Source organism: Cynocephalus volans, chromosome X (genome assembly GCF_027409185.1).
Source record: "Cynocephalus volans isolate mCynVol1 chromosome X, mCynVol1.pri, whole genome shotgun sequence".
NCBI classification, from domain to species: Eukaryota; Metazoa; Chordata; class Mammalia; order Dermoptera; family Cynocephalidae; genus Cynocephalus; species Cynocephalus volans.
The window spans coordinates 133,041,338-133,185,516 of NC_084478.1; the positions used below are offsets into that span (position 1 = coordinate 133,041,338).

A 144,179-nucleotide genomic window follows, 5' to 3' on the forward strand; every position below is an offset into this window, starting at 1 on the left:
GATAAGTGCAAAAGAAATAAATAAAGTAGGAAAGGAAGAATGGTATAATTATTGATAAGAGGGTCAGGAATAACATCAATGAGCACATGGCATGTCAGCAAAGATCTGAAGGAAGGTAAAAAGATGAGTCATAGAATATCTCAGAGGAGAAGTTTCCAGGCAAAGGGAACAGCAAGTGCAAAGATCCCAAGGGCGGACATGGCTGGCAGTTGAAGAAAGCAAGGAGGCAGGTATAGATGAAGTGAAGAAGGTAAAATGGGAGAAGGGAGTGCATGATGGAGTCAGCCATAAATCTTGGGGAGTGGGAGGGAGCTCAGATTACATTGGGTCTTGCAGACCTGACAATGGCCTTGTCAAGACTTACTTTTGCTTTTTATCAAGTGATCAGTGGGCTTTCCAGGGCAAAATTTTTTCCATCTCTGTGTCCCATTCCAGTCTGATTCACAACCTTGGGTGTATCTGGCAGGATCTTTTGCCCAACCCCAATTGGAGACATGCTCCAGAGCAGGAAGGCCCAAGAATAATTTATACTTTGCACCATTCATCCTCACTATGCTCTAGATGCTCCTCCAAATAAGAGCAGTGAGTTGTGCCTGGAGCACAGATGGAGGGTGTGAAGCCAGAAGTCCCTGACATTTCCTCCTTTCTACCTGACCAGGGCATCCTAAGGTCTAGGAAACTTCCCTGAGGGTTGTAGGCTTTGATGGGCTAGTCAGAGGAACAGAGACAGCTGTAACTTCTCCCCAGGATGGGGGAGTTTTTCTCTACCAATTTCAACTGGTTTCTCTTCCAAGAAAATCCAGTGAGAAGGAATTTCAAATGATTCTTCTTTATCTACCCTGCCAGTTATGCAAAGCAACCCAGGGCCTTCTCCCAAAAACTTCCAGTATAAGCCATACAAAGTGATCAGAGCCAGATAAAGGTAGAAAATAAATCCCCAAATGATTCATGAGCATGTACATCTGACTGTGCAGTTAATAGGAGTACATCCCAAAGCTAAATCAAAATGACTTTTGGTCCATTCACATTCTCTTGGTTAATATGAACATTCTAAAGTTGGTCATAGAAAACTACCATTTTTTTTTAATCTTCCTCCTTAGGCCATGCTATGGTTTGAATGTTTGTCCCCTCCAAAGCTCATGTTGAAAGTTAATCCCCAGTGGAATCGTATTAAGAAGGTGGGAAATCTAACTATGGTATTTGAAAGGTGGGGCCCTTAAAAGGTGATTGGACCATGAGAGCTATGCCCTCATAGATGGATTAATCCATTCATGGATTAATGGATTAATGGGTTATCATGGGAGTATTCTGGCGGCTTTATAAGGAGAGGAAGAGAGCACTTTACCATGCTCTTGCTCTCCCCACTTGCCATGTGATACCCTATGCTGCCTTGGAATTCTTCAGAAAGTCCCCAAGAAGGCTCTCACCAGATGTGACCCCTCCACCTTGGACTTCCCAACCTCCAAAAATGTAGGAAATAAATTTCTTTTCTTTATAAATTGCCCAGTTTCAGGTATTCTGTTATGAGCAACATAAAATGCACTAATACAGGCCACTGGATCCCCATTTAATGCCCTGGCATGAGGAAAATGTTTAACTGCGAATATAAGATATTCCTAGGAAAACAGAGAGTTATGATAACACAAACACTAGAAAATATGATTGGGAAATCAGTCAATCAATCAATCAATAAAAATAAATTATCAATAAATAGAAAATACGATTTTTTTTTCACCTTCACGTTTTGATTTTTGAAGTAAGATTGGGCCAATGTTTACTTATGTTAGTTGCCTTTGATATCATCTTCTAGAGCTTCTGTACTTCAAACTTTTAATCAAACAACATCTATTTTGCTGTTCTTCGCCCTCATGTACCAAGCTGAAATGGTCACCTTATTGAAATGAACTTCTCAATTTTCCTATGGCCCACTTCCACTGTGCATTGACCATATGTGATCCACTTTATATTTCTGCTGGGGTGTTTAGCTAATTCTAACAGTCTTTCACATCGTCTCTAGAATATACTCTAGAATATGAATTTATTTGTTTTTTGTTTTCCTGATAATGAAGCTGGTTGAAACACAAACGTGTAAAAATCATAGTTGGCCATCTTAATTCTAAAGTTTAATTACCTGATTTTAATTTGGAGATTTCATGACTTATACCGATAATTTGGTTATATTTCAGTGATAATTCCTTTTCTTAGAATATCATCTTTGTAGAATTATACTATCCAATTATTAGTTCACTCATCTTCATAATCTGCAATAGTAGTCTTTACTTTGTAGGGAGAAAATGGTTGCTGACTATATCAGTGGAGGTTGATGAACATAAATAGGCAAATTGCTGGAATGAATCATTACCATGTATCAAAGCAAGATGATCTTGGTGCGATACCAAAACCAGGTAAAGATATAACCAAAAAAGAAAACTACAGGCCCATATCCTTGATGAATATAGATGCAAAAATCCTCAATAAAATACTAGCAAACAGAATACAGCAACACATACGTAAAATTATTCATCACGATCAAGTGGGATTCATCCCAGGGATGCAAGGTTGGTTCAACATACGCAAATCAATAAATGTGACACACCATATTAATAAACTCAAACACAAGGACCATATGATCATCTCTATAGATGCTGAAAACGCATTTGATAAAGTTCAGCACTCATTCATGACAAAGACCCTCTATAAGTTAGGTATAGAGGGAAAGTATCTCAACATAATTAAAGCCATATATGCCAAACCCACTGCAAATATCATCCTGAATGGGCAAAAGCTGAAAGCTTTTCCTTTAAGAACAGGAACTAGACAAGGATGCCCACTCTCACCACTCCTATGCAACATAGTGTTGGAAGTACTAGCCAGAGCAATCAGAGAAGAGAAGGAAATAAAGGGCATCCAGACTGGAAAAGATGAAGTCAAACTGTCCTTGTTTGCAGATGACATGATCCTATATATCGAACAGCCTAAAACCTCTACAAAAAAACTCTTGGAATTGATAAATGATTTCAGCACAGTAGCAGGATACAAAATCAACACACAAAAATCAGTAGCATTTCTTTTCTCCAATAGTGAACATGCAGAACGAGAAATCAAGAAAGCCTGCCCATTTACAATAGCCACCAAAAAAATAAAATACTTAGGAATTGAGTTAACCAAGGAGGTGAAAAATCTCTATAATGAGAACTACAAACCACTGCTGAGAGAAATTAGAGAGGATACAAGGGGATGGAAAGATATCCCATGCTCTTGGATTGGAAGAATCAACATAGTGAAAATGTCCATACTACCCAAAGTGATATACAAATTCAATGCAATCCCCATCAAAATTCCAAAGACATTTTTCTCAGAAATGGAAAGAACTATCCAGACATTTATATGGAACAATAAAAGACCACACATAGCCAAAGCAATGCTGAGCAAAAAAAATAAAGCTGGAGGCATAACACTACCTGACTTTAAGCTATACTACAAAGCTATAATAACCAAAACAGTATGGTACTGGCATAAAAACAGACACACTGACCAATGGAATAGAATAGAGAATCCAGAAATCAACCCACACACTTACTGCCATCTGATCTTTGACAAAGGCACCAAGCCTATTCACTGGGGAAGGGACTGCCTCTTCAGCAAATGGTGCTGGGATAACTGGATATCCATATGCAGGAGAATGAAACTAGACCCATACCTCTCACCATATACTAAAATCAACTCAAAATGGATTAAGGATTTAAATATACACCCTGAAACAATAAAACTCCTTAAAGAAAACATAGTAGAAACACTTCAGCAAATAGGAGTGGACACAGACTTCATGAATACGACCCCAAAAGCACAGGCAACCAAAGGAAAAATAAACAAATGGGATTATATCAAACTAAAAAGCTTCTGCACAGCAAAAGAAACAATTAACAGAGTTAAAAGACAACCAACAGAGTGGGAGAAAATATTTGCAAAATATACATCTGACAAAGGATTAATATCCAGAATATATAAGGAACTCAAACAACTTTACAAGAAGAAAACAAGCAACCCAATTAAAAAATGGGCAAAAGAGCTAAGTAGGCATTTCTCTAAGGAAGATATCCAAATGGCCAACAGACATATGAAAAAATGCTCAACATCACTCAGCATCCGGGAAATGCAAATCAAAACCACATTGAGATGCCATCTAACCCCAGTTAGGATGGCTAAAATCCAAAAGACTTTGAACGATAAATGCTGGCGAGGCTGCGGAGAAAAAGGAACTCTCATACATTGTTGGTGGGACTGCAAAATGGTGCAGCCTCTATGGAAAATGGTATGGAGGTTCCTCAAACAATTGCAGATAGATCTACCATACGACCCAGCTATCCCACTGTTGGGAATATACCCAGAGGAATGGAAATCATCAAGTCGAAGGTATACCTGTTCCCCAATGTTCATCGCAGCACTCTTTACAGTAGCCAGGAGTTGGAACCAGCCCAAATGTCCATCATCAGATGAGTGGATACGGAAAATGTGGTACATCTACACAATGGAATACTACTCAGCTATAAAAACGAATGAAATACTGCCATTTGCAACAACATGGATGGACCTTGAGAGAATTATATTAAGTGAAACAAGTCAGGCACAGAAAGAGAAATACCACATGTTCTCACTTATTGGTGGGAGCTAAAAATTAATATATAAATTCACACACACGCGCGTGCACACACACACACACACACACAAAAAAAAAAAAACAGGGGGGGGGAAGAAGATATAACAACCACAATTACTTGAAGTTGATATGACAAGCAAACAGAAAGGACATTGTTGTGGGTAGGGGGGGAGGGAGAAGGGAGGGAGGTTTTGGTGATGGGAAGCAATAATCAGCCACAATGTATATCGACAAAATAAAATTTAAAAAAAAAAAAAGAAAAGAAACTAAAAAAGTCGAGAAAGCTCTCTCTCCCTTTCTCCGCCATTGTGGTATATGCGGTGGCCTCCCTTCTTCACCATGTCTTCTCATAAGACTTTCAGGATCAGGCGATTCCTGGCCAAGAAACACAAGCAAAATCGGCTCATTGCCAGTGGATTCGGATGAAAACTAGTAATAAAATCATGTACAACTCCAAGAGGAGACATTGGAGAAGAACCAAGCTGGTCTATAAAGAATTGCATGTGAAATGGCACACATATTTACCAATTGATCAATGTCACTATTATCTTACCATATCAAGCTGAACGTCTGGACACTGGGACATGTTTTATTGGGGAAATTCTGTTTCTATGCTCTGCAAAAGTAGATTGATTCCATAATAAATATGTGAAAACTTTTTTTTGGGGGGGGGGGAAGGCGAGAAAATGGATTCTCCCCTCAGAGCCTCCAGAAGAAACCAGCCCTGCAGACACCTTGACTTTGGCTTATTGAGACTGATTTTGGACATCCGATCTCCAGAACTGTAAGATAAATAAGTATGTGTGTTTTTGACACACTAATGTGATAATTTGTTACAGCTGAATTAAAAAACTAATACAAAGAGAGACTGAGAATTAGTTCCAGATTAAAGGAGATTAAAGAGACAAAGCAAATAAATGCAAACTATTATTATGGATTTAATCCAGAGTAGAATTTTCTTCCTTTTGCTAAAAAGGACATTAGTGACACAATTGATGAGATTTTAAGTAAGGACTGAAAATTAGATAATAGTATTGTATCAATGTTAATTTCCTAATTTTGAGAATTGTATTTGGGTGGTTTAGAATGTCTTTGTGTTTAGAAAATTAACATGGAGGGCCGGCCCGTGGCTCACTCGGTAGAGTGCGGTGCTGATAACACCAAGGCCCCGGGTTCGGATCCCATATACGGATGGCCGGTTCGCTCACTGGCTGAGCGTGGTGCTGACACCAAGTCAAGGGTTAAGATCCCCTTACCGGTCATCTTTTAAAAAAAAAAAAAAAAAAAAAAAAAAAAAAAAAGAAAATTAACATGGAAATATTTAGGGATAAAAGGACATTATCTCTGCAATTTATTCTCAAGTACTCACTCCCCCACACACAAATATTAATAATATGTACATGTAAAGATAAAGACAATGATCATGCAAACAGAATAAAGTGCTGTCATTTAGAGAAAAAAATAAAATAAAATAAAATAAAATAAAAAAAGATGATCTTGGTGCTAGTCAACTTTCAGGATTGAGGTGAGTTCTGGCAATGCCTTGCTTAAGGTCATACAGCATGTAAGGGCATGGCAGAGCTTAGATGCAGACCACTGTTGCACTCTCTTTGTTCTCACACAGATTCGCCACCTCTCTCCCCTGGGTGACAGAGATGCAAAGGATTACTCAAAGCCCATTTCCTCTGAGCAGTGAGACACCCCAAAGGGGTTAACTTCCTGGAACCTTCAAGAGAGATGCATTCCTCCTTTGGGAAATTAACACTGAACTGGGGTTCTGTCTCAGTATTTATTCTCTAGGCCAGAAAGTTACAAAGCAATATAGGTGGGGTTATGGCTAAGTATAGTTTAATAACAGAAGCTGGTAACATCAGTGAAATAACAAAGTGACATTCCATAATGCAATTTGCAAAAGGTTAAGTCGATCCACCAACAAAAGCCTGCTCTTAGCCAACATCTTCTTTCCCTACAGTAATTTCCTTAGTATGTTTACATAACAATTAAGTATGGTTAACCTGCATCAAGGACATGTACCCTTTGAGCCAGCAATTTTGCTGTGTTACAATTCTATATCTATATCAGAGGCTTTAGCCTGGGGAAAATTTCCTGTCTTTTGCAAGGTTAACATTTCTATATGTAATTTTAAGAAGTTAGGCTAAACCTGAAACTGCAGGGCTCTGGAAACTAGGTCCTGTGAAATACATTTGTTTTATAAATGTTAGTGTACTCCACAGACCACAACCCATATCATTAGCCCTTATTCTGTACTACCTCTCCAGTGGGAAGTTACTTTTTTCATAACTTTATTTGTCAAAAAATAAGAATTTGGTAACCCTGTTGTCAGTTCCCAAACTGTATTTGAGATTTTGCTGGCCCCTGTAATCTAGGAGACTGAGAAAAATTGATCTACAGTGTGGTTGGTCACTATTAATTTTTTAAATTGCAAATGGGTTTTTGATGACTACTTTTTCTGAGTAGAGGTGTACATTTTTAAACATTATAAACCTCACAAACCCCAAAGTTTGATTTTTAAAATATAATCTAATTTAGAGTGCTGTGTATTGGTGAAAAGTGAAGAGGAACCATGAAAAATACTCAATAGTGAAGAGTGTATTAGTCTGTTTTCTGTTGTTATAACAGAATACCTGAGACTGGGTAATTTATAAAGAACAGAGGTTTATTTGGCTTATGATCTTGGAACAGCTGCATCTGGCACAGGCCTCAGGCTGCTTCTACTTATGGCAGAAAGTGACAGGCAGCTGGTGGGTACAAGCAGATCACATGGCAAGAGGAAGCAAGAGAGCAAGAGGGGAGTTGCCAGGGTCCTTTATACAAACAGCTCTTGCCAGAACTAATAGAGCGAGAACTCACTCATTACTTCCTCCACCTAGGGAGAGCACTAATCCATTCATGACTAAATCAGTTTCCAACACTGCCACATTGGGGATTAGACTTCCACATGAATTTTGGTGGGGACAACACATCCAAACTCTATCAGCCTCCAAGTCCTTGGGCAGCCCCACCCCTATGGCTTTCCTGGGCTCAGCCTATGCTTCAGGTCTCCAGGCTGGCATTTCATGCTGGTAGCTCTACGATGCTGCAGTTTCAGCGGTGGTCCTGCTCCCACAGCTCCACTAGGCATGGCCCTGGAGGAGGTTCCCTGCTGCTACTCTTTTTTTTTTTTTTTTTTTTTTTTAAATAGATGACCGGTAAGGGGATCTCAACCCTTGGCTTGGTGTTGTCAGCACCACGCTCAGCTAGTGAGCAAACCGGCCATCCCTATATAGGATCCGCACCCGTGGCCTTGGTGTTATCAGCACCGCACTCTACCGAGTGAGCCACGGGCCGGCCCCCCTGCTGCTACTCTGACCTTGCATTTCCATTTGGCATCGCTCTAGGGAAGGCTCTCTACAGTGACTCTGACCCTGTGACAAATCTCTTCCTGGGACCCCAGGCTTTTCGATATATACTTTGAAATCTAGGTGGAGGCTCTCATGCCTCCACAGTTCTGGCATTCTCTGAGCCTACATACTTAATACCACGTGGACGCTGCCAAGGTTTCCTGCTTATATCTTCCAAAGCAGCAGGTACAGCAGCACCTGGGCCAATTTGGCTACAGCTGGAGCAGCTAAGGAGCACTGTGTTGGAATGTAGGGAGGAAGCAGTTTCCCAAGGCATCCCTGGGCAGCAAGCCCATGAAGGGTGCCCCAGGTCTGTTCCCTTACACCATTCTATCTTCCTAGGCTTCTGGGTCTGTGATGGGAGGGGCAGCCTTGAAGATCTCTGAAATGCCTTCAGGGTCTTTTTTCCATTCTCTTGATGATCCCTTCCTTCTGTACTAATCTCCTTAGTGGATGATTGCTGGGCTAAACCTTTAGTTTCCCTTCCTGAACACACTTTTTTACTCTTTATGTGGCCATGCTGAGAGTTTTCCAATTTTTTAACCATTTGCTTCCCATTTATTTATATATTGCACCTTTAAATCATGTCTTTGCTGCCATAATTCAACATAGGCTATTAGAAGTAGCCATGCAGCTGTGTGAATGCTTTACTACTTAGAAATTTCTTCCACCATATACCCTGCTTCCACCAAATACTCTTAAGTTCCACATTCCATAAAGCCCTCAGGCATAAAAACAATGCAGCCAAGTTCTTTGCAACTTTGAAACAAGGGTGATTTTTGCTCCAGTTTCTAATAAGCTTCTTCCTCATTTCCATCTGAAACCTCCTCAGTATGGCCTTTACTATCCACACTTCTATCAGTATTCTGGTCACCACCATTTAACCAGTCTATAAGAAATTCCAAACTCTCTCTGGTTGTCTTGTTTTCTAAGCCCTCACCAGAATCAACCTTAATACTCCATTTATAGCAATCTAGACTCTTTCTAGCCTGCTGCCCCAAATTCTTCAAGCCTCTACCCATTACCCAGTTCCAAAGCCACTTTCATATTTTCAGGTGGGTTTTTTTTTTACTAGTACAACCCACTTCGCAGTATTAATTTTTCTGTATTAGTCAGTTTTCTGTTGTTCATAACAGAATACCTGAAACTGGGTAATTTATAAAGAAACAAAATTTATTTCTTACAGTTTTGGAGGCTGGGAAGTCCAAGGTCCAGGGGATATATCTGATAAGAGCCTTCCTCTTAATGGGGGCTCTGTACAGAGTCTGATGGCAATGAAGGGTATCACATGGTAAGAATGGCAAAAGCACTTTCATGTGCTCATCTTATAAAACCACCAGCCTACATCCATGATAACCCATTAAATCATTAACCCATTACTCCATGAATTAATTAATTAATCAGTTTGTGAGAGCCTAGTTCTCATGATCCAATCACCAAGCAAAGGCCCCATTTTTCAAATACCATAATCGAATTTTCCACCCTCTTAACACTGTTACAATGGGGATCAAGTTTCCAACACATGAATTTTCGGGAGACACATTCAACCCATAGCAGATAGTAATGTCAGGAAAATGCCAAACTAGGAAATTTCAAGCCCTCAGTCCCAAATGGAAACATCAAAAACAAAGAAAACTAGCTGAACAAATGTTATAGAAACTATAGAAAACAGTTAAAGGTCTATAGCAATCAAGCAAACAACCAATTCAGAAAAAAACACATACGACCCAGCTATCCCACTGTTGGGAATATATCCAGAGGAATGGAAATCATCAAGTCGAAGGTATACCTGCTCCCCAATGTTCATTGCAGCACTCTTTACAATAGCCAAGAGTTGGAACCAGCCCAAATGTCCATCATCGGATGAGTGGATACGGAAAATGTGGTATATCTACACAATAGAATACTACTCAGCTATAAAAAAGAATGAAATACTTCCATTTGCAAGGACATTGATGGACCTAGAGAGAATTACATTAAGTGAAACAAGTCAGGCACAGAAAGAGAAATATCACATGTTCTCACTTATTTGTGGGAGCTAAAAATAAATAAATAAATACAAAAAAAACCGGGGGGGGGGGAGAAGACATAACAATTGCAATTCCTTGAAATTGATACGACAAGTGAACAGAAAGGACATTGTTGGGAGGGAGGGGGGAGAGGGAGGAGGGAGGGAGATTTCGGTAATGGGCCACAATAATCAACCACTTTGTATATCGACAAAATAAAATAAAATAAAATATTAAAAATAAACAAACAAATAAATAATATTTTTAAAAGAAGCCCTACATTGATGTTGAATCATGAGGGCATGTCAATTGATTAAAATTTTCAGACTGTAAAGAATCTGACCCAGTTCCTGACTTGATTTGGATGCTTAGTTGCCTCCTGCCCCATGTCCCCTGTGCCGTTCTTATATCACATCTACTTTTGCTCTTTTGACATAGCTAAATACATGTTTTCATTATCTTTAAAATAGAAAATAATATTCGAATTCACTATATTAAAACATACTCTAGATTTTCTTTCATTTTTCTCCTGTACATCAAAACAGTGTCACCCAACAAATGCTTTCCTCAAGTGCTGTTAATATAGAAGTTTGGCATCAAATGGGTCTCCTTAGAGAACGATGTTCCTGGATACATTTATCAACACCTACTTAAGATGCAGCTGCAGCTTAGACCAGGATACTGGACTACTTTCCTGTACATAACCTATGTACAAGTTAGAGCAACTCCCTGAAACTGCTCCTCTCAGAGTCCTCACTCTCACTGCCAGAGACCTAAATGTCAGCTTTAATTAACTGAATTGTGCCAACTCTGCCTCCCCCCTAATTTGTATGGTGAAGCCTTAACCCCCAGCATGACTGTATTTGGAGATAGGGCCCCTAGGAGGTAATTAAGGTTAAGTGAGGTTATAAATGTGTGGTCCTAATTCAGTAGACCCCTTATAAGAAGAGGAAGTTCTCTCTCTCTCCACTCACACATACTGAGGAAAGGCCATGTGAGAACAGAGAGGGGAACACAGCCATTTGCAAGCCAAGAGGAGGACCCTCACCAAAACCTGACCATGCTGGAACCCTCATATTGGACTTCCAGCCTCCAGAACTGTGAGAAAGTAAATTTTTGTTGTTTGAGCCTCCCAGTCTATATTTTGTTATAGCAGCCTGAACAGACTAAGACATCATTCATGATGCCTTCCTCTTCCTCAGCCCCATGTGCATTACGTCAGCATATTCTGTTTTCTTCAAAATATGCTCCAAATCTGGTTACTTCTCATGACTTCCACTGAGCTGACAATGATAGCCAAGCTGTCACTGTCAGCTCTTCCCTGAACCCCTGCAATAGCTCTTTACTAGGCTCCTGCTCTCACTCTTGCTTCCCTCCCATCTATTACCTCCATATTAGCCAAAGTGGTCTTTCCAAAACCCACATGATATCATGCAGTGATTAAAAATGAATACAATGGCTTTCCATTGTATTCTAGAATTTGATTCAAAATTTTTAGCATGGCCTTCCAGGCTTTGCCTAATCTATCCCCTGCTTAATTCTCTAAGCTCCTTTGGAGTCTCTCTTCTTCTCACTTATAATCCAGCCACATGGCCTCTCCTGGAATGCATGAAATGTTCCCAATGTTGGGATCTTTGTCCATCATCTTTCACATGGCTCATTCTTATTTGTCATTCATATTTTGCTTTCGTGTCCCTTCTTTGGAGTGGTCTCCCATTACCTACAACCTAAATTAAAATCCATCATATTCTTCCTAGTTGTACCACTGACACACTTACCACAATTTTTGTATTTATTGGTGTATTGTCTGGCTCCCCAGTTGGGTGGCAAATTTCGTGAGAGTAAGAAAAGCATCTGTCTTGTTCACTGATGTTTTCCCAGCACTTAGCCTGGGGTTCAACTGGAGTAGGTGCTCAGGTGACATGTATTGTATGAGTGAATAAATGAATGGACTCAATGAGGTTGATGTTAATTCAGAGTAGTTTAGTGACTTACTTGCCGCCACCCAGCTAGCAAGTGTACATAAATGGATAAGAACCCAGAATTATAGTTTCTAGGTGAATACACCATCTAGGAGACTGTTTGATAAAGCAATAGGAGAGGGGAGAAAGTGTGTGTGAAGTAGGCAGGTGAGCAGATTTCAGAGCACTGATTCCTAGCGAGATGTTCCCCTGGGGAGAAGGGTAAGGGGTGACAATGGGCAAAACACATATTCAATATTTACATTTGTTTAAAAATACCTTCTGTTTTCATAACATGGACTGATGAAAGACAGCTCTAGTTGGGAAGGATAGCAGAAAATACGTCACTTCTCTGAGGGTAGATTTTTTGGTTTACGGGAAGGAGGAAGGATTAAAAGGCAATTGGGAAAGTGCATACGAGCTTTATTTCATTCTCCTGAGCACAGCAAAGGGCTGCAGGATGTGGGAGATGCCCTGGCGCAGGTTGTTCCAGGAAGGACTATGCTCCCATAAGGGAAAACAGGTCTTGCTGACACAAACCCACAGGCTGCACATTTCCCTCCCCAAGCTGCACATCACCCCAACTCCACCCCACAGACTCCCCTTGAGAACCCCCTAGTCTGCACACTACCTCTCAGGCTCCACACACCCCTCACAACAGCTCCCTCCCCAAGCTCCACTTCACCCCACATCACCAGTCAATCTTCACATCACCCCATGAATGACAAGAAACAGCCATTTGTAAAAAGCAAGTATGGAAGGCGTGGGTGGAGAGAGTCCAGTGCACAGCTAGGAGGTCCCTCTGGCAGAGGGGGCGTGGGGTCAACTCTAGAGCAGCGGGTGCCTGAGGGCCTCTTGTCATAGACTTTGGGGACACACACTCATGCAGGTGCAGCCTCCCTGCCTGGGTTAATTTCTTGACAGGTAGTGAGCCGATTGAGCAGGCCACCACCTTTCTAAAAAAACAAAACAAAACAAACTACTCTTTCTTCTAGGCCTCCTCTGCTCAGCATTGAGTTCACTATGCTTCTCTATGAGAATATTTTAAATGGCCGTATGAATATCTGTAAAATAAAGACTAGTTATCATCATTATTATTATCATTAATCAAATATATAGGTAACAGGTGATCTTAAGGACAAAGCCAATAATCTGGAATAAGGACGGGAGTGGGGATCGTGTTTGAATACGTTGCTTTTGTTTCTTTTTTTGTTTGGGTTGGGGAGTTTGTTGTTTCAACATGTAGCATTTTTATGTGTCTATTTGTTATAATGTATTGTTTAAAAATTGTCTTTCTGGGAAAAGGCACTGTCAAGCTAGGGCTAGGGCTTACAGATCCCTCAAGCCCGTTGTACAGACTGGGTCACAAACCCTTCACATGCAGATTCATGAGCTAGGTAATAGGAAAAGATCTTGGGGCCCTGGGTAAAAAATTAATAGGCTTTATTCAGAGCTAGGGGTAGCCATCCTAGTGGCCTCCTGAAGTGTCAGGTTGAGGCAATAGCTATGCTAATTGTATGGCTAGGCATTTCATAACTAAAGCCAAAATGTTTCATTATTTTAGTTATACTAAGTTCCCATTTGTATTGTCAGGGCTAGGGCTCAGACCCTTCAAACCCATAGTACAGACTGGATCACCAGACCTCTCACATGCCAGTTTGGGTCACCAGACCCCTCACACGCAGGTCCATGCTAGCTAGGTAATTGGGAAAGATCCTGGGAGCCATTGGCAGATGACACGAGCTCAGTCCTCAGCAGCAGCAGCAATAGCAGCAGAAGCAGCAGCTTACAGCAGCCTCCAGGAGCCTCCACAGCAGTGGCGGTGGCCTCCTGGAGGGTCCTGGGGGCCCTGGCAGCAACAGCTTACAGCAACAGCCTCAGGCAGCAGTAGCGGCCTCCCCGTGGCCCCCCTGGGGGCATCCCAGGGTTGGGGGTTTTTCCGGGGGTAGGGGGCTCCGTGGGTCAGAGCCACTCATCCTTTATACTTAAGTCCATAACCCAGGACACCTGAACACACATACACAATTACATTAATCAATAGCCAAGGAACACTTGGGTGCACGTGCATATTTATATCAAATGCTCAGCAAAATTCTGAACATCTGAGGGGCCCTGACCATTTTCCTATATTTTCCCAACAATCCACCACTTCAGGGTCCCTCACCGTACAGTCTACATGTTCAGAATCTTCTGTAATGTTCCTTTAGTGAGGAATACTGACCCTTGCATTCACATATTACACTTTCCATTGCAGTCCCAAAAAACTTTAGCTTGTTGCAACACCAACTCAAAAGTCCAAAGTCTCATCTGAGACTAAAGGCAAAACTCCTTTCAGCTGTGAACCTGTAAAGAGTCAAAAACAAATTTATCTACTTCCAAGATACAGTGGGAAAGACACTGGGTACACATTTCCATTCCAAAAGGGAGGAATAGACCAAGAAAGAGGAGAAACAGGGCGCAAACAAATCTGAAACCCAAACAGGACAAACATTAAGCACAGTGGGGCATCTGGGCCCCCAAAGCATTGGGCAGCCTTGCTCCTACAGTTCTGCCAGGTGAAGCTCACGGAGCTGCCCTGGTGCCTGCAGCTTTTCCAGGCTGGAGCTGCATGTTGCCAGCAGCCCCACAGTTCTGGGCTCCTGGTGGCAGCCCTCCTGTCCTGGCTCCACTAGACATTTCCCCAGTGGGCGTTCCCTATGGGGGCTCTGACCCCACTTTTCTGCTCCACATTGCTCTGTAGATGATCTCCATGGTGGCTCCACCCCTGCAGCAGGTCTCTCCCTGAGTCCCTGGCTTTTTCTATACATCTTCTGAAATTTGGGTGGAGGCTGCCACATCTCCACTGCTCTCAGGTTCTGCTAGTCTGCAAACAACACGACGTGGCTGCCACCATGGTTTCTGGCTTATGCTCTCCAGAGCTGCTGCATGAACCACACTTGGAGCCACCTGAGGCAAGGCTGCTCCCGCCAGAGTGGCTGGGATGCAGGGAGCAGTTTCCCAAGGGCAGCAGCACCCCAGGTCTGTCCTCCAAAGAAACTCAGTTCTCTTGTTATGGAATCGACTCGACAAAGAAGCAGTTGGAGAGGCACTGCAAGCTCTGAGCCCCGAGCTCAAGTGTTACAGAATTTATATAGGCAAACTCTTCTGGGTTTTTAAGTTTTGCTTTCTCAGCATTCATGTAGCTAGTACAGTAATATGTTTCATTTCTCAGCATTCACGTAGCTATTGTGATAAGCAAGCACAGTTTACAGAAGTGGGAGTGCAAAGCAGTTGATTATCAGTAAAGCTGATACAATAAGCAGATTCTATTCTAAAAGCAAAGCAAGCTACCAAAAGAATTAATTTTGAATCTCCCCAACATTTCCCCCCTTTGATGTTCTCTCTAAACATTGGAGTGAGCATCACCTTTAGAATTTTTGGTTTTTAGGGCATATAAGCGCATTCTTGTGATGACAAGGCCATCTGTAATTTGATTGACTCTAAAGGAGTCAAAACAAACCTGACAAGGCAATTTAAAACACATGAATCAAACAAGAGAGCTAAGAGTAACATAAACAGTGGACTGGCTAGAGGCAAAAGCCAGAATAGCCAGCTCCAAGTGTCTGTCCATGAGAACCAAGACTTTTTAAATTCCTCCCTTCTTTGTGCACTTTTCCCCTGGCCCAGAGCAAGGGGCAGTATGTGTGCCAGGGTCAGTAAGCTGAGTGCACATGCACATGGTCAAGGAAGAGGCTATCTTTAGAAGGCACATTCCCACCATGAGATGGCTAAAAACATCCTGTTGACAGGAAATAAAGGAGTACTAGCAAAAACTTTTCTATATTATTCCAATCCTCTGGGGTTACTGTTGTCAATCCTATATCAAAAAGCAAAACAAGCAATACAACAAAAACTAAAGGCAAGGGGTGACATATGCTTATCATTTTATAAAAACAAATCAGTGTACTTGTTATGTCCCTCAGCAGTAAGATCCTCAGGCTTCAGCCGTGCGTAGATCAGCCAGCCCACAGAGTGGCTGAAGCAGGGCTCATTGATTAGCGGGCTACCTCTGGAACTGGACCTTGAGCAGGTCAGAGGGATCAGCCTTCACAGACCATGAGGAGGTGTCATCTGGGAAGCTGCCTGTTTCACCCACATATTAGGGATCTAGGGAATTAAACCTGCAACTTTAACTGCAGTAGGGTTAGTTAGTACAACTATATGTGGCCCTGTCCAGGTTGGCTTTAAGGGAGCCTTTTTCCAGTCTTTTACCCATACCTTGTCACCAGGTTGGAACGGGTGAGCCCAATTTCCTAAAGGAATGGGAGCTCGTTATTTTATTTTTTTAATAAAAGATGACTGGTAAGGGGATCTTAACCCTTGGCTTGGTGTTGTTAGCACCACACTCTCCCGAGTGAGCCACAAGCCAGCCCTAGGAGCTCATTCTAAAACTGTCTTGGTTATCTGTCAGAAGGTACTGGCCAGTGATTGTAAGTACTGTGATATTTGCATCTCCCCCAAATGCTGGGGATCTCCCTGTAGTCTAGCTATAAGTGGGGGTGGTCTCCCATACATGATTTCAAAAGGGGAGTATCCTGTTGGCCCCGATATACTCCGGACCCATAACAAAGCTAAGGGAAGCATATCTATCCAGGGTAGCCCTGTCTCCTGGCAAAGCTCAGCTAAAGTGGTCATTAGGGTACTGTTCCTTTCCCGGAAAGTGGTTCCACTTTCCCTAGGCTCTGTGGCTGGTGTGCTGTGTAGAGTTTTCATTGTATTCTCAGCATTTTGGCCAGTCTTTGCATGACTTCTGCTATGAATGCTGGCCCATTGTCTGATCCTATAGTCAGAGGGAGCCTGCATCTTAGGACAACTTCCCTTAAAAGGGCCTTTGTGACCTCCCAGGCTTGTTCAGAATGTGAGGGAAGTGCCTCCGTCCATCCAGTGAAGGTACATATAATTACTAGCAAATATTTTTAGCCCCTGCAGGATTTCACTTTGGTGAAGTCCACACCAGGTCCTTGAAGGGTGATGTCCCAACTGGCTGGACTCTGGAGGACAGCTGGGGCCCTTGCTTGGCACTGTTTTGGATGCAGGTCAGGCATCGGGAGCTGACCTGGGCACAGAGGGAAGACAATCTTGGGATGAAATAGTAGAAACTCAGCATGGTGTCCAGGGCCATTTTTCCCCACTGGGTCAGTTCATGATATTCCAGAACTAGTCAGTGAGCCAGTCATTGAGGAATCATTAGTCTGTGGTCTGGGAGCTTCCACCATCCTTCAGGGAATTTAATTCCACCTTCTTTCTCTGCCCATTGAGTCTCCTCCTTTGTGTACTTTAGTTGCTGTGCTATTTCTGGCACCAGCATGATTTTGGCAGTCTCATTCAGGCCTTTAAGCAAGCTCTGTTTGGGCAGCTGCTCTTTTGGCCATCTGATCAGCCAGCTGGTTTCCTTCATTGATTCTGTCAGTGCCTTTTTGATGTTTTCTGTAGTGTATAATGGCAACTTGAGTGGGCTCCCACACTGCTTTGAGGAGCTAGAGAATTTCTTTATTTTTAATTGTCTTTCTTTCTGCCATCAGCAGGCCCCTTTCTTTGCATAGGGCCCCATGGATGTGTAAAGTTGCAAAGGCATATCTAGAGTTAGTGTAAATGTTGAGTCGTTTTCCTCTCAAGAGTCTGAGCACTTGGATTAATGCCCATAGCTCTGCTTGCTGTGCTGACCAGCAAGGATTTTGTCTCTATAACCTCTTTATGAGTTGTTGCCACATATCCAGCTCTTTGTTGTCCTTCTTGAATGTAACTGCTCCTGTCTGTGAACAGTTCCATGTCTGGGTCAGTCAAGGGCTAGTCCATCAAATCGGGCCTGCTACAGTATATTTCATCCATTAATTCTCCACAGTCATGGTACAGGGATCTGGGCTCAGCAGGTAGGAGCGTGGCTGGGTTCAGAGTCTGCACTGTTTCAAGGCATGCTCAGGGGTTTTCACAGAGGAGTCCTTGATAGTGAGTCATCTTGGAGTTGGTCAGCCATTTGTATCCCCAACTGTTCATTAGGGTGGTCACTGCATGTGGGAACTTTACATTGAGATTTTGTCCCAAAGTGAGTTCATCTGCCTCCTGGATTAGGGCAACAGTGGCTGCCAGGGCCCACAAGCATGGTGGCCAGGCAGCTGCCACAGTATCCAGTTATTTGGATAAGTATACCACTGGCTTCTGCTAGGGCCCTATGGTCTGGGTGAGGACCTCCCCAGCCACATGATCTCTCTCATGTACAAAGAGGTTAAAGTCCCAAGTTATATCTGGAATTCCTAGGGCACAAGCCTGGGTTAACTGAGTTTTGATTTCTGAGAAATCATGTCCTTGCTTTGGACCCCACACTAAGGGTCCCTTTTCAGCTCCTTTGATTGCTTCACACAGGGGTTTAGCCTTTTCCAAGCATCCCAGTATCCAGATTCGACAGAAGCTGGCAGCCCTGAGGAACTCTTGGACTTTCCTCTTGGTGTCTGGTTGGGGTATAACACAAATGGCTTGTTTTCTCTCTATCCCCAGTGAGCAGCGTCCTTCAGAGATGTCGTACCCCAGGTATCTGACCTTCTGTTGACATATTTGAGTTTTTTCTCAGAACACTTTATATCCTAAGTCAGAGAGCAGGTTCAGTGGGACTCTTGTTTCTTCCCAGCAGTTTTCCTGTGTGGGACTGGCCAGGAGGATGTCATCAACATATTGAAGCAGGGTGCAATTCAACCTGTCTCCTGGGAAGACAGCTAGGTCTGAGGCTAGCACTTCCCCAAAGAGTGTAGGTGAGTTTTTGAACCCATGCAGCAGTCTAGTCCAGGTAAACTGAGCTTTTCTTCCTGTGAGGGGATTTTCCCATTTAAAGGCAAACAGTGGCTGACTCTTGTGTGCCAGTTGGAGGCAGAAGAAGGCGTTTTTGAGGTCAAGACAGGAGAACCATCTATCCTGTACAGGGAATAAACTCAGGAGTGTGTAAGGATTTGGTGCCATGGGGTGGAGGGTGACAGCTGTTTTGTTCACAGCACACAGATCCTGGACTGGATCGTACCCCTTTCCATTGGGCTTCTTGACCAGCAGGAGTGACATGTTCCAAGGAGACTGGCATTCCACCAGCATTCCTGCTTCTTGTAACCAGTGGATGTGTTCTTGAATTCCCAGTTGAGCTTCCTGAGGGAATGGGTATTGTTTTACCCTGACTGGTGCGGCCCCTGGTTTCAGTTCTATAATTATAGGGGCATGGTTCTTTGCCATACCCAGGGGTCCCATTTCTCCCCAGATAGAGGGAAAGTCTCTAAAGAAGCAGTCTCTTAAGAGGTCTGATGGTCCTATGTTTGAGTCTTCTTTGGCCTTGGTGTATAGGCACCATTCTTCTTCCCTGGGCATCATTATAGCCATTACTAAAGTTTTCTGGTTGTTTAAGGTCAAATGAGTTGCCTCCCCAGATGCAAAGGTTATTTGTGCCCCTAGTTTTCTCAGCAAATCTCCTCCTAGTAGGGGTACTGGACAGTCAGGCAAATATAGGAATTTATGAATCACCTGTGACCCCTGAAGTGACAAGTCTGGGCCCTGCATAATGTCTGGTCTGCTTATGTCCCTGTAGCACCAATAACAATGGCTTTTTGGCCTGAGAATAGAGCCACTGCGCTGGTGACTACAGAGTGTTCTGCCCTGGTATCCACCATGAAGGTTGGCCCCCTACTGTCATTTTGATCATGGGCTCCTGGGGGCCCAGGAACAGGGAGCCTGGTCTTTCCTAATCTGGGTCTATCCCTACAAGGCCGATGAGGTTCTGGAACTCTTGGCTAGATGGTTCAGGCCCATATTTTTTCTTTCCAGAGTGTGTCTTGCCCTGGAACGTTGGTTGGGGGTTCTCTCCCCTTTTGGGGCATTCATTTTCCCAATGGCCAAGCTCCCTGCAGAAAGCAAAATGGTTGGAGTGTAGGGGTGCCTGTTCTTCTTGGTAGGGGTTCTTCTTCTTCAGTGCAGAGTTCCAGTCTGAATTGAGTGCTGCTGCCAAGAGTGCCACCTTCTGCCTTAGGCATTTATCCACTTCCTTTTGGGCCTCCCACTCCCGATTGACAAATATCTTTTTGGCCACCTCAATAACTGTGTGGCATTCATCCCAGCAAAACCTTCCAGCTTTTGAAGTTTGTGACAGATATCAGCACAGGACTGTTTCACAAAGGCTGCATTGACTATCCATTGATTCTCGGCTGCCTTGGGATCTAATGATGTGTAGATCTGGAAGGACTTGCATAGCCTTTCATAGAACTCTGCAGGTGGCTTGTCTGGTTTCTGGGTCACAATGGTTATTTTGGACATGTTAGTGGGTTTTCTGGCTCCTGCTTTCAGACTTTGGAGGAGGGCCTCTCTATATCGGCAGAATTGATTTCTCCCTTCTTCTTCATTGAAGTTCCAGTTTGGTGCAGCATCTGGTGCTGTGTCTCTTGCTCAGCTCTCGGGATCCAGGGTGGCTTCGGGTGCCTGCACTTGCAACCATTGCCTGGCTCCTGCCAGGATGCCCCTCCATTCCTTAGTGCTGAACAGGGTGAGGAGTAACTGATGGCAGTCTTCCCAGGTGGGCTGATGAGTGAGGAAAATCAATTCCAGGAGACTGATGAGAGCCTGGGGCTTTTCTGAATATGACAGAGTATGGTGTTTCCAATTCAGGAGATCCATAGTTGTAAAGGGTTGGTGGTAGAAGATGGGGTGCCCTGGCTGCACATTGTCATCTGGATTGATCTGCTGTGGGCCTTAGGTCTCCCTCAGGGTCATCTGGAGGGCTGGAACCTGTTGGGTGGAGCGTAGTCACCTTCTCACCAGTTCAGGACTCTCAGGACTCTCTGGACTCTCTGGAAATGATGCCAGTGGAGCCAGTGGAACTGAAGCTGGAGGGGCTGTCTGGCAAGGGGTGCCTGGGGCCAAGCATTCCTGAAGGATTGGAGTACAGTGGAGCTAAGAGTTCTTCATCTGGATCTCCTTGATATATAGGCCTTTTTGTTTCTTGCTGGTTGTGCTCTGACTTTCAGACTGCTCATGCAGTGAGAACCTTACACTTTCCCTCGTGAACACAGAATCAGACCCAGGGTGGCAGGGTCAAAGCTATTGTCAACCAGGAGTCTATGTATGGAAATTGAAACAGGTGCCCTGGCTCCCCTGTTATGACCTCATATACTGCTCAAACCTTTGAGAGGTCTAGGGTCACTTCTGAAGGCCACCCAACCTCAAAGGTGGGCCATTCTAATTCACACAGGGTCCAGGGTTTCCTGTGGGTCATTTTAATTCCCTACTCCCCAGAGTAGCCCTTCTGAAAATTCTTTAACTTGTGCTTACAGACAGTAGGTTTTGAGGCACTTGCCCCCATACTTAATTTTAGCCTCCCACTCCTGCCTCAGGTGCTTGTATCCCATATAGCGTTGGTGCTGTCACTCAGCAACAGTCTGGAGCTCCCAAATTGCTTTCTCATGTACTGGTGTAAGTTTTGGCAGCTAAGGACTGCAAGGGGGGGGCAGTCCCTATTTTACACACTGGACACAAAGGTTTTCTGGCATAAGGGAAATGGTAGCCTGAGTCTTTTATGACCTGGCAGGCTGTGTGGATTTGAAGGATGTACACAGAGACCAATAACCCATAGACTAGGGCCTCCTTGCCACATGCAAATGACCAAATTCCAGGGGAATAAGGGTGATAGGGGAAAGTCAGACAGTGACAGAAAAGTTGTACTAGGATATGGCTCCAATCTGGGTTCCCTTCTAGGTGGCTGAGTGGAGGCTTTACCCCTGAGGATGTATGGAACTCATGTGTGGGGAGGGGGACTCTATGACAGAATGGACAATGGATCTCCCAGAGCAAACAATGTGAAAGAACGTGTCATTCCTCGGGAGTCAAGTAAACGTTGCCTAGATCCAAAAAGAAGTGTTTGCCTTTCAGGGGCTCTAGGGGGCGCTCAGACATAAACAAAGGCTTTCCCTCGACTGCATGTGGGACCCCTCCCAAATCCCTCCCTGCATTGGAGGTGCATATGGACAAAGGGCAGGGAATTCCCTCTCCCTTTCAGAAGGGGAAACAATCTGGCATCCACCTGGCCATGTCCCCTGAGGGACTTTGGGTCCATCTTGGCCGAGGTGTGTCTGTATAAACCCCAGACCTGGTCAAGTCTACCAGGGACTGGAATCACCATTATGCCATACAACATGACCATGGAACTGCAGGTTAGCACCCACTCAGAAACCATGGCAGAGCCTTGGTCCCATACACAAACACTCACACACACTCACACAGAAGTTAAGATACTTTTCCTTTTCCCAATCCTGATCTAAACTGAACAGAGGGACCTCTTGACATGGCCACTTACTATAAGGTCCCTCACAGATGGACCTTAAAGGTCCAGACCAGATGGACCTCACTATGAAGTCCTCAACCCAGACAGGTCCTCAAGGAGACACTTTCAAGAGGTGCTCAAGCTCCCCTTCTGCCCGAAGGTGGGCCTGAACTGAACTGATGATTGGGAGGTCCAACCTGTCCTGCAGGTGGCGGGGGGTCTGACTGGTCCTTCCCTCCATTGAGTCTGGTTGGACAGGCGCTCCCTAGGATCAGTGAGGTCCTGTTCTCCAAGGTCCTGACAAAATGTCCAGGTGGCACCTCCTCAGTCCTCTGTGGCATCACCAATCCACTGGGTCACCCCACCCAAACCAGTGGCTCAAGGGGCCAGTCTGAGTCACTTCCCAGCCAATGCAACAGAAAATGTTATGGAATGGACTCAACAAAGAAGCAGTTGGCACTCAGAGGGTTGGAGAGTCACGTATTTTATTATGCAGGCAAGTCCAGATGAGCTAGTGCTCCAAGCTCTGAGCCCCGAGCTCAAGTGTTACAGGGTTTATATAGGCAAACTCTTCTGGGTTTTTAAGTTTTGCTTTGAAGCAGGAGTGCAGAGCTGTTTAGTATGAGTAAAGCTGATACAATAAGCAGGTTCTGTTTTAAAGGCAAAACAAGCTACTGAAAGAATTTTTTTTTTTTTTTTTGTGACCAGTAAGGGGATCATAACCCTTGGCTTGGTGTCGCTCACACCGAGCTCAGCCAGTGAGTGCACCGGCCATCCCTATATGGGATCTGAATCCACGGCAGGAGCACCACTGCGCTCCCAGTGCCGCACTCTCCCAAGTGAGCCATGGGATCAGCCCGAAATAATTAATCTTGAATCTTCCCAACACTCTTAGGCCTCCAGCCCTGTGATGGGAGGGGTGCTCTCCCAAACTTCTGAAATGCCCTCAGGGCCTTTTCCCATTGTCTTGGCTATTAGCATCTAGCTGCCCCATCCCTGACTCTTGAATCACTTGAATCAACTTGGCTTACACTGGCTATTCACTCACAGTCTCAGGCAGTTCTGCAGCATTTGACCACACAGTTCAAACAGCTGCATTTGCCCATTTCATCAAGGAGTAGCTGCTCTGCCCCTGTGCATATCTGTAGCTATTCTGTTACCACTGCCACAGAGACAGGTGTGTAGTAATGGAGGCTAAATTTTCCACCTTTTTACCATGTGAAAACATACTTGAAATTCTGCAGGGGCACCCGTCCTCAGGTCATCTGCTCATCTGCATGTGGCACTCTTTTCTCAGGTTTATATGGCACCTGGTGAGCCATTGGGTTTAAGCAGCACCCTCTGAGCCTTCTTGGTTTAAGTGGCACCCAGCAAGCCATTTGCCTTTGGACAAACATGACATGCGTTTAATACATCATCTCCAGAGCACGTTACACCATCCACCCCTAGGTCCCATAGCTGCAGTAGCCAAGGACTCTCTCTGCTTCTGCTGCTTTACTGTTTCCCCAAGCCAACCAATTTGACCTGGGTATATGGGGCATAGGTAGTGAACTGGGTCACCTGTGAGTTGCCTACTGGTCTGCTGGTCCCATAGGCTGCTCCTGCTTCTCTTTCTGATGAGCAGGTTGTTCCAGGAGATGCACAGTCTCCCCCAACTCACCATCATGTTCATCATCATCCCGGTGTCAGAAGCAGGAGTGACCTGTTGCTGTACTTCATCCTCTAGGGCATGTACTCGTGTTTCCAATCTGTCTGCTTTCTGCTGCAAGTCTCAAAACTGTGCCACTTCATGGGGTTTCTGGTCCATGTTGGCTCACAGCACAGCAAGCAACAGTCAGATCCCAGTCAACAGGAAAGCGGCCACCAGGCACCACATACCCAATGGTAGCCACATTTCCTACCCCTCCCAAGGGGTTAATGGCTCCTTTACCTGCTTGGCATCCTACCCAGAACACCAACTTCCAGGCTCTTTTACCATCCCAGAATCCTGCCACGACTATGCCGGTTGTCAGGTTGAGGCAATAGCGATGCTAATTGAATGGCTAGGCATTTCATAACTAAAGCCAAAATATTTCATTATTTTAGTTATACTAAGTTTCCATTTGTATTGTCAGGGCTAAGGATCAGACCCTTCAAACCCACTGTACAGACTGGGGTCACCAGACCCCTCACATGCAGGTTCACACTAGGTAATTGGGAAATTTCCTGGAAGCCACTGGCAAATGACATGAGTTCAGTCTTCAGTAACAGTAGCAGCTTACAGCAGCAGCACCAGCAGTAGCAGTAGCAGCAGCTTACAGCAGCCCACAGGAGCAGCAGTGGTGGCCTCCCAGAGGGTCCCGGGGGCTCTGGCAGCAACAGCTTGCAGCAACAGCCTCCAGCAGCAGTAGTGGCCTTCCTGTGGCCCCCCCAGGGGCGGGGGGTGCCATGGATCAGAGCCACTCATCCTTTATACTTAAATCCATAACCCAGGACACCTGAGCTCACATACACAATTACACTACTCAATAGCCAAGGAACACCTGGGTGCACGTGCATATTTACATCAAATGCTTGGCAAGATTCTGAACATCTGAGGGGCCCTGACCATTTTCTTATATTTTCCCAACATGGAGCATCCTGAGATGTGCCATGTATCAGTCGTTAGTCCTTTCTACGTAAGTTCTTAACTGAAGACACCTGGGTGCCCATACGCAATTACATTAGATAGTAACCAAGGAACACCATTTTCCTATATTTTCCCCACAATCCACCCCTTCAGGGTCCCTTGCCATACAATCTACACATTCAGAATCTTCTGTGATATTCCCTTAGCAAGGGTAAATGACCATTACACTCATATAACCTATTATCTGTTCAATACGCCTTAAGGCTTATCCCGTAGTTCTATCCTTTCAACTATCAGCTGCACATGTCCAGTTAGTAGTCATCATTGGGGAGATTTTCCATGGGAATTCTGTAGCCATACTGATGGGAAGTTCAGTGCATCTTCAGCAAGCTGCCATATTGGCCACACGAATGTATGTTGGTACTCACAGCCACAACACTGGGCAAAAAGACAGAGGGGTTATTGGTACCAATAGGGGGAGTTCTTGCCCCTCTGGTAGGATACATGCCAGTTTGCCACCCTGAGAAAGGATGGTTGCAGGAACAGGTATCTTACCTGGTTTATGATACCATACATTATCCACTAACACTGTTGGATCTGTAGTTTCTACATGTAACAGTATAGGGGAACTCATAATTGGCCATAATAATACAAATGTGCCCTTTGTAATAGAGCACTTATCTGTTCCCAGTCATGTTACCTTTACTTGGGGAGGCCAGGTACTTGTCACCCAAGTTGAAACTTGCAAGTTTTCTTCTAATCCTTTCCCACAAGGCCCTATTAGGCCTACCCAGCATATATGGGGGCTTCTATTCTCCAAGGCCATTCCCGTTGTACTGCCTGTCCCTGTTGCAAACAGGTTGGTGCCAGTAAGAGAATATTTCCATTCTTGCCTTATCCTGGTTTCAAAAGCTTCTTTAGTAGTGACTTGCAGTTGTATAGGTGCTGCGGCCCTATGCAACAGAGGTTCCACTGGAGAGGGTCCACCCTTTCAAGTTCTCTCATTTAGAATCCTGACTGTTGGCCATAACCACCATGTCCACCCCTTCAGGGATGGGGATTGGGCAGATAGTCTTAGTCCCTTTTCAAAAAGACCACTGTACCATTCAATCATTTCTGCTGCCTGGGGATGACATGGTATATGTAACTTCCACTGAATAGACAACTGGGAAGCCCAATTCCATATCTCATGTCTAATAAAGTGGGTTCCATTATCACTCTCTATGACTAGAAGCCAGCCATACATGGCTGTAAGACTATTCAATGCCTTCAGAGTGCTTACCTGTTCTGAGGCCTTACAAGCGAACACAAACAGAAGACCAGTAGCTGTATCAATAGCTATGAAGATGTATCTGGAATTCTCTGACCTTGCCAGTGGTCCTACGAAGTCCACTTGCCATTGAGTCAGGGGCACCCTTCCTCGAGACATTTGTTCATCTGTATGTGGCACCTACTGGGGGTGTGGACTCCCTTGAGCGCATACTGGACAAACGCGACAAATGTTCACTACATCTTCCCATTTTATGAGGAGAGCCCACCTTTGAGCCACTATCCACATGGTTTTACTGCCAGCACGCTGCATTCATCGATGTAACCACTGGACTACATCAGTAGCTGGGGCTCCTCTCCATCCATCTTAACTTAGCCAAGGCATTGGCTTCATCATTTCCTGGACTGGCAAAGGGAAAGTGTCCTGTGACATGGAAAAGAGTTACTTCTTTCTCATGTCCCAGTTCCCATAACCCTTGCCACATGGCTTGTCCCCAGAGGTGTCGGTGGCCTACCATCCACCACTGATATTTCCAAGTAGAGATCCAAAGGGTTAAACCTTTGTACACAGCCCAGCTGTCAGCACAGATGGTTAATGGCCCAGGCTCATTTTCTATCACCATCCATACTGCTCTCAATTCAACCCATTGACTACTTTTCCCTGTGCCATTTTCATACCACATGGTATCTGTTAAGGGCTGCACAGCAACAGCTGTCCACAATGCTGAGGGTCCTATGCTTGTGCCATCTGTTTACCAAGCTTGCTCTGTGATAGGTCCCTGTCCCTCACAGAAAGGTGTGGCCTCCACCTCCATGGGTAAGGGTGTGTCAAAGTTTCCTCCACAACCTCTACTGGGCCTAACACAGTCTGCAACTCTTTAGACAGAGGACTCATTGACACAGTGCTTCTTTGTTCCTATATATGCTCCCCATTTAGATAGAGTGGGAGTCTGAGCTATGCCCATTTTAGAGATGGTTGCCCATGTGCGCAGCCAACCTAATATGGGGTATGTCATCCTTACTAGGACTTTGGCATTTCCTGTGATAGCTTGAGTAGCCATCAGGGCAGAATACTCAGCTGCTAATTGTTTCTCTATTAGAGAATAATGTACTTCAGTGCCCTTCTAGAGCTGAGACCAGAATCCTACAGGTGTTTGGAATCAGTCTTGTCTCTGCCACAAACCCCACCCTAACCCTTCTTGGGTTATATGTACATCTAATTCAAAAGGCTTAGTGTGATCAGCCACTTAAAGAGCCTGCACTTGCTGTATTGCCCTCTTTGTAGCCCAGTAAACCCATTCTACTTCCACAGTCCAATCCCAGGGGGCTCCTTTCTTTGCTAATGCATACAGCAGGTGTGCCATTTGGGCCATATGGGGTACAAAAGTTCTCCAATACCCCAGAAGTCCCAAATATGTCTGTAGCTGAGCTGCTGTTGTGGGTCGAGGGTATGCCTGTATCTTGTCTATAATAGCTTCTGAGATGACTCTCATCTTACTCGACCAGACCATTCCCAAGAATTTGACTGACAGCCCAGGTCCTTGCACTTTGTCTGTGTTCACAGCCCAACCACATTTTCCCAAATGACTTAGCAGCTTTGGAGCTGCCTGGGTTAAATCTGCAATAGAATCAAAGGTTAATAACATGTCATCAATATGAAACATTGTAACTGTGGTGGGCCTAGTCCACTTGGCTAGGTCCCCAGCCACTAAACCATGAGAGACGGTTGGGCTAGGCAGATAGCCTTGGGGCAATACTTGAAAAGTTCACTGCCTCCCTTCCCAGATGAAGACAAACTGATCTTGGCTATCAGCTGAGATTGGAATAGGGAAAACAGCATTTGCAAGGTCCAATACATAATAAGTTCCTAGCTGAGTCATCCATCAAATCGTGAACTGAAGGCATGGCTGCATGCAAAGGAGGCACTACTTTGTTTAGTTCTCGATAATCTACAGTCATCCTCCAGATAAAATCAGGTTTTTTCATTGGCCATACCAGAGCTTTTAAATGGAATACCTGCTGGACGAATAATGCCGACTTTCTCTAACTCCAATATAGTGGCACCTATCTCTGCATGTCCTCCCAGTAGGTGATACTGCTTCTCACTAACTACACAGCTTGGCATGGGTAACACCTGTGGGGCATGTTTAGCATTTCCCTCTAACACAGGATTTACTGCCCGTATTTGCAGTTGAAACTTTCCAACTGTTGTTTGCAGGTGCAAGCCATAAAGTACATCCATACCCAAGACGTATTCAGCTACTGGGGATGTATATAGAGTATATACACGATGGGACAATCACCCTATGCCCAATGGCAATGACACAGCTTTGACTTCAATAGTATGTCCTCCATAGTCATCTGCACAAACTGTGGCCCCTGGAAACTTATCTGGATTGCCATATATCAGGCTACATTCTGCACCAGCATCCATCAATGCCAATACATGCTGCACATTTGTCCTTGACCAATGTATTGCCAGTCCAGTGTGAGGCCTCCGGTCCTTGCCTGCCCCCAAAAGACGAGCACCTTGGCCTGCTCCCTAAGCAAAATGGAACAGTTCGTCTGCCTCCATGGGAGCAACCAAAAAATCCTTTAAATCCACTGGGCATACCTCACCACCTCTTTCCAGACATTTAATGAAACGCTGTTCGGGGCACAATTATTGCCACAAGGCAAACAGGACTACATTTGGTTGCCGGTGAATTTTCTTGCTATAAACCCCTGCCACAAGCAAGTCAAGCCACATCTGCTTATGGCTGGTCTTGCTTGGTCCCCTCAGGATAAAATCCTGAGCATTTCTTGGGGGTTTGGTCTTAGCTCTCTTTTGGACCCCTTTTGCTTGTCTCCTTTCCTCCACTTCGCCCAGACTGGCTATCATGGTTGTTACTTCATGTATAGGATGACCAACGTATGGGGCCAGTATGGCCATCAGTGACCCAAAGGACATTGACAGGGCATTTTGCAGCACTATGTCTCTCATACTAACTGTAAAAAATTCATCGTCCAGGCCACAGGTGTTTACATTCAACATGGACTGCTGCATCCCCAGCTCCTGAATTATTTAAACCAACTCAGCATATGTTTGCCATTTACTCACAATTCTGGGCAGTTCTCCAGCATTCACCCACACAATTCAGGCAGCTGCATTCACCCAGTCCATTAAGGAGTGATTACCCAGCCCTTGTGCATATCTGCAGCTGTTCTGTAGGTGCTGCCTCAGGAACAGGTGCATGGAAATGGAGGCCAACTTTTCCATCTCCTCACCAGAGCACATCACACTATCTACCCCTAGGTCCCATAACTGCAGCAGTCAGGCAGCCAGGGGCTCTCCCTGTTTCTGCCGGAACTGTCTCCTCTAGTCAATTAATTCGACCTAGGTATATGGGACATAGGTAGTGAATTGGGTCACCTGTGGATTGCCCACTGGTTGTCCATCTGGTCCCATAGACTGCTCGTGCTTCATTTTCTGATGCACAACAGGTCATGCCTGGAGATGCAGTCTCTCCCTACTCACCACCGGGTTTGTCATCTTCCCTGGTGTGAGAAGCAAGGATGACCCATCGCTGCATGTCATCCTCCAGGACAAGTATCCATGCTTCTAACAAATCTGCTTTCTGTTGCAAATCTCGATTGGTTTGCAGTATACTAAGCAGTAGCCAGACTCTGGTCAGCAGGAAAGTGGCCACCAGGTACCACATACTCAAGGATAGTCACATTTCCTCCCCCTCCCAAGGGGCTTTCTGCTGCAAATCTCAAAGCTACACTGCTTCATGGAGTGCCTGATCTGTGCTGACTCGAAGTATAGTGAGCAGCAACCAGATCCCAGTCAACAGGAAAGTGGCCGCCGGGTACCACATACTAAAGAGTAGCCACATTTCCTCCTCCTCCCAAGGGACTATTGGCTCGTACCTGCTCAGAATCCTGTTGCCTACTACACCAATTGTCAAGCTAGGGCAAGGGCTCACAGACCCCTCAAGCCCGTTGTACAGACTGGGTCACAAACCCTTCACACGCAGGTCCACGAGCTAGGTAAAAGGAAAAGATTCTGGGAGCCGTGGGTAAAAAATTAATAGGCTTTATTCAGAACTAGGAGCAGCCGCCCTAGTGGCCTCCTGGACTGTCCTGAGAAATGCCATGTATCAGAGCCATTAGTCCTTTATACTCAGGTCCATAACGCAGGACAACTAGGTGCCCATACAAAATTACATTAGATAATAACCAAGGAACACCTGGGCGCACGCGGATATTTACAGGAAATGCTTGGCAAGATTCTGACCATTTTCCTATATTTCCCCTACGGGCACTTATTTTTTCAGAGTGATTTGACACATTTCTAGTGAAATGCATTAACTTTCTTTTCTCAAAAGATTGATGGGAAAGAATAATGGAAACAACTTCATAGGACAAATAAAACAAAGTATGAAGAGACCATGTATCAACATTTAAATCCCCACACACCATTTGTTCTTTTTTTAAGAGAACTTTGCTAAGAATGAGACTCATTAAGTCAAAGAATGTTAGAGCTGGAAGGAACCTTTGAAATCAAACCACCTTATTATTATATATGTGAAATGGGAAGCCCAGAGAGGATAAATGACTTGTCCAAGGTCACAGAGCACTTGAGTGCAGTCAGGGCTGATTTCCAGTCTACAGTTCAAGAGGGAAGCAGTGTTTCTTACTGAAAGGATAGTGGTGTGACTTTTAAGGATTTTATTCTATTCTTTATTACGTGATTATTGTAAGAGAAATTGGGAGAAGTTAATGGCATAAATTACCTACAGTCCTATACTTCTAGATGATCATTGCTAGTATTTTTGCTGTATAACTTTCCAAAACTGAAAAAAAAAATCCCCACACTTATTTATATATATGAATACTAGTTAGAAAATGTTATAATTCCTAAAATTGGATCGCAGTATCCACAGTTCTTTGAAATATAATTCCAAACAGATGCATAATTATTCCAGTGAATGGATATACCTTCATCAGTTTAATCAGTCCCTTATTGATAGACAAATGAGCTTTTTCAAATATTAAACTCTTATTAAAGACACTGCATTAGACATTCCTGTTCATACATCTTTTACTGAAGTGGTGTCTACCTACCTATCAGTGTGAATTTTTGTAGGAATGTACTGCAATGGTGTAGGCTGAGTTTCAATTTTGTCTCTGGAACTTACTGTGCATCTTTACACAGGTCACAGACTTTCTGGGCTCCAATTTTCTCATCTTTAAGTGGAAGTAATAATATTACTGATTGGCTAGGGGTGTTGAAAGAATTAAATAAGATAATACATGTAAAATAACTAGTTAGGGCCTAGCACATAGCAAATCCTAAATCAATATTAGTAATGATGATTATTACTAGTATTATTATTATTACCACAACCCCTGAAGAACATTAGCTCTTCAAAATAACACCCATAGTTTTCTATTACTCTTAGAGTAATAGAAGGTGCAAAACTTAAGTAGCCAAGTTAATATTTCCTTTTCCATAACTTAAATTTTCCAGAGAAAAAATAATAATTTTAATTTATGCAGCTATTGAGCTACTTACCATGTTCTGGTTATATAAGTTAATGCCAGTCAAAACAAAAACAAAAAGAGCATAGTTTTTTATTGAAGGTTCTTTAGTAAAAATCAACTGTTTTTTGATAAATAAAGCCACCTCTGGTTCTTTTCCCTTCGGAAAATGCTCAAATCACAGATTATCCCATAAAATCAGCAGAATATCTTTGCAATCTCCTGTCCAGCTTCCCAGTGGCTTCAAGCTATTCTCCTCCATTTTTCTCTTATATTCACAGGCCTCCCACTATTTCATATTCCTAATATTTCTAATATCCCATTGCCCAGTCGTCATCATTCAGTACTTGTATTGTACTGTCACGACAAACTCCTACTTGATTCCTAACTTTAGCTTCTACCTCACTCCTCCCTACTTCTTGCAGCCTGTGTTACCTTTCCAAAACATGAATGGGATTATGTAACTTATTTTCTCAAAATACCTCCTGGTTCCCCCTGACATATAGAATAAATATCTTTAGGTTTTGTACAGCATGACCACATCTCAATTTCTTCCCTTTCGACCGTATGTCCTACTATTACACACACAGTCTGTGGATCCCTGGACATTCCTCCATTTCTTGGACATACTTGCATGCTCCTGGCCCAGGGCCTTGGCTCAAGCCTTTTTTGCTTGAGGTATCTCCTGTACTGATTGTCTAACCATTCTCCTTATCCAGGCTCAGATCTCACTCCTAACTGAATGACATGGACAAGAGTCTGAGTTAGAGATAGTTTTCATCAATAACATGGGAGTAACAATGCGTATAATAGCAATGGCTCACATGAATCAAGCACTTGCTGTGCCAGGCACTGTTAATGACAAAGAAAAAATGATCAATGTCCTCCATGATAAAGGCACTGAAGAGGCAGTTTAATCAAATTTCTTTTTCTTTTCAAAGGCAGGTTTGCTGACAAAGGGGCTCAGCCTCTGTCTACCTGCCCTTACTTTTCTACTCCAACTTGCTAATGGAAGAGGAGCCACGACCTAAGTCCAGTGAGTGGAACCACTTCATTCATCATTCGAAAAAGTGGGAAATGACTTGCATATGAGCAAAGTGGAGTCGTTCCACCCTGACTTAATTTCTTTTAAAATGGGAATGATGACAATGGTGGTTGTGCAGGTAAGAATAAATCATGTAGTGTCAAGCATTGGACCCATAGTTAGAAGCTATTCTCCATATGCAGAGATTAACACATCCCAGGACACCTGCAAAACACTTCTTGAAGAAACAGAGCCCTTAACCTAGCCTGGCTCTTATTGACACTTCTCAGTGAGAAACAAGAATTCAAGAAGATAGTTTTGAGATAGAGAGACACAGACAGAGAGAAGAGGCAGCAGTGAGGAAAATGGGAAATTCACCTGGTTTACAACACAGGCCCTAATAAGGGCAAATGTGTGCTTTCCTAGGGTGCCTACAGCCAGAGGTGCAGAGCAGAGTCTATCGTGTCCAAAGTCGAATGAAGAGCCCACTGTACCGTAAACATTTTGAATGTACTGGACAAGCTTTTACATTTACACTCTGATGTAGGTTCATTACTGAAAATCTTGAGTACTTGGACTTTCTCAAGAGGCATGTGGAGTTTCTTGTAGCAGTGCATGGGAGCATTTGCACTGCTCGGCAAAATTTGGCCCAGGCACCTGCTACCAGGTGCCCTAGCGAGCCTAGAGAGCTCTGCTTTCAGTGTTGTTGCAAAAAAAACAGGGCAAGTAGCCGCCTAGCTAATTATTTCATCTGAATCACAAGCCCGGACTTTGGGAGAATGGAGCAGAACCAGAGAGTCCCATCCATTAGTCACCAACTTCTCATACAGAAGAGCTGTGATCAGAGACCGTATGACAGAGTGGACTACCTTCGCTTCAGTGTGCCCAGCTGGTGGGGCCAAGCAGCATTCTCCGGCCTTGTCTCTCGCTCCGGGGAACCAAAGGGCACCAAGCCACGTGCCAGCTGCTGTGCATTGAGGGCTGGGTGGAAAGAGGTTCCGCAAACATTTCTCCAAGGGCTCTGGGGTCTAATGTGAGGTCTCGCTACTCCGCCCCCTCCCTGCACCGAATTGGCTTGCACAGCCCCTTCCTCAGGGCAGTCACCCCGCCCGAATCGGGAGTGGTCTGCTAAGCTGCAAATTGGAGCTCCTATTCAGCACACACGCACGCACCCTGCCAGCACCCTTCTCGCACACACTTCCGGTATTTTATGGCTAAGCCCTGATCGCCTGCGTGCTCCAGCAGGTCCCACCCACCCCAACCGGAGGTAGCAAGAACACCAATGGCAGGAACCTAACCTGGAGCGTGTGTGCTACGGACGTGCAGTAAACACAGTGCAACCGTGACCAGGCTCCAGAAAGAAGATCCAATCCGGCCAGTGTCCCCAGTTCTAACCTCGACCAGGAAGGGTATCCGGGTGGATACCAGTGCAGAGTCTGCGGAGGTGCAGTTTCATCGACAGCACCCTGGACATGCAGCTGCAATGATACTGGCTATCACAGCCTCAGAGTCAATGAAGACTGGGAAGAACTGCCTGGTCACTGCCTGGACTGGGACAGGTGCTTTGATGAATCCTGGGAAACGAGCTTTCTCTGGCAAAGATGAGTTACAGGATGCCACGCGACAGCCACTGCTCTCAGGTCGTGGTCCTTCATCTCTCTGCCCCATGCACCCTAGGCTACAGCACCTTGATCTCTGCCTTTCCTGCTTTCCGGATGCGAGGTCTCCCGTGATCTCAGTGATAGAAGCAGGAGGAGAGGATGAGAAGGAAATACGTTAGGAAGTGGAGCAACTAGGAGGCATTGACATGGGAGCTGGTGGACAAAATCCCAGAGGACAGTGGTGTTTTTATTGCCTTTTTCATGATTGGGAAATAAATTTTGAACTGTGGAGGCTTTAAGGAGTTGAAATGGGATAAATAAATACCGAGGATGTTAACCCTCTCTAAGGAAGGAAAATTATTGTCTTCTGTGTACAATCATGTTGGGACTCAATCTGACCTGGAAGTATTTGCATTAATGCACTGAGGAGCTGGTTATAAAAGGGTTTAACTGTACTAAAGTATGTGAAATATTTGAAACCAAGCATAACCTATGAACTAAAATAAATGATTTTGTAAATATTTAGGCACTTATGGTATGAGGAAGTAATTCACTCCCAGAACACACTAATGTATGGGGGTACTTTAAAAAGTTCTGGAAAATAAAAGATAATATGAATCTTTCTGTGAGCTTATTAAGCACACTTATATGTTTAGTTATGATGAGACTGAAGGGGGGGGGGGAGAGCTTAAAAGGCCAAGTTCTCCTGTTGTTGTTCCTAAGCATTTGGTAGAGCAATGTAGGAAGTGGCATCCCTAGATTTGTCTAAAAAATAAAATGAAAAAGAACAATTATGAATAAAATTTCATTGCCCTAAGAATGAAAATATTAGAGAATTCTATATAGTCAAAATATGCCTTGCAGGTACCACACAAATTCAACATCATCAAACTACCAAATGCATAAGTGAATATCCTCTTAAGGCATTTCTAATATCTAAGGAATTTTTTTTTTTCCTTTTGGTGGTACAATTATGAAGAGGTGGGTTTTGTGGAATTTGGTGGTGGTAGGGTAGCTGTCCATTTAGGGTAGATTTGTACCTATGTTAATTTGAAATACTTTTTCATTTCATCAAGCAGTGATGAGTTATTTGCAAGGTCATGAAGTCAAAAGGTGACTACTTGATACCACAGAAAACCATAAGTTGTATCAACTATTGGCCAGGAAAAAAAATCAGGATGATATTAGCTTTGCTGCAGAATGACTGAGTCAGTGCTGTGATAGAAATGCTCTGCAGATCTGCTGGTGGGGTGTCCAGAAAAGCAGCCCAACAAAGCAGGCCACTGAGTGCTGGCATCCTAATGCCACAGGCAGGGCTTACAGTCAGGCCTAGCCTCATGTTGGAAGGATGAAACCTCCACTGTCTCAGGAAGCATGGCAAGCTCAGGGGAAAAGAAAGATTTAAAGTTTGGTGAAGGGCCGGCCCGTGGCTCACTTGGGAGAGTGCGGTGCTGATAACACCAAGGCCACAGGTTTGGATCCTGTATAGGGATGGTCAGTTGGCTCACTGGTTGAGCGTGGTGCTGACAACACCAAGCCAAGGGTTATGATCCCCTTATCGGTCATCTTTAAAAAAAAAAAAAGCTTGGTGAGTTGCTTTTCCTGAGTTTACACAGTACAGTGGTCTCTTAATGAAGTTCTGAAAGCAAAAGGAGCCACATGAAACAAATAAGAGAAAAATGTCCTCATCAATTTCCAAATTCTACAGCATGAATTTCCTCCAAGAAATTCTTAATAGATGCTTTCCCCTTTTCTCTTTTTTGTAGATAAAATAGACCTATTTTATGTAACCAATATTGGGAATAGGAACCTAATATTGGCCCATACAACAGTTAGCCCATTGTATTGTGGCTGTTTAGGGAGGTTTAGCTACTGGTACATATGAATTCCCCCCAAATGAGCTCTATTACACTGGCATTCTTTAAACTATCTCTTCATGTAGAGGAAGGATCCTAAATCTTAAAACAGGAGAGTGAAAACAAGGAGTCAGGTAGGGAGAGGAGGTCCATAGTGTCTCAATTTGCAGTTTGGGACTTCTGAAAGGATTAACTACAATGTAAACCCCATTAACTAGGATGCTGAGTGGATGATGAGTGAAGCCTAGTTGACAGGGTTGTTTTGTTGTTTTTTAATAGTTGCCAGGCATTTAGGGAAAAGCCTTTTTTGTGACCCCACCCCACATTGTTGTTGACCTTGTACTAAAATGCCTAGTTTCACTTCCCTGCCTTGGGAACTGGTGATGGGAATAGTATCTCCTAGTTGAGGAGTGGGACTGGCAGGGCATATAGTGTCCCACCAATCTGGACAACATCAGCCTCTGCCCAGAATCCTGAACCTGTAGCTAGAACATGGTCTTGAACCCAGGAAGGTTTGGAGGGTGGTGGCAGATTGGAACATGGAGAATTGAGAATGGTTATGTCTCTTCCCTTTCAAACTATTGGCTGGGCGGAAACTTTGAGTTTTAATGATTTTGAACCTAGTTAGACTAAACTTTCCTTAGTATTAAAAGCTAAAATAGCAAGGCAGTGTCCAGGGCTTCAGCAACTCTTGTGTCCCAGTAAGACAAGCCATAAACCTCCTTGGCCCCATGATCAGGCCTCCCTAGCCATACAATCTTTTTAAACTCTCAAAAGGCTTCAGAAAACAAATTACTAGTCTGGCTGGTTAGCTCATTTGGTTAGAGTGTGGTATTATAACACCAGGCTCAAGGGTTTGAATCCCCATACCAGCCAGCTGCCAAAACAAACAACGACAAAAAAAAAGAATTACCCCTTAATCATGCTTGAAGGAAACCTGTCTCAAAATCCAATGTGCTCCTATTGACTAGTTAATTTAGACTAAAGATGGGCTTTCCAAATAGGGGGCTTCTAAAGGAAAAAAAAAACTGTTTTCCCTCTACTCTCACACACAGTTGATTTAATACTCAACACAAAACACTTTTGATGCCAGATTCTCTAGCAGACACTGACCAATTGGGTGTCCTATAATTTAACTCAATTCTTACACTACTACCTGGAGATAGTGTCAGATCCCACCCATCCTGGGCTATGTAGGGCCCCAACTCTAAGTCACCTTATTAGCATAAACTCAGATGTGATCAAAAGGGGCTCATTATAAATAACAAAAGACATTCCTATTACTCAGGAAATTTTCAAGGGTTTTAGGAGCACTGTGACAGGAACCAGGGAAAAAGACCAAAAATATTTCTTATTATAACACAGAGCTGTTTCCCTCACTATGACTTTAAAAGGGGTCCATTTTTTATAATAATCAGCTTCTCTCATGACGATGGGACACTACCTCTAGTAAGGAGGGGGTGGAAGTTGGATCAGCTGGTTGGACAGCTGATCATCAGCTATCAGGACACTAACATTTCTTTATCCTGTTACCAGGCATAGCATTAGCAGCAAGAACACAGTGCCATTCATTAGCTACACTCACATCCAAGACCTGGAAAAAAATGAAAGAATATTAAAAATAGGAGGATAAAAACAAAACCATAAGCCTAGTCCAAGCTTGGAAATAGTTCATGCTCAACAATGGACTAGAACAGGGAGCTGAAGGGAGTCAATGCAGTGTTAACTCTCCTAGGATATTTTAGGTATAAGGAAATAGCTTCTCCCATTGTGATTTAAAATTTCAATACCATATAGGTTTGCATGTTGTTTTTCTATTAAGAAATTAGCCGGTCAATATACTAAACCAATCTTTTTCCCCTCTCTGAAGGTTTGGTTTAGCAATAGAAGGACCAATGCAGGAGATGTCAGAGACTTCAGTTTTCAGAAATATGCCACCCACTGCCATGGTCCACCCTGTTGTCAAAATCTTAAATGAGCCTTAGAATGCCATCCTTGTTCTGGATCCCCATTGGAGCTGGATTCTTCTGGTGCCACTGAAGCCCAGAATACCCAGGCTGCCCCTGCCTCCTCTGTCTGTGCCTTCCTTTGGCCTGGTTTTGCTTGGCCTGGCATGAGCCCATATCATTAGCATTCATTTTGTAGCCGCATTTTCTTTTTTCTTTTTTTTTTTCAACATCTGGCTGGTATCGAGATCTGAACCCTTGACCTTGGTGTTATCAGCACCACACTCTACTGATGTAGCCCCATTTTTTAAGGTCTATTTTTTAAGAGTTTTTTCAAAGTGTTTTGCACCGGATTCAAATTCTACATAGCACATCATCAAGAGGAGTTCATCGAATATCTGTTAAATGAATTGAATAAACAAACAAACAAACAAAAGTCAGTGCATTATTTTTTGTAAGGTACATTTTATATTTTCAACAAAGATGTGAATTCTCTGTATATTTGTTTTGTATGCCAAATGGGGTGTGGGTGAGAATTAGTAAGGAAAATCTACTCAAAAAGAATTGTAAGGAAGCCTCATTTCATAAGGTGATATGCCCGAATCACCATTAATAAGCCCTGCACATCTCAGATACACACATGTGTAGAATGGGGCGGGGCAAGTCCCTACTAAGAGAACAGTGTGTTTCAAGGCAAGGCCATCTCCATTTATGCTAAGGAGCGCAGGTATAACCCTGGAGTCTAAGGGAATTGTCCTAAGAAGCTACTCACAGGACTTTATGGAAGGTGGCAGCCAAACATCCATCTGGAATGTTCCAAATTCTGTTCACCACCCTCCCTTTTTGTGGAAGACATGGTGAAATAGGAATCCTTCTGGTCTAAAGGTCCTGCTGCTTCAAAGAAAACACAAGAAGAGACTTCATCAAGGCCAGAGTAAGGCTCTTCTCCCTTTTCTCTCCCATCCTCACCCCAGGAGACATATTATTACAACTTCCCCAGCTGAAAAGCTGACTGTCATGAATTCAAATGTGTTTTGTCTCATTCAACCTCCTTTAGAAGACCCTGGCTCCTGATGATTAAACACCAAAAGGGAACATTTTGGTTTAGTGCTGCTGGAAGCAAGAGGAAGGAGATAGTCCCTTGACTGATATTCAAGATTAATCTATCATTAAAAAGCAGGATTTGATTTCCTGTTTCCTGTGATACACTGGATTGAGATCTGAAGCAATGAAGATCTCTGGCGTGCTAGGAGGGCTCCTCATGCTGTTTGTGATGATTCATAGTCTTGATGATTTGTCTGCAACCTGTACTAAATTCTGGCTCTGAGTCCAAATTAGACAAGCACCTTATGTGGCTAAGCTGCTCCCCAGATATATGACTATATGTAGGAACTGGCTGTCCTATAAACAGAGCGCTGCCTAGTTTCTTTGAGTTCATTTATACTTACTTTGTATGGCCTCAGGAAATATGAGCACCCATGGAGCATTCTCACTGAAAGTTCAAATACATACGAACCAGGGTTTTTGAATGTTGGAGGTCATACCCCAGTGCCATGTGCTGTTCACAGAAACTTTCCATTCACCTTTGCACAAAAAAAAGATAGAAAATCATAGCAGTGCATTTGGGGGAACACCTCAAAGGCCAGTAGAAAAGAAAAACTCAACATCATCTCAAGTGGAAAATTTGGGGTCCCATCAAGAAGTGTCATTTGGGAACAGTGTAGTTTGTCCCTTGTTGGACTACAAAAATTTTATACCTTGGTCTTAAGTGAAGAAATTGAGCTATAAATGCTAGTGGTTAAGACAACCTTACTAACTTTGGTACTCTGACTACCTGAGGATTGCCCTACCTCTTAGAAGTCGGACTAATGCATATGGATAGTATCTTCTGCCTTTTTAATCTCATCTTTTTAAAATGCATTAGCTTTGCTGTACATGTTCATGAACTCTGTGGGTGGGGAGTCTTAAATTTGTAATAAAGGCAATTTTTAAAAATTAAAAAAAAAAGAAAAGAAGTCAGACCTTGGCTTGCTGTCTTCCTCATGTGAAACTGGCAGGCTAGAAAACAACAAAAATAAAAAATGGAATGTGATGAGAATTGAGAAATTACTGTTAATTTTTTAGGTGTAATAATAGTATTGTAGTTTTTTTTTTTTTTTTAAAGAATGTATATCTTTTAGAAACACATGCTGAATTGTTTATAAATGAAATGACACCTGGGATTGAATCCAAAATAACTGACGGGCAGTGGCAACTTCCCACAAGTTGATAATTGTTCAAGCTGGTGCTGTGTACATGGGGGATCATTACGTTATTCTCTGTGCTTTTATGTACATTTGACCTTTTCCATAATAAAAATTAAAGGAGAAAAACCTGGACATCTGGGTTTCTTCTTTTCCTTTTGCTTGGCTTTCTTTGCTCTGCTTTTAGTATCTTCATCTGTGAATTAAGACAGATTATTATTGAAAGAAAAATACCTCTAAAACCTCAATACCTTTGAGTAAATAGATATGCTTGTGCTGTCCCATTTGTTGTTACAGAGAAATTCATTCATTCAAACATTTATTGCTACTTGTCAGGAGCTGTGCTAGGTACTGGGGACATAGAAATTAAAGTCACACTAGGTAGTAGATGATATAGGGTATTATGAATGTATTTGGCAAGCTAATGATATTGTGGTTAAGTAGGAAAATGTCCTTTTTTAAAGAGATGCATAAGAAATATTTAGCATTGAAGCATGATGACATTTGTAATCTACTTTGAATACCTCAGAAAAAAACCCATATTATATTTGAAGCAAATATGTCAAAATGCTAACAAGTATTAAACCCAAGTGATAAGTATATGGTATTAATTATACTATTCCCTTTATTTTCCTGAACATTTGAAAATTTTCATAACGAAAAGAAAAAAAACCTATGTGTGCATGGCAGATGAGGGCAATGCCTTCTAGGAACTCAGTCTAATGGAAGAAACAGGTAGAGATAAATATGATCTGGAGTGACAGGGGGAAGCATAGGGTGCTCTGAGGATGGAGTGCTCAAAATCAGACTGATTTGGGGAGGGTGGCTGAGGAAAGATTGACCAGGAAAAGATGACTCTTAAGCTAGTTCTTTTTAAAATCAGTTGATTACAAAAGCAATGCATGCCCACTGTTGTGATGAGCAGCCAAGCTGGAAGGAGGGAGAGACTGGCTTTGTTTGTAGAAGGGCTCTCTGTACCAAGTAACAGAGTCAAGAAAAAGAACATGGAATACCGAGGAGAAAGAAAGTAGTTCTCAGGCTGCAGAAGACGGTGCAAGAGAGAGCGACAGAGTATATGTGGTTACAGAGGGATCAGTCAGGGTCCTAACTTTACCCTGAAGGCTATGGCGAGCTATTGAAGGATTTTAAGTAGGGGACTGACAGGCTCAGGTTTGTGCTTTGAGAAAATTCAGTCTCCTAGCAGTAAGGAAGAAAAGCGACATCAGGGACCAGGAAACCGGGTGATAACAGAGAAAGGGGAGCCTTTGTATATTGTGTCAACCTGAAAAGAGGGACCCTCCAGTTAATCATTGGCCAGGAGAGGGCATAAAAAGGTGGCTTTTTGTGATGCACTACCCCAGATGGGGTGCCTTGCATCAATTGGCAGCCAGCCTGAAGGGGATACTTTATCGCATACCTTTTAAAAACTGCACAGAGGTGCCAATTGGGCATGAGAATTGCCCAAAAGAGCCCTTTGTCTAGGCTGATGTGGCACTGCAAGGCTTACTTAGGTGCCATGCATCATATAGACCAACCTCCCAACTTGGCCTGGTGCCACGTGCCTTGTACAACTACACACAACCAATCTGGAGTCCCATTGCTTAGGACTGAATTCCAACTGTCACTTTGGGTTAGATACTTATAACCTGCTCTGTGCCTCCATTTCCTCATCTATAAGATGTACCCTACAGTTACTGTGTGGATTAAATGGCAATAATAAATATAATCAATATAAAGCACTTAGCAGGCTGCCTGACACAAAGTCAGTGAGCATTCAAAAAATCTTGGCTGCTATTATTTTTTTATTGCGGTAAATCATATATAACATAAGGATGGCCATTTTAAGCATTTAAAAATGCACAATTATGTGGAATTAACTACTTTCACAATTCTGTGTAACTGCTACCTCTATCCATTTCCAAAACTTTTTTGTTATCGTAAACATAAACTGTGTACCCATTAAGGAATAATTTCTCATTACTCTTCCCCACTTCACATATCACACATATGATATTTTTCTTTCTGTGCCTGGCTTATTTTACTCAACCTAATTTTCTCCAAGCTCATCCATGTTACCTGCAAATGGGAGAATTTCATTCTTCTTTATGGCTGAGTAGTATTGCATTGTGTATATATAACACATTTTCTTTATACAATCACCTGCAGATGAACATTTAGGTTGGCTCCAAAACTCTGGCTATTGTGAATAGAGCCACGATAAACATGGGAGTGCAGGTGTCCCTTCAACTTGTTGATTTCCATCCCTATAAAAGGAATAGCTCCTTTTCTAACATTTTTCAAAAATATACATTTTACAGTCCTTACACCTCCACAAAGGTGGGAATATAATAAACACACTGGTTTATTTTGTTCTTCTCCCTACTAAATGAATGTCCACAAACTACCTGCCATGAGCCCTCCTTTTTAGGATTTCTCTAGTGCTTTGTTCATAGTTTTCTCATTTTCCCCTTGACATTTGGGACAGTAACAATTGCCCTTTGGTTTAGGTTGGGTTGAGTCCCATGCATGAGAAGCAGAACCACTCGATGAGGCACTTAATTGTTATCACAGCCTATCATTTCTCCATTGGTAACCTGATTGCACAGACAATACGTTGGCTCTTTCAGGTCAATGGGAAAGTCTGTACGGAAGTTTCCCTCTCTGCTTTAGCCTAGGGGCATTTCTTTTTCTTCAAGGTTTTTGCTGTCTTCTCTATGGGCATTCCTGAGGTGATGTCATCGTGGTTATGACTATTAGATGCATTCTCTCAATTCTCATTGTTGCACTATCATCAGGATCTCCTGTTATTCACCTTTTCTACCTGTGTGATTGTCTCATTCTTTGACTTATCTTGGCCAAATACATCACTTTTGCCATTGGTGTTGCTGATCTCTTGATGTAACTCAAAGAATTCCACGTGACTGTCCACTTGTCTGGTCCAGTTCTCAACCAGCTCTACCATCTGACTCACAACCTAGATCTTCTCATCATTCAGCTCCTGGCTCTGTATCAGGGCTTTCTGAATGCAGTGTAACACTAGCCCTTTCTGGGTACCATCTGTCTTGCATTTAAACTTACAATATCCATCCAGTTTGTTCAGGACTTCTGACCAAGGCAGTCTTCGTTCTGAAGCAACAGAACAGGATCCTCATTGTTATGACAGGAGCAATTAAGCAGCTCCACAGGCACACTGCCATACTACCCAAAGCAATCTACAGATTAACGGAATCCCCATGAAACTACCAATGACATACTTCACAGAAATATAAAAAACAATTCAAAAATTTATATGGAACAACAACAAACCCCAAATAGCCAAGGAAATCCTAAGCAAAAAGAACAAAGCAGGGGTATCACATTCCCTGACTTCAAAATATACTACAAAGTGATAGTAATCAAAACAGCATGGTACTGGCACAAAAATAGACAGATGGACCAGTGAAACAGAATGGAGAATTCAGAAATAAATCCACATACCTACAGCCAACCGATTTTTGACATGGAGCCAAGAACATACATTGGGGAAAGGAAAATCTCTTCAACAACTGGTGCTAGGAAATTTGGAGATCCATAGGCAGAAGAATGAAACTAGACCCTATCTCTCACCATATAACAAAATCAACTCAAAATGGATTAAAGACTTAAATGTAAGACAAGGAACTACAAAACTTCTTGAAAAACATAAGGGAAACACTTCAGGACATAGGTCTGGGCAAAGACTTTATGAATAATACTTCAGAAGTACAGGGAACAAAAGCAAAAATTAACAAATGGGATTATATCAAACTAAAAAGCTTCTGCCCAGCAAAGGAAATAATCAACAGGGTGAAGAGACAACCTACAGAATGAGAGAAAATATCTGCAAACTATGCATCTGACAGGGGACTGATATCCAGAATATACAAAGAACTCAAACAATTTAATAGTAAAAAACCCAAATAATCCAAATAAAAAATGGGCAAAGGAACTGAATAGACATTTTTCAAAAAAAGACATACAAATGGCCAATGGGCAAATGAAAAAATGCTCAACATCGCTAAACATAAGAGAAATGCAAATCAAAACCACAATGAGATATCATCCCAGTTAGAATGGCTATTATCAAAAAGAAAATAACAAATGCTGGTGAGGATGTGGAGAAAGGTGAACTCTTATATACAGTTGGGGGAACTGTAAAGTAGTATAGACACTATGGAAAACAGTAAATAGTATGGAAATTTCCCAAACAACTGCAGATAGAGCTACTACATGACCCAGCAATTCCACTACTAGGTATATACCCAGAGAATGAAAATCAACAGGTTGAAGAGACACCTGCACTCCCATGTTTATTGCAGCTCTATTCACAATAGCCAAGAACTGAAATGACCTTCCATAGATGATTAGATAAAGAAAATGCAGTATATATACACAATGGAATATTACTCAGCCATAAAGAAGAATTAAATGATGCCATTTGCAGCAACATGGATGGGCTTGGAGGAAATTATGCTAAGTGAAATAAGCCAGGCAGAGAGAGAAATACACGTTCTCATTCATATGTAGAAGCTAAAAAAGTTGATTTCATAGAAATAGAGAGTAGAACAGTGGTTACTAGAGACTGGAGAAGGGGATGATGGAGAAAGGGTGATCAGTGAATACAAAATATTAGAGACAGAGGAAGAATGGGATCTAGGGTTCTGTACTAATATAAGACTACAGTTAACAGCAATGTGCTGTGTCTCTTTGAATAGCTAGTCAAGATGATGTTGAATGTTCCTAACACAAAGAAGTGACAAATGTTTGAGGTGATGGATATACTAAGTACCCTGATATGATCCACTGCACACAGTATGAATATACCCAAATATCATATTGTACTCCATAAATATATACAATTACCATGAATCAATTAAGAAAAATAAATTAAAAAGAGAGAAATAGAGAGTAGAATAGTGGTTACCAGAGGCAGGGAAAGGAAGGGGGTAAGGTGGGCAAGGGAAAGGTTGGTAGCTGGTACAAAGTTAGATAGGAAGAATAAGTTCTGGTGCCCTAGGATGACAGTAGCTAATAATATTGTATTGCATATTTCAAGATAGCCAGAAAAGAGGATCTTGAATGTTATAACCGCAAATAAATGATAAATATTTAGGTGATAGATACTCTAACTATTCTGATTAGATCACTACACAATACATGCATTTATTGAAACAAGAAACTGTACCCCATAAACATGTACAATGAAAAAAATAAATTAAAAATTTTAAAAAATAAATAAATAAAAAGATTAAGCTTTCAGATAGTATTGAATATACGAAAATTAAACAAAACCATACTGGTATATTCATTTTTTAAAATTCCTTTGTAATACTAGAGGGTACTTCAAAAGTTCTTGGAAAAATAGAATTAAAATACAAATTTTTCCGTGAATTATTTCGAAGTACCCTTGTATTATCCAGCATGCAATATGCTACTGGGTTAGTTAAGAAAAAAATAATTCAAAATAATATAAATGTGTTATTTGTTTTAACACTAAATCCTCTCTTAATAGGAAATTAGCACCCCATGAATTAAAATTTAAAGAAAACAATTAGCATGCTAAAATCAACTAGCAACATGTTTTAGTTCTTAGGTATGTTAGCTCCTTTTAGTTTCTTTATAGAAAAGGAGTACATTACCTATCTGCTCTTTGAAGGGCACTAAATTTTTTTAAATTATAATGTTCATCATTTCTTCTGTTTCAATTTGCGCTGTTACTCACAACCTGAAAAAAAAAAAAAAAAAACCCAAAACCCAAAACTAATAGCATTTCAATTCCCCAAAGTTTAGCTGCTTATGTCTCCATTTGTTTTTTTTAAAAAATCCTTACAAAATAAATATTTGGTCTTGTTTGAATAATTTTTTTTTTTTTTTGCTTCTTTATTTAGGAGGAAAGGTATTATAACTATGCAGAGTTGGAATCAGTGTGTCTCCCATTTCAAGAGCAGACAATCTAAAAGTAGGCATACAAATCACAGTTCTTAGAATATATGAGTATAGAGACCAAGGATGCCTACCAGACTTTAAAGACAGTCTTTGTGGTGTAAGACAACATTAAGGCCCAATATTGTGAGCTGCCTTGACATTTGGGGAAACCAGGAGGGCTCATGGTGGCCTAACTGCAAATGCCCCTTCCCACTCCACACCTGAAGATAAGGTCCCCTAGCCAAACAATCCTTGATATCAAAGGGACCAGGTGCGCAGTTCCAGATTATCCCTGGGTAACAGATAAGTACCCTGCCAGCCTGCCCAATTACTCAAACTAATCACATCCTCCCAGGGGGAACCAGGAGTTACCACAATGTCTTGATACTATAAAACCTGCCTCCTATAGCCCTCAGTTCACTCTCTTACCAACAGCAACCACTGTGTGACCCTTCGTGGCATGCTGTGTACTCCTCCCCCCCTCCCCTCCCCCAGCTGTGAGTATATAAGCTGTTGATCTCATCTGTGCTGTTTAGCCAACCCATAACATCAGGGTAGAAATCCCTCCTTCACCAACAGGGTGAATAAGAGACAAAACAGTTCCTGCTGCTACCTGGTTTTATCTAGATTCTTAAGATAAATTACTTATCTTCTACATGTACGAATGCAAATTTCGTCCAAGTTATTCTTATATATTTTGATTAGGATTCTAAAATAAGAAGTTGTTTGTTTTTTGATTGACACAGACTAGGAGGACCTTTCCACTACTAAGGAAGAAGGGCTCCTCAAAGTAAAGGTACAGCAGTTTCACTCATCTCTCCCACAGAGGTGTGAGAGGTATAATTTCAGCCTGACTCAAGACTCTTTTTACTGCTAATGCTCCTAGGCATGAAACCCTAATAGCCAACACTTGTGGAATGTTTATCATTCAAGTCACTAAATTATTACAATAACCCTTAAAACGTCAGTACTATTTTTATCGCCTTTTTACAGGTGAAGAAATGAATCTTGGAGAGATTAAGTAACTTGCCCAAGGTCACACAGGTATTAAGTGGCAAAACAGGGTTTCAAACTCAAGGCAGTCTGAATCTAGAGGCTGCCCTCCTCATCACTATACATTATGACCTCCCACTGCCAGAAGAAAAAGAATCATCAAGTCATCACCCAACTGGAGGAATTTCAACACACCCCTCAATGTCTGTAATGTTTTTAAATTTCTTATTTTCTAACACATAGTGCATGTGGTGGTACCTGAAACATTCAATAAACATTACATACGAATACTTACACAGAAACAATTTTAACTATTTTCCTTCTCAAACCATCTGTTTTTCCACTCCAATATTCACTCTCATTAGAGGGAAATTGATCTCACCTTCTTTTATTCTTCAGTCAAGATTGAGACCACTCACTCAACAAGACCTTTCTCAAGGTAGCCTCATCTGCAGTTTAGCCCATCACTTTTCCTACATTCATCCAATTATCTTGTCTCAGAAGAAAGTTTTTCTCCTTTCCAATTTAAACCCTCAATCTCAACCCTTCCCAACTCCCTACAAGGAATTTCCACTTACATATACTGTTATCAAACCAATTGTTCATTCATCTAACACGCAAAGGTTGAGCACCTACTAAGTGGTAGGCACTGCAAATTCTGTAATAAATAAAACAGGGCTTCTCCTTCCCATGAGCTCAGTCTAGTGGAAAAGAAAAACATATCCACGAATGATAACACAAAGCAAATAAATGCTATAAGTAGATCTGCGACCCTTGGCCATGTCAGAGATGGAAGAGAGTGGAGCGAGACCAGAGCACTCTACGAAGGGCCCAAGGACGAGTGAGACTGTAAGGGAGGAAAGGGACGAAGAAAGGGGCTTCCTTGGATAGACTGAAGAAAAGGATGAAAATGGGCGCAAGTAAGGTAGAAGAAGCGAAATGCGAATGGTCAGAAGCGGGATGAAAGATGAAGCATACTGCGAAGGCAAGTGGGCTCTCAGAGTGAAGATGCGGCCGTCTCACTCACCTCCGCCGCAGGCTGTCTTCCCTCTCCTTGTCCTGGAGGCTAGGCCGGGGCCTGGAGCTCTGGGAGAAGCACGAGTAGCTGCCGCAATAGGCAGACGAGGAGGCGGAAGCCAAGGAGGCGCCCCGCAGCGCAGAGGGCGGCTCTCGAGAATGGGACCACAAGCAGGAGAAAGGCTGGTTTGGAGAGCCTTGGTTGAGGCCATTCCGGTCCCGAGACCAAGAGCAAAAGCGTGAGCGAGAGCGGCGGCCCCGCGGGGAATGGGCGACTGTGCTCGACCTGGGGCTCTTGGATGAACTGCGACACTTCCCCCCAGAGCCTGAGGCCTTACCCTCAGTACTGCAGAGCTGGACACTAGAACTATTGCAGCCACGAAAATAAAGGACGCTCTCGGGAGCCTCGGAAGATCTCCGTTGCCTTGGCTCCCAGACCCCGCCCCGTGAAACCACCCAAAGCTAAGGAACCAGGCCTCCAGCTGAGGTGAAGGGGTGTGTGTAGTGGTATAAATAAGCCGCCACTGCAACTAGTTCCGCCCATGCTTCGGTTCCGCATGAGGCTCGCCAGTTATAAACGGGACCGGAGACCCCCCCTCATACTTGTAATAACTGAAGGGCAGGACGACAAGCCACAGGACACATTTCACAGAGTGACCTTATGAACAACACAGTCAATTCTGCTCATGTTTCGGGTGTTTTCTGTGCGTCTGTGTATTGCATATTCTATAACATTGGGTGCTTACTGGGTCGTGTGTGTGTGTATACGTATACATAATATATACACACTTATGTGTGTGTATATATGAGGGTACTTCAAAAAGTTCATGGAAAATTGAATTAAAAGATAACTGGAATCCTTCCATGAAGTTTTTGAAGACCCCTCTTACATATGTAATATATAGTAATGGCTCTAATCTACCTATTTTTTCTGAGTCTATTTGAATTAAAAGAAAAATATAAGAGAAACAGAAAGTAAAGGGGCAAAGTATTCAAAGTATTTCCTATGCAACTGCCAGTGTGTTTATTTCAGTATTGTCAGATTTAGCAAAAACAAAATATACAATAGGCCTGCTTACATTTGAATTTCACATAAAAACAAATAATGTTCTACTGTATGTTGCATACAATAATAATGCAGCATTAAATGACTACTTTCTTTTTTTTTTTATTTTGTGTTATTTTGTCAATATACAATGTGGTTGATTATTGTGGCCCATTACCGAAACCTCCCTTCTCTCTTCCTCTCTCTCCGCACTCCCAACAACCTCATATCTGTTTGCTTGACATAACAACTTTAAGGAATTGTGATTGTTATGTCTTCTTCCCTTCCCACCCCAGTTTATTTGTATATTTATTTATTTATTTATTTTTAGCTTCCTAAAATATGTGAGAACATATGACATTTCTCTTTCTGTGCCTGACTCATTTCACTTAATATAATTCTCTCTAGGTCCATACACGTTGTTGCAAATGGCAGTATTTCATTCTTTCTTATAGCAGAGTAGTATTCCATTGTGTAGATATACCACTTTTTCCGTACCACTCATCTGATGATGGACAATTATGCTGGTACCAACACTTAGCTATTGTAAAGAGTGCTGCAATGAACATTGGAGAACAGGTATACCTTCAACTTGATGATTTCCACTCCTCTGAGCATATTCCCAGCAGTTCTTTGAGAAACCTCCATACCGTTTTCCATAGAGGCTGCACCATTTTGCAGTCCCACCAACAAGGTATGAGAGTTACTTTTTCTCCGCAACCTCGCCAAAATTTATCATTCACAGTCTTTTGGACATTAGCCATCCTAACTGGGGTGAGATGGTATCTCAGTGTGGTTTTGATTTGCATTTCCCGAATGCTGAGTGATGTTGAGCATTTTTTCATGTATCTGTTGGCCATTCGTATATCTTCCTTTGAGAAATGCCTATTTAGCTCTTTTGCCAATTTTTTAATTGGGTTGCTTGTTTTTTTGTTGGAAAGTTGTTTGAGTTCCTTGTATATTCTGGATATTAATTCTTTGTCAGATATATATTTTGCAAATATTTTCTCCCACTCTGTTGGTGGTCATTTCACTCTGTTAATTGTTTCTTTTGCTGTGCAGAAGCTTTTTAGTTTGATATAATCCCACTTGTTTGTTTTTCTGTCAGTTGCCCATGCTTTTGGGGTTGTATTCATGAAGTCCGTGTCCAGTCCTACTTCCTGAAGTGTTCTTCCTATGTTTCCTTTAAAAAGTTTTATTGTGTCAGGATGTATATTTAATTCTTTAATCCATTTTGAGTTGATTTTAATATATGGTGAGAAGTATGGGTCTAGTTTCATTCTTCTGCATATGGATATCCAGTTATCCCAGCACCATTTGCTGAAGAGGCAGTCTCTTCCCCAGTGTATGGGCTTGGTGCCTTTGTGAAAGAACAGATGGCTGTATGAGTGAGGCTTGATTTCTGGAATCTCTATTCTATTCCATTGATCAGTGTGTCTGTTTTTATGCCAGTACCATGCTGTTTTGGTTACTATAGCTTTGTAGTATAGTTTAAAGTCAGGTAGTGTTATGCCTCCAGCTTTATTTTTTTTGCTCAGAATTGCTTTAGCTATGCGTGGTCTTTTGTTATTCCATATAAATGTCTGGATACTTTTTTCCATTTCTGAGAAAAATGTCATTGGGATTTTGATGGAGATTGCATTGAATTTGTATATCACTTTGGGCAGTATGGACATTTTCACAATGTTGATTCTTCCAATCCAAGAACATGGGATATCTTTCCATCTTCTTGTGTCCTCTTTAATTTCTCTCAGCAGTGGTTTGTAGTTCTCATTATAGAGATTTTTCACATCCTTGGCTAACTCTATTCCTAAGTATTTTATTTTCTTGGTGGCTATTGTAAATGGGCAAGATTTCTTGATTTCTCTTTCTGCATGTTCACTATTAGAGATTAGAAATGCTACTGATTTTTGAGTGTTGACTTTGTATCCTGCTACTTTGCTGAAATCATTTATCAACTCCAAGAGTTTTTTTGTAGAGGCTTTAGGCTGTTTGATATATAGGATCATGTCATCTGCAAACAGGGACAGTTTGACTTCATCTGTTCGAATCTGGATGCTCTTTATTTCCTTCTCTTCTCTGATTGCTCTGGCTAGTATTTCCAACACTATGTTGCATAGGAGTGGTGAGAGTGGGCATCCTTGTCTGGTTCCTGTTCTTAAAGGAAAAACTGTCAGATTTTCCCCATGCAAGATGATATTGGCAGGGGGCTTATCATATATGGCTTGAATTATGAGATACTTTCCATCTATACCTAACTTATAAAGAGTCTTTGCATGAATGAGTGTTGAATTTTATCAAATGCTTTTTCAGCATCTATAGAGATGACCATATGGTCCTTCTGTTTGATTTTATTTATATGGTGTGTCACATTTATTGATTTGCATATGTTCGATCAACCTTGCATCCCTGGGATGAATCCCACTTGATTGTGGTGAATAATTTTACGTATGTGTTGCTGTATTCTGTTTGCTAGTATTTTAGTGAGGATTTTTGCATCTATATTCATCAAGGATATCGGCCTGTAGTTTTCTTTTTTGGTTGTATCTTTACCTGGTTTTGGTATCGGGATGATGTTTGCTTCATAGAATGAGTTTGGGAGATTTGCGTCTGTTTCAATCTTTTGGAATAGTGTGTAAAGAATCAGTGTCAATTCCTCTTTGAATGTTTGGTAAAATTCTGCTGTGAGTCCCTCTGGTCCTGGGCTTTTCTTTGTTGGGAGCCTTCTGATAACAGCTTCAATCTCCTTTATTGTTATTGGTCTATTCAGATTTTCTACGTCTTCATGGCTCAGTTTTGGGAGCTTGTGTGTGTCCAGAAGTTTATCCATTTCCTCCAGAATTTCAAATTTCTTGGCTTATAGTTGTTTATAGTAGTCTCGAATAATCCTTGTATTTCTGATGTATCAGTTGTAATATCACCTTTTTCATTTCTAATTTTTGTTATTTGGATCTTCTCTCTTCTTTTTTTAGTTAGCCTTACTAATGGTTTGTCAATTTTATTTATCTTTTCAATAAACCAACTTTTTTATTCATTGATCTTTTGTATTGTTTTTTGGGTTTCAATTTCATTAAGTTCTGCTCTGATCTTAATGATTTCTTTCCATCTGCTATCTTTGGGTTTGAATTGTTCTTGTTTTTCTAGTTCTTTAAGGTGAAGTATTAGGTTGTTCACTTGTCATCTTTCAATTCTTCTGAAGTAAGCATTTAATGTGATAAATCTCCCCTTTAGTACTGTTTACAGTGTCCCACAGGTTTTGGTATGATGTATCATTATTTTCATTAGTTTCAATATATTTTTTGATTTCCTGTTTGATTTCTTCTTGGACCCGTATGTCATTCAGTAGAATGCTGTTTAATTTCCATGTGTTTGTATAGTTTCCAGAATTTTGTTTGTTATTGATTTCTAATTTTAATCCACTGTGGTCTGAAAAAATACATGAGATAATTCCAATTTTTTTGAATTTGTTGAGACTTGATTTGTGACCTAACAGGTGATCTATCCAGGAGAATGATCCATGTGCTGATGAGAAGAATGAATATTCTGAGGTTGTTGGATGGAATGTTCTGTAGATATCTGCCAAGTCCAATTGGTCTAGAGTCTTGTTTAGATCTTGTGTTTCTCTGCTGATTCTTTGCCTAGATGATCTGTCCAGTATTGACAGTGGGGTGTTTAGGTCCCCTGCTATTATGGTATTAGTGTCTATTTCCTTCTTTAGGTCTAACAGAGTTTGCTTTATAAATCTGGTTGCTCCGACATTGGGTGCGTATATTTATGATTGTTATCTCTTCTTGGTGGATAAATCCTTTTATCATTATGTAGTGGCCCTCATTATCTCTTTTTATGGTTTTTAGTTTAAAGTCTATTTTATCACATATAAGAATAGCTACTCCAGCTAGTTTATCATTTCTGTTTGCATGGTAAATCTTTTTCCATCCTTTCATTTTTCATCTATGTCAGTTTTCATAGGTGAGGTGGGTCTCTTGAAAACAGCATATAATTGGGTCCTCCTTTTTAATCCCATCAGCCAGTGTGTGTCTTTTGATTGGGGAATTTAAGCCTTTTACATTGAGAGTTGTTATTGAAAAGTGTTGATTTACTCCTAGCATTTTATTGATTTTTGTTTGGATGTCTTAAGTGTCTTTTGTTCCTTTCTTTCTGATTTACTGTTTGTTTTCTGTATTTCTTGGTTCTTTGGGTTGAAGATAAACTTTTTTTTCTCTTCATTGTTGCCATTTTTATTTTACTAGTGGCTTTTGATTTTTTTGAGTTTTTATGCCAGTGGTACTTATTTGTCTGTTACTAAACCCAGTACTCTTTGAGAATTTTTTATAAGGGTGGACGTGTGTTGGTGAACTCCCGCAGTTTTTGTTTGTCTGAGAAATATACTATTTGTCCTTCATTTCAGAAGGATAGCCTTGCAGGTTAGAGTATTCTTGGCTGGCAATCTCTGTCTTTTAGTATTTTGAATATATCATCCCATTCCTTTCTGGCTTTTAGGGTTTCTGATTAAAAGTCTAATGTTATTCTGATTTGGGCTCCCTTATAGGTGATTTGATGCTTCTCTCTTGGAGCTTTTAAGATTCTCTCTTTGTCTTTGAGTTTTGCCATTTTGACTATAATGTGTCTTGGAGAAGACCTTTTTGGGTTATCTTTGAGCTTCCTGAATCTGAAGATCTGTGTCTTTTCCTATAACTGTGAATTTTTCTGACACTACTTTGTTGAATATGTTTTCAATGCAATCTCTTTTTTCCTCCTCTTCTGGAATACCCATGATTCGAATATTTGAGTGCTTAATTTTGTCTGATATCTCTCTTAGATTTTCTTCAATGTTTTTAATTCCTTTTTTTTTTTTTGCCCACCTGTGTTATTTTAAAGAGACCATCTTCAAGGTCAGAAGTTCTCTCTTCTGTTTCTGCAAGTCTGCTGGTTAAACTCTTTGTTCTATTTTTTATTCCTTGAATGAATTCTTCAGCTCGGCCAGCTCTGCTACATTCTTTTTCAGGGCATTGATTTCCTTGTACATTTCTTCTTTCCAGTCCTGTATACTTTTCCTCATTTCATCATGTTGTCTAGCTGAGTTTTCTTGTATCTCTTTTAGTTTCCTTAGAATTATCACTTGAAATTCCTTGTCAGACATTTCAAGGGCTCCTTGTTCTATAGGATCTAGAGCTTGAGAGTTATTACCCTTTGGTGGTATACTTTCTTGATTATTCATATTTCTGGTATCTTTCCTTTGATGTTTAGTCATTGTGGCAAGGGATTTCACGGTCCACTGGTTTGACACTATTGTCTGGCTAAGATGCTGCTGGGGCTGCCAATTTGGTATGGCTGCCTCAGTGTCTACTTGGTTGCCCAGTAGTGCCTTGGGTGCATGGTTGCCTTGGGTCTTGGGCCTCTCCAGGGTGGTGCCTCTCTGGTCAGCATTCACTCAGCCAGCTGGGGATGGAGTCAGGCGGCAGTGGCAAGGCCTACCTCCTGGGTCACACGCTGGCACCGCAGGGCATGTGGTCTCCGTGGATCTTCTGCTTCTCCTAAATGACTACTTTCTATTACAGACTAGATGATGGCCACTGTTGTACTTCCTCCCCTTTCTCCCACCACTTCTAAAATTTGTTCCTTATATTCTAAGGCTTCTTACTTCCTGTTTGATAAAGGAGGGTTGGGGAAGCCCCTGATATCTGGAAGTTTGCCTAGCCCTCACAGTTAGGCATGTTCTCTTGTGGGACATAAACTCACAGAGCACCAACCTAAGGCAAGGTTACTGGGACACTGACCAAATGAGACAAAACGAGATCAGTTCATAATTTTGTCTAAGCACAGACAAAAACAAGGACACTGTGCCACCCAGAAAACACCAAATACCCCTTCTTTTGTCCAAGATAGGTGACTGCTACTTTGCCAATTGTTGTATAGCTTCATTGTCCCTCTAGTCTGCCCTCCCTGTAGATAAGATTTACAGAGATGTGAAATCGCACAATTCCTCTTGCTTTCAGACAGCATCTGAGTTAGAGCAAACTCCTGCTTCCTTTGACTGTCCCTCAAATCACCGAAATCCTATAACAGGTTGTTTCTAACATGCTCTTACTGATGCACCCCATAGTTCCCTATGGTATGCATTCTCCCTGCAAAGAGTAATAAGCCCAACTTGTCAACTATGGGTATACTTCTGGTGATCTGTGGTTGAAGGGCATTGATATGTTCCACTACCTAGAATGTTCTTCCTTAGATATATGCATGACCCTTCCCCTAAGTTCATTTTTCTTCTTTGCTCATACATCACCTTTTCAAAGATGCTGATCCTGACCACAATATCTACAATAGCACCATCATTCTCTATCCTTTTAGTCCATTTAGTTTTTTTCATAGCACTTATTACTATCTGATATTGTATTACATATTTAGATTATATACCTATACACATGTTTATTTTATGTCTCTCTCATTTAAAATGTAAGTTTCATAAAGATTGGGAGTTCAACTTGATAATGACCATATCCACAGTACCTAGACCATTGCCTGGCACAGTGTAGTACTAAATGATATGTATTTAATATGTATTGAACAAATGAATGAATGGATTTTTATTGTGTCGGGGTTTATGAGTTTCATTTTGTCACATAGTCCTAATCAATCCTGTTGTTTGGTCTTAGTCCTCCATTTAAATAGGTTGGCTTACTGCAATATCTCCATTCTTAATTGTAGAGTATGCATAAAGCAAATGTACTTCACAGAGCCTGGTTTTCCAAAGCCTTGGTGTTTCAAATATTGACCTTGCAAAGAACAGGAAATTTTCCCCAGGCTTTATAGTCTCTGTTGTAGTATAAAGAATTGTAACATAGCAAGGTTGCTGGCTCAAAGACAGGCAGGTTACTGACTGATATGTAAAGATACTGGGAAATTGCTGTAAGAAGAGAATGTTTGCTAAAATCAAGCTTTTGTTGCAAATTGAATTATAGAATGTCACCTTACTGAATGTTACCAGCTTCTATTGTTAAACTTGTTAAACTGTATTAGATAAAACCCCACCTATGTTCTCTTCCTGTAACTTCCTGGTCTGGAGAATAAATGTGGTAAGAGAACCTCAATTAATTTTTAATTTCCTAAATGGAAGGAATGCCTCTCTCTTGATGGTTCTGGTAGTTTAACCCCTTTTTGGGTCATCTCACTGCTCAGAAGAGATGGGCTTTGAGTAATCTTTGGTGGTTCCATCACCCAAGAGAAAATGGGTGACAAATCCATGGGAGGCAAAGCAACACTTAATTATTTTGATTCATTTCTTATTTGATTTGACTTCATATTGCCAAGTAATCTTTCACAAATGGCTCGTGGGTAGTATATTCCCTTGATTTTTTTTATGTTTGGAACTAGTTGTATGTTGCTTTTTTTAAATTTTTTTTTGTAGATTGTATGAGAGGCCTTCAAAAAGTTCATGGAAAGATTCATATTATCTTTTAATTCTATTTTTCCATGAGCTTTTTGAAGTGCCTTCATATTGTTGTTAGCAAGTATTTACTCCCCCTTTCCTGGTAGGATGGTTATAAATCCCTATCCAATTGACGCTGGAAAATTTTAAGAAAAGGGCAATCAGCAGTATTAAGCGGGTCACTTAAAGAGAGATTTGTTGGGATTAATCAGAAAAGGAGATAGTGATGAGAAAGCAAACATATATTTAGCATTTATTGGGTTCTAGACATTCATTCATTAATTAACCACATCTTTCTACATTTATTGGGCCAAGAGAGGCTTCACAAATTAGTTAATGCTTGAGTTAGCTCTTTATGGAAGACCAGGCACTCGTCCAGACAACAGGTAAGGAGAAGTGTGGATATGAAGGGAATGACGATTCCAGGCTCAGGGTTTCAGGCGTGGACTTAGAAGCAGTGAACAGCACGGCATATTCTCGAAACTGTATGCAGTTTGACATTATACATAGTTAATTCGTTTAATCTTCATAACGACTGTATGGGAGTATGATATTATCCCTATTTTACAGATGAAGAATCAGGCTCAAGATCACAGAGCTTCTAACTGGCGGTGCCAGAATTCAGCTCATTCACATCTCCTCAAGACATTTTTTCCACTTTACTTTACTGGAGTTTCTTTTTATTTTGTGTAATGACCTCAGCAAATCTGTGAGCCTAAGCATAACTCAGAGGAAGGTCTCTGGGACTGAGTAAATGTCACTCTTTTCCTTTTATCATCATCAATTAATATATATTAAGCATCCACATGATTACTGGCATTTTAACACAGAAGAGGACAATTTCTGCCCCCATGGAATTCATAATCAAATTCAAACAAGGTAAGCAAACACTGACAATGTGGTTATAAAACCTAACTGATTCCATTATCAGCCAATCAAAAACATTTCTTGAAGGTGAAACAATTGATACCTACAAATTCGTTAGATATAGTTTCTTCTCTTAAATCTCCTGGGTTGTTTGAAGAAGAACTGAGCCTTCAGATTAAAAAAAAAAAAAGGAAAAGGTGGAATAACTTATCAAAAAACAGAAAATTAATGAAACTTCCCAATGGTCCTGTCCCAAAGACAATTATTGAGGCCCCTCAAGTTGCTTGGTTCACTCTGCTCTCCTACAAATAAAATTCCTTTCCTGATCATTAGATCCCCTTTCATTATAAGGAGCTTTTAAACTTTAGTTTTTGCTTGGTTGGGAAGTGAGTGACACGGCCATAACAGAAGAGGTTTTCTGTGGTTTGAATTGACAGGATTTTATCATACCTCTGTTGCTTCTCCTTTTCAAGCACTTTCAGAAAAGGGACAAGGGCAAGGCAATTCTGTTGGCAGCCTTCATGTTGTTAATTCTGGTGCAAAAGAAATTGTATTGTGTCTTCCAATATAGTGAAAGGTAAACAACAAACATCGTATCAAGAGTGGCATCTACTACCACTGTGATCTATATTTCAAAGATATATCTCATTTTACTTTCAGTAAGCTAAGCTACTGAAAGATAAATAGATCCTAAACTTTCAAGATATACTTTGTCCTATTTACTAAATTTTTTTTTTCTACTAAATTTTTGGGGAAGATAACTCAGAAAAATGGTAATTAGTCTACTACCTAGTTTTAAGTGCTGAGTTGCCAGGAAATACTAATATGCCTTAGTTTCTTTTTATAAACATGCACTCCTATTTCTGGTGAAATGTCTTTATGTTAAACAATGAAACTTTCATAATTTTAATTTCTAATAAAAAATCAGTAGTGCAATAATTCCCACATAGTTTGTTTTCCCACAAAATCTTGGAGACGAGCTTAAGGAATTCCATGTGAAAGTACAGCTGTATTACATCACTTTGATGTTTTACTATGTGGCTTTACTTTACTAAGGAGAATGTAGAACAGATTAGGGATAGATAGATGATGACACCTATGTCTGATTCCTGTTGAAGAAAATTAGATATAGTTAGATCTGTTTCTGTCTGGAGTACCCTAATGGACATTTTCAGCAAGATTTTTGTAGGAAAGAAGCACAAGAATTCCAACTAAAAGGTAAATAGGTGAAAATTCAAGTTTTTGGAAACTGATGCAATATTATCCTATACATATCTTTTAAAAAGCAAGTGAAGGTAGTGAATGGCCTTAACTGTTATAGGAAAAAAGTTGCTATTTGGTTCTTTAGTTGAGCATGATCAAAACCAGCCTAAAGGGAAATCTTTTGCTCTCCTAACACCCATTCTGTTGCTTCATTCCTCATGGTAGTCAGTCGGAAATGTATTACCAGAGGATTTTTTAAAATTATGTAACTCACAATTGATTAATTCACTAAACAATTACTGGACACCTACTATGTGTCAGACACTAAAACACTTTGAGGATGAAATGCTACGGAAATAAGAAGAAAATAACAATGCAAGTGTTAATATGAGTCATCTTTCAAGATACAGCTCAAATGACAACATTCAGTTTGCTATTCCCTTGTCTGTGCTTCTCTATACCTTGTACGAAAACTTTTGACCATTTTTGTGTACTTATCTACTGAGTTCTCTAAAAAGGAAGAGACTCTTGGCTTATTCATCTTTGCATTCCACAGAGCCTAACAAAGGGTTTGTTATAAATGCAAACATGCAAACATGGGGTCAGTAAACGTTAATTGAAATAAAGGAATTAACATAGTAAGTACTGCGTCATTTAGCATTTAATTAAGAGAGTATTTGTCCAAACTCTAGATTTCTTTCTTAAAAGTAGTTAGTATAATGTAGTTGTCTTGTTATCCTAGAACTTGAATTATCATAATGAGTTGATAAACTGTATTCGATTATATTTAATCAGCTTATATTTCAAAGTGGTTTATCATTTAACAAACAGGCTACTAGAGCAGATTCAAACTTGCAAGAGAAACGAAACACGTATAAGTCTCCAAAAGTTTTTATGCTCTAGAAGCTTGCACTGAATTTAGATGAAAGAGACTAGCTTCTCTTTCTCGCCAACTGTTTATGACTGTGTTACCAGATCTTTCCCTTTCCTTTTCCCACCCTTTCGCTCTCCGGAAAGAGCCGAACCCTTCAAGAGCCCCCAGTCTTTCTCCGCCCCCTTGCGGAAAGAGCCGAAGGCAGAGTAGGGCGCCGAAGCGGAGCCGCCTAAAGCTCGGGCCCTTCCGGACGGCCCCGGACTGCGCTCGGAAGAGGAGGGCGCCTTTGACTCCAGCGCTTCACCCCCGCGCTGTGCTCTCTGTCGGCGGCGTGGGGCAGCTGTAGCGGCGGTGGCGGCAGCCGCGTCGACGTCGACCAAGACTGGAGCGACGTTTAAAGAAGGAGCCTAATCGCCGGGGAATCCCGCTTCTTGTTGTCGGAGGGCTCCCACCCTTCCGCGCGGCCCGAGGAGGAGAAGCGGCGGCGCCGGGAAGCAGGTGAGGACCGGGCCCCAGTCCGGGAAGGGGCGAAGGAGCGTGTCGGCCTCCTCAGCCCCTGGGCCGCGCCTGCGTTTGCATTCGCCTCACTTGAACCAGGAAGCGGCGGAGTCGGAGGCTCCGCTCCTCCGGCGATTTCTTTGTGTGGGCCGCGGAGTGAAGGAGGGGACGAACCAGGAGGGCCGCGGCGCGTTCCCCTTCGCCGTCAGGGGCCGCAGGGCTCTCGGTGCCCTGGGTAGGCCCGGGGCGTGGGGAACTCACCACAGAGACCCACTTGGCTTCTCTCGCCCCTCTGCCTTTCTTTTTGTGCCTCTTTTTTTCCTTTTGGACCTTACTTTGATTTAGAGCTTTTCTGCTGGGGCCATCGTCCCCTTCCCGGGGCATAACAATGCCGCCTGCTTTACTCTCCCGCCCCCCCCCCCAACACCGCACCCTACTGTTCGCCACCTTTTACTTTCCCTGGCACCCCTTATTCCCTCCGCCCTCACTCTGCTGTTTGTACCTCCATCTCTATTGCAAGAACCTCAGGGCTTTTCACGTAAATTGGGGTTAAAAACCTCGATTGCAGCTGGCAGGGTGCAAATGGAGAAGAGGGAGGTGGAGGAAGGGAGATGAGGTTCAGCTGCCGCAGGGAGCCATGTGTCGATTTGTTTCACTCTCTCGCTGATGGCTTTTATCTTTTCCCACCTCACCAGCCCCTTCAAACCTGCTCTCGGTCAAGTATTTATCTCATAATGATGAGGAATGGCTTTTCCACAGTCAAGTCGCAAATCTTGGGGGTGGGTTCAGACCAGCTTGTGCTATCCCTGGGCCCACCCTGACGGGGAGGAGGGGGACACTTAAACAAAACGAAACCAAGTCCCAGTGTCACCTAAACATGTACATTTGTTGCATTCCCACATTGGAAAAACCCATTTGCAAACAACAAAAATTGTAGGACCGTATTCAGAAAACCTGTTTCTTCACTTAAAGGTGATTTCTGTCCAAATCCCCGTGTTTAGGAAACTTTGGTTATTGGTATGCTGTCCAAAGGTCACCCCTTCTGATGACCGCCTTTATTGTAACCTGGAATTCCTTGGTATTGTTAACATGCAACACCTTCTAACAGATGATGCTTTAAATCCTTGATTTTTAGACTTTTTGCCCACCTTTTGTTCTTAAGCTATAGTTTTGAAAAATTTAAAAAGTATTTGAGGCATTCTTCCTTCCACACTTATGTAACTTAAGCACTGTGACAGTGACATTCTCTTGGTAACTTTAAAGGAAAAGAATATTAACAATAAAGTTTCTTTACTAAAAGTACTTATCAATTAATTGTTAATATATCCATATATACATATGGATATTTATATATTATTTTTTTTAAATCAACTCTGGCATTATTGTTACTGGGAATATCTTCTGTGAAATACCAAAAAAAAAAAAAAAGGTGTTTTGGGGGTGGTACACAGCAATGTGATTTACTGACATCTCCCCCACCCCTTCAAGAGTAATGTCTGCTCTTTGCCAGTAAATGTTTCCATTTTTACTAACTCATTTGGTGTGAAAAAATGTTCTTATACCAATGCACATAATTCTTACCAAAAAATGAAATTTTTCGTGTTTTTTGTGCAAATAAGCATTAAGAAATGGTAAACTTTCCTCTTTGTCTTATTTTTTCAAGGTAGCATCAGTTGACTTCACTTGGCACTCTTTGATGTTTTACCTCTGGAGATTGTAGAGGTAGGGAGGTGAGGGGAAGGGACAAGGGGATGAAGAAAGAGGAAAGGGTAAGAAAGATGTTTAGTAGTTTATCAAGATGAGGCACCCCAATTTAAATAAGAACAGAAAAATAATGGAAAGTTGAGAGGTAATAATTGTCAGTGTTTATAAGTGTCATTGGCTGCAGGGAGTAGCTTTTGAATATGTTCTTAAAGATAAGATTAGTTAAAATTTAAGAGGTGTATATATTTAACTCAGTATTACACACACCAAGCTTTTCTGACATTTAAATCATTACAGATGAAATAATTTCTGTGCATTCATGATGATGGTGACTTTCCTTAAAACACTTTTAAGACAGCTAAAAATTAGCTCTTACTTCTTCTTGGGGAGAAAACTCAAAATTGGAACTAAGAAAATTAATTCTATTCATATCTGTATAGCAATTTAAAACTTGCTTGATTCTTCTCTGAGGGATGTCATGAGATTTGATACATGGTCCAAAAGCCAGCCTGTATGAACAATTTATATAAAAGCTAAAAAGTTATGCCAAAATTTGGTTATAACTTGAATAAACTAATGATACTGTGGCTTAAATTCTGAATGATAAAGTACTTTTTTTTCCCCTTCCTAATGCTCTCCCATCTCCTCCTCTTCCCTTTCTCTTATAGGTATGGAGAGCAGAAAACTGATTTCTGCTACAGACATTCAGTACTCTGGCAGTCTGCTGAACTCTTTGAATGAGCAACGTGGCCATGGACTCTTCTGTGATGTTACCGTTATTGTAGAAGACCGAAAATTCCGGGCTCACAAGAATATTCTTTCAGCTTCTAGTACATACTTCCATCAGCTCTTCTCACTTGCCGGGCAAGTTGTTGAACTGAGCTTTATAAGAGCAGAGATCTTTGCAGAAATTCTCAATTATATCTATAGTTCTAAAATTGTTCGTGTCAGATCAGATTTACTTGATGAGTTAATTAAATCAGGGCAGTTATTAGGAGTGAAATTTATAGCAGAGCTTGGTGTCCCACTGTCACAGGTTAAAAGCATCTCAGGTACTACTCAGGATGGTAATGATGAAACTTTACCTTCTGGTTCTAGTGACAAGAATCTTGTAATACAAAAATCAAAAGATGAAGCCCAAGATAATGGGGCTACTATAATGCCTATTATAACAGAATCTTTTTCATTATCTGCTGAAGATTATGAAACAAAAAAGATCATTGTTACCGATTCAGATGATGATGATGATGATGATGTCATTTTCTGCTCTGAGATTCTGCCTGCAAAGGAGACTTTGCCAAGTAACAATGTAGTGGCACAGGTGCAGCCTAACCCAGGCCCCGTTGCTATTTCAGATGATGCACCTTGTGTTACCAGTAGCTCTCCCCCTTTAACAAATATCACACCTACTCAGAAAATTCCTACTCCTGTGAATCAGGCAACTCTGAGCCAAACACAGGGAAGTGAAAAATTGCTGGTATCTTCAGCTCCAACACATCTGACTCCCAACATTATTTTGTTAAATCAGACACCACTTACTACACCACCAAATGTCAGTTCTTCACTTCCAAATCATACGTCCTCTTCAATCAATTTACTTGTACAGAATCAGCAGACATCAAACAGTGCTCTTTTAACAGGAAACAAGGCCAATGAAGAGGAAGAGGAGGAAATTATAGATGATGATGATGACACTATTAGCTCCAGTCCAGACTCGGCAGTCAGTAATACATCTTTGGTCCCACAGGCTGATGCCTCCCAAAATACCACTTTTGATGGATCATTGATACAGAAGATGCAGATTCCTACACTTCTGCAAGAACCATCTTCCAATTCTTTAAAAATTTCGGATGTAATTACTAGGAACACTAATGGTCCAGGTTTAGGACCAAAACATCTAATGGAGGGTCAGAAGATCATTACTTTAGATACAGCTACTGAAATTGAAGGCTTGTCAACTGGTTGCAAGGTTTATGCAAATATCGGTGAAGATACTTATGACATAGTGATCCCTGTCAAAGATGACCCTGACGAAGGGGAAGCCAGACTTGAGAATGAGATACCAAAAACATCTGGCAGTGAGACGGCAAACAAACGTATGAAAGTAAAACATGATGATCACTATGAATTAATAGTAGACGGAAGGGTCTATTATATCTGTATTGTATGTAAAAGATCCTATGTCTGTCTGACAAGCTTGCGGAGACATTTTAACATTCATTCTTGGGAGAAGAAGTATCCATGCCGTTACTGTGAGAAGGTATTTCCTCTTGCAGAATATCGCACAAAACATGAAATTCATCACACGGGGGAGCGAAGGTATCAGTGTTTGGCCTGTGGCAAATCTTTTATCAACTACCAGTTTATGTCTTCACACATAAAGTCAGTTCACAGCCAGGATCCTTCTGGGGATTCAAAGCTTTATCGTTTACATCCATGCAGGTCTTTACAGATCAGACAATATGCGTACCTTTCTGATAGGTCAAGCACTATGCCTGCAATAAAGGATGATGGTATTGGATATAAGGTTGATGCTGGAAAAGAACCTCCAGTAGGGACCACATCTACTCCTCAGAACAAGCCAATGACCTGGGAAGATATTTTTATTCAGCAGGAAAATGATTCAATTTTTAAACAGAATGTAACAGATGGCAGTACTGAGTTTGAATTTATAATACCAGAGTCTTACTGAACTTTGAAATATCAGAAAGTTTTGGTTTGGATTAAGGGGCAGGGGCTTCAGAAGACCTGTAAAACAGATTAAGGTGAAAACAAATTAATTTGATCTGCCACATCATCTGAAGGTAGTCCAGTTGGATTATTTGTTGATAATTTTTAGAAGCAAATTTTTCTGAAAGTTTGAGTAGAGATTGAGAAGTCCCTTTCCCCCAAGTATCTGTTTATATAGTTAGCTTGCAGTTCATTTAAAAGATGCAAAAAAAAAAAAAAAAACCAAAAAAAAAACTTGGAGAGACAGTGTTCTGAATAGAATTTGAAGCAGTCTGAATGTTCTTTGAAAATAACTGGAGTTATTAGCATACCTTAGTACATCTTACAACTTTCCTCTTCCATGTTAGCACTTTACTGCTGAATTCTCAATTTTCTTAATGTTGAGACTATAAATGTGGGTTGCGTTTCATATATGGCATAAAAAATAAACAAGAACTTCCAGAATTGTTCTGGGAACTTCTAAAATGTTCTGGAAAATGTCAGAATAAGTCTCCACTTGGTTGTGTATTTTGCTAGTCCAAATAGATAGCAACCTCCAGCCGCCCTCCCCCCATGAAAATAGTCATGCAGACAAGTCTCTTATCTGAAGAATAAATTAGTTTTAGCTAATTAGAATTCTTGCTTTTATTGCCATAGTCTATAAAAGACTTTGGGGTCTAGACCACTATATACTTTTGCAGTGTGGTCTGTGTGGGCAAAAAACTAATGGAAAAACAAATCTCTGTAATGCAGACAGGAGATGAAAAGTACTGTCACACTCATTTTTAATTATGAGCTCTTATGTGATAGAGACAGAATGGGATTGAATGGAGATTTCCTTTTTGCTCATTATGGTTACAAATATTCCCATGAAATTTTTAAAATTTTGAATATGAAAGCCACCAAATTAATCTGTAATTATGTATAAACCTTTGTAAATGATAGATTCCGTAGATGAGACTTACATATTTGGGGCGGAAGGCTACTGCCATATATTTTTAAATGTCCATGTTACTTAGAATCTCCAATAGGAAGTTTTCATTTGAAATAGTTGAATTGGTGATCTAGTATTTTCCTTTCAGCAAGATCTTTTAGGTTTTTACCTTCTCTAAAATAAGTTCCATTCTATCTGCAAATTGCTGCAATATTATAGCAATCAAAAATGACATGGAATGTTATGTTGGCTTGTCAATTCCCATTTATCTTGGCAACAATAAATACCACCTTCCTTTTAAAATGATACATATTTAAATACTTAGAAAATAAAGTTAAAACTTATTGAAGTGCTAGTACTAAAAGGAAGCAGGTTGGATCAAATATATAGCCTAGCATTTATAACAGAATGAATTTGTTGAATTTCTGTAAATGATTTTTTGCAAAGGAAAAAATTAATAGATACTGAAAGATTGTTGTGCATAGTTATTAGTCATTTGTAACCTTGCTAAAGTATTTCTTAGTTCAACATAGATTTTTTTTCCTTACCATGTATTTTTAAAAATAGTCTATTTCTTGACTTTGAACTTAAAGCTTTAATCATAATTTTTCATGTATACATCATTCTTCTGGGGGTAAGCTATATTTGAAGATAATGGTTTCAGTGTTTCTTAAGTTGGTAGCTAAGGGCATCAGGCATCAGTATTTGCAGTAATACAAGGAAAAAGAAAAATAATATAATCCTTTGCCTACCAAAGGGGTAGAGTGATGCGCATTTATCTGTTTTCTGTGAGTCTAGACCTTCAAACCATTTTGTAAACTAATTCTTGGAAAATTTGAAATTACCTTATAACTTAAGACTCTGTGATCTCTCAATATCTGTTTCCTTTCTGTGTAGATTACTTTGACTATAGGGTGCACTCTCAAATGTTCTCAGTGGAAGTTTGACTTTGATTAATGATATTTCACTGGTTAGACATAAATTACTTCTTCCAGTGTGAATGATACTGATGTCAGCAGAGCTTCCAGACCTTTCAGACTCAACTGCTAGGTAAATTAGTTTGTCATAATAAAATTTGGTAGTTTCTACAAGCCTATTATGACAAACCAGGAATTCTGTGATGGAAAACTATCCATTCTGAATAATATGTATATCATTATTTGCTGCTGCTGTGCTCTGTGTAAATTCTGAATATGAAATTTAAACCCTGTGCCTACTAAAGGTATCTTCTGGAGTTTTGTGGGAGGAGGAATACTGGAAAATTAAAATGTATTTTTGCCAGAAGACTTGCATGTGTCTCAGGGTCTTCAGTTTTTCTAGAAGTTTCAATATCCAGAGTTCAGAGTTTGTGTGGAATACTCCTTTGGGGTGAAAACCCTTTACTCCTGGTATTTATTGGATTGGAAATCTGCAGCAAGATGCTGTTTAAAATTTACCTTTTTTTTTTTTTTTTTTTCTTTCATACTTAGCTTTCAGGCCTTTTTTTAAAAAATTGGCCTCAAATTTGCTCCTATGCTAAATTACCTATAAATATTCTGGATAGGAACCTTTTGAAATAGTAACTTGCTTTAAAAAATGACAGAAATGCTTGGATAAGCAAAGATTTTAAAATGCCATAGCAGTCTTGCAAGACTAAAATATATTTTAAATGATTATTATGATACTTTTTGTGGTAATGATCCCCCACATACAAGCACTATGAGGAAATGATGCCACAGTTTTTCCATTGTACCAAAAAGATAAAACAAGTGGTAAATGTTGATCGAGGTTTTTTGTATTGTCAAGGCATGCATATTTTAAAGAATTAAATGCTAATTCAATAGCACTGGCTTCTTCGCCTGTCAATCATATGAAACCCTGTTTATTTTCCCCAATACTGTAATGTTCATACTTGTACAGTCTTCCCTATCATGACTTTAACTTCTACTTTTCATTAACCATTACCTGATATTAGTTCGTAGAACTTCTTATGGCAAAAATAAAATGTTTAATTCTAATTTTGAGTGCATTTTTACAAGATTGTCTTTCAGAAATTATATAGGCTTTTATATTGTTTTTCAATTTCCGTAGCAGAAGACTGGAGCTGTATTTCTGATGACAGCATGGCAAAAATTCCCATTAAGTTTCATATTTTGGTTAACCACATCCCATTGTATCTCGAACTGTAATAGTCAGAAATGAGTTGGCTGCTATTGGTTGCTTTAGAGTAGTTGTTATACTTTTGTATATACCATGAGGACACATGTAAGTGGATAAGGAGGAGGACAGTTTTAATTTAAAACATCACAAAAGCAGTCTGGGTTTCCAATATGGCAGTGATACAGATTTTAAGCAACATCCAGCTTATACAGGTTCTGGATTAATATTTTAATGTTTCATGCCCAATTCAATACTTTAAAGCAGAATTAGGAATAAAGCAGTAAATACTACAAAATGCAGTCAGGATACATATTGGAAATACAAATTCCTTCATTACAGCAAATATTTTGCAAAAGAGTAAAGCAGCAAATATTAATTTTTCTAAGGTAGCATGCACTTTAATTCAATGTAATAAAAAAAAGAAGCTGCTCAAATTAAGTGTTACAAAATCTATACTGTTTCAAGTTATTTTGTAAAGTAAGAAAAATACATAGAAATGAGTCATCTTAACACTTTAAGAAATGTGATTAAATGTATGATATACTGTGTAATGATGCCTTTAAAAAAATTAAATATACACATTCACTAAATCAAAAGGTAAAGTGTAAACCGCAAAAAAAATTTGAGTATTACAAGTTGATATTTGTATAGTAAGTCAATTGGTTATTAGTCCCTTTTTGAAATCCAATAGAATTTTAATATGCTCAGAACTGTAAAAAATAATAGTAATTTTGTATAATGCAAAAGGATTATAGTTTTTCAGATTTGAAATCTGGATAAGACAACATTCAAAATGCTGAAAATTAAACTGAATATTTTGCAAACATTTACTGTGAACAATGAGTGAGTGCACTTGTGCCTTGATTATTTTTGATGGCTGGGTGTCTACAAGGTAGATGGGAGCACCAGCATTTGCCTGCTACCTCTAATCCACCAAGTTGGGAGGTAGCGAAATTGGCTGGAAAATTTTCCAGTATGTGTTCTGTGTTTGCAGAACTTTCTAATTAGGTCCCCACCTGTAGCCCCTGTATTTTTACATTATGCAAGTGTAGGATTATCCATCTTTAAATCGGTCAATTTTCAGGTTAACATAGGATCACAATGAAAGTGTTCATTCTGAAGTGAAGGCATGGGTGCCAAAGTGTTTTAAACTCATCAGGTTGATGGTTTAAAGCTGTGTATAATTAAAAGAACTGTACAAATACCTACCACAATGTGCAGATGGATTTTGAATCTATCGTAACACTGAAGAATTTGTCAAGTTGGCTACAGTTGAGGTTTTGTGGACTTGAAGCGGCGTTGTAACACTTTCATAATCTTGAATTGAACGCTGTCATGATCGGTCTCAACAGAAAAAAAAGGACCAATAAGAGCAGTGGCATTAAAATACAGATGATTCTTTTGGGGTGGGGTGCAGTATACGTGCAGTTTGCTGGGGTCGAAGCACAATATTTGAAGATTAAATAGTCACAAAGATTAGTAACAATTCATATCATGACCCAAGAACCTAATCTAGCATTTTGAAATTCAGAATTTCAGCCGTTAAGACTTATATCTCCTGTAGCAAATGCATTTTGTAATAATTCAACATGTAGTAGAACCACTGTCTCCTAAGTTATCAGATGTATTACTGAGACCTACTTAAAACATCTCACATGTTGCTCTATATTTCAGTACTTCTGAAACAGTCCTGTTCCTCACTACTCAAGATAAGGGAATATTGCACTTTTCCCTTTAGGAGGTACCAACAACAAAAGCTGAGCTGAATGATCACAACAGCCATTTTTACGATACTCACAGAGAAGAAAGAAGTAGGAGATATGGGCAGCTTTTTTCAACACCCAGACACAAGCAAACAATCTTAGCCAGAACTCTCTGTATTGGGACTTCTATGTAGCCCCATCAGCTGGGAAGTTTTCCTTAGGGACTGACTTTAGTGGTAGGGAAAGATAGGGCCCTGTAAGCCAGGTGCTTCACCCAAGGTGCTAAGGTGGCAATCTGCCAAAGGCCTGAGGACAACACTTCTTTACATAAAGTGAAACAGATGGCAACCACGCTTCTGCTGCATAGAGGTGGAGCACAGGGTAATGCAGGTCCAAACATGACAAGCTTCTTGCTGGGCTGGCTCCACAACCTTGCTTAGAGAGTGAGCTGCCCTTTGGAAGTGCTAGGTTCAGCCTACCCACCCCTGCTCTGCACTGACAATAAATAAGCTTCATCCCTATCTTTCCCTAGCCTGGCAGGCCATTGTCAAACTTTATGCGTAAGAGTCACACTTTAAATTTTGTACCCTAAACGCTTCCACTAAAGCAGAAATACAAAAGCCACAATAATCTCAATAGCCAGCAAGCATTCCTCTTTAGGGACTGTAAGGTGGTGGCTTTTCAAAAGGTGGATAGTAGGGTGGAGAGTAACGGGGTGGTGCACTCGAGGACCACATGTAGCTGGGCGAAGGAGAAGCAGACTGGGGCTCATCAGAAAGTCCAGAGGGTGGGGAGGATGGAAAGACACTGGAATGCTGTGTAATAAAAAGAAAATGACAACAGTTTAGGCAGTGAGTTTGCAATTCCCCAAACAGTCATTACTATTTAAAAATGAATACGGACCAAGTTTGTTTCTGCTTGGAGTAACAGAGAGCTCCTAAACCACACAAAGGGGACATGAAACAGGTGGTCCCGTGTTCACTCAGTCACTCAGGCTGCAAGCCTCATGCAGAGATATTTTGGAATTCTCCCCTCCCCTTGAGCCCCACATCCAGTCAGTTACCAAATCCTGTTGCTTCTACTGCTGTGTTGTCTCTTCAATCCATCATTTCCTTTTCTACATTTATAACCCAAGCCTTCAATACCTTTCCCTCGAGCTATGGCAACAGCATCCCAACCAGTCTTCAAAAACCTAGTTTAGGCCTTACAAACATTTAATGAGGTTAAGCCATCGATCCCTGGGAAAGACCTTGCTAAAAGAATATATCACAGGAAGGTAGTACAGTGGTCAGGAGCCCATCTCATAGACAAAAAACGAAGGTCAGATAAATTAAATGGCTTGCTTGGATCTGGAGTTTTTTGACTGAGTACAACATTTTCTATTCCACCTTATCTGCCCACTTGATCACCCTCAAGTGCAGGGTACGTTGGAGAGCAAAGAGTAACAAAGGCATGGAGGTGAGAATACCAATGGTAAGAATGAGGAGCAATATGTCAGGCTGCAGAGAGAATTCAGTTTTACTTTGTGTTGTCTAACTTTGGTAGTCTTTGGGAAAGGAGCAGATATGGGTTTTTAAATATACCCAGTGAATTGGCATGTTAGGAGTCATTTGCCCCTCTAACTGGGACCATGTATACCCTTGACCCTAATGATTTTCCTGCTCAAGGAGAGTTGGCTTGTTTTGTTCATTGCTGTATCTCCCAGAGCTCAGAACAGTGCGTGAAAAGTAGTAGATTCTAAATAAATCTTGAATGAGTGACTATAACTTCAGGAATATATAAGATGAACTTGGAATGCTTTTTAAAATAAAATCTAACTAGTTTCAGAGAATAGGGTCACACCTTACTCCAGTGGTGGAGCAGGACTGAGGTGAGGCCTGAAGGCTGAAGGGGACTAGAAGGATGGTGAGAGGCAGGAGGCCAGTTTTAGGCTCTCAGGAAGGACAAACATAAGCCAACAAACAAGGCAGGAGAACTGCAGTTATTCTGTTGTGTCCCAGCTCTAGGAAGAGCTGATATATTAAACAAACAAAAAACACCAAAACTTCTCAAGAGTTCAAGTGCTATTTGGGGCGGGGGGGGGGCGGTGGAGGAGCCACACCTTTACTTTGTTATGCTAGCCAGAGTTTGAGTAGATCATGTCATTTTTCCAGTCCTGTAGCTAGGTCCAAAGTAACTCTTTGAAGACTAGTTGGGATGCTCTTGCCATAGCTCAAGAGAGAGGTATTGAAAGCTTGAGTTATAAATGTAGAAAAGGGAGTGATGGATTCAATCTAGAGTCAGCCTTGGCATGAGGTTTCTGGAGCCTGAGACCAGTTAGCTGATTCTCTTTATCCCCAGGCCTGACCTCTGTACTCTTGGAAAAGGGATGTCCAGGTCTCTAGGTCTTGCTTGAGACACTGAAATATCTGTCCCTTACCACATAATGTTAGGACTGAGAAGAGACTGTAGCTGCCATAATCCCCCTGCTTCCCCAGCCCATTTATTATTTCACTCTGAGTGGAGGAATGACAGGGTCATAGAACCTGGAGAGCCTTTCAAGGCAAAACGACTTGAGGCAGTGGACTCAATACAAGCCAGATTACTTCTTAAAAACTCAGTTTTTCTCCTCCCTCCAAGAAGAGACCCGTTGTTACATTAGTATAGTGATTTCCTAATTTTGTACTTTGCACCTCCCAAACTCTCCCTTTCTCCTTTTCTCCCTCCTTTCTCTTCTGTTGCTTTCCTCACTAAAAACTCTCTCCTCTTAACCAGACAGGAGAGCCTAACCCACCCACCAAGGCCAAGAATCTCTGTGCCCGGGCATGTAGCACTCTGCCTTTCTAAATCCCACTGCAGGGACAGTGAGAGGCAGCAGTCCAGTTTTAGGTGTTCCCAACCACAGAAGGGAGGGGCTAGTTTCCTGCAGTAGAGCTAAAGGCAGTTCTGTCCTGAGAGGCATTAAAAGGCTTCTGTGGGCAGCAGCTGCCATGGGTGGCAGTTGTACACTTCAATAATAAAAGGGAGTGGTACAACGGCCCTCAGGTTTTCACTTCTCAGTTTCATGTTTGGAAAGTATGGGGGAGGAGGGTGGTTCTCACTTCCCTCTGAGGATGCTGGGAGTCTTAAGGATAAAATTGAAGGGTTGCTGGCAGAGCTAGAAAGCTACCTGGCTGTAGTCCACACATCCTTGGGGTTTGGAGGGGAAAGGCCCACAGTACCAGTGTGTAGTTCCTAGCAACAGTCAGGCACCTTGGGAAAAATTTGGCTTTGTTGCAGCTGGGGAGCTGTCCTGGTGCATTTTTGTTCCTGCCTTAGAGTCTGAATTTACTAATGCGGCGGGCAGCTCAGGAAAACAGCTTTGAATCCTTGTGCACCACAAAGCATGAAAGGCATATAAATAGCCTACTGCTGGGCCCAGTCCGCTTTAGCTTCCTGAGCTGCTGCTTAGAGGCTGGGGTGGCCTACAGACTGATGGTGCAAAATGAGGAGCACCGCCCTTCCAGGGATACAGACAGCTCTCCTTTCCCACCTCCCACCTCAGCCTGCCTCCCCTGATGGCTGACCCACAGACTTCAAGATCAACGTGCGCATCTGTCAGTGCATGCTTCTCTTTTCAGGAGCACTGTGGGGCAGTGACTCCAAAAGGAGCCGTGGAACTGGCCAGTGATAATTACTAGCTAGAGATGCTGTGTCCCAAGGGTAAAATCCAGGATCTGTTGGTTCTTTGCATTCCCCCTCTGTTCTACCCAACAAAGCAAAGGCTGGGGAGATGGAAAAAAAGAGTAGATGGAAGAGGAAGAAAAGGGGAACAGGAACAAGGGAAAGGAGGAGAAGAAAGCAAAACTTGGCAGGAGAGGGAAAAAAAGGAAAAGTTGAGTGGCAGCAGCAGCAACAACCTTCTAAGTCTCTCAGCAACCTGTGCCATAAACTGCTTCCCCCAGGATTAAAGCAATCCTTTTATTAAATGGGTCCAATTTATAATGAGTCATTTAGTGGCTAAGGTGAAACCTAGTGTACCCTCATGTGATTTAATAAAGAGCATGAACAGAGACACTTGCATTTTGCATAGGCTGAGACTTTCAAGCTTAAACGTGCTAGTTCACCAATGGGCAGGAAAGGGACCAGTCCATGGTTAGAGTAAAATAGATGTACTGGCCCGGTATGCCAGGCTAGGAAATACGGCTGGGAACCTTAAGAGGTTTATCAAAAGCTACACTGGGTTTAATTTCCCAGCAGAAGCAGAAACTGATGCTTTATACCCTACAGAATTTGGACTACTTGGCTGAAGATGAAAAGGTAGTGGGGAAATGAGTGCAAATGCAAGAGAAGTGAATGTCGGGGAGATGAGCAAGGAGGCAAAGGTAGTCTCAGCCTATATCCTTCCTGCTTTGGAGTATGGGAAGTTCATTAGGAGCAAGTACTCCTTACAGTCCAACAATGTTTGAAAGGATCCTGTTTCTCCAAGCTCACCATTCAAAACTTCCTCACGGCCAGCTGACCATACCCAAGTCCTTGCTCATGTCTGACCACAAGAAATGTTTCCCAAGCTACCCAATGAGAGCAGGACTTTGAGGGGTTAAAACAAAACCCTCTAAGTCTTTTTCCTCATCCTTCTATTAGCCTCAGAGTAGAAAGTACACAGAAATCTTCAAACCCAAAGTCACAGAAATAGTCCTATTTGGAAATGACCAAAATAGGGAAGTCATTCAGAAGAAAGTCTTTAAAAGTCAATTTTCTGGCTGTAACTTAGGTCATTTTACAATCTGAGAAGAGCATGAGGGAGCTCTGGCCTTTTTTTGGCAGGTTTTTTCTTCTGGTGGTTTTATTGTCAGAGCTGGCGTGCATTTACTGATTGCTCTTTATTTATCTGGGAACATAAGCAGATGTTCCCCGGCCTTTTGGCTTTCTTGGTATTTCCTCCTATGAAACTATAAGGGAATGGAACTTGGTGAACAAAAGAAAGTTAAACTCAAATACTAAAATGAAACTCCATCTAAGTTCTAGAGGGAAACAAATCATTTAAAAACATACCCCTCAAGACCTACACCATATAACTATAAAGTCTCCAAACAGGAAATACAAAAGACAACTTGAGCCTAGGGAAAGAACTGGGAGATGTATAAGAATTATCCAAACAGCCTGTGAATTGGGGAATGCATTAAGGAAGGGAATCCTTTTTCAGGTGAGATCAATTTAATAATTTAACAAGAAAATAAAGACACCTTTCTGAGGTCATGATTAGGAAGCCTGTAATTTAAACCAGTAGAAAGTATCAATATCCTAAAATTAACTGGGGAAAATATCTAGGCTGCACTCAGATTCACAGCTTCTCCAGAGAATCCCTCAAGCCAATCTCTGGAATCAAACCCTGGATATAAATCCTTGCTCCACTTACCACTTCTGTGATTTTGGGGAATCACTTAACCTCACCACGATTCAGTCATCTCCTCCTAAAAATGGCAATCACAAAAGAGTACTTCCCTAAAGGACTAAATGACTGAATGCTGATATATGTAAAACATTTAGCACAATGCTTGGTACATAGTAAGTGCTCAATGAATAGTAGCTGTTATTAAAAAGCAGAGGCGTCTATAATCCCTGAAGTCACTACTATATAACCATAGTGTAGGTTTGGACAAGGTGGCTAAATCTGGATCCGTTCTCTGCGTTAGGTACCTTGTTTCCCTAGCACTCTGGGTAATAGTCTATTTACTTTTTTGTCCTCACTGCTGTTCCCTAACCTCCCCCTACCCCCCAAGTACCTATACAGATCTCTTAATGCAGAGACTGTCTTATTCAGACTCTTATCCACAGCTCCTAGCACAGTGTCTGGCACATGGGAACACAGAGTAAACATTGATTGAACTGAAACCAACAGCCCGAGTCACCATTGGCATTGTTAATCTTGTTTTAATTGCTGGATAGACAGAGAGATGGCTCAATACCCTTAAGAGGAGTTTCCTATCTCAGAGTTTGTGGCAAACATCGCCAGGGATATTATGATCCCTACTTAAAGGGTTCATTATAAAGTGTAAATTCCTAAAATCAATGTAATTTACTTTGATATAAAAATGGAGAAAGCCTTTTGGCCTGGATCTATGTGTGGCCTCTCTATCCGAGGGAAACTTTTTATTATAGGGTCCCCAAGAAAATGGTGACTCTCCTTGTGTTAGCTTCAACATCCTGGTGTTCTCTTAAAAGATTCCTTATGCCTCTCTCACTATTGAAATTATCTATGCCCTTCTTGAACATATCTGTGTTTTCCAATGTATACCACCTATTTGGGTAACAAATTACCCGAATCGTCTACCTGTGTATACAGTAGACTTTAAAACAGATTCTAACATTATTTTTTCCAAGCTTTAATGGATGCCCTCTTGTACTAGCACTGTATTTTATAGCAGTGAACAAGTCCATGTTCATACTATACGTATTATTATTGCATTATAGAGCCCTAGACCTCTACCAACAGTATCTAAACCAAACACAACTACATTTTACTCAACATAGTAAGATTCTTAAGTTTTAATTATTTTGTTAAACTGAAGCTGAAATTAGGTTGCCCAAGGGCTTTATATCACCAAACTGGCTGGTTAATTGGAAGCACCCCCAAAAATCATACTTTTATGTCTCCTTGGAGCATTCATGGGCTCTTAATCAATAGAAGCAATTTTATTATGAGTTTCCCTTCTTTAAAGGATTTTTTTTTTTTTTTGGTTCATGAATTTCAAATTAACCAGATTTTACTGTAACCTCACTCTTCTATGGTCAAGGATTTCTAATCACTGTACATGCCTAAAGGGCCATTTCATTTGTTTTCCCAAAGTGCCTAGTTCAGTGATCTGCATACAATTAATCTTTTAATTAAGTGTCTTTTTGGTTCTGTTTTTCTACACTTAGTCTCAGCTCAAAAAGAAAAATAGAAAGTACAAATGTCATAACATTATTTCTCATTTATGTGATAATAGGGCAAAAAGGCGGAGTGGGTGCTATAAAAAATACTTTCTCTATGTAGTCCTAGTTTGGAAGTCTAATGAAAAAGAAAGGGGCTTCTTGTTCATTACAGCTGTGATTTAAATCCTTGTGTGGCTCAGAATGCCCTTGTGCTAAGGAGCAGAGCTAGGTCTTTCCCTGTGGCAGAGGAATGGAAAAAGCAACTGTTAGACAGGGGACCATGGTGGTGCACTAATGAGCTTCCATCTCCCAGCCAGGTTTTCTCCTCCTTGGTGTAGTTCAAGGCAATTTGCGACACCTTGATTCTACCACCTTCTTTCCCTTTTTCTTCCATCTCTTCTCCTCTTGTGCCATTCCCACCCTCCCCATTTCTCCCATCCATTGCCTGCCTATGTAGTCCTTAAGCTAGTTACTGGTATCCTCAAGGCTGTTAAAGGCCATCAGGGATAGACAGTCTGGCTACATCATACATATTATGAAAACAATGGGAAGGTTCCATAATTGAATTTAGAGACAGAACAAGAGAGCATGAGCAAAATCAAGGGTAATAGAGAGTTCCTTTTCTCTCAAAACATACCTGAAAGTCATAAGCAGAATATGGTGGCAGATGAGGAGGGCTATGGTAGTAGGTATTGTAGGATGCCACTTGGGGACGAGCATAGTAAGAAACAGTTGGATGGGCATTTTCAACAGAACAGTTCAGTGCTGGGAGAGTTGGGTTCTGTAGAAAAACACAAATTAGAAACAACATAAATGTTCATCACTAGGAGAATGATTAAATTGTAGTACATCCAATCCATACTATGGAATGCCATTCAGCCATTGATAAACAATGACATGGACCTATATTTAGTGAGGCAGAAATTTGTACAGGATATATCATTAATTGCTTTTAAAAAGCCACCATGTTAAATTAATATAGCATGATCCATGTATATATATATATATATATATATATATATATATATATATATATATATATATATATATATATATCTCCAAACAATTATATATGTGTACATATTTGCAAATGCAAAGAAATTAATCTGGAAAGATTCACAACAAACCGTTAACTGTGGTTATCTCTTGGGAGGGAGTATTATTAGGAGGTAAATGGGGACTCTTAACTTTCTACAACTAATATGTATAGATAGTCCCTGACTTAACAATGGTTCAACTTAAAATTTTTTGACTTTACAATGGTGGGAAAGCGATATGCAGTCAGTAGAAATATACTTCAAGTATCCATACAACCATTCTGTTTTTCACTTTCAGTACAGTATTCAGTAAATTGCATTAGATATTCAACGTTTTATTATAAAATAGGTTTGTGTTAGATGATCTTGCCCAAGTTTAGGCTAATATAAGTGTTCTGAGCATGTTTAAGGTAAACTAAGCGAAGCTATGATATGTTCAGCTTACAATGGGTTTATCAGGATATAACTCCATCGTAAATCAAGGATCATCTATTTTGTGTCATTTTCCCCCAACTTTATAATTTGAAAAATTTAAACCTATAGAAAAGTTGACATTATTTATGTGATTTTTAAAAACAAGAATAAAAAAGAAAAAATAAGACTCAAAATACAAAATGTCAAGTAGACAAGGCTGAACAGGCTACTGCTCTTGCTGTGACAGAATGCCTTCAATCAGAGTTCATAAAAGTTGTGAGAATTCGTGCATAGTCCAACCTTGCTAAAGAGCTCTCCTGCAGACATGAAGGGTATTCACTTCTCAGCCCTTCAGGCTAGAGGCAAAACCCTAGCAATACATAGAAGAAATGAAAGACCAAGCAGAGTATGTTGATCCTTTTTCTTTCTTTTTTTTCCAAACAAAATAGTGCAGAAATAATTTTATATCATTTTTACAACATGGTGGTGTGTGTAGCCCTTCAAGGGTTAAAGCTAATCTTGTCCTGGATGGAGGCGCTGCTTTCAACAGGGCCAAAGCACTGCTAAAGGAAGTTACCACTGCTCAATAGTTCCCAAATAGGACTGTGCTTTGTACCACATGGGTCAAGGTATGAGGTACGTTACTTCCATCTTCTATGTCATTGACTTCTCCATTTGTGTGGATAATCAAGAGCTGTCTGAAAAAATCAATGCATCTTCTTTCTGGTACATATCTATGTCACATTAATGAAAAGCAGAAGATTCCTCTCAAGTGATGAAAATGTGTAGGCAGGCTTTGGCAATGGCACAGGCAACCATGTTAGGGTGTTGGCAGGGAAAACTCTCTTAGAGCAAGTTTCAACACAGTTCTGTTACTCTCTTCCTTTGGAGTGGGTTACTGTTTACATCTCTAGAAGGTTTGAAGATCTACAAACCTCAGTCATTACAATGCAGCTCACAGACAACCAGAGAAATGTTTGTCAGACTCTCTAATGTGTGGGAGAAGGCTGAGATCTTGACCATTCCAAGGGCTGGCTCAGCCCATTCCAATGAAGCAGTCAGAAATGCCCTTACCTTTCCACCACAATTCTGAAAAGAAATTTCATCCCTGAGGAAGTACTATAAAACATGTTTCCTTGGCCTTCTGTCAATTAAAAACACATCCTCCATCTCTTACAAAATGAAATCCGCTCTTGTATACAAATAAACTAAGCCTATCCATGAAGAAACAATCATGAAATGTAAACTATGTCTATAAAAGTTTTAAGTGTTCAGCAAGGCCAAGTGTCCAGGATAATATTTGAAAGGAAGTTGACTATTATAGAGAAAAGTACACAGAAGAAACACCAGAGGAAGACTGAATAAGCACAGGAAAGTCACTGAAGAGAAGAGAGTCAGGGGTAAAAGATGTGGAGAAAATGGACGGGGCAACAAGAAAGAGGAAGAGGGAGTTGGGGGCGGAGCTGTGAAGAGTGAGCAGGAATAGGGCAAAGGAGATCACCCAGAGTAATGGTCGGGTTACGTTTTAAATCAATAATTCTGATTTTACAATAAATTTGGGCTCTGTATTTGTGTGCACATATAGTAGTGTGTGTGTGTTTCTGTTAAAATTCTGGAGCTTAAGTTGTGAGACCCCCATTGTTGATCAGTAGCATTCTGAGCTACAGTAAAACAAAAGGTTACTAGGTAGCACCGGAAATGGTGAAAGCAGTCTTGCCTGGACAAAACTGAGTCTATTCTGAGACAATGATTGTGGACTTTGGAAAGAATACCATTTTTATTCCTCTCTAGTTTACTCCAAACCAAAGACACCAATTAGAAGAGAATGGCCAAAAATATTCACTTTTTAAAGATTCATCTCAAATCATCATATTTTTAGTCAATAAACACTTCATCAAACATTTCTTTAAGATCCTTCTCACCTCTGGTAAAGGAATAAAGACATCCTTTTTCCTTTCAGGATCCCACAACTCTGGAAATGGTGACCCCTCACCGATTCTTTTGAATGCTGCCAGCTCATGGCCCTTGGCTCCTGTCCTCCACTCCCTGAAAATGGCTTCCATCAGCCAGCACCTCTGGGACTCCCTGCAGTCCCCAGGGCACTCTACTCAGGGAGGAGGCACTCCACAAGTCACCATCACATTTGAACCTAGGCCGAGAATTTTACTTATGCTTACCCAGATGATGTTTCGGGACTTTCTGTACCATATTCTCATTTTAATAAAGTAATCTAAGTAATGGTTCCTCATTGATGTCCCCATCTTATACCCCCACTAGTGTTCTCTCAGCTCATGAATCAATCTTCTTCCCTGATCTTTGCTTTCCTTCGTCTTTCATTTTCCCACTAGTTCTTGATAGATTTCTCAAGCTTGGCATTAGATAATGCTCAGTACTTCCCTTGCTCTCCTCCCTTATGGTTAAAGAAACTCCCAACAATTGGAAACAACTCACTTTTAATTTTTTTAATCAAAGCAACTAAATGGGGGCTTAATGGTTAGCTCAGTTAGTTAGAGCACAATGTTGTAACACCAAGGTCAAGGGCTCAGATTCCCCTATCAGCCAGTTGTCAAAAAAAAAAAAAGAAAGAAAGCAACTAAACAAAGGAAGTAATGTCTGTCAAAACACTTGTAGAACCAGATAGGGATATCCAAATATTAGATAGGGGCAGCTGGGATGGAGTAGAAAGAGCAAAGGCTCTAGCATCTTACAAATCTGTGCTCCAGTCCCAGTTCTGCTATTTAGCTCTGAGCAAGTCACTTAACCCCGTTTAGATTGTCTCCTCATCTGTTAAATGGGGACAGTACTCACAAGGTATAATAGCGAAGATCGAAGAAAGTAGTTGTGCGAAAGCACTTTGTAGAGAGTAAAGGACCATCACTGCACCTATTAGGACAGACCATCAATAAACCCTTTTTTCTAGAGATCCATGATACCAGTGAAACTAAGAATCTAGAAATAAGCCTATACATCTGTGATTAACTGATTTTTGACAAGGGTTCTAAGACCATAAAATGGGGAAAGAGCAGTCTCTTCAACAAATGTGTTGATACAACTGAATATCTACATGCAAAAGAATGAAGTTGGACCCCTACCTCACCCCAGATATAAGAATTAAATTAAAAAAGGTCAAAGATCTAAATGTAAGAACTAAAACTATAAAACTCTTAGAAGAAAACATAGGGAAAAACTTTTATGACCTTGAATTAGGCAATGGATTCATAGATATGACACCAAAAGCACAGTGACAAAAAAGAAAATAGATAAATTGGACTTCATCAAAACTAAAAACTTTTATGCATCAAGGAAAATTATCAAAAAGTTAAAAGACAACCCATAGAATGGGAAAGAATGTTTGCAGGTCATATATCTGATCAGAGTCTATATTCACAATATATAAAGAACTTTTACAACTCAGTAAAAAAAGCACAAACAGCCCGATTAAAAAAAAAAATTGGGTAAAGAACTTGAATAGACATTTCTCCAAAGAAGATATACAAACTGCCCACATGGAAACATGCCCAACATCTCTGGTCATTAGGGAAACGCAAATCGAAATCACAATAAGATACTACTTTGTACCCAAAAGAATGCCTATATTTAAAAAAAAAAAAAGTGTCGGTGAGGATGTGGAGAAATTGGAACCCCAGTACACTGCTGGTGAAAATGTAAGGTGGTGCAGCTGCTGTGGAAAACAATTAGCAGTTCCTCAAAAAGTTGAGCATAGAATTATCATATGACCCAGCCATTCCACTCCTAGCAAATACCCAAAAGAATTAGAAACATGTATTCAAACAAATACTTGTACACAAATGTTCATGGCAGTATTATTTATAATAGATCAGAAGGTGGAAACAACCCAAATGTCTATCAATGGATAAAAAGGTAAACAAAATGGGGTATATCCATACAATGGAATATTATTCAGCCATAAAAAGAAATGAAGCACTGATATATACTACAAGGTAGGTGAATCTTGAAAATTATGATAAGTGAAAGGAATCAGACACAGGAGTTTACCTATTGTATGATTCCATTTACATGAAATATCCAGGATAGGTAAATCCATAGGACAGAAAGCAGATTAGTGGTTGCTACAGGCTCAGGGGAAAGGGTTGGGGAGTAATGGTTTAGTAGGTACAGGTTTCAGGTAATGAAAAAGTTCTGGAACTAGATAGAGGTGATGATTGCACAACACTGTGAATATACTAAATGCCACTGAACTGTATACTTTGAAGTGGTCAATTTTGTGTTTGTGTCTTCCATCTCAATTTTTTTTTAAAAAAGGGCACAGTGTGGGAACAGAGATCTGAAGTTAAGGCCAAAAGCTTGGCAGCGCTGTATTCTTTAGCACATCACCTACCCAGTCCTCCCTTATTTCCAATTTCCAAAAATTTTTTAAAGAAAGGTGTCCACCCAGCCTCCCCGTCTTCCCCAGGTGCCCTTTGCCTTCAAATCCCAATTCCTTTTGTCACCATGGAAAAGGATCTTATCAAACACTTCACAATGAAAGTTAGTAACTCAAGTTATTAACACTTCGGTGGTGTATTAGCCTTTTTCTTTTTTAATACATGCATTTTGAAAGTGGTCAAGGAGAAAGAGGACAATGCCCATCTTCAAATAAGAAATCAAAAATGGTGGAAGTTTCCGCAATATGACCTACAGTGGGGTAAAACTGGAGACAGGGAAGACTTGCAGAAACCCCATGGAGCCTACCAAGTGGCCACCATCTACTGCATCGTGCATCAAGGTAGCTCTGCCACCCAAGCCTTGAAAGCTCTAGGAACACCTGAGCTCTTAACACCCGTCCTGAGATCTCATCTCCTCAGCTCCACAACCCAGGGAGCTTCTCTTCCAGCCAGAGCAGCTCAGATTCTATACAATGCCTCCACTTTCACCTGCCCCCTGGAAAAAGTCTCCTAGAACAATGGGCATTCTGTTCCCCAAAGAAGCCCCAACCCAGAAACAGCTTTTCAGCAGCTCTCTCACCTAAAAGCTCCCTCAGGCCCAAGCTTACAGGAAATCCTTTTCCCTCTTAGGGCCCCACCTACTTTAATGCTTCCCCCATTCCTTAGTGTTTGGGCTTTCCGGAATGGAGGGAGGGGAATGGGAATGAAAAGTGTGTGTATGAGAGAGGGAGAGAAAAAAGAGAGAGAAAGACATACTGGGGACAAGCAGGAAAGGATTTCCTTTGACTTAGGGTCATCAGCAGGACCGCTCAATACTTCCAGTCAGCCCAGTCCTGATTTTCTTGTTCTACCCCATCTTTCATTTTCCATCACCCATCCTTTTGACAATCCAGGATCAAATTATAAACTGTCTTTCAGGTTCCTGTTCCTTGGGGACCCCAAAATGGGACAGAAACAGCCAAGGGCCTAGGGGCTGCCTGCCTCATTTCCGGGGTCAAAGGAAAACCCCCTTTTAGGCATAAAATAATTCCCTAAATACATGTGGAGTTCTTTTAAAGCAGTGGTACTCAACTCTAACTGCAGATCAGAATCACTTGGTGACCTTAAAAAAAAAAAAAAAAAACATGGATACGTGGGCTTCAATTTAGACAGATTAAATCAGAATATCTGGAGAAGGGGACCAGGTATCTCGTGGGTTTTTTAATGTTTCTCTGTTTTTGAAGTACGTTGGGTGATTCTAATATGAAGCTAGGTTGATAACCATAGCTCGAAACTATAATCGCCATAATTAGAAATCAAGTTTATCAGATAAGCAAATAAATGCTTAGAAATGTTTTAAAAGCAAAGAAAGGGAGGAGCCTACTACTACGGAGCACCTACAGGGTGCTGAGTCCTGGTGTGTCTTTGCAGACACACACACCAATATGGAAAAGATTTGGAAGGGAGGAAGGGGAATGTACGTGGGGAGGCTGAGGTTGAGGTTGAGGTTGGGGCTGAAGGCAAGACCTGGCAAGCAGCTTCATCTAGAGCTGGCTGTTCAAATGCCTTGAAAAGAGCCCAAATGCTCTTTCTGGAGAAACTCCAGGATGAAATTCCTGGGGAGAGGGAGACTAGCATTAATCTTACTTATAACTAAAAAACCCTCTTTCATCCTGCCTCTCCCAAAGTCTGTTAGAGGAAAAAACTACCCAAAAAGTTTCCACTAAAAGTGTGGGGGGAGGAGAGTATGAAAGACTGTTTACATAACCAATGTGAGTGGGGAAACTGAGAACATGCCTCCCTCTCACTCCACCCCCAGAATGTGCCTCAAGAACATAAACAGAAAATCATTTCCTTCCTTACCATGTCCTTAAAGCCTCCCAGGACAGCAGCAGTGATGATGCCCAGGAACAGGCCGACAATGTTGAGGATGGTGGCAGACCAGAGCAGGTGGTAGAGGTGAATGATGTCCTGGCAGCTGCTGACATCAATGTATTCATAGTACCCACCGGTGATCTCCACCCGGCTGGACAGGGAGAAGCACACTCCAGTCAATCCCTAGGTTGTCCCCCCAGGGATCTGGCTAGCATGCAGCTCAGCAAAAAGACAGTTGGGCAGACATCATAGCCATGCACTTGGAGAGGGAGACCTTATATTAAATCAAAGTGTGATTGCTGTTAATCCAAAAAAAACAAACAAAAAACCAACTCCTACCTGCCAGAGAAACACTTGTAACCATCACTAATACTAATCCTAGGTAGCATTTATTGATGCTTGCAATGTACCAGGCACAGTGCTAAGCATTTTACATTTGTGAATTCATTGAATCAGCGCTGTCCAATATGGTAGCTACTAGCCACATGTGGCTATTTAAATTTAAAATTAATTTAAATTAAGTAAAATTTAAAATTCAATTGTTCAGTTCACCAGCCATATTTCAAGTGCTCAGCTCAATAGTCACATGTGGCTAGTGGTTACTGTAGTGGACAGAGCAGACACAGAACATTTCCCTCATTGCAGAAAGTTCTATTAGACAGGGCTGCAAATCCTTACAACATTCTATGAAGTGGGTACTATCACCATTCCCCTTTACAGATGAAGGAAATAAAGCACAGAGAGGTTAAAGAATTTGCCCAAGTCGAGTGATAGAGTTGGGATCTGAACTCAGGCTTTGAAGACTTCAGTGTCTCCCCTCTCAAAACAAAAAACAATGTCCCAATAAGGAACTAATGCTGAGTTGCTGCACAAAACCAGAATATCACTTCCTCAAAGAGGCCTTCCCTGACCACTCTGTCCAAAGACATTCTCCTCACCCAGCCCAGTTACTACCACAGTACTTGCTATAGACTGAATTGTGTCCCCCCAAATTCATATGTTGCCACCCTAACCCCCAATGTGACTATATTTGTAGACAAGGATTTTAAAAGATAATTAAGGTTAAATGAGGTCATAAAGGTGGGGTCCTAATCTGATAGGACTGGTGGCCTCACAAGAATAGGAAGAGATATTCTCTCTCTCTCTCTCTCTCTCTCTCTCTCTCTCTCTCCTTCCCTCTCCCTCCCTCCCCACTCCAGTGTGAAAGGAAAGGTCATGTGAACACACAGAGAGGAGGCTACAGACCAGAAAGAGAGCCTTCACCAGAACCCTACAATGCTGGCACCCTGATCTTGGACTTTCAGCTTTCAGACCCGTAAGAAAATGAATTTCTGTTGCTTAAGACACCTGCTCTATGGTACTTTGTTATGGCAGCCCTAGTTAACTAACTAGGGGTCTTCAAAGAGTTCATGGAAAGATTCATATTATCTTCTAATTCTATTTTTCCATGAACTTTTAAAAGTACCCTCGTACATTATCCTTCTCTAATTCCTTTGTAGCACTCATTCCTATGTGAAATTATCTTACTGTGTCTACTACATTATTGTCTGCCTCCTCGACTTAAATGCGAGCTCCATGAGGGCAGGGACTTGGTTCATTTTTGTTCATTGCTGTGCCTGACACATAGTTAGTGCTACATAAATACCTGTTAAATTAATCAAAAGTTCCTGTCCTCCTAGATGTTGTAAACTAAATTACAATTTGGCCACTGGAATTGATAATGAATCTAAAACACTAAGGTTCTTAAAATTAAAGTCACAACCAAATGCCCTGGCATCAGGATAGCTGTTAAAAAAAAAAAATTAAGGGTCAATCTTCAAAATGAATTAGGGAGGGATTATTCACCTAACAAAAGACATTTAAACTTTACAGGTGAATTTATCTTTTCTTTCTTTCTTTTTTTTTTTTTTTTCTTTTTGGCATCTGGTCAGTATGGGAATCCAAACCTTGGACCTTGATGTTACCAACACCATGCTCTAACCATCCAGCCCCGAATTTATTTTTGTATTGTTTAAAGTCAGTGTTTCTCTAAGGAATCGAAATTGGTGTGTTTACAGGACAGACTGTGTCAGAATCATCTGCATTTGTGTCTGTGTGCCGGCCTATGTGTGTCAGTGTGTTATCTGTGTGTGGGTATCTCTGTGTCTCTGTGCAAGCCTGCATGTGTCTTTGACAAAGAGACGGTTAACCATTCAGATTCCTAGGCCCAGCCTACTAAATCTGGCAGAATTTCTGGGGGCAGGGCTCAGGAATCTGCGTTAACAAGCTCACCAATGTTTGAGATCCACTGTTTTTAATAGTAAGTTTCCACAGTGGAATTTTAAGGGTATTTCAATTCATCAGACTTGAATTAGATTTCAGTATTTTCAGGAGCACATCTGAAGAGCCTATCCATAAGCATACATTGAGAGTTTCCTATTAGTTGGCAATGTACCCCGGGGATGGGGTAGGGAGGATACACAGATTACTTACTGCCCATAAAAGACACAGCAGTACAAGGGCTATCCCCTGAAAAGGGAAGGCCTATGTGTAAGGGTGAGTGTGGGATTGTAGGTGCACCTTAGTGGCTTCGGACTCAGCTTCTGACATCCCACAAATTATCTTCGCCTACCTCCTAAAACAGCAAGGGTGGACTGGTAGTATATATAGATAGACAGGTGGTAGGCCATAGCAGACTCTGAAGTCAGACTGCATTAGAATCCTGGCTCTGTCATGTATTTGCTGTTTGACCCTGAGCAACTTTCTTAACCTCTCTGAGCCTTGGGGATTTAATGAGAGCATGCATGAAAGCAGTACTCCAGCACATAATAAGAGCCCCCACTAAAACATGTAGCTACATTTCGTCCCATCCAAGAGCCAGCCTCTGGAAGCACAATTCAAACCTTTGAATCCTGTTTTAAAGGCATTAATGCTTTAAAAGCACAGAACCACAACATGGGGATAGGTTAGTGGTTCGTTTAAAAATATTCAATAATTTTAGGGAATATATGTTTGGTTTCAGTTTGAGTGGGTTCAGCAGCAATTTAGATTTTTTTAACTGAACCATAAAGCAAAAGAAAGTTAATACTTAGCTATGGTTCAGAGTTTAGCAAATTAATGTGGTTTGTTTCTGTTCAAGATTCATGATTCCATTTGGTTCAGTCTCTGGCCAGAGCTTCCTCTGAAACTGCTTCTTTTGCATTCCTACTGCTCCCCCCACACCCCCGACACCTCCACGACTGCAAGGCCCTCTTACTAGACCCTACCACAGCCTGATTACTCTTCCTAAAACACTTTTGAATCTATGTCATTCATTTAATCAAAATCATACCATGGCTCCCCATTACCTTAAGGAAAAAGTGTCCAAATTCCTCAGTTTGCCACAATCCAGCCCCAAGTTGTAGTCCACGCTCCAGCCTGGAGTCCTCAGAAGCCCCAAACTAGCCATGCTGGGTACTTACATATTCCAAACCTCTGCTCAGATTTCTCCCCCTAAATGGAAGGTACATCCTTTTGTTCTCTACCTGTCCTAATCTCTCCCACTGCTAAAAGCTTCAATAGGACCTTTTCCAAGGACTCCAGTGGCCCATTCTTTAGCTTTTTCTCTGTACTCCTGCAGCCTCAGTCTATTCTTCTTAGTTTGGCACTTTGCATATGTCAATCATTCGATTATTTATTTAGTCCAATATGTATTGAGAGCCTACTCAGTGCTGAGTACTGTGCTGGGTGCTGAAGCTACAACCAAGGCTAAGGCCAATATGATGTCTCTGTCGAAATCGTAACCTCCTGAGGGCAAGGGTCATTTCTTACATTTCTTTGTGTCTCCTTCACTGCCTAGAACAGTGGTGGAAACCTTAAAGGTCATCAATAAATACTTGGTGAATGAGTAAATGAGTGCAAAGACTGATCATTGCATTGATCATGAGATTGATTACCCAATATGGGCTTTCACCCCCTTGCTCTCAACCTGCTGGTTGGGCCTGGAGAAACAGATAACATCTCTGTGTTTCAGTCTCCACTTAACAAAAGTAGGAGGCAGCAGATCTTGGATAAGGCAGGAGGGCATCCTTCTGCTCTTCAATAGAAGCCTGGAACAATACCAATTCTTGGGAGACGGCAGCCTCTGTGCATCTCTCTCTCACTGCATGTATTCTAAATAACCATTCAAGTCCCCGTCCATACAATCCTCCTGGTAAATTGAGTTCCTTAAGGGAAAAACCATGTCTTATTGATACCTATTCTTTTAGAACAGTCCCTGGCACATAGTCGGAGCTCAATAAAAGTTTGTCAAAGGAGGGAACGAATGGAAGTAAGTTATCTTTTTTCATTTTATTACCAGCTGAAGCAATCTACAAACCACCCCATCTCCTTTCATTTCCTTTAGGTTACACATTGAAAACCCGTGATATTGACTTGACCTCTCCAAAGACGAGCGAGTAGACAAAAACCCGTACTCTGAAAGGCAATTGCTGAGGAGCTGTGTCTTAGAGAAAGCCACCTTCCTGTACAAGGCTAAATGGAATAATCTATGTTTGGTATTAAAACCTCACCGCCCCTGACATCAAAGAAGGTCTGTGGGTTCGAGGGGACTGTAGAAAGTCTGTTTCCATAGCACTGTACAAATGACTGCCTGATGTTTTTGTTGCCACTTTTTTTTCTTGGCCTCCTTTCCAGGAAATGGACAGGAGGAGCTGGCAATTGATTAAAAATAGGCTTCATGTGAGGGAAACAAATACGCATTCGGCAAAATTAAAGTCTCCAGGCCTCAGCATGCTTGTCGCCAGCTATATTTAGGCCTTGAGTCTAGGTCTCTTTGACTCTGGTTGGAAAAAGCCTCCAGTCAAGGAAACACTTCCCTTTATGGTGGGATCATCCCTTCTTCGGCCTTATGGCCTGGGTTTATGACCCAGTGGGACTGTTTCCTGATGAAAACCTAATCAAGTCCTTTTCTGCTGAATTTGCCTTTGGAATCTTAGCACTACAAACTTGGGGAAGGGCTTTGAGAGATGCTTGGGCCTGGTCTCCAGGCAGCCAGGTAGGTTAATGCCATTTCCACGTTTGGAGATCTTTAGGAGCAGTGTTCCCAGGACCCCACTCAGTTGCCTAGTCCAGTCTGGTGAAAAGAGAGTTCTTTTTGTTCCTTTTCAACAAATGCCACTCCCTTTTCATCAGTTCTTTACTTATGCCCAGCCCTGTGCTGGGGCCAGTATATATAGATAAGATGAAGTCATACTTCCTGCCCTTAAGGAGCCCATAGTTTAGGAGTTTTTCATAAAATTCCTTTAGAACTTTGAAGACAATACCGGTATAACTTGCTTTAAGAAAGTAAGAAAATCAGTTATAAAGTTCAGATTGACAGGAAGATAAATTGGGCCTGAGCTTCCACTTTCAAAAAAAGAAAAAATTCACCTGAGGGCTCAGCTAAATGGAATTTAAAGTAGGATTTTGTGTATTCAAACCTTTCTGGGAAACACACCCATCACAGAGAGCAAGGTGTGTCTGCAAGGAATCACTGCTCGGCCCTCTCAGTGGGCCTCTTCTCTCCTCTCTCAGGCCCAGTTCTGGCCAGCTCCCAGCTCCCGACCCAGGAGGCCAGGAAATGGGAAGAGAGAAGGGAGTGGGCCAGAGGAGAGGGAGAGAGCAGCAAGAAGGAGAAGGGAGGAGGATAGCAGGAGGAGGATAGAAGAGGGACGAGAGAAAAGTGAAGACAGAGCAGGGGAGGGAGAGGTAAAGGGAGGCAAGAGGAAAGAAAGCAGAATAACCCCAATTCCCTGAGAACCTACTTTACTTCTCTGATCATTTTGGAAGGATGGGCTCAGAAAGTACAATTATAGCCAGCTCTCAATCACCGCTGCTAAGGAGGGAAGTCCTTAGGGTGCTGGAGCTACAACCAAGGCCAAGGCCAACATGATGTCTCTGTCGAAATTGTAACCTCTTGAGGGCAAGGGTCAATAAGTGCTACTTATTTTTGCAACATGAATAATTGAACCCCCGCAGATAATCCCTGAACCTCATTTGAGTCTTTAAGTTTTTCTCTTCCTATATCGCCAAACCTTTCAACAAAATGAGACTGATGCTGACAAAGAAGGTAAAGAGCTGGTGAGTGTTCTCTCCCTTCTCCTCCCTGCCTCCAGTCCGTCAGGTCTTAATCCTCAAACCAGAGAAACTGGCCCCCAAATAGCAAGAGTGAATGAGGGGGCTGTATCCACCTGACGTCTCTGAATCTAGCTCCATCCAGCCTGCCTCTGCCAGTTCCTCCCATACTCCCTCCGTCCCACGGCTCTCAGCTCTCATGCTCTCACGCACTAAGCGTCTGAAGAAAACACCTGCTTAGGCAGGCATGGCTGACACACCCCACATGAAGGTGTGTTCACTCGTGCTTTGCATCACCTACTTACACCTCCCTGTCAAGTCCACCTTCTAAATTGCTCTTAAAAATATTCCCTGCTTTCTATTGTCCCCAAACAAACTTAATCTAGGCTCCCTTTTCTTCAGCCTGCACTCTCACAGTAGCCTCCCAGTTGCCTCCAGTCGCTAACCACTCAAGTCCATCTTCCATACTGTACCCTTCAATGGCTCCCAATTGCCTACAGGGTCAAGTCCAAAGTCATTCTTATGGCCAATGGGCTCTTCATCATCTGACCTCTGGCTATAACTCTGTCCTCACCTCCTACCACACCTTCTATAACTACCTCCACCCCTCACCTCCTAATAACTGCTAGGAATATCCTTCCCACCTCTACCCTCTTTTGGTTTGTCTCCTAACTCGCTACTAATCCTTTAAATCTCCACTCCCACACGACCTCCTCTTTAACACTGTTTCCCCCCAGCAAACTCTGATTTTCATTCATTTGGGCCGCCAGGGTCCCTGCTACATCCACTAGTTCCCCACCATGTTTATCACACTATATTGCAATCAATTGTTCATATATCTATCTTCTCTAGTAGTCTGAGAGCTCCTCAGTCACAGTCTCTGTGTTATTAGCACCTAAATATGTTTTGAAAGAAAGAATGAATGATATTTTGGCAACTGGAGGGCAGAGAGCCAGAGTGGTTGTAGCAGAACTAGCACCATATCTGCCCCCACCTCAGGGCCTTTGCACTTGCTATTCTTTCTGCTTGAAACACTATTCCCCAAGTAGCTGGGTTGCCTTCTCACTTCATTCAGGTCTCTGCACAGATGTCATCTCCTCAAAGAGGCCTTCCTTGGATATTCTGTCTATTATGGCACATGAATACATGCCCCACCTCATCACTATCTATCTACCTCTCCTGCTTCCTTTTTCTTCAGAGCTCTGATCACCATTTGGCATTATATTATATATTTGTGTGTTTATTGACTGTCTCCCCTACTAGAATATAAGCTCCATGGGGGCAAGGACTTTTATTTTGTTTGCTGCTGAATCTTCAGTTTCTGGAACAGGGCCAGGCACAGAGAAGGTGCATAATAACTCTTTATTGAATGTTGTTGAACCTGGACATAGACAGAGCTGGGTTTGAATTCTACCTCTACCATTTTCAAGTTCTGTGTGAACTTGGGCTAGCTGTCTCCTTCCTTTGGACTTCACTTTCCTCATCTGTAAAATGGGAATAACTCTATGTACCTAATAGGTAAGAATTAAGTAAGATCGAGTATGTGAACATACTAAGCATGATGCCTGGCACAGAGAAAGCAGGTAATGCCTGTCTTCTACTTCTCTGATCACTACCATTCACCTTTCTCCACCCTCAGCCCTTCTAGTGCCCAGTGTGGTCAAACCATTATTCCTGTGCCTGGGGCTCAACACTTACTTGCCACAGTTGTAGAGGTCACAGCAGAAGCAGGTGTTGCCCCGGATGCGAGGCGTGCAGAATCCACGGCTGAGGTGAGGGCAGTTCACCTGAGGATACACAACAGTGAGAAAATGAGCTGGCATTGGATGGGAGGCAGGACCTCTGGGACTGGAAGTGCAAGTTGGTGACTGATGGAGACGATAAGGATGGCTGTGAAATGAACGTACCAACACATGAGAGGGACAGGGCTGGGCAGGGAGCTGGTGGAACTGGCGCATGAGGCAAGTCACTGTGCTGCTGGGCTTGATTCCAGCCTCAGCCATAGCCCTCAGTGCCCCATCCCTGTTGGTGGAAATGGAGAGGAGAAAGGACAAATGGAAGGACAGACGGAAGAACAAATGGATGGTAGGCAAAAAGGATACAAAGGGAGGGGAAATAAGGGTACAGGAGGAAAGAGGATCAGGTGGGAAGGAAGACAGAGGGGCTGTCACATGCACTCTGAAGTACAGTAGTACCTCTCTAGCTGCCTGGGTAAGGTTCCTCATAACCCTCGCGGAAGGAGAATTTTTGGTTGAGGAACTTATGACCTTACATAGGAAAAATAGGGTTAGGGGGACCAGGGTTACAAGTGAACCTATGGAATATTATTAATATTAATAATTATTAATGTTTTTACAGTTACCAAATTAACACAAGAAAGCTATCATGATGAAATCAAGACAATAGCAATGACATTTTACACATTTTGAGTTTACAAAAAATGTTTAAAACATGAAAAATAAAATTCATTTCCATTTACTGTCTATTGTTTACAAAAAATTTTCTAGGCTCTCCCTTTCCCCCCATATGGATGCAAAGAAGTACTTGTAAATTTGTTTTGCTTTGTTATAGAGAATATTCATAGTAAATGGACACTTTTTTCTATATCTCTATATGAGCATTCATCTAAATGCTCATTGCCTTTTTGATAAGCTGTTAGCATGTACATATTTCTAATCCTCCCTTCTAACCCAAGAATAGTTAGAAAGATGGAAAATTAGTGATTGGTAAAAGAAAAAGGAGGTAAGTGGATGGCAGAGCCAAAATAAAAGTATTTGCCACGGTGCCTTGGGAGCAGGACCATCACTTTGCCTAACTCCGAGAGCACCATTCACATTGTATTTTATGTAAAATGATTTCCCCTAAAGTTGTGCACTGCAGTGTCCATCTTACATCCACTAGTCTTCCTTTTCTCTTCCCAATCACAAGTTTACCATTTTCAATTCGAAAGTTTATCACTTTCAATATGAGGTAAATAGAGTACCAAATTGTCAAGGTTCCTGGAAGCACAGGTAGAGTTTTGTATGAAGGAACCCGTGGGATAGGGAGGGATTATTGTGTACTGAAATGAGACCTCTCCAAAAATGAGCTGGAGCCGTGCTTCGCCTCACTGCCCATTGCCTCTCGTTCTGCCTGAGGTGACACAGAACACAAAGAGAGCTGTGTGGGATAAGAGAGATACTTTTATGTGCCCACTCAAGCATTATGAGGCTGGCCTCTTGGGAGTGTCATGAGAGGGACCAGGCTGACAATCTGGGCCTCCCCAGAGTCTCGAGGTGGACCAGACTTCTCAATAACCCTCATCCGGCCTCCAGACCCCTCCCGCATGGACCCAGGCTCTGCCTCCCTGGTCCAGGCCTAGTGCCTTGGTGGGGCTCCTGCTTTTCTTCTAGCTGGGCACCATGTACAGACAACTAAACCATCATCCATAGAGAAGGGGGAGGGGCATGCCCTGTGGCCTCTGTACTCTTATCTGTCCCTCTCGGGATCAAAGCCAAACACTGAGAGGCTGCTGGCTGGGGTCAGAGAGCAGCCTGTGGCCACAGAACAAATCTGATTAGGCCTCCTGAGGTTCTAACCTATGACCATGGTCTCATTAGCACTGTGCTATGACCCACTGAACAAATCAGCTACAGACACCCAGCAATGAACCTGAGGCCCATGAAAAGAAGTAAAAGCAAGGTAGTTTCAGGCAGAACAGCAGACTTTCCCAGGAGGTAAACATGCAGCCTCATTCTGCTCACCTCCTCAGCTTCCTTCTGGGATGTCTTGGGGACATAGTGGCACCTATTAGCGTAGAGTGGTTTCAGATCCTGGAAAAAGAAACACCAAACCAAAGGGGTTTTGGCTTTGGAAAATAAAGCAGCAAGTGCTCTGCTTGGTAATAAAAGATTTGAAAATAACACACACACATACACATATCAGAGCAGGCAGTGGGTTCAGTTAATTTCTGAAAGTTGCCCATCTAAAGAGACAGAATATGAGAATCAGACAAAAATGCTCTAATAACTGCTTTCTATTGGGCTACACAGTTAATAAGAGATGGATATTGATTGAGAAATGGGTTTCTTGAAATTTCCTCTCTGGTTTTCCTTTACTTCTAGTCTTTGTCTTCTTGCAAACAGTCCCCAGGGAACAAGATTCGAAACTCCAGGTTATTGTGACATGACACTCCAACAATAAAATCTCATTTTCACCTAAAGACAGGACTAGGGCTGGCTGTCTTGTACTCCCTGCTGTCATTTCCACGGCTTTTTCAGAAGGAAGAGCTCAGGAAGCAAGCTCCATGATGATGGGCAGCTACTGAGACTGCTATAGATTTTAACTCAACTGAACTATGAACCATTTTCACTCAGCTACACAGATTAGATAAAGCCAATGAACTTCAAAAATTCTGCTAAAGCCCAGAAAACTAACATGGGGCTCAAGGACAGTTGATTTACCCTGCTGGCTTGGCCAGCTTCCTGGTGAGGGAGGTCTCAGGCATGGGGGTTGGGGTAGAAGAGACAGACAACAGCAGGGCGGCCTGGAAGCTTACAGGCAAAGGATGCTGTTCACTTTCACGGCTGATGCTAAACATCCCCTCAGTGGTAGGGGGCTTCTGCCAAAGTCAGGTTAGGACAGGACATTATGCAAACTGACCTCAAGGGTTTGGCCAAAGTACCCCAGCAGAGGGAATTTATCTATTACCTCCCTCCTCTCTGCCCCCACTTCTCTTGATATTTCCGATAATCCCGGTGGCTGATTTTCCCCACACATGTGATTTAGCATCTCCTGTGCTTGGCACCCAAGTGCCTCTTGCCTCCTAGTGGGCCACCCCATCAAGGACCTAGGACTTTCCATCAGCTACTTTTACGTGAACCTCCTGGCTGCTCGATGTTCTGAAAGCACGTTGCCCCATTAGCTTAGCCTGGAATCAGGCTGGAAAGGAATGAGGGCTCTCATGCTCACACCCGGAAGGGTTTATTTTCCATGTTTGGGTAATGGCAGAGTCATTGTTATCTTACAGAAGAGGAGGCTTGATGTGTTGGTCATATCCCTCCTGACCTCCTGCTTCTGCAAAAAGCATTTGGCCACCAATTGTCCTGAATGAAGACAGACATGTGGTGGTTGTCCATTTGCTGCTTCTGACTGCTATTCTTCATTGAGGCTCCAAAAGAGGAGCAAGAATAGGTAATTGGGAGGTGAGAAAAGTTCACTCAGCCAGGGCTTGGCAACTTCTTTAATCTGAAGGGCCACCAACTATGGAGTGAAGGGGTGGAAAGGAAAATTGCTTTACACTGAGCGTCTCCTCTATGCCAGGCCCTCTTAGGTTATGCTTATACCCATTATTTAATTTCATCCTCATGTTAACCCTGAAAGGTAGAGTACTATTACATCCATTAGGAATAGAAGGAAACTGCAGCACAAGAAAGAAAAGTGACTTTCCCAGCTAGTTAACGGCTACAGTAGGGGAGTGGAAAGGAAGGAAATATGAGGCAACAGAGAAGGAACAAGACACAAATAGAAGGTTGTAAAAAAAAAGGTAGTTCTTAAGGGGAAATTCAGATTCGCCCAAGCCAAAGGAATGGGGCAAGATGATGTAAAGGGGACAGGCTGGCTCTAACGCGCCCAAGCTAAGCTAGCTAGGGTCTAAATGTGCCTTTAATTTAAGTTGCCTGACAGATTAATAAAGCCTCCTTCCTCAAAACTCTTTGGGTATCAGTGAGGATTGGCAGATGTCGTAGGCCAGGTATAGTAAAAGCAGAAATATTTTCTTCAAGATTTCTCCAGCGTTACCCCAAATCCCTGAGACAAATGCTATACCGCAGGTCACTAACTACAGGAGGTACTGAAGGCCTGGATTCAGGTAAGTAGGTGATTGATCATTAGAGGAAACTTTCAGTAAATATAATTTGGATTTTTGCCAATTGCCTTTGACTGAGGCCAATGATCAAAAACATTAGGAGTGTCAGGAAAATGCAAACCAAAACTATAATGAGATACCACTTCATACCCACCAGGATGGCTAGAATCAAAAAGTCACAAAATAACAAGAGATGGCAAGGATGTGAAGAAATCAGAAATCTCATACACTGCTAGTGAGAACATAAAACAGTGCAGCCACTTTGGAAAACAGTCCAGCAGTTCCTCAAACAATTAAACATAATTAGCTATGGCCCAGCAGTTCCACTCTTAGGTGAAAAGGAAATGAAAATAAAAACACATGTCCCTGAAGAAACTTGTGTGCAAATGTTTATAGCAGCATTATTCATAATAGTTAAAGGTAAAAACAACCCAAATGTCCATGAACTGGTGAATGGACAAACAAAATGTAGTATATCCACACAACAGAATATTAGACCATAAGAAGGGAAGAAGTGCTGACACATGCTACAACATGGATGAGCCTTGAAAACATTGTACTATGTGAAAGAAGTCAGTCACACGAGAACACATGTTACATGATTTCATTAATATAAAATGTCTAGAATAGGTATGTCTATAAAAAAAGAAAGTAGATTAATGGTTGCTTAGGGTTAGAGGAAGTGGGGGTATAAAGAGATGATAGCTAAAGTGTATGGGGTTTCTTTTTGAGATAATGAAAATCTAACGTTGACCGTGGTGATGGTAGCACATACTGTGAATATACGACAAACCACTGAATTATACACTTTAAATGAGTGAATTGTATGGGATATGAACTACATTTCAATAGAGCTGTTTTTTAAAAAAAACGTTAGGAGTGGGAGGAGGAGGGAAAAGAAGGAAGCCATTTTAGTTCATGATGCCATCAAAATCTACTGTAGGCTTCTTAGCCACTAGGCCTATGTTGCCATGGAGACTGCCTCAGAGTGAATACTGCTTGTCAAATGGGGATAATAATGCCTGCCCTACATACCTCACAGGGTCGCTGTGAGTCTCAAATGGGATAATAGATGTGAAGGCACATTGAAAAGCTAAATGCATTATACAAAACAAAGAATTATTGTTATTAAGACGACTCCTGTTGAATCCAAAGTAGTATGCATACTATGATTGACTGCAACCATGCTAAGTAATAGGTATATATTCAGAGGGTAATACACAAAAACAATAAGAATTTCTATGTTAGGGTGGTAGAGTTGTGGATGCCAAAAGTTACTGATGTGTCATTTGCCTTTTGTGGAAGAAAAAAATGGCTGTTCTCAGCTAAAATCAGAAGGGACGGGTCCCTGAGAGAAAATCAGGCAAAGAATTCTCTCTCCCACCCCTTATTTTTCCTACTGCCCAGAAATTATTTACTGAGATGACATTTCAGAGACTGCTTGGGTGACAGCCTTGACCATATGAATTCCTCAATCTTGGTGAACAAAAGACTAACTCTTCTGTCTGGGAGGAGGGTCCAAGAATGGGTTGGAATTGAAATAATGATGTCTCAAATTGTCCTAACCCAGATCCAACCATACCCATGACACTCCCTCAGGATGGCCTTAACAATTAGCCAGTGATTAAAATGGAATAAAACAGCATTAGATCCACAGAAAATTCTAACGATCCAATTTTGCTCTAATTCAATTGTTTTAGAAAACATCATTTCCAACTAGTTCCTGGGATGCTTTTATTTTCAATGTAGGTTCAGTTGGGAAAAAAATGACTCTGTGAGTTTGTTGTGGGGCTCAGTAAGTTGCTATGACTCACTCTTGATTTTGGTTTGTGGGCCAGATCAGGGCTATGTTATGACTTCCCTGGGCCTTAGGCTCTTTTGCCTTTGTGGGCCCCTTCCTCCATTAAAAATATTAAAAATTTTATTTTATTTATTTTAATGATAGTGTATGACTGCATTGTTATAAGACAAATATATTTATATTATATGCTAAAACTTCTTTTGACCTCAAAGTTCATTTTTATTTGCAAAGAAATAATAACATTTTTATAAGACCTTGAAGGTACTCTGGGTTCTAGGCACTGTGCTTATTATGCCTAATGAAGAATTCAGCCCTGGGCCAGATATCTGGAATACTATGAAATAGAAAGCACTGAAAGAGAAATGAGGGCTCTTATAGAGAGCCACATAAAAATGTCCATAGTCTCAGGCTTCTCCAGAGAGGGAACACAGGTTTGGGTTTCAGGTGGAAAATGGCCCTTACTGAAGGCATGGTTTCTACAGAGCAGGAAGCATTTGGCACCTGAACTGCAGGACTGGTCTCTAAGTGGAGGCTTCTAGCTCTAGGGCTTTCTCCAGATCCCCAATCACATCATTACTCTCCAACCAATGTTGTAGGGATAGCAACATTTGGGTATCTGAGAAGAGATGACTCTGTCTTCATGGGCTGCTCTTGTTGCTGTTGAAGGAGAGGTGAGCCACTGAAACTTTCAAGGCTCTCAGGAAGTCATGTGGCTTCCTGCTGCTCTCTCCCTAACCCCTCACCCACGACACTAGTTCCAAGACATTCCCCTGGCCCCAATGCCCTCATATTTGCCTTTTCAAATCTTACCAATATGTCAAAGGCCTAGCTCTAGCCCTACCATCCCTGGGAAGCCTTCCCTGACCTCTGGAGTCTAAGATTAACCACTATGGCTGAGTGCAGTTTGTACCACTTGGAGTTTGTACCCCAAGCTTAGACTCAGTTTTCTAGATGCCTGTGTATCAACTGGCATCCTCATCTTGACTGTCAGCTCCTTGAGTAAAGGGACCCTTGTCTTCTCCCTCATAGCACTTAACACAGCACGGAACATACAGCCTTGCTGTATTGCAAATTTACTTTAACCCAGGACCAAAAATACTCACAATGTGTCTGGCAGCAAAGACCCCGTCAACTATGGCACAACAAAAAGCCGCAATCACACCAAAGCTGATAAACACGATAGAAGCCACCAGCTGCAGGGGAGAACAAAACAGAAGTGTTTGTTAGCCTTCTACTCTTGCTGCGTCTGAAGACTAGGCAATCCCCAAGAGACGGCCAGCCAAAGCATAACTCTAGCCTGCCACCCCATGGGGATGCTCTTTTCAGACATGCAGGAGAAGTGGGAACAGGGGTAGGCAGGTGATGCAGAGAACGGGCAACTAAAGCACGTTTTACATTTTCAGGGCAAGCTAAGCAATTTACTCTGTGAGCACCAAGTGGAGAGGAGGCTTGCTGGTATCCAGCATGCTGTCTATGGAGGAATTTCACTGGGTGGCCCTTCCATCCTCAGACCCAGAAAAATGTTGAGCCTTTAACATCATATAGTCCATCCCCCTATATTATTTATGTGAAAATAGAGGTATAGTGAGGGGAACTGCTGTACTCAGGGTTTCCATCTAGTCTGTGGAAGAGCCTGGTGCCCACCAGCTCCTAGTCGTGTTCTTTCCACCCCCTCACATGCTATTTGATTGTATAGCAGACACTGATGAAGACAAGGAAGATTCTGAGGTCCTGCACAACTCTACACGGCCTTCTGTATCATTGAAGAAAGAAGACATTCAACTTAGTTAGACTTAAATATCAAGGACATTTTACAAGGGTTGATGTCTCTGAAACGGATTAATTCTGTGTGGTATATATGGAAACTTTCAAGTAAGAAAAAATGTTTGCTTGCATCAGACTGCCCTATTCTCTAATCATGTTAAATAACAAAAATTTCCTAATAATCTGTCTTCTCTTACAAAGGTGATACTACAACCCAATGTGTGTGTTGGGGGGGTAGGTGTTTCAATGTGTTTCCAGGGACAGGAATAGGTGCTATCTGAGCCCACCATCTGCCTGTGTTCACCCTTAGAACTGGATGGAATCAGCATTTCTCTTCTTTAAAGTTTTGCTGCTTTCCAGGGAGATGGAGGAAACCAAAGTCAAGGCCACCCTAGGGTTCTCCCACCTCGACAAGCTAGGAGGAAATACTTATCTCCTTTGGGAGTTGTTCAGAAACCTCTCTTCATAAATCTCACTTTACAGCACTACAGGGAATTGGTAAATAATGGATGAACGATGTCATGAAATTGGCATTATTAGCTATGCTATGATCAGCTCTACAATTAAAACTCCTCCATTATTTTGAATAATTTAAGAACAAAGTACAAACACACTGACGTAGGGGGAGTCCAGGTGAAATGGAAGAAAAAAGCTATTAGAACTACTCTGAGGGTGATTCACCACATCGCTGGGGGAAAACATATGGTTAGAGTTCTCTGTCCCTGGAGCTATTACATTATCTTATTAAACTTGCTGTTAAATAGGCCCCATTAGCAAAGTGTTGATGCCACAGAGACTTTTACAGGGGAAGCCTAATCAGTCCACCATCTGACCACTCACCAACCATCTTGATTTGCAAACCTATAAAACTGCAGTGTGCCTGCAATTCAGCCTGTACCTTCTACCCTTGCCCTTGAGGAAGCATTCTCAGATTGAACTGGGAAAATATAACAGCTTGCTCTTGTGGGCTCCCATTAGGACATATAACTTTCTAAGCTTCACCCTCTGTTACATACTCATCTTTCCTTTCAACTTTACAACACATTTAGCTTTGAATGGGTAATGGAGATACTTTAGCTTGGCTTCATAATTTTATTTTGTTTGTATGTATGTGTGTCCCAAGTACTTTTGTTCTCTTAATCTAAGTCCCCTAGATTGTAATCTCCTAAAAGGCAGAAACCCTCTGCAAAAACTTTCCCAAAAGGTTATGTATCAGAGGGGAAGATGTAAGGGTCACCACTAATCCAGGGCTGCAATAACAGAAATCATAGAAGCAAAGGCATTCTAGGTGAGGACGATAGCCTGACTGGATAGACTAGAGCACTCCTTTGGGAGCAAGGAGGAAAGCAAAGGGCAAGATCCAGAATATTCTTCCTTGTGGCTTAAGGAGACTAGGTAGGCCAGTGAGGAAGCATCAGGCAAGATGAGAACAAGCCCCATACCACAAGGCCTCTGTAAAACAAGTTCCCTGGAGGCTTAGGAGAAAAGGCAAAGTAGCAGTTTCTTTTGTGACCAAATTCGTACAAACTTAAGAGATGTGTTACTTATCCACATAAATTTTGAGCTTTTTCAGATGAAGAACTTGATTCTATAGGAATGAAAACTTACCATCTGCCGTTTGTTCTCAATAAGGTTTGATCCAATGATTCCAAGGAACGATCCAAAGCCGAGCTGCAAAGCAACATGGCACACATAGCATGTGGGAAGACAGTCACCCTGACCACACAGTCATTCCAGCTCCTGAATATGATTCAGGGTAATGAAAAATAACTGGGGTAGAGATGTTAAAGCCACATGCAGTTGTTACTTACACTAATACCACATGTACAATTAAAAGTATTTTCTCCCACCATTTGCCAATTTTCTCTTGTAGCTATGAATCACACCTAAAAGGAAACTCAAGGGCCCCAAAACTAAAAGTAAATGTCAACCATAGCTTTTCAGAGCCTACCTATTTCAATTTCAATATCTATCACCCAGCATGTGATTGGTGAGTCAGCAAGAGACAAATAATGGTGAAATGCACAAATTATATTCTGATCTTTATCTTTTTTTGAAAAAGACCTTCCACTCTGATGCATGGATTACAAAATACAGGTTTGCAATAGCAATTTTTGATGCATCCGGCATACTAACAAAACTCAGGAAGTACTTTAGAAATCAGCAATCACCTTAACCCACACTAAAAAAATAAAATCAAAAAAAGATCTTTTTTTTTGAAGGCCTGTATCTGTGGTTGACCCACTGCAATTTATGTTAGCACTTATTCACCTCTTCTTCCATCTCTCCTTCATTTACCGACAGAAAGCATTCATTAAAGGGTGAACAGAAATGGCAGCGTAAAACCCTGAAAAACAATTTCCCTGTCTAAGTGGCTGGAATATGGCTCGGTGTAGCAGATCCCACCACCTTCTCAGCTCTGCCATTAGTGGACTGAGTCTGCCAGTCTCAGCTGAAAATGATGGCTAACCGACAGCTGTTGAAGGGGATGAAAATGGAAGAAGTAAAAAGTGGTGAGAATGGACCAATAAATCTTAAAGCAAGTTCAGCAATATAGTTACATTTCTCTTTGGCCTCACTAATGGTCTGGGTTTCCTTCTGCAGCCTTACCTTGGCTCACAGGAGCATCTGTTTCAGTCTCAGACCACCAAGCCTCACACCTAGGCCTGGAAATGTAATGGACTCAAGCACTGAGCAAAAGTTTGATGGGGCAGTATAGGGGGACTGGGTCATTGTCTCAGGACCCCAAGAATGAAAGAGAATGAAGGGAAGAAATGAATGCAAATTTCCAAGAACTCCTTCTGTGGGGCCACTCAGCCAGCACCCCCTCTTGGGAAACAGAAGCTGAAGTACCTGACGGTATATCCCATACCATTCAAGACTCTACCGAGAATATACTCATTCAACAGTTCATCCTCATTCAACTATGCCTGTCTCCCACCAGGTCTTAGTTCAAATATAATTAGAATGTGTTGTCATAAAGTACACTGATTAAAACCTGGTTATCACACTAGCCTGTCTTCCAACCCCATATCTTCCACTTATATCTGTGTAACCTTGAATAAACTGATTAAACTCTCTAAACTTCAGTCTCCTTATATGCAAAACAAGGACCATAGTACCGGCTACCTTATAGGGCTTTTGTGAGGATTAGCCAGGATGATATATTCAAAGAACGTGGCACAGTGACTGTTACACAGTAAGTACTGAGTAAATATTATTTTGTTCTAGTGGTTTTACTATTACTATTTTTAAAGACATTTAACTTTTGAACCACTCTAACCTGATTTAAGCTGGAAAACCCTAGCATTATTTGTCTATTTCATGATAAGAGAGTGTCCCTGTTCTATCTTATCTCTCCCTCCGATATGTTCCACAGCTTTTATTTTTTAGGAGGAATTCTACAAATAGTCTGTGCTTATGGTACCGTGGGCCACTTGTGGAGATTAAGAGAAATTCAGAGGCAGCTTCTTACAGAGAAAATAAGTCCTTTTACTGAACAGTTCTTCAGCTTCCACAGATATTCACAGAATGTCTCCTGAACTCCGACAGCAGTCTTTACCCTAAGACAGGAGGCAAAGACACTCGCTGTTCCTTGCACTCTCAAATAACTCTGATGGCAGTGACCAGAAGAGGTGGTAGAAGCCTTGTGGAGTTGACTGGAAAGACGTGCACTCTAGAACCAGAAATCCTAGGCCAGCCAGCTACTTCATCCAGTTCCCTTTCCCTCTCTTCCCTTCCATTTTATTCTACTCCAGTCCATTAGATTTGCTAACATTCACTGAGTATCCCTTTATGCCAAATGAATAAGAAGACATGGCCCCTGCCCTCCAAGAGTCAAGTGAGGGAGAGACAAACTGTGGCTTAAGAACCACAGGCAAGGTAAAAACAGAGAGCTTTATAAGCAGGGAATAATTCATTCTGGATTATATCCTTGCTCTGCTACTTATAAACTGTATGACCTTGGGCCAGTCCCTTAACCACTCTGTGCTTCATTTCCTCATATATATGAGGAATATAAAATGGGAATCACGATAGTATGTACCACACAAGGTTGCTGTGAGGATTAAATGAGATAAAGTATGTAGTGTGACTTGCACAAGATAGGCTGCTAAATAAATAGTAATTCTAAGGTTTTGTAGAGGAGGAGACATTTTTATATGGGCTAGAAGGATGGATAGAGTTCAGCAGGCAGGGAACTAATATCTATTGAGTCATGGCTGGAAGAATTCACTCACCATTGTCACTAAAATACCTTACATTTGAAAAGCATTTTCAGTTAAAGAAGCACTTGCCTCCCATTTTGGTCACAGGAATGCTATGGAGTTTGGTGGAGCTTATACTATTCCCATTTGATAGACGGATAAAATGGAGGCCTAGAGTATTATAAGAACTTATCCCCTCTTACAGAAAGTTAATGGCAGGGCCAAGACTGGCTAGCCAACAGTTGGTGTTCTTTCATCCACATCTCGCTGCATGTGTGGCCAATATTAGTAGAATAGTGACCTTCAAGCAACAAGAGCCTTATTGTCCCCTAGGGAATAAGTTCTCTGCAGAGATGGAGTGAGAAATCCTACTTGGGGAAGAGCTGAGAGGCTGAAAATAAGGAAGGGAAAACCAACAGAGTTTCCTGAAAATGGGCAGCTGCTTCTAACCAACTGTTTACTCTCCCAAGACCTCAGAGAGGTAAGCTTCTGTGGTCCCCTGTCAAGAACTTCATGGAATCATGTAATGTTCAGACCTTTGGACTGCCATCTTGATTCCCCATTACCTGAACAAATTTGTTTGTTTGTTTGTCTTGTTTGTTTTGTTTTAGTTGCCTTCCACTTGTGCAAGAAAAAAAGACAAATAGTTAGAAATCAAAGTCAGATTTAAGGGCTCTTTCTGGGCTGGACCCTATCATCTATGCCTGTTCCCACCCACTCTTCCAGACACCCAGGGCTGAGGCTCAGAAGGATTAATCATTCAGTAAATATTAATTCTACATTTACTCTGTGGCAGGCACTGCGTTCAATCTGTGATTTGGAGGCCAGGAAGTGGGGTGGGATATGATACCAAAACCAATGAGACTCAGGCTCAAGGAGGTCATAGTATAATTAGGTAAATCAGTACACGTTTTTTTTTTTTTTTTTTTTTTTTGCATAATCCTGAAATCTATAAAACTCTTAAAACCAAATGAGTTTTTGTAACTAACTTGGTGGCAAAACCTGAACTGATCTGAGGTTATTTTATAATCTCATCCCACTTAGTGTAAAAATTCATGTTTTATTATGGACTTGAATGTCTCATCTTTAAAGTGTACTTATTAAGTTAGGAATTTATATTTTAGAATTAAATTTTAGAAACATTTTCAACATTTTCACGAGGTGGAAAGTTTCTGCCTAATTCACAATAAACCACAAAATCCCACTATCCAGGCTCCTTATATTTCCTGAGCAGTTAAGTTAATCAAACTTTTTTGGACTTATCAAAAGAGTCTTTACATGTGAAGCTGAAGCCACATTGGCCTAGACAAGGTTTCTGGGCTCCTGATTGTTTTGAATGATCACTGTTGTTCCTGTCTCCTAATATCCCAGAATAACTCTGTTATGATTTTCTTTCTTTTTTTTTTAAAAAAAAAAGATGACCGGTAAGGGGATCTTAACCCTTGACTTGGTGTTGTGAGTACCATGCTCACGCAGTGAGCTAACCGGCCATCCGTATATAGGGATCAGAACCCATGGCCTTGGTGTTATCAGCATCGCACTCTCCCAAGTGAGCCACGGGCCGACCCTCTGTTATGATTTTCAATTAACTTAGCCCCCAGGAAATGGGGCAGAAACCCCTGGTTTCTCTCCTGAAAGAAAGCCCTACAGCACAACAGCTGAGAAGATATACAATAATAATAGGCTTTCCCTACTGATCAGAGGGCCAACTCCATCTCTTAGGGTGCTTGGGAAACACATTTAGGGCTCCTTTCTCCTGCATATAATGTAAGGGGAATTGTACAGAGAAGGAGCAACCTCTCTCACCTGCCCTTTTCAGCTTCATGCAACAACCGAGGCTCTTGGATTTTTAGGTCTTCAGAGTAGAAAGCTCACTAGAACTCTTCTGGAATGGAATATATCTTGAATATTCAAGGACAGCAAAAAATCTTAAGCCAGTTTGTCTGTCTTTGTCAGTCTTAATTTTTAAAAACTTTACAGTTCAGCACATCTTTAAAGATGCATGTGTACATATGTCTCTTAGAATGATGATACTACATTCTAGCTCAGGTACAGTAGCTAATGTGCTATTATAATGCACAACACTGTGCAAGAGCATCTCGTTTGGCAAAATAAAGATGCCCCTGAAAAGTTTCACATGACTTAGAGTTACGCAAATTGAATTACATTGTAAATGCCTGAGATCTCAATATTTAAATGAATCGTACGGTGAGTCTTTTAATCTAATAACATCTCTCTATTTTGTCTGTTTTGAACATTTAAATTGTCATGTATTGTTAACACATTTAACCAGAGTCCAAAATAGCAGAGTTCTGAATAACCTGAAATTTTTCAAAGTTCTATACAATGGTAATTTATATTCAAAGTGATCGATTTGACAGTGCAGAATCTTAAAATGCCACATTATGCTTCTTCTAGTTTTATTGCTAAGCATATTTTATATTGTGTTTTAGCTCTCCAAGTGGTTGCTGGTCCACCTGAATTAGACTCTCCTGGGGTGCTTATTAAAATGTAGATTCCACCTTTATTATTTTTTCAATCAAAAGTTAGCTCATGAAATGAAAATTCAGATTTCTGGGGCCCACCCAGACCTACCAAGTCAGAATCTCTGGAATTAGGAAGTAGAGATCTGCATTTTTTACAGGCTCACCAGATCATTCTTATTCATACCATGGTGGGGAAACCACTGGATTAGAGTTTATATAGTACCTCCCTAATAACCAAACTATTCAATTAGTGAAATCACCCCATTCCCAGAGAAATCTTAATTCTCAGGTGTTTACTGTTTCAGATGTATGAGTCATAATCATATTTGTTACAACATGATCTGACCTATAAACTCAAATGGATTTATCTGCTTTTCAATCTGCTATCTTTCCCCCTCACTTTCTATAATTAAAACCCATTTTAAAGAAATGATCTACAGGAACTGTGAGAGCAAATTTTTAAAGGTTAAATCATGGGGACACACTGTCCTTAGGGATGGCTCTCTTATTAACACATCCATATTAGCTTTTAGTGAAACGCACACACACAGACACACGCCCCCACTGCTTCAACTTCCAGTGCTAGCTGAACATCAGGTACCTGAACAACAGCAATCTTGCTCCCTCCTTCCTTTGTTAATGTATTCCAACCTAGCCACCCACAGGCAGATATTCTACAGAGAAAGTTCATAGCCACTGTTCATGAATAAGAGTTCATACTCTTAAATGACATGGAAAATACCTTCCCTTCACCCACAGAGACTCTGAATCTTGGCTTGAGCATTTGCCCATCAGTCAGAAATATTTTACTAAAGCAGCTACCTGAAGCACACAAAGTCACACAGACCCTATAAATTGCTTTTCCAAGCCACCAAAATGCTATCTTACCCGCTCCTTTCCTCCCCTCTCCCCTTGCTTGTGTTTAAAAATAAAACCCAATTCTGCTGATGACTGGTTTTCTTGCCTCACCACAGGAAGTGAACTGGGTGAGTTCTCACATCACATGTTTAACAGAGGGCACCAAACGGTGTCTGTGGGACACGTGCCCTCGGCTGAGGGGAGCCCAGCCTGCCCAAGAGCTGTGAAGAAACTCCCCCTCCATTCCCGCCCCGCCCCCTCCCACCCCTACACCCCCATCCCCCAATCCCCTCTTCCCCCGTCCAGCTTTCAGCTCTCAGAAGGCACAGCCTACATCAGACCCCAGCTTCGTTGCAAGGGCTATTGAGGAGGCTGACTGTGGAATGAAATTGGTGACCTAGGCAACAGGCTCCAGGCTTGGTCACTCACAGCGCTGGCTTTCAAGTCATCATCTTTAATCCTTTCCCTTCTCTTTGCTTCTCTCTCCAACCCCCACCTCTCAAAAACAAGAGAGAGAGAAAGAAATGAAACAAAACAACAACAAAAATACATCTGACCTCTTTGCCGTCCTAGAATATAAATAAAAATAAACCGTCCTAAACTGCCTTCCTGTTCTCTAGCAGTTACACTTGGGGAGCAATTTAATTGATGTTAAAAATATGATCTAACCTCTAGGGCTAGGTTTTTGGGTCCAACAGCACTATATGTAGACCCAAATGAATTCAGTGGTCTCCAAAGTGGAATATATAGAGAAAAAAACTATTAGAACACTTGTTTCCTATTTATTGTTTATTTAAAATAATAAAAAAGAAATCAAGCATTGTTATTATTCAGTAAACAGGCTGTCACTGGCACCCTCCATGGGTGTGAATGTCAGATGATCAGATGAGCTATCCTGTGGAAGAAGGGCAAGTACCATGCAGCCCAGGGTTGATGGTGGGGCATTTTATGTGTGCCCAGATTGTATTATCCAGTTTTAACTAAACTTGTCCCAAGAAAATGGACAAAAGGTTTGAAAAGATTCCTGTTGAGAAACCACAAATTGAAGATGACCCTAATAATGTAAGCACATGTGAGCAACAAGAAAATGGCAGAGTTGATACTTCTAGCTCCCAGAGTGAGCTTTTTGTCAGCCACATTGTGAAACTGACATTAAAAAACAATGATTCCAACGACAATCTATTCATAGATGATAAGAAGTCAGCCAAAAATATTCACAGTTATCTAGTGGGCCATTTCAAATAAGGATTTATAGCCACTATCTTTACTGACAAACTTCACACTAAGTGCATATCGTCCATCCTGTGACATTTTAGGTACTGTTCATATGAAGATATTAAAAATGATAGCACATTTCATATTTATCTAATTTTTGAATTTCCATTTTTGTATAAATTTTGTAAACATGCATATAACTTATAAATGAATAAATATACATATTTTAGAAGTATATCTTCCACATCTTTTTCCTGATAGGAGTGCAGGATCACTTTAGAGATCGGTGTTGTTGGCCATAGTGTGTCAAGTTACCAAAGTCCTCAGATTTCAGGTAAGATCAGGTGACCTCTATTATATATAGAAAAGCAGAGGCCCAGAAAGAAAGGACCTTAGCCTAAGGTTAACACTGCTAGTCTACACAATGGAATACTACTCAGCTATAAAAACGAATGAAATACTGCCATTTGCAACAACATGGATGGACCTCGAGAGAATTATATTAAGTGAAACAAGTCAGGCACAGAAAGAGAAATACCACATGTTCTCACTTATTGGTGGAAGCTAAAAATTAATAAATAAATTCACACACACACACACACACACAACCGGGGCGGGGGGAAGAAGATATAACAACCACAATTACTCGAAGTTGATACGACAAGCAAACAGAAAGGACATTGTTGGGGGGGAGGGGGGAGGGAGGAGGGAGGGAGGTTTTGGTGATGGGGAGCAATAATCAGCCACAATGTATATCGACAAAATAAAATTTAAAAAAAAAAAAAACACTGCTAGTTAGCTAGTTAGTAACATCTCCTATCCCAGAAAACCAAGGTCCTAAAGAGTGAGATGAATTGCTCAGGATCACACTGCTAGTTAGGAATGGTGCTGGGATTCTTCTGATTCTTCTTAACAGGCTCTTCTTAACAGGCTCATAGTTGCCTGTCTATATAAATAGAGAGAGAGATAAAGGAGGAAATCTAAGCAAACACTACAAACTAAGAATTGAAAACTGTCAGAGTAGAGCCCAAATTTCTGTAACCAGCGAGCTACTGAGCCCTACCTACACCTTCTATACTTACAATAACTCCAGGGTAATAACCTCCAACAGTCACATTCTGGGTCCTGGTGGTCGCAGCAAGGCCAACTGTGAGAATTAACACGGACACAATAAGCAAAGTCACGGTGACATAGATGGAGTTTCGTTTCCTCCGATTGAAGGCTCCTGAAAGCACAGAAAGAAACTGAAATTGCTCATTTCAGCCAGGGAAGGGAGTGACTTAAAAAAAAAATAAAAAAAAAACACTAGGATGGTTTTCCTTTCCTACTCCTGGCAACTGGGGTTCTCACTAAGGAGGGGAATTGTGGTGAAGGAATGGACCTTTAGTTTTTGCAGTCATCAGGTGCCACTTTTATAATAAAAAATATATTTCAAGTTTGAAAATAACAGAAGAAATTTCACCAGTCATATAAAAACAAATTTTTGTGCTTTTGGCATTCTATAAAAGATGTCATGCCCACTTAGTAGAGTGTTTTTTTTTTTTTTTAAGGCCAAATTGTAAGGTATAAGATAAATGGGAAGTGTATGTGTGGGGATAGTAAACGAAAATATTTTAAAGCCAGTGTGCACCTAAGATGTTTTTTTTTCATAAGCTAGGATATGAAATTTCATTTTCAGTGTAAATATCAGAACCAAGGCAGGTACCGGGATTTTTTTTTTTTTTTCATTTATTTCTGACATTTGCTACCTAATGTATAAACTTTAAAATGGTATGTTGGCAAGATTTGTCCCATAACAAATGTGTGTAATAAAGTAAGTGTTTGGAGCCCATTAGTCTACAAAGATATATATCGCGGGAGGAAGATGGGGAGGATTATAACTTATACACAATTGGGCTTGTGTGAGGGCGACATAAATATAAATAATGAGAAACTCATTCTCCTCTTCAGGGCTTATCAGACATGATAGTGCAAACCAATACTTTTTTCGAAAACAGGCTTATTAAGTCGGATAGAAAAATGATATCTAGGCTCGCTTTTCAATTTTTTTTTTTTTTTTTAAAGAAACCAAGCACCGCTCCCCACTCTGCAGACATTTCTCTGGCACAGGGAGAGGGTCTCTCCACAGGAAATACCATGGGAGACTTACCACCTAGGAGTTCTCAAAAATCCAAGCAAATGGGGAATGGTGTGAGAGTCCAGTTCTCTAGTGGAGGTGGGGAGAGCGGGGAGAAGGACGCAGTGGGCAAACTTATGGGGGCCCACTCAGGTGGCCTTATGGTGGCTCACTCAGATGCCTTGACTGTCACTTATGGCCCTAAAGAGACCACTTGGGTCTGTTCATGAAATCCCTTCACGCTGGGAGGCCTCACTGCAGCCTCAGGAAGCAGGAGCCAAGGGAAGCCGCCCAGACTGCACCGCTAGGAGGGAGGGGAGAGGATGGAGGAGAGGGGGAGGAAGGCGAGAAAATCAGGCGAGACCCAGGAGGCCTGGCGGTGGTGAGGGGGAGGGGCTGTGGCTGGCCTTGCAGCCCCCTGCAGACACCCGCTCCCGCAAGGAAGAAAAGCATCAGGAGTGCCACCCTGGGTTAGCTCCACCATCCATCTTGTCTTCCCCAGTGCGGCCCCTGCCGAAGGCTCCACTGGAGATGGGAGGGGCTGGCGGTCTCCCCTGACGTCAGCCTCGGAAGTGAGCGACGTGACTCATCAGGGTCATTTCTAATATAGCAGTATTCTAAGGCTATTTTACATTGAAATGTAGAAGTGGTTTAAGCGTTTATGGGCACCCACATACTAAAGCCCCAAGTCTCACCGTGAGAGGAGCGGTTAGGAGACTGGGGAGATGAGGACCCTCTCCAACAACACCTGAGTCCAGCCTCCACGGGGGAAAAACACACAAGCCATTAGAGACACCTGTGACATCAGGGCCCTCTGTGTGAGGGGGCTATTCGGGATGCAAATAGCGAGCTGACTCTTGGTGGTCACAATGAACAAAGTCGGGAGATCCAGACTGTCTGGTGCTGGGGAGGGAATAGAAGGGCAGTGTGGGAGTGGGGGTGGGGAGCGGGATTCATTTTTCTATTTACCTGCAGGTTAGTTATCCTTCCTCTTGATTGTGAGGGACCCTAAATGAGTCTCTAAACCAGGGTCCCTAAGTGTGTTTGATGGTTGCTACTTCTCAGTAAATCTGTGAGTTGATTCCACAGGGGGGCTCTAACATATACGAACCATTCATGTTTTCCTTTCTCCTTTGTCGCTCACACAATCTCTAGCCCTCCCCTGCCCCAAATTCTCAAAAGAGAGTGAAGGAACATTTGAATACACCAAGGGTATCTTTATGACACAAGAGTGTCTTAAACCTTACACAGAAAACATGTAACCTTAGAGACTAAAGTTGGAGGAGTGTGTTTGTATGCATGGTCTTTCTAATTTTTTTCTTTCACTCGCCTTCTCCTTCCACACCAACTAGCCTTTAATCTTATTCACAGCTCTTGGGTCTTCTTTGCTAATATCACTAACTCTTTAAAGCACAGGAGCCAGGTCAGAAAAGTGACTCAGCAAGCCACAATGGTGTCATTTGAAAATCTATTTTTTCCCCTGCTTTAGAACCTGAATTGAAAATTCAGTCAGTTGAGAAACCCAGCAAAGATCCTACAGCCCCACAGGGGCTTTCCCTCCAGATAGGATTTTCTTTGAATAAAATTCCTAAGAAACTCTCCCATTACTAGGTGGAATATTCGTCCCCTCACACACACCCCCACCCCAATCGCCTCTTATTTTACACTACAAGAATCATAATTGTGTAAAATGAAATTGTTTCCAGCTGCATTCAGGGAGTGGACCGTTTTAAGAAACCCCCTGGTAGAGCCTTTTGAAAATGAAGAATCACCTCTCAATTTATCTTTGGTGTCAATTTGACTTAATGAAACTCACATCAACTTAGAGCAAGACATACTTGTTCTCTGAAGGGGTGGCCTGGGCTTTTAAAAGGTGGCTCATTGTGTCTGCTTAAGACATTTTCCTGCTGGTTGTTTTATTTTAGAAGGGAGAAATAGAGCTCTATTCTTATTAGGGTACAATTTGGAGCTTGCCTTAGATGTTTCTGTGAACACAGAACCATCGTATTCCAATTTTATTTAGTAAATCAACACATCAAAAAACTTGGACACCATGAGGTACTTAAATAAAGCAGCAGGTACTTGAAAACAGTGCCTAACATGGTGTTCGATATGTAGTAAGCAGTAGGCACTTGTTGAATAAACAAGAGGCAACATCTCAGAATTATTTCTCTTCGGATCAAAAAGGCTGTGGGAGGAATTGTGTGAATAAATACAGGCTATGCTTATAGAATTGATTTTTTAAAAATAGGGTATACCTACGGGCTCCCTAGAACTGAAAGCCTTCTGACCAACTAGTGTCACAACCCCAGTATCTCTTACTCCCCAGTGTATTTCTGTTTAAACAACAACAACCCCTGTAACCAACAGCAATGAGAGAGTCTGAAATCTCATCATTGGCATTGCCTGCCCCTCAACCCCTGCCTCCCTGCAGAACTACTGCAGCCCTCCATCTCTGCAGTGCCCCACCTCCACCCAGATTTGTGAGGACCAGGATGCTCAGCCCAAGAAGGGCCTAATTATGTGCTGTCTCCTCCCTTCCAAATACAACCAGCTTCTCCCTCCTCTGGGTTTTCCCACTGATCAGATCCCCCACCTGCATTGCGGTCTTCAAATTTCAGTCAGTCCCTTCCTTTGAAACCTGCTCAAAACTCACCTTTTTCTGGGTCAAGCCCACTCTCCTGTAATCACTCATTACTTCATATCCCTAAGTTCCTAGATACCTTACTAAATAAGTATATTAACTGCAACTCCTACAATTACAATTGTAACTGTGGGTCTGGTCCACAACCCGTATGATGTCCACCAGTTCCGGGATTATGCATGGGACAGGACCCGAGGTGTGGGTTGCTAGAAGGTAGGATGTTGTCTCTGCTCACTTGTGTTTTACTTTGTACGTGTTCTTGATTACCCCCTCCCAAGAGAGTAGGTAGAGTGTGTAATCTTTATCGGGGTGCAGCAAAGACTGGGGCCCGGTCTCCTATCCTGTACACTGTGTTGTTGACAACTGGCTGATTCTGGGGGTTGATCTTTTGAACCGATTGGGATATGCTTACCTTAGTCAGCTTTACCACACAGGATGGGTCTCTGGAAGTCCCAGCTTTGAGCATCCGTGGAAACAGGTGGCTGCCCACACAAGAGCTTCAAGGCCCTGCTAACCTCCCAAACATTTCCTTAAAGGCGCTGAAATCCACCACCCGCCTTTAGTCAATTTTTTTAATGGAGACATCCAAGGCCGCTGGTGAATTACAAATGTGTTATCTGGGAGAGAAGTAATAATACCCTGCTGTAGTAGAGGTGCCTTAGCGCCTGGGGGCGGTGTTGCCAAAAGGGAGAAGGGGGGTTGCTGGGAGGGGATGGAGGGGTGCTGGAGTCAAATTACCATCTTTATAATTGCCAAGGGCGCCTGCTCCGCTCTGAGGCTGGGACTAAACGCTCATCCCCGGGCAGCTAACAAGAGTAGAGTGCAGGCACCTTGGTGCAGTGTGTCTGTGTGTTATAAATTTTATTGTTTTGGCTGAGGTGCTGTCTTGACTGCAGAAGAAATCCCTTCAGAAATGCTGCCCTTGGAGGCTGAAACACTAACCCACCCACCCACTCTCCCGCTCCCCCCCCATGCAAGGGAAGGTGGCGTTGCCAGAGCTGAGTTAACTGGGAGTAGCTCCTAAGTAGCCTAGACGCTGATTCAGGCCTGGACTGTACGGGACCAACGCCAGGGAACTCCGGGGAGACTCCCCTGTCCAAACTGTGGAAACCCAGGGTTACCACTCGACTCAAGAATTGGCTAGTGCCGTCGGTCTGCGGACTTTAAAAAGCGGAATGCATGGCGCCGGCTCCGCGTTTATATGGGATCTATGATTCCTTTCCGCAGTGTCGAGGCTGGGCGAAGCCCGCTCAGTTTCTTGTTGCACAGACCTTTCGAGAAACGCAAGATTGGCTGAGGGTCCTGGGAGCCCAAGAAAGAACTCTGTTTATCTTGTGCCCCAACCCACAGACCAGTGTGCCAAGTAACAACCCTTTAAGACCTGGGCCACCAACCTGCCCACTCCCCGCAGGCAGACGGACCTGGGGCGGTGAGGCTTGGTTTGCAGGTGGTTGTCACCCGCAGCGGGAATGGACGCCGCGGAACCTTCGCACTCTTCCACCCAGCCCTCCCTCGCGCAACAGCTTGGCGTGGAGGAGCTAGGGCTGCGTTGGCGCCACAGCTGGCCAAGGTAAGGAGTGCATTGTGTTTGTGTGAGCGCGTATGCGTGTGTGTGTGTGTGTGTGTGTTTGTGTGTGCGCGTGTGTGTGTGTGTGTGCGCGTATGCGTGTGTGTGTGCGCGTATGCGTGTGTGTGTGTTTGAGAGAGAGAGAGAGAGAGAACGCGCGAGGGAGCGAGCTCTGGGGGTGAGAGGGAGCCTCATACTGCTGGGATCTGGATTCGGACCCACGTCCTTGGCCTCATTTGTACCGCTTTGCAAATAGCTACGCCCTTCAAAATGAAAAAGAGCAAATTATTGTACCGAATATGCGAAACTATTGAAAATACGGATCTTTCCACAATCCAGTAGATAACACTTTGTGGGGCCCCTCCAGTGAACGAATTTTGTTGCGACTGAGTCTTTTGTAGGCAGTTGGGGGTTCATACAGGGGGTTCAATCTTCTCCTCGCCTCCTCCCCTCGAGATGTTCCCGCAAATTCATCGGAGAAGACTTGAGCAGATTGGATGCCAGGAATTCGGGACAGAGGGATTTTGCAGAAGGTAAAGTATGTTGGAAAGAGAGAATTCGATTTTGTGGAAGTGTATCGAGGCGGAATTTTAAGATTAGGTGGGATCATGGTTTGACAATTCCCCTCCCGCTCTCCTGGGCTCCGAATTAATTTCTCCGCCCAGTGAAATCATAGGGCTTGGGAAGGTGCCTAACAGCTGAGGTGGACTGGATTTGGTTTTTGTTTGTAACTACCAAAAAGCAGCTTCTAGGGACAGCCAAGTTGGTGCCAGAAGGTAGCCGTCCCCCAGTTTCGATGACGATAGGTGTCAAAAGGTGCCCCTCCCCCTCCATTCCTCCCAGAGAGGAAAAGCGCGACTTCAGAAGATGCGCGGGCTCGCGCTCGATCTTTCTTTCTCGCGCTCTCTCGCCCCCCCCCTTCTTTTCACACTCACGCACATTCCGTGTATTTGAAGCAGACTAGGAATCAAATTCAAGGATTGCTGATACTGCCGCTGCAGACGGCAGGGCTGGGCTTGAGTGATTCCTCAAGAATTCCCCTCCTGCCAGCCCCAGCCCCCCTCTGTTCTTCTCCCCCCACCACCCTCGCCCATCCCCCATGGTTGCGCAACGCCCCCCCCCCCCATCAGCGAGGTACAAGCCACCCTCCCCACCACCACCACCGCAGCTCTAAATTTCAGGGCAGCTTCAAGAGAGTTGGGAAGGGGCGAGGACGCCGCTTCATCTAATTATCGTTAGTTGTGACTCTTAGAAGTGAGGAGGACTTTGCAAAGAGGGAGCGTCGAATGGAAAGCGAAGACGCAGGTTGCAGGGAAGTGTTTTGATCCCCAGACAGCTGGGATTTACCACCGACTGCAAGTCTGTAGACACACGCACACAAACACGCACATATCCGCACTCCGGGGCAGGGATACTTCCACGCAAGCTTAGCGCTCCAGTCTCCGCGCGTCGCCCCCGCCGCAGCCGGGCCGCTCCCCTGGGGCTCCAGTCCACCACCCAGACGCTGGGGCGCGTGGACACCCCTAGCTCCGCTTCCCGCTCTCTAGCTTTCGGGGCTGCCCCCGCCCGGAGGAAAAGCGGCTAGACTTACCCATGGAATCGGGCAGGGACATGTCGCTAGACCGCTGCTGAGTCAGGGACTGATGCATGGTGAAAGCTGCCCGGTTGCCCCAGTCTCCGAAGCTGCTTCAAGCGCCCCCGGCTCAGGGCGCCCCGCAGAGCATCCTACTCCGTGGCTGCTTCTCCCGGTCCCTTCGAGTGCTGAGAGAGACTGCCTCTGGTTGCGAGCTGCAGCCCAAGTACCGCCTCCCCCTCCCTTCCCCTCTTCTCCCTCCCTCCTCTTCTGCCTCTCTGCTCCGGGAGGCAGCAGCACTGGCGGTCGTTGCAGCGGCGCGCGCTTGCGCAAGACCCCCCCTCCCTCCCCCTCGGCCCCCCCATCCTAGTTATTCACCTCCCAGCCTCCCAAGCCAGACAGGGAGCCGTTTTAGCCCCTTGGGGCAAGGGCTACGGAGAGAAAGAGGGGGAGGCTTCAGCCTGGGGCCAACCAGCCTCTCTGTAGTTTGGAGAGTCTTGGGCAACTGTCCTGTTCTAGGATTTATAATTGGGGTGGGGGACAGAGTCAGAGGTTCAGAGTTGAGGAACACACACACACACACACACACACACACACACACACACACACACACACACACACACACACACACACGTCTGTGCAGGTCTGGTCTTAGTGCTTCCAGAATGACATAATGGAGCTGGAGATGATCCAGAGAAGGGCCACTCCATAATCAAGGGGATGGGGGGGGGACTGCCATATGAAGATAGATTAAACAAATGCAGACTCTTTAGTCTAGAAAGATGAAGGCTGGGAAGGGATGTGACCAGAGTGTATAAAATTATGCAGAGACGGAGAGAGGAAACAGCCTTATTCACCAGATGTGAGAATACTAGAACCAACAGCCCCCTAAGCGCTAGAAGATTCAACTAAAGCAAATGACTGCATCAGCACCTCAGTTTGTACTTTTGTACAAGGTGCTTTTATAGAAAGGATCTCATTTTTTTCATCATAGCAGCCATGCAAGAGAGGAAGAGAAGTTATTAATAACCCCATTTTACAGATGAAGAAACTGAGTCTCAGAGAAGGGATGAAAATTTCTTGTGCCTACTCAGTTAGTAAGTGGCAGAGGGTGGATTCAAACCTAGATCCGTTGGACCCCCAGGCCAGTACTCTTCTTGCTATGGCAGCTGAAAAGAAATATTACTCTATATAGCATATTAGAAACTTAAGGCATTCATTAACCCCAAGTGGTGCAACAGTAGCTTGGGAAAGAGTGAAAATAAGTCATAGCTGGCAGATCCACTGTGGATTACTAATGGAAACTGGGGATGAAATGGGAATGTCCCTGATCTTGGAAGACAGCCAAGTCCTTCCCCAGCCTATACTTCTGGACCCCCATTAGGATATTGGGCTGGAAGCACCATGCTGTTGGCCGAGAGGGTGGTTCGGATGTCTTGAAAACAGCTGCAGAACATGATGAGGCCTCCTTGGAGTGTCCCCAAGACATCTGCCTGGTAGCCAGGGGAGGTGGAGGCTGAGGAAGGGGGTAACAATGGGCTCCAGCTCTCTCTGGAAACTCAGCCCTGTGGGCCTGACATATCTCAGGGAATTTACCTGCTTGGAGATGTCCATTCCATCCCAGTGAGGAGCTCCCAGGTTCTGCTTGCCAGCTCTCTTTTCAACCACTTCATCGTGATGATTGCTACAATCCTCTCTACATGTCCCCCCCACTCCAAAAAGCCCAAACCAAATCAAGTATAAAATCCTCCTGAGAGTCAATAGGATAGAGGAAAATCCTTGACTCTTTCCAGATCTGCCTTGCTCATCTACTGTGAGACTTTGTTTCCTTATCCAGGAAATAAAACTGAGGACCCGTGCCCTTTCCTATCTTCCAAAGAAAGAAAAGATGCTTCCTGAAGGTTAAAAAGGAAGCCCTTTGAAAAGAACTTGGGCACTCCAGGGCCAGGTTGAATGCTGTGCCAGGCGTTATTAGCAGCCCTACACCACGAGGGCACTTCAAAAATTTCATGGAAAGATCTGTATTATCTTTTAATTCCATTTTCCTCCAAACTTTTTGAAGTACCCTGATATCAATGTGGTTTAGAAATCTCTGATCTATGTCCTAGATAGAGACAAGATGCCCGCTATTGTAGAGGTGTATGTCTTAAGCATGCTTGGCTTATGTGTCAGAGTCTTCGTAAGCTCCACAAAGGCCGGGAGAAATCCCATATTTATGCCCTTGCAATGATTGTCTTTCAGTCCTGTTTATTTATCTCCCTCTTCCCACTCTAAATATCTCATATTTAATGTGAAGAACTTCTGAAACCAGCACTGATTTCTCAGGAGTGCTTCCTAATTAACTTATTTTGTTTCTGTGAAAGTAGCCTTGAAGAAAAAAGGTTTTATACAGTCTGGAAAAGACTGTTTAACCCCTTGTTTAAATATGCTTGGCTCCCTAAGCAACCATACAGCTAGAGAGCCCTAAAGAAGACAGATAGAAACATTACTGTGCTGACTTCAATGGATAAAATGAGGTTTTTTCACTTCAAAGAAAAACACACTACCCATCAAATGATACAGAGGGCATATGCAATTTAACCTTTATAATCAAAGCCACAAACTAGTGAGGTTACCCATAATGGGGGTGAGCCTTGCTTTTATTTCTGAGTCCTGTGTGAAAATTGAACACTATTATTTAAAAGTACTGGAGGAACGGCTATTTAAAATAACTGCATATTTTATGTTTCTTTCGTACTGTCTCTTGGAGTGCCTTATGGGACTTGGAATACAGCAGGCACTCAGTCAAGTTAAAAATGACTTTGAGACCAGTAGTGGTGACAATAGCAGCAGCTGTGGCAGCTCGGAGAGTAGTAGCAGTCTTCTCCCCAGAGATGGCGTACTCGTTTGAATAGAGGATCTGGGATAAGGGGAGAGACTAGAGTGGGCACTAGAAAAAAAACCCCACATGTCAACCAAGCCTGGTGCATAGACCTCTTTTTGTCCAAATTAAAATTTATTTTAACTCAGAATGAGCTGAAGAATTAAAAAGCAAGAGGTGATTTTTCATGGGCTCCATTCTGATTTTCTTCATGTTAAAACTTGTGGATTTTAAACATAAGTACGTTCACAGTAAAATTTACCAATAGGCAAGCCATCTAGATGAAGAAACAGGTCTTTCATGCAGCTTTTTTGCAGGTGAAGGCTACTATAAAAATGTTTGGTTAGCTTCTGATAAGAAAGAAATTATTAAAATGGCTTAAAATAAATCCTTTTCATTGCAAGCTTAATCAAGCATACAGCGCGGCCCTAGGTTGCAAACAGTTTTATAGTATCAGGAAATGTTTTCCAATGGGGCCGCAGCCTACTTCTCTCCATCTTCTTCAAACCAATGACGAAGACCCTCCCCAGAAGCCTTCAGACCCCTAGAAAAATGCGAGATGGCACTCTGTCTCTAACACATTAACCCTGGGAATAGCCATAGCACTCAATCACCTCCTTATTTTGATGATCAATTTGACTAGTTAAGCTACTGTAGTACCTTCCTGATTGTTAATTTGGAAATATGAGCTAGAGGTATCGTGTCTACATGTATGTACACATGTACATGCATACATGCGTATTTAAAATGGTGGCCACAAAGTATTCACAAATACACATACATATACACATCCAAAACGTTATCTCTCCGCCTTGGTTATCACCATCCACCTCTCACTTCCCAGACTTAGGTTGACCACAAACAAAGAGGGCTTCAGAATAATGGAGCACCTCAAAGAGTCCAAACATCCGTAACTGAGGTTGTAGTTGTGCCCACCAGACTACCATAGGTCAATGCCTAGTACTCAGTGCCTGCACCACAAACACTAAATCTTCACTGAGGAGAACCATGGTTGAAGGTGTTATTTCAACCACGAAGCTTGACTGGTTCCCATTGTCAGCTGGTCATTTTCTTTGGGTACCAGGCAAATAACCACAGCATCAAGGAACAGCCCTGGTACTTGTCTTTGTTATTTTGTGATCTGCTTTAGTTAACAAACTCTATATCATAAGTGTTTTCTAATACCAATAAGGAATCTTTGATAATATGATTTTAAGTGGCTGGAACATCATTTATTTATTTATTTATGCATTGTTATTGGATATTTTAGAGGTTTCCAATTTTTCAATGGTGTAAATAACACAATGAACTAAATCCTTGCAACTCATAAACCATAGGACACAATACTACAGTGGAATTATTGGTTCCAAAGTTCCAAACACATATTTTTAATTAAATTTTTTATCAACATCGAGAAGTAAAGTGTGCATATCAGTGAATTTTCACACATATATTTACCCATTGTAACCACCACTGAGATCAAGACACAAATCTTTCCAACATCCCAGATGGCTCCCTTGAGCCCCCTTCCCAGTCAATAGCCCTCCCAGAGGTAACCACTGTTCAGATTTTTATCAAGTCCAAACATTTTTAAGGCTTTGAATATGTATTGCCAAATTGTCCTCCAAAATATTTGTAGCAAAATACATTCCCACCATTAGCATGTAAAACTGTCTGTGTCCCCACATCCTCTTGGCTTTATGCTGAAAAAGAGATGTTTTAGCATTGGAGATACATCTAGTTACAGTCAGCAAAGGTAAGGGCCAGTCAAGAAGCCAAATTGGAGTTTAGCTAGGTACAAGGCATTCAGTGGGAACCACAGATCTAGAAGCCTGAGGCTGAGGGAAGTCCTCTTACGTGTTTTCCTTGTTGTATTCATTATTATTCTCTGTTGCACATACCCATAGTCATCCTCATATTTAGCTTTCAAATTTCTAAAGTGATCACTTAGTTCTGAGTGGTACATAGTTGACATTTAAATACATGTTGCATATATGACATTTTAAATTGATTGTTTCTGAAATAAAACATGACACTGTAAAAATTCCCCAAACTGCACACATACGTGATGCAACAAATTACCCCCTCACCTACAATTCTACTCCCCAGAGATAACAACAGTTTACAGGTTTGGACGCATTTTTCCAGATTTTTTTCTCCATGCATACTTTTACTTTTGTTTCTTTATTTCAAGAGTTAAAAATCCTTCTAAAATGTAAACTTTTCAAATCATAAAATAAAAAAATATTTTTATTAAGCATTGTCAGTTGCATTTAATAGCTTTCAAATACACTACATCCAAGTCCATCTTCAATCAACCAAACCCAATAGCAGTTCATTCTTGCACAATAAAACTTTCTCCAACTTATATTATGATACCTATTTAGCTGTTATGAGCAGGGAATGGAAATTACATCTCTTTTCTGATCACTAATGTGTGATGAAGAGCATTAAGAGAATTATATGAAAATGAAGATAACGAAATGATTCTGATTTCAAAGGACACTGTTTGGAATCATTAACAAAAACATCAAAATGATACAGGTATACATACTTCTACTAAATTCTTGATAGGAAAGTTCTGAAGAACAGTGTATTTTCTACTACAGAAAGGAGGTAGTTTCTTTTTAAAATCAAAGGGTTTTTCCCCCCACAAAATGTCATGTTTTTCTAATTTGAAGGTATAAAACAGCTACAGAGAACAATAATGCATGAAGCAGTGAATACATTAGAGACACCGTGATATTCAAAAGGCTAGTTAATGCTTTTTTGAATTTTAGAATAAATGTAACAGAGGTTAATAATCACACAAAAAAAGTTAAGGTTGGAGTGAGATCAGTCAATTAGTAAAGATAATTAACATATTTTATACAGTAAAACTAATTATTGAAGGAAAACATTCATACAGAAAAATTTACCATACATATTACTTTTTAATCAGGAAAAAAAAGGGCAGGAGATGACAGTGAGTGGCTTTAAGCTCACAGGGACTGAGTTGGGGGATCATTTGGGGGATCTCACAGTTTAGATGCCCTGGAAGAGATGGGAGTTGGTGGCTTAGTAAAATAGGATTCAGTTAGGTCATAACGACCTTGTTTCCTTCCTCTTATTAATTACAGAGACCAGTACATCCTTTTCCCTTATCCTCATCAAAAAAAAAAAAAATTCATTAAACACCTGATTAGATGTGGCATTATCACAAGTGGGGGTGTGTGTGTCCAACTGCTTGGTTCAGGTTTGGACTGGAGAGGATTTCTGTGTTCAGTAGTTTCTGGGAATCAATAGATTTGCTACCAGTTCAAAGTACTGCACAGAGACTTTTTAAAATGTTTACACTCTGTGCCCCAGTAATTCCACTTCTGGGAATCTGTACTAAGAAAAGAGAAATCTTGACTAAGATTTATGTGCAAGGATGTTCATGGCAATGTTATTTATAAGTAAAAAAAAAAATGAGGAAAAAACTCTGAAATGCCCAAAATTAGAGGAACGGTTAACTAGATGATACCACAGCCATTTGATGCATATGTTACATAGCTATTAAAATTTTGTTTTCAAATATTTAAGGCAATGGAAATATACATAATAATGACTAAAAAAGTAGACTAAGAACTGCGTATATAGTTGATCCCAATTTTGTTTGAAATTGTATATATGTGCAGAGAAAAAAACGATTAGAAGGAAATTCAAAAATACTGCAGTTATCTCGGAGTAGTGAAATTACAGGAGACTGCTTTTTAAATACTTTTCTTTATCTTTCAAATCTATTCAGTGAATATGTATTAAAATTAGCACAAACCCCGTCCAAATTACATTTTATAAACTAGTTAAATAAACAGGAGAAAGTTTCATAAATTATACTCTGTTCACCCTTCAGTGTATCCCTGAGGTTGCCTACTTTGGTTCTCTCTTTCTCTCTCTCTCTCTCCCTCTCCCTCTCCCTCTCCCTCCCTGCCTGGCTGTGTCTATGCCCCTGAAATTATACCAGTAGGGGGCTGTCTACTCTGTGGTTTGCCTGGAAGAAGCAGCTTTCTGGGAAACTGACCTGTCCAGGAAGATAAAAGGAACTCTGCCTAGGGGGGAGAGGAGGAGGAAATTTGGGGGCAAGACAGAATAGAGAGAGGGATAAAACCAGTAACCGTGTTTATCAGTGAGGATTCCTTTGGTAAGGTTGTATTTTAGTGTTTTACTGTTTTTTTTTAATATAGTTCAATTGGACCTGTAAGAAGTTCTATTAAAGGTGAAATGCACCTAAATCCATGCCTGCCTCTCAACTCTGCTCAGGAACCCAGAATCCTGCTGTAACAAGGAAGGGTTGTTCAGTAAAGGCTGCCTTCCTTAATACGCAGCCAACAATTACAAAAGTAAAATATGCACATAAATTTCAAACAATACAAAATTGTATACATTAAAAAGTGAAAATCTTTCCCTCTCCAATCTCACTCTTCAGTGGTAACCCCTATTAAAGGTCTAGTGTATATTTTTCCAGACTTTTCCCCTTTTTCTATGCATATACAAGAAGTACATGCATGCACAAATGCACACTCGGTTACACACATAGTGAACAAAAATGAAACCAAACTATTAAGACTATTCTGCCACTTACTTTTTAAAAAAACCCAACACTATTTTATGGACATATTTTGCATGTCAATGTATATAGGTTTACCTCATTTTTTAACTGCTGCATAACATTCCATCATGTGAATGTTTCAGACTTTTTTAACCAACCCCCCATGGGTGGACATTTAATTTAGTTCCACTTTTTCATAGTTACAAGCAATGTTGCAATAAACATCCCTGTACATATACCATGGAATCAGTTTAAAGGAAAATCTTTCCATTAGCTCTGCATTACCTAACCATTTGCAATTAGTTTCCTGGGCTCTGGAGAACAGTTTTTAATGGCTATGCCAAATGTTCTGTAGCATCCTGAATGGTCCAAGACATCTTTTCCAATTAAGTTGCAGTCTACTACACACTGCATTTTAAATTACATTATGCTTTAAGGACAGGGCACTGTCTTACATTATTGATTCAGTGTTATAATGTTCTTTCTTAGTACTAATGCTCTGGACGTGAATGGGCACTGCCTGAAGAGTGGGCAGCCAGAGGCTTCTGGTACACTTCACCAAGGGCAGCCCAACTCACAGTAACACAAATATGTGGTCGTCCCTCCTCAAATTACATCCAGCCCCTCTCCACCACTTCTGGCAGGAAGGTGCAACTAGAGATAAGCCACTTTATTTGCCACCTACCGGCTTAGGGGGAAGGAAGAGGGGCGCACTTGTACTAACATCTGAATTGGTGAAGAAGACCAGGCTGCTTTCAGCCCCTCTCACTGCTGTCTTACCACCTTATCCAGGTGCTCATTGTCTCCAACATGCCCTCTGGCTGTTTTCAGGCTGGCTCTTTGAATCCTACTTGAAGGTGACTTCCTTAACCATTTTCTGACGGCCCCCCCTGCACCCCCATCAAAACACATCTCTTTTTAGAACTCTCAGTTGCCTGTATTCATTTGTGTTAGCATGACAGAAAACGCTTAAGGCTTGGCATCAAAAGGCCATTTTCTAGCCCTAGGCCTTTGATCAATTCAATTAATCTCTCTGAGCCTCCATTTTGCCATCTGTAAAATGGGGATTATAATGGTATTTTTTTCACAGAGTTCATGTAAAGGTGAAATGAAATAACATATAGAAGAGTACATTGAGAGCAAGAAAAAAGTGCTCTGTGATTTTAAAATGCCATTATTATTTATGAATTTTTTCTTCCAGATAAACCAGTTTTATTTTATTTTGTTTAAACATGGAGATTCCTGGAGATTACAATGTTTTAACCAAGAAGAGTGCTTATTACAGTGAAAATGTCAGACAGTGGAGCAGGCCAGTGGGGAAGTTATTTGGGGATGGGGAAACCTTTCCAAACCTTCAAATCCACATATATAGAGGGTTGATGGTATCACCAAAATAGAAGGCTGACCAGAGAGTCCCCTAGACAAAAATGTCAGAAAGGTTTTTGTTGCTGTTTGCTATCTCCAGGGGTGAGAAAGATCCATTGGAAGGGGGTAAAGACAGCATGAATTTCTGGGGGCTGGCCTGAGGCTCTGTCCTCCCTAGGGAGATGTGTTTTAGCAACTGTTTGGTGTATTTGTAAAGGTCAGAGAGGCTTTGGCTCTATAGGATGGAGTGGCTGTGACACCTGATTAATGTCTGTGCAGTACTTTCCAGAATGAAATTTAATCAGTGGAATGATTGCAGCAAGCAGCTGCCTGGAGGAAAATGATCCTGTTCTAATGGTGGCTTATTTGATGTGTTGGCATTGTAGTGGGACACGTACATTATTAGTCCAGCCCAGGGGGCCCCAAGTAGGACACTGGATCAACTACTAAGGAAATGCAGCAAAACAGCAGCAAGCCCCTCCATGGCTCTGTGTAGGGTCATCACTGTCAGATTGTCAATTCCTCCCCACTCCAAGGATCTTTACTGTCAGCCTCCTTCCTGCCCCCAGCGTCTTCCTTGCCCTCTCCTTTAACCTCTTCCTATCATTATCTATTCCCTGAGTCCCTCAGATCCATCACTCTTAGCGTCCCCACCCCCCACCCCATCCCGGCTTCAAGGCTTCAAGGCCTTTACTGACAGCATCCTCCCAACACACTCACACATGCACATATGCATGCATCCCTTTTCTTCCCCATAGGTGCTCTCAAGCCTTAAATGAAATGAAAAATGGCCTCTCCTCACAAAATGACTAGAGTCTCCTGGTCTAATTAACCCTTCTTGGCCTTTATTTCCATCAGAAATACAGAGGTTGTTATACTGACTTGCGGAAATTCTGTAGTCAGTATTATACTCCCTAACATATAGGAAATGCAGCAGAGACCTACATGACTGCCATATACTACCACTCAAATGACATCAGGTGCTTTTCATCTGAGCTGACTATATTGGGTCTCCCTCACCAGGATTTATGATATAAGATGTTTTCCCAGTAGTAAAGATAGGTTGGATAAGCTAGCCACAATTTCCTTCTGGTCTTTGTTTCCCTAGTTTGAAAAATTTATACCAAATCTCTCCAAAGTGTGCCCCAGAATCACCATGGGAATCTGACTGAAGATGAAGGCAGTGCTTGGCACTATTATGGCCACAGTTTACAGTGGAAAAAGTAGCCTTTTAAGACCAAGAGGACCAAAATGGATAGGGCTGCAATGACCCTCTTTAAACTCAAGGAAAGTGCTGAGCAGTCTATTGTTTCATGGGCAGTTGAGAGTACTTCAAGATTTCTAAGCTTTGACTGAGGTACCACCCCAGGGCCCTATGTATGGAATTAATCTGTAATTCAGGAAAAACATAGAGCTGACTAGTGTTCCTGCTGCATTAAGTTGTGTGTGTTTTAAAGGAAGGTCTTTCTCTGGTGGGGCTGGTGGCATGGGGCATCCCCAGCCAGCGTCGGGAGGGCAAGGAAGTACAGGCTGGGCTGACTGTCACTCTACCGCACCCTGGGCTCTGGCCCCCGGTAAACTTCCTGTTGCTGGGAGGCAGATACCATCTCTGTGGCCACCAGTTCGGAAAAACACCTAACCGATTTCTGGTTAGGAATAGTGTGGTCGGAGAGCTCCTGAGTTCGCTTCAACCTGCCAGAGAACTGACTGTGGGTGGGCACCGGACTCGGTCCACGCCGGGGGGATTCAAAGGTGAACCGTGTGCTGCAGGCTCCTCCCCCAAGGAGCTCACACTCTGGTGTGGGAGATAAGACAAGGACACAAATAACCGCGATACCAGGAGGAAGGTGATAAGTCCTGAGAAAGGTCTAGACAGTGCTACAAAGGCATCCAGAGCGACCGGTCGTCTGCGCCTAGCAGAAACCTGGTAGACTTCCTGGGCGAGGCGGTGCCGAGCAGGGTCTTGAAGACCCAGCTGATAGACGAGGGCTGCAGAAGACACGTCCCAGCCCAGCCCAGTGTGCACAGGGTGGGGAGACGTCCAGCTAGGGAGGCGGAGACTTGACAGAAACCACACACCCTGTGGGGTTGCCACTGCGTGATCCAACAGCCCGGGCCAGAGCACACGGAACAGGGAGAAGTCCTGCATGGGAAGTGGAAGCTCAGCAGAGACCACACACCCTGCGGTACCGCCCTGTGATCCAGCAGCCCAGCAGAGTCCAAGCTGACCAGAGAGGTGGCTCTCTGGAGAGGCCCAAGGCCTGAGGCAACCAGACACACAAGGCACTAGAGGCCAACTGAGCAGTCACGGAGGTAGCCATACCAAATTGGCAACCATAGCAACATCTTAGTTAGTCAATAGTCTCAAACCGGTGGACTGTGAAACCCCCTGTCACAATGAATAAACATCAAAGAAAAGATACCAAAAATACAAAAAATAAAGAAAGTACACCACCAAAAGTTACTAAATCTCAAACTTTAGATCCTATAGAACAGGAAGCCCTTGAAATGACTGACAAGGAATTTCGAGTGATAATTCTAAGGAAACTGAATGATATACAAGAAAACTCAGCTAGACATCATGATTAAATGAGGAAAAGTATACAGGACCTGAAAGAGGAAATGTACAAGGAAATCAATATCCTGAAAAAATATGTAGCAGAACTTGCCGAACTGAAGAAGTTATTCAGCAAAATAAAAAACACAATGGAGAGTTTAACGAGCAGGCTTGTCGAAGTTGAAGAGAGAACCTCTGAACTTGAAGATGGGCTGTTTGAAATAACACAAGCAGACAAAAAGAAAGAAAAAAGAATCAAGGACATGGAAGAAAATCTGAGAGAGATATCAGACAACCTCAAGCGCTCAAATATCCGAGTCATGGGTATTCCAGAAGGGGAGGAAAACGGAGATTGCATTGAAAACATATTCAACAAAATAGTGGCAGAAAACTTCCCAGGTATAGGAAAAATCACAGATCTTCAGATCCAGGAAGCTCAACGATCTCCAAAAGTATTCAACCCAAAAAGGCCCTCTCCAAGACATGTTATAGTCAAATTGGCAAAACTCAAAGACAAAGAGAGAATCTTAAAAGCTGCAAGAGAGAAGCATCAAATCACCTATAAGGGAGCCCGAATCAGGCTAACATCAGACTTTTCATCACAAACCCTAAAAGCTAGAAAGGAATGGGATGATATATTCAAAATACTAAAAGACAAAGATTGCCAGCCAAGAATACTCTACCCTGCAAGGCTATCCTTCCGAAATAAAGGGCAAATAGTATATTTCTCAGACAAACAAAAACTGCGGGAGTTCACTACCACACGACCACCCTTACAAGAAATCCTCAAGGGAGTACTGGGTTTGGTTCCTGAAAAATAACTACCACTGCCATAAAAACCCAAGAAAAATCAAAACCCACTAGTATAATAAAAATGGCATTCATGAAGAAAAAACAAACAAACAAAAACGCTATCTACAACCTAAGGAACCAACAAACACAGAAACCAAACAGTAAATCAGAAAGCAAGGAACAAAAGACACCTAAGACAACCAAACAACCAACAAAATGCTAGGAATAAATCAACACCTTTCAATAACAACTCTTAATGTAAAAGGCTTAAATTCCCCAATCAAAAGACACACACTGGTTGACTGGATTACAAAGGAGGACCCAACTATATGCTGCCTTCAAGAGACCCACCTCACCCATAAAGATTCACATAGACTAAGGGTAAAATGATGGAAAAAGATTTACCATGAAAACAGAAAAGAAAAACGAGCTGGAGTAGCTATTCTTATATCTGACAAAATAGACTTTAAACTAAAAACCATAAAAAGAGACAATGAGGGACACTACTTAATGATAAAAGGCCTGATCCATCAAGAAGACATAACAATCATAAATATGTACGCACCCAATGTTGGAGCAGCCAGATTTATAAAACAAACTCTATTAGACCTAAAGAAGGAAATAGAAACTAATACCATAATAGCAGGGGACCTGAACACCCCACTGTCAATATTAAACAGATCATCTAGGCAAAGAATCAGTAGAGAAACACAAGATCTAAACAATACTCTAGACCAATTGGAATTGGCAGATATCTACAGAACATTCCATCCAACAACCTCAGAATATTTATTCTTCTCATCAGCACATGGATCATTCTCCAGGATAGATCACATATTAGGTCACAAATCAAGCCTGAACAAATTCAAAAAACTTGGAATTATCTCATGTATTTTTTCAGACGAAAATGGATTAAAATTAGAAATCAAAAACAAACGAAATTCTGGAAGCTATACAAACACATGGAAATTAAACAGCATTCTACTTAATGACATATGGGTCCAAGAAGAAATCAAGCAGGAAATCAAAAAATTTATTGAAACTAATGAAAATAATGATACATCATACCAAAACCTGTGGGATACTGCAAAAGCGGTATTAAGGGGGTAATTTATTGCATTAAATGCTCACCTCAGAAGAATGGAAAGATGGCAAGTGAACAACCTAACACTTCACCTTAAAGAACTAGAAAAACAAGAACAATCCAAACCTAAAGTTAGCAGACGGAAAGAAATCATTAAGATCAGAGCAGAACTGAATGAAATTGAAACCCCCCAAAAAATTCAAATATCAATGAATGAAAAAGTTGGTTTTTTGAAAAGATAAATACAATTGACAAACCATTAGCATGGCTAAGAAAAAAAAGAAGAGAGAAGACTCAAATAACAAAAATTAGAAATGAAAAAGGCAATATTACAACTGATTAATATGAAATACAAGGAATCATTCGAGACTACTATAAACAACTATACGCCAACAAATTTGAAAATCTGGAGGAAATGGATAAATTTCTGGACACACACAAGCTCCCAAAACTGAACCATGAAGATGTAGACAATCTGAACAGACCAGTAACAATAAAGGCGATTGAAGCTGTTATCAGAAGGCTCCCAACAAAGAAAAGCCCAGGACCAGATGGATTCACAGGAGAATTTTACCAAACATTCAAAGAGGAATTGACACCGATTCATTACAAACTATTCCAGAAGATTGAAACAGACGCAAATCTCCCAAACTCATTCTATGAAGCAAACATCATCCTGATACCAAAACCAGGTAAAGATATAACCGAAAAAGAAAATTACAGGCCGATATCCTTGATGAATATAGATGCAAAAATCCTCACTAAAACACTAGCAAACAGAATACAGCAACACATACATAAAATTATTCACCACGATCAAGTGGGATTCATCCCAGGGATGTAAGGTTGGTTCAACATATGCAAATCAATAAATGTGATACACCATATTACTAAAGTCAAACACAAGGACCATATGATCATCTCTATAGATGCTGAAAAAGCATTTGATAAAGTTCAGCACTCATTCATGACAAAGACCCTCTATAAGTTAGGTATAGAGGGAAAGTATCTCAACATAATTAAAGCCATATATGCCAAACCCACTGCCAATATCATCCTGAATGGGGAAAAGCTGAAAGCTTTTCCTTTAAGAACAGGAACTAGACAAGGATGCCCACTCTCACCACTCCTATTCAACATAGTGTTGGAAGTACTAGCCAGAGCAATCAGAGAAGAGAAGGAAATAAAGGGCATCCAGATTGGAAAGATGAAGTCAAACTGTCCCTGTTTGCAGATGACATGATCCTATATATCGAACAGCCTAAAACCTCTACAACAAAACTGTTGGAATTGATATATGATTCCAGCACAGTAGCAGGATACAAAATCAACACACAAAAATCAGTAGCATTTCTTTTCTCCAATAGTGAACATGCAGTAGGAGAAATCAAGAAAGCCTGCCCATTTACAATAGCCACCAAAAAAATAAAATACTTAGGAATTGAGTTAACCAAGGAGGTGAAAAATCTCTATAATGAGAACTACAAACCACTGCTGAGAGAAATTAGAGAGGATACAAGAAGATGGAAAGATATCCCATGCTCTTGGACTGGAAGAATCAACATAGTGAAAATGTCCATACTACCCAAAGTGATATACAAATTCAATGCAATCCCCATCAAAATTCCAAAGACATTTTTCTCAGAAATGGAAAGAACTATCCACACATTTATATGGAATAATAAAAGACCATGCATAGCCAAAGCAATGCTGAGCAAAAAAAATAAACTGGAGGCATAACACTACCCAACTTTAAGCTATACTACAAAGCTATAATAACCAAAACAGTATGGTACTGGCCTAAAAACAGACACACTGACCAATGGAATAGAATGGAGAATGCAGAAATCAACCCACACACTTACTGCCATTTGATCTTTGACAAAGGCACCAAGCCTATTCACTGGAGAAGGGATTGCCTCTTCAGCAAATGGTGCTGGGATAACTGGATATCCATATGCAGGAGAATGAAACTAGACCCATACCTCTCGCCATATACTAAAATCAACTCAAAATGGATTAAGGATTTAAATATACACCCTGAAACAATCAAACTTCTTAAAGAAAACATAGGAGAAACACTTCAGGAAATAGGAGTGGACACAGACTTCATGAATTCGACCCCAAAAGCACGGGCAACCAAAGGAAAAATAAACAAATGGGATTATATCTAACTAAAAAGCTTCTGCACAGCAAAAGAAACAATTAACAGAGTTAAAAGACAACCAACAGAGTGGGAGAAAATATTTGCAAAATATACATCTGACAAAGGATTAATATCCAGAATACATAAGGAACTCAAACAACTTTACAAGAAAAAAACAAGCAAGCCAACTAAAAAATGGGCAAAAGAGCTAAGTAGGCATTTCTCTAAGGATGATATACAAATGGCCAACAGACATATGGAAAAATGCTCAACAACACTCAGCATCCGGGAAATGCAAATCAAAACCACACTGAGATACCACCTAACCCCAGTTAGGATGGCTAAAATCCAAAAGACTCTGAACGATAAATGCTGGCGAGGTTGCGGAGAAAAAGGAACTCTCATACATTGTTGGTGGGACTGCAAAATGGTGCAGCCTCTATGGAAAATGGTATGGAGTTTCCTCAAACAATTGCAGATAGATCTACCATATGACCCAGCTATCCCACTGCTGGGAATATACCCAGAGGAATGGAAATCATGAAGTCGAAGGTACACCTGTTCCCCAATGTTCATTGCAGCACTCTTTACAATAGCCCAGAGTTGGAACCAGCCCAAATGTCCATCATGGGATGAGTGGATACGGAAAATGTGGTACATCTACACAATGAAATACTACTCAGGTATAAAAACGAATGAAATACTGCCACTTGTAACAACATGGATGGACCTTGAGAGAATTATATTAAGTGAAACGAGTCAGGCACAGAAAGAGAAATACCACATATTCTCACTTATTGGTGGGAGCTAAAATTAATATATAAATTCACACACACACACACAGAAAAAAAACCGGGGCGGGGGGGGGAAGAAGATATAACAACCACAATTACTTGAAGTTGATACGACAAGCAAACAGAAAGGACATTGTTGCGGGTGAGGGAGGAGAGGGAGGAGGGAGGGAGGTTTTGTTAAGGGGCAACAATAATCAACCACAATGTATATCGACAAAGTAAAAGTTAAAAAGAATCACCTTAGGGAACTTGCTAAAAAAAAAAGAAGAAATTATTCTCATTCATGTAAAAATTTTAAAAAAATAAAGGAAGGTCTCTAAAGGTGGAATTGTACTGGAGGTATGGAGATGGTATTCAAAGTTAGAAGACAACAAACCATTATTGAGCACTGGCTGTGTGCCAGGACCTAAAAACAAATAAGATCCTCCAGATCCTGCTCGCAAGGAGTTCACAGTGAAATGGGAGAGAATTTTTTTTTCACTGCTGGCCAGTTCTGGGATCCGAACCTGTGCCCTTGGTGTTATAAGGCTGTGCTCTAACCAATTGAGCTAACTGGACAGCTCAGGGAGAGAAAAATTTGTAAAAAGAAGATTTCAGTACAAAAAACTAAATATAATGGCAAAGGTGTGTGCCGGATACTGAAAGAAGACTGAGAATAGGTTCCTAACCCATGCAGTAAGGATAGGGGAAGTCATGCCTGACTTAAGTATTAAAAGATTTACTCATTTGTTTATTCATTCATTCTCTAGGGCATAAGAACCACAAGGTCAGGGATTTGTTTTATTCACTGTTGTATCTCTAATGCCTAACACTGTACCAGGAATATTGTAGGAGCTCAGTAAATATTCATTGAATAAATGAATACATGCTTACTATGTGCCAGGCACTGTGCTAAGTGCTTGGGATACATGGGCAAGATGCAATAGAAAGGAAAGAGTAAAGGAGGATTTCTAGTTTTCTGGCTTGAGCAGCTGGGCGGATCATGTTGCCATTTACTGAGATGTACAGATGTCCAATAGTGGGGTTGGGAGGAAATTTCAGAGTGGAAATCACCAAAGAGTTGTATTTGAGGCATGTTAAGTTTGAGATGTTTGTGAGGCATAGTAATGGGAAGGTTAAGTGGGCAGTTGGATTTCTGGGTCTGAAGTTTAGAGAAACAGTCTGGCCCATAGATAGATAGATAGATAGATAGATAGATAGATAGATAGATAGATAGATAGATAGATCTGGGAGGCATCAATGTAAGGAAAATCTTTAAATCCATATGATTGAATGACATCACCTAAGAAGTGGAGAGAAGAAAGGAAAGAGGAGGACCCACGGCAAACCCTGAGGAACAGCATCATTTAGAAGTTGGGTAGAAGAGATAGCAAAGAAGACTGAGAAGGTAGAGAAATGTGAGAAAAATCAGGACATCCTGGTGTTGTGGAAGATGAGAGAAGGGATTGTCTTAAAAAAGAGGGATAAGTCAACTGGGTTAAATGATCCTGAGAGGTCAAATTAGATAAGGACTGCAATGTGTTCACCTAATCTGATGATGGAGCTAATTGGTGACCTTGACAAGCAGTTTCAGTGCAGTAGTGGGAAGCGAAAAACTTAATTTCAGTGGGATAAAGAGTTAATGTAAATGGGAAAATGGAAATATGTGTAGAGAAATTTTCAAGAAGTTTGACTGTAAAAGGAAGTAGAGAAATGGAGCACTAGGAATTATTCAGGGAATGAGGATCAAGGTGAGAGGGGTCATCTCAGGCAAAGAAGACAATATGATTAAATGCACAGAGACTAGATATTGCATGGAGAGTTTAGGGAACTACAAAAATCTCAGTGTTGATGGAGCACAGAATTCAAGGCAGGTAGTATTGAAAAATGAAGCTGGAGAATTAGGATAGTGGAGGGCCTTATATTCCATGGTAAGACACTTGGACTGTATCCTGAAAGAAATGGAGAGCCACTGAAGAGTTTTAAGAAAGGGAGTGACGTCTTTTAGAAAGATTACTCTGGGAGCTGTGTGAAAAATGAATTAAAGTAGGGAGCAAGGGGCAAGATAATGTTAGGAGATTGTGCAATGACCCAGATAAAGAGGTGATGGTATCCGGGACTGGATCAATGGTAGTAGGAATAGAAATGAGAAAAATATGTGGGAGGTAAAATCCTCAGGACTTGATGTCTAGAGTAAGGGGAGGGGGGAGAATCCCTCTCTCAGAATTGTAGCATGAGTAACTCTGTGGATGGTGGTGCTGTTTACTGATATAGAGAGTATAAGAAGAGAAACAAGTTTGGGTGGCATGGAGCAATTAATTAGTTAATTAGCTTAATTTTAGAGGTTCTGATTGTAATCTTTTTTATATATAGTTTTTACTGGGGTATAATTCACATACCATAAAATTCATTTTAAAAGTGTACAATTCTCCATCATGAACTGTGTTTTATTTTTTAAAATGGAAGAGTTCAGTAGATTTTAGTGTAGTAACAAAGTTGTGCAACCATCACCACTTTCTTGGTGGTGTTCTTTTGAACATAAAAGTTTTCAAATTATGTATTTTTTTCTTTTGTCACTTGTGCTTTTGGTGTCATATCTAAAAATTCATTGCCTAATCCAAAAACACAAAGATTTATGCCTGTTTTCTTCAGAGAGTTTTATGATTTTAAAACTATAGAACATTTTCATCACCCCCAAAAGGAAAACCATACCCATTAGCAGTCATTCCTCATTACCCCCTTTGCACAGCCCCTGGAAACTACTAATCTACTTTCTGTTCTTATAAATTTGCCTACTTTGGACATTTCAACTAAATGGAATCATACAATATGTGCTTTTTGTATCTGGCTTGTTTTCATAGTTCATCCATATTGTAGCATGCATCAGTACTTATTTCACTTTTATAGCTGAATAATATTCCAATGTATGAACATACCACATTTTGTTTACCCATTCATCAGTTGGTGGACATTTAGGTTGTTTCCACCTTTTGGCTATTATGAATAATGCTGCTATGAATATTCATTTATAAGTTTTTGTGTGGACACATTTTCAGTTCTCTTGGGTACATACCTAGGAGTAGAATAGCTATAAAATATGGTGACCCCATAATTAACATGTTGATGAACTGCCAAACTGTTTTGCAAAGTGGCTGCACCATTTTACATTCCAACCAGCAATATATGAGGGTTCTAATATCTCCACATCGCTCCAGCACTTGCTGTTATCTGTCTTTTTTACTATATTCATCCTAGTGGGTGTGAAGTAGTGTCTCACTGTGGTTTCAATTTGCATCTACCTAGTGTGATAGTTTAATTTTTATGTGTCAACTTGACTGGGCTAAGAGATGCCCAGATATCTGATAAAACATTATTTCTTGGTGTTTTTATAAGGCTATTTCTAGAACAGATAAGCATTTGAATGAGAAACCTAAGAAGATTGCGCTCACCAATGTAGGGGCATCAGCCAATCTGTTGAGAGTCCAGCTAGAACAAAAACATGGAAGAAAGGCAAATTCACCCTCTCTGTTTGAGCAGTGATATTCCACTCCTGCTGTTGAACATCAGTGCTCCTCATTCTCAGGCCTTCAGATTCTGACTGAACTACAGCACTGGCTTTCCTGGTTCTCCACTGGTTCTCCAGCTTGTAGATGGCAAATCTTGGGACTTCTTGGCCTCCATAATCATGTGAGTTAATTCCTATAATAAATAGACAGACAGACAGACAGACAGACAGACAGACAGACAGACAGACAGACAGACAGACAGACAGATAGATAGATAGATAGATAGATAGATAGATAGATAGATATAGATAGATAGACAGACAGACAGACAGACAGACAGATAGATAGATAGACAGATAGATAGTCCCTTATCAGATATATGATTTTCAAAAATTTTCCCTCATCCTATGGGTTGTCACTTTTTACTTTCTTCATGGTGTCCTTATCAGTAAGGTTGACACATAAAAATTAACCATTACTCTAGTGTTTTTCTATCCTCTATTTCACTTTTTTCTCTGTAATTTTTATTTCCTCTTTTCTGTTTGCTTTAGATTTAGTTTGCTTTTTTTTCTAGTTTCTTAAGGTGGAAGTTTGGATAATTGACTTGAGATAGGTTTTCTTTTTTAATGTCGGCATTCATAGCTATAAATTTTCCTATAAGCAATGCTTTGAATGCATCCCATAAATAAGTTTGATGTGTTGTATTTTTGTTTTCACTCATCTCAAACTATTGCCTAATGTTCCTTGTGATTTCTTCTTTGACCCATTGGTTATTTAAGAGTTTGCTGTTTAATTTCCACATATTTGTGAATATCTCAAATTTCCTTCTGTTATTGATTTCTAATTTTATTTCATTGTGGTTAAAGAACATACTTTCTATGATTTCAACCTTCTTAAATATATTGAGACTTTATTTATGCCTAGCACATAGTATATTCTGGAGTATGTTCTGTGTGCTCTTGAGAAGTATGTGCATTTTGCTGTTGTGGAGTGGAGTGTTCTGTAATGTCAAGTCTAGTTGGTTTATATTGTTTTCAAGTCTTCTCTTTCTTTATTGATCTGTTGTCTAATCATTTTATCCACTATTTAATGTTGGGTATTAATGTCTTCAACTATTCTTGCTGAATTGTCTAGTTCTCCCTGCAATTTTGTCAGATTTGCTTCATATATATTAGGGATCTGTTTTTAGGTGTGAGTGTGTTTATAATTGTTATTCCTTCCTGAATTATTGACCCTTTTATCATAATAAAATGTCCTTCTTTGTCTCTAGTAGCAATTTTTGTCTTAAAGTGTATTTTGTCAGATATTAGTATATTTGCTCCAACTCTCCTTTGGTTACTATTTGCATGGTATATCCTTTTCCATCTTCTTACTTTTAACTTAATTGTGTCTTTGAGTCTAAATCATGTCTCTTGCAGACAGCTTATAATTGAATCATATTTTTTATCTGTTCTTTCTATCTCTGTCTGATTACCACGGCCTGCTTTCAGCAAAAATCCTAGTACGCCAATTTAGCCAGAATTCCCCCTTACCCCTGATGTTTCCTCTTGGTAATTTTCATCCACTGACTGCCACCCTGCTCCTTGGCTATAAATTTACATTTTGCCATGCTGTATTTGGAGTTAAGCCCAATCTCTCTCCCACACTGCAAGATCCCATTGCAGTGGTCCCTACTCTATTTATCATGATGGTGCTGCATAGAGTCTGCCTTACCATCTTCAACAAGTGTGTCTGAATTATTTATTCCTTTAACAGCAGTGGGCTTCGGGTCCCTGACAGCCAATCATATCCTCTCATGGGAACCAGGGGTTACCCTATCTTCTCGATACTACAAAGCATTTCTCCAACAGTCTCTGACTGTTCACTATTTCAAAGTACAAACCCATTGTAGTGCCATGTGGTGCGCAGTGTCCTCCTTCCTCAGGCTATGAGTATATACAACTAATAAACTGCTGTCAATCTCATCTGTCCAATGTTAGGTGTTGTGTGTTTAGCCATCCCTATAACCTTAGGGTGGGATCCCTCCCTCACCAATGGGGTAAAGAAAAGATGATCAAAACAATTAGTGTCATGAACAGGATGAACCAACCATGGCCAAAGACACCTTGTCAGCTTTAATTAACTGCTTATGGCTAATTAACTGGTTTCATGATGTGGCAAATGCTGCCTGGAATGGAACTGCCAGTTGCTGGTGGACTTGTGCTTTGGCTTACATGGCACTGTGTTGTTTTTTGCCAGATGTCACCATCTCTTCCCACTCTACATGCTCTAATCCTCAAAACAAGAATTGTTTTTTTATTGAGTACACCCCAGCATGATATGCTGTGTATCCAATGTCTGTTCCACCATTGTATCTTGGCAGTAGATAAATTTGGTTTACACTTTTACAGGTTCACAGTTTGAAGGACTTTTGCTTTTGGTCTCAGAGGGACTTCGGACTTTGGGCTTTTAAGTTGGTGCTGGAACAAGCTAAGACTTTTGGGACTGTTGGGATAGAATTTGGGGATAGTATTTTGTATGTGAGAGTGACATGAGTTATGGGGGGCCAGGGGCTGAATGATGGAGTTTGGATGTGCTGTCCCCTCCAAAACTCATGTGGAAATTTGATCTCCAATGTGGCAGTGCTGGAAACTGATTGAGTCATGGGGGTGGATCCCTCATGAATGGATTAATGCTCTTCCTGGGGGAGGCGGGGGGTAATGAGTGAGTTCTCACTCTATTAGTTCCCGCAAGAGCTCGTCGCTTAAGAAAGACCCTGGCACCTTCTCTCTCTCTCTCTTGCTTCCTCTTTCTTGCTTCCTGTCGCCATGTGATCTGCTTGTACCCGCCGGCTGCATGCCACTTTCCGCCATGAGTAGAAGCAGCCTGAGGCCCATGCCAGACGCAGCTGTCCCAGAATCATAAACCAAATAAACCTCTTTCCTTTATAAATTACCCAGTCTCAGGTAATTCTGTCATAGCAACACGAAACGGACTAAAACATATGCCATCAGGTTTGGCCTGTGTTTGTCAGTTAGTCTCTGAGGCTCCTGCCAGTGAAGACAACACAACACAGCATCCTAATGAGTTGACAATTGAGTCCAATTACTTAGGGTGGGGCTAGAGCTTTCTGGTCACTGTGTCTATCCTGGTTATCATCACTGGCTGTTTGGGACATCCATGCAAACCTTGTTTGTGATTGTATGCCCACAGGATGGCCAGGGGACAGGCTTTTGTGGAGTATGTGGAAAAGAAGGAGACCACTATCCTGGGGAGAATTAAGTATGGCATCCCTGTTGCCTAATAGTAATTGTTGTTCAGGCAACAGAAGCATCCCTGCTTCTCTCCTGATGCTGCTCTTCTGACCTCCAAATGTAGTGAAGAGTACATCTATGGTGGCCCATGGCCCACACACTGATGATTTTTTTTAAAATGGGAAGAAGTCTTTTATACTCAATTGCTCTCCCAGTGCATAACCCCTAGCCAATGCACCTGGGATCTGCCTAGCACTGCTGCTTACCAGCATGCCAAAGGGCTAATCTTGTGACAACAGGGCTTGATGAATCCCATCAGACCATAGACAAAATTATCTTACGGAATGAGAACCTCAACCCTGGGAAGACTGACTGGCATGCCCTGGAAGAGGAGGCAGCCACTCGTGAGGTGGGTCCCAGGGCCCTTGAACCTGTCCCCATAACCACCAATAAGGTCTATATCATGTGTGATTGCACAAAGACAGAAACTGAAAGCAGCAATCTTACATAACTAGAAATCTCAATTATTATGAAGGAATTTTTACAGAGAGAAAAGAGAGGGAAAAGGGAAGCCCGTGTGGGGGAAAGAGTGGAGCTGCAGTAGAATTGCGGGCCCAATGCTCTTCTACTATGCCACTCTGCTGCTTATGCCTCCATTGCAACAAAGAGGTCAGTCTTCAGGGTAGCAGGAAAAAAATTAAATTGGAACAGAGGTCCACAGTTTAACAGAATTGGAAGTCCAAAATTTACTAAAATAATTTGTACAGTAAAAAGACAAAAGGGCACTCATTGACTTTTGTACCTCTACAACATAGGGTCTGAACTTACTTCAATATTTGCTAAAATGAACCAGTTGGCAAACCTTCATGTGGACTTAATCAATACTAGGGCTCAAATATATATAACTCAATATATAACTGGGGACTAATTAAATTTAAACAAGGTCCCCTATAATCTTAAGGGAGTTACTGAACACCAAATTATTATTTTGCCTAAATTCTCCATGATCATAACACCTATTACCCTAAAATATCTTGTAGTGAGCATGGATACCTTGACTCAATGATAATAAATTAAAATTAAATTAGTCTTTGGCACTTAAAAATTGGCTTGACTACAAAGGAAACAATCAACAGAGTGAAAAGACAAACTGCAGAAAGGGAGAAAATATTTGCAAACGATGCATCCAACAAGGGATTAATATCAAGAATATACAAAGAATTCAAGCAATTCCATAGTAAAAAACTGAATAATTCAATTAAAAAATAAGCAAAAACTCCCATGTTTATTCCAGCTCTACTTACAATAGCCAAGAGTTGGAACCAACCTAAATGTCCATCATCGGATGACTGGATAAGGAAAATGTGGTATATTTACACAATGTAATACTACTCTGCCATAAAAAAAGAATGAAATACTATCATTTGCAGCAACATGGATGAACTTATAGAAAATTATGTTAAGCAAAATAAGCCAGGCACAGAAAGAGAAATACTGCACGTCATCAGTCATAAGTGGAAGTGAAAGAAAGAAAGAAAGAAAGAAAGAAAGAAAGAAAGAAAGAAAGAAAGAAAGAAAGAAAGAAAGAAAGAAAGAAAGAAAGAAAGAAAGAAAGAAAGAAAGAAAGAAAGAAAGAAAGAAACAACAATCACAATAATACAGTGAACTTTCTAAAAGAGAGAGCAGAATTGAGGTTACCAGAGGTGGGAATGGGGAAGGTAAAGAAGGGGGCAAGCAAGGAATTGGTAAAGGATCATGAAAAATGATTACATTGTACAACGTTGAATATACCAATTATCCTGATTTAAGCATCACATATTGCACACAGGTATTGATATTCAACTCTGTACCCCACAGATATGTACAATCAACTATGTCTCAATAAAAATAAAATAAAATAAATTTAATTTAAAATGGGCAAAAGAACTGAATAGACATTTCTGAAAGAAGGCATACAAACGGCCAACGAGTATGTGAAAAAATGCTCAACATCACTAAGCATTGGGGAAATGCAAATTAAACCACAATCAGATATCATCTCACCCCAGTTAGAATGATTAGTATCAAAAAGACAGAAAATGACAAATGCTGGTGAAGATTCAGAGAAAGAAGAACTCTTATACATTGTTGGTGGGAATGTAAATTAGTACAGCCAGTATGGAAAACAGTATGGAGATTTCTCAAACAACTACAAATAGAACTACAATATGATTCAGCAATCCCACTACTGGGTATATATCCAATGGAATGAAAATCAATAAGTTGAAGGGATACCTGCACTTCCATGTTTATCGCTCTGCTATTCACAATATCCAAGAGTTGGAACCAACCTAAATGTCTTTCAGTGGATTATTGGATAAAGAAAATGTGGTGTATATACACAGTGGAATACTACTTGGCCATAAAAAAATAATGAAATTCTGCCATTTGCAGCAACATGGATGAGCTTGGAGAAATTATGTTAAGCAAAATAAGCCAGGCACAGAGAGAAATACCACATGTTCTCACTCATATGTGGAGGCTAAAAAAGTTGATCTCATAGAAATAGAGAGTAGAATAGTGGTTACTAGAGACTAGTAGGGGGAAGGGGGAGAGGGGGATGGGGACAGAGTGGTCAGAATACAAAATATTAAAGAGATAGGAGGAAGAGATCTAGGGTTCTATAGTAATACAGGGAGACTACAGTTAACAGCAAAGTACTGTGTATCTTTGAACAGCTAGTCGAGTTGATGTTGAATGTTCCTAACACAAAGAAGTGACAAATGTTTGAGGTGATGGATGTACTAAGCACTCTGACATGATCCATTACACACAGTATGAGTGTACCCAATAAGTATATTGTACTCCATAAATATATACAATTATCATGGGTCAATTAAGAAAAATCAACTTAAAGGAGAAGGGAAAAAGAGAGAAATAGAGAGTATAATAGTGGTTACCAGAGGCAGGGACAGGGAGGGAGGAAGGGGGCCAGGGAAAGGTTGGTAGCTGGTACAAAGTTACAAAGTTACACTTAGATAGGAAGAATAAGCTCTGGTGCTCTAGGGTCACAACAGTTAATAATATTGTATGTTTCAAGATGGCCATAAAAGAGAGTCTTTAATGTTGTAACCACAAAGAAATGATAAATGTTTAGGTGATAGACATGCTAACTATTTTGATTAGATTATTATACAATATATGCACATATTGAAACAACAAATTATACACCATAAACGTGCAACGAAAAAAAGAAAAGAAAAGAAATAGGGGCTGGCTGGTTTCTCAGTTGGTTAGAGCGCTGCCTTGTAGCACCAAGGTCAAGGGTTCAGATCCCTGTACCAGCCAGCCACCAAAAGAAAAAAAGAAAGAAAAAGAAACAAAGAAATTTAAAAAATGGAAAAAAAAAATTGGCTCAAATAATATGGCCCAGTGTAACTTAAAATAGGACCTTCAAGGATTAAAATTTATTATACAAGACCTAATTAGTGAAGGGGTGCTAATCCCCACTGCTTCTGTTCAACGTCCCAATTTGGCCTTTTCTTAAACCCAGAAAGAATGAATGGTGCCTCATGGCACATAACTGCAACCTCAGTTCTGGGGTCTCATCCATTAAGGCCCCCGTACTCATTACCCAATATTATTGGAATTACTGACTCTAGCCAATCAGCAACCACTAAATATTTTACTATTGTAGATTTGGGTAATATATTCTGTTCAGTGTCTGTTTCAACATTCAGCAGCCTCTCAGTTGCAGTTTGTTTTCACCTACCAAGGGACACAATAAAGTAGTCCCCCCACCTTATCCACAGGGGAGATATTCTAAGATCCCTGTAGATACCTGAAACTGTGGATAGTACCAAACCCTGAATATATTATGTTTTTTTCCTATACATACATACACACCTATGATAAAGTTTAATTTATAAATTAGACACAGAAAGAGATTAACAACAATAACTAATAACAAAATAGAACAATTATAACAGTATACTTTAATAAAAACTATGTGAATGTGGTCTCTCTCTCTCTCTCTCAAAATATCTTATTGTACTGTACTCACCCCTCTTCTTGTGATGAAGAAGGGATGGAGCAAAACAGCATGAGGTTTCGTCACACTATTCAGAACAGTGTGCAATTTAAAACTTATGAATTGTTTATTTCTGGAATTTTCCACTTAATATTTTCAGACCATGGAAAGTGAAACCACAGATAAAGGGGGGACTACTGCACCTCTTTATCAGGACTTGCCATTTCACACAATCCTTGTAGGCAAAATCCTAACTGCATTCACCTTTTTCTAGAGACACATGTATGACATCACACTGATAACATCCGCCTCCAAGGAGATTCATTTGACACATTAATTAAGTACATATAAATACAAAGGAGCTCACAAAAAGGTGATAGACCATTGCTCCACACATAGTACCACACAAAGCCCCACCACCTCTAGTTAAATTCCTGAAAGTTGTTTGGTAAACGAAGGCTGCTCCATCCCTCACACTTAAGAAACAGCGATTGACCCTTTCAGCACCCACAGTGTTAATAGAAGTCCAGCACCTTTTAGCACTTTTTCGGTTCTGGAGGCAACATATTCCTCATTTACAAATTTTACTTAATCTCACTGATGCTGTTACTTGCAAACTGGCCAACCTTGACTGGGGTCTTCTCCAACAAAAAGTTATAAGATCAGTCCAAATTGACATCAGTAGGCACTCCTGTTAGTGCCCTCAGAGATTCCTTTACCATAGAAGTTTTAGCAACCTCCTGTCATAACTTCTGAGACCACCTATGATGACTGTAAGTTGTCCATAGGCTTCTGATACAAGGAACTGCTCTTCTCAGCCCTGTGCTATACACCGTTAGGGCAATAATTGCTGGCCACGTACTGGGCTCTCCTGAAAATCAAGGCTCTCACAGCCCCTGTGCCTGTATCCTTCTATACCCAGCTGTCAATTAAGCCTTGGATCATAGAAGCAGTACTCCACAAGCTCAGCACAGGTACTGAGGCCTTCTTGCTACAGAGTGGAGTCAAACTTGGGCCCTTTAGTAGTCCCACCTACAGAAGGGATTGGCCTCTCCTATACTCAGTCACTTGCCAGAT

General features: G+C 41.4%; 2 protein-coding genes and 1 pseudogene across 4 annotated transcripts; 1 reads left to right on the forward strand and 2 right to left on the reverse strand.

Annotated features, from left to right (window-relative positions):
* Nucleotides 1-42,843: 42,843 nt before the first annotated feature.
* LOC134368416 (inhibitor of growth protein 1-like) lies at nt 42,844-48,584 on the reverse strand (annotated as a pseudogene).
* Nucleotides 48,585-60,062: 11,478 nt separating this feature from the next.
* Nucleotides 60,063-67,596, forward strand: ZBTB33 (zinc finger and BTB domain containing 33). Its single transcript, XM_063083415.1, has 2 exons — nt 60,063-60,285; nt 62,658-67,596. The coding sequence occupies exon 2, from the start codon at nt 62,660-62,662 to the stop codon at nt 64,679-64,681; it is 2,022 nt and encodes a 673-aa protein (XP_062939485.1). The 5' UTR covers nt 60,063-60,285; nt 62,658-62,659; the 3' UTR covers nt 64,682-67,596.
* A 2,534-nt stretch (nt 67,597-70,130) lies between these two features.
* On the reverse strand, nt 70,131-116,283 carry TMEM255A (transmembrane protein 255A). Of its 3 annotated transcripts, XM_063084289.1 has the most exons (10): nt 116,226-116,283; nt 109,390-109,532; nt 101,152-101,214; nt 98,883-98,972; nt 93,877-93,945; nt 92,329-92,400; nt 91,832-91,920; nt 84,050-84,212; nt 76,988-77,131; nt 70,131-70,289 (listed from the first exon to the last, which is right to left on the reverse strand). In XM_063084289.1, exons 1-10 carry the CDS (start codon nt 116,281-116,283, stop codon nt 70,131-70,133), a joined length of 1,050 nt encoding a protein of 349 aa, XP_062940359.1. The 3 variants fall into 3 exon arrangements, with proteins under 3 accessions (XP_062940359.1, XP_062940360.1, XP_062940361.1); XM_063084290.1 differs by lacking the exon at nt 92,329-92,400; XM_063084291.1 differs by lacking the exons at nt 84,050-84,212; nt 91,832-91,920; nt 92,329-92,400.
* Between the last annotated feature and the right edge of the window lie 27,896 nt (nt 116,284-144,179).

Excerpts from the sequence above, each read along its gene's own strand:
- ZBTB33 (XM_063083415.1), top strand. The coding sequence starts at position 62,660 with ATGGAGAGCAGAAAACTGATTTCTGCTACAGACATTCAGTACTCTGGC.
- TMEM255A (XM_063084289.1), bottom strand. The coding sequence starts at position 116,283 with ATGCATCAGTCCCTGACTCAGCAGCGGTCTAGCGACATGTCCCTGCCC. Across the intron at positions 101,215-109,389 it reads GTTATTACCCTGGAGTTATT|CTCGGCTTTGGATCGTTCCT; the intron begins GTAAGTATAGAA and ends GTTGCTTTGCAG. Across the intron at positions 70,290-76,987 it reads ATTCTGCTTATGACTTTCAG|CATTCCAGTGTCTTTCCATC; the intron begins GTATGTTTTGAG and ends TTTATTACACAG.